A 144,179-nucleotide genomic window follows, 5' to 3' on the forward strand; every position below is an offset into this window, starting at 1 on the left:
GGAATCGGGACAACAATAGACTCGCGCCAGCATGCGGGAACATGTCCCTCAATCCAGATGCGATTGTATGTACGAAGAAGAAAACCTTTACCCGCAGGAGAAAGGTTCTTCAGCATCTGAATATGAATAGAATCTGGCCCTGGAGCGGAGGACCGTGATCGGCCAAGTGCGTTTTCGAGTTCCCGCATGGTGAATGGGCCATTATAACTTTCACAATTCGAGGAGCGGAAGTTAGGTGGCCTAGCCTCCTCTGCCTGTTTGCGGGGCAGGAAGGCAGGGTGGTAATGAGCGGAGCTCGAAACCTCTGCGAAAAAGCGGCCGAAGGCATTGGAGACAGCCTCAGGGGCCACAAGGACGTCATTCGCGACCTTCAAGCCAGAAACTGGTGAGTGGACCTTAGTGCCAGATAGCCGGCGCAGGCTACCCCAGACAACAGAAGAAGGAGTAAAACTGTTGAAGGTGCTTGTGAAAGCAGCCCAGCTGGCTTTCTTGCTTTCTTTGATAATACGACGACACTGAGCACGTAATCGTTTATAATTGATACAATTCGCCACTGTAGGGTGGCGTTTAGCATCAGGTGGGAGGCTGATTGCAACTGGCGTTTGAGGGTGGAATAGGCCGTCTCACAAGCAGGGGTCCAACTCAAGGAGACATTTTTGCGGCATAAGTGATATAAGGGGGCCGCCACCTGAGCGGCCGATGGAAGGAACTTCCGGTAATACGATATTTTTCCAAGGAAGGATTTCAGCTGATGGATGTCCCGTGGGGGAGGCAGGCGGTGTATGGCGTCCACATAGGAAAATGACGGAGCGATGCCTTTATGTGAAATAACCTGTCCTAAATAGGAAATAGAAGGTTGAAAGAAGGAACACTTCACCTTATTGCATTTTAGCCCAGCCTGGCAGAGGCAAAGAAACAGCTGAAGCAAATTGGTAAAATGGGCTGCAGCAGTAGGGCCCGTAACGACAATGTTGTCGAGGTAATTAATGCAACTGGGAATGTCCTGCAGAAGTTGTTCCAAGAAGCATTGGAAAATGGCCGGGGCGCTAGCCAGGCCGAACGTGAGGCCAGCGGGCATATTCAGAACAGTGAGGGCTTGAGAAGCTTTATCCAAATGAACCTGGAGGTACGCCTCAGCCAGTCAATTTTGGTAAAGTAACGACCACCAGCCAATCGATGGAAGAGATGATCAGACCGAGGGAGTGGAACATCGTCCACCTGGAGCTGGGTGTTGAGGGTCGCCGAGAAGTCCCCGAAGAGACGGAGGCACCTGCCTGGCTTTTGGACGATGACGAGAGGTGTTGCCCAGGGGCTGAACTGAACAGGCTGTAGCACCCTTTCCTTTTGCAGACGGTCCAATTCGTCGTGCAGTGGCTGCTGGAGAGCTACGGGGACCTGCCTAACCTGGAAGTATCGAGGGCAGGCTGACTGCCAGAGGTGGAGCGTTGCTGCAAACCCCTTGGTGCACCCAATGCCGGGGGAGAAGCTATCCTGGAATTCGGTGCAGAGGGAGTCAACTTTGGGAAACGGCAGCTCTGAAGAAACCAGATGTACATGATCATCGATCCTGAACCCGAACATTTGGAAAGCATCCAACCCAAACAGATCGGTAGCATTGGAACTGTTGACTGCCAGAAAAGAAATCGTATGACTGACAGATTTGCAAGAAACCACCGTCGTGAACTGCCCCAACAAGGCGATTTCCTGTCTGTTGTATGTAAGTAGGCGTCGAGGGGCCGGATGAAGGCTTGGCGCTCCTAAAACGGTCTAGGTAGTGTAATTGAGCAGGGATACCGCAGCCCCTGTATCCACCTGCAGTCGAACTGGCTTACCCAATAGGGTGACATCAATATACAGTTTTGGGGACGCCAAAGACACAACTTGGTTGATGTCCACGGACGCCTTGGTGTCAGAGTGCCTGGAGATTGGCGCCGTGGCAGAGCGACAGACAGAGGCAAGGTGCCCGTCCCGACTGCAACGGCGACACGTCGCCCAGCGGTCAGGACAATCCTCCTGTTCATGCTGGGAATAGCATCCTGGACATGATGGAAGGCATAGGGGTTCTCTGCGGCGGCGTTGCTGGCCCCGTGAGAGCTGCTGGTTGTCTTCCTTGAACGACCGTCTTTTTTTGTTTTCCGTACGCCGAGAAGATGCCGGTGCGGTGCGCTGGGGAGTGCGGTGTGAAGGTGCGTATACGGCCGCAATGTCCTCCTGGACGTCGGAAGTCTCTTCTCGGACGACTGCGACGTCGCTCCACGTTTCCAATCTGTGGTCAGCTGCAGTGGGAACTTCAAACTTGAATGCAAGGTCTATGATTTGATCTAGCGAAGGGTCCTCCAACTTTAAAGCGTCGTGGCAGAAAGCCGCGTCTGGGGCAGCTTGGATCAGGTGATCCCAGACCACGTCATCTGCGTAAGATTCCCGGTGTATGCGGGCGTCAAAGTTGCACTTCCGAGAGATACCTTTGAGTTCAGCAGTCCATTGTCGGTACGTCTGATCGGGTTCCTTTCGACTCTGGTAAAATTCCACTCTTGCTGCCATGACGTGATATCTGCGGCGATAATAGGAGGTGAGACACTCACATATGGCTGTGAAGGTAAGACTGTCAGGATCACATGGCTTGAGTTTCGTCAGGAGCTCGTACATACGGGAGACCTTCCAAGAAAGAAAATAGGCTCTCTGATCATTTTCCTGGGATACCTGATGAATCCAGAAATGTTGACGAATCCTCTTTTCATATGTTTCCCTATCTTCAGCGTCTTCATCGAATGCTGGGAACGCTGGCGGTGTCGGTGGTGAAGACTTTGAATTTCAGCAATCAGTTGCTGCTGCAGTATTGCGAAATGTTGAAAAAGTTGATTCAGTACCTGCTGCACTGATAGATTCTGCTGCTGCAGTTGTGATTGTGCTTGTTGTTGTTGTGGTTCCATCTTCTTTGGGTTGTCGAATCCTTACTCATCGCTACTTTTGTATTCTCCAACAGTTTATTGAACGTAACTTCTTCTACAATACAATAACTGGCTGTACAATAGATGTAGACTTCCGTCGATCTAGCCGGAGCTGTGGTTCCTCTCGGTCGACTGGTACTTCGATCGGCAGTACAGTACCGCGGCTTCAGTGATATCTGCTCGGAGACTCTGCTACAACGGTTGCCATTAGCTTTGACCGGTCGGGCCTATATAGAGAGCTGGAGCCAATAGAAACGCGGCGTAGGTATCCGTGGCCGGATATGTCGCGGTGACCTCTGCAAGGAAAGGTTCCTATTAATCAACTGGAATCTTCGGCGTGTTTACCTGATGTCTTCAGCTGTTGGTTTGTTTCCCTCATAGCGTGGCTGTTATGCGGTGCTGCCTGCCATTTAGGGGAACCCAATGGCAGACAGTACGTGAGTGTCCTTCAGTTGTGAGCAGGACCAGTGCAGCTGACGTATTACCCCACTACACGTCAATCATACCGGGTATATCGGGAGAAAATTTAGCGACAAAACATAGTCCTGGAATTACGTTGACGGTGGGCTGTATCTTCCCGTGTTCCCAGACAGAATGTAAAAACATGTAGCTCTCACAATATTACATCGCTATGTCACAGTAAGACTCATGAACAGATGCGGAACTACTCCGAAGTAAACGCGTCCTCACCACACACAAACGAAACTGAGTAAAGACCACAGTGTAGGAAAAAGAAACTATTTACGTACGCGAAGTCATATACTCACAGAGTCACAGTACAATAAATCGCGAGCTTAGAGAGTTGCAGAGATTGAGGACCGTTTGTCGATAACACTATTCTCCAAAGACTGTGTGGATTCAAACAGCGCACAACACACGCACAATGAGCTCTGTAGAAACAGGCTGCACATACCCGATAACACTGCAATCGGCACCATATTTGTGATGAAATGCTGTTCCTCACTGCAGGTGCTACTGCTGCAGCAGTGAACCATGAGGTTTCACGTTGCCATTGCGAGCCTGTGGTCAGCCGTGGGAATACTGAAGGCGGCAGCCATTCGTCACATCTCCGAATGTGTTGCCGCTACCTCTAAGCTGGTTGAGAGAAAGTATTGGAAGCGGCCTACGCAAAACTGGAAAATTGGGGGGACTCAGCGACCTGTGTGCGCCATTAGGAGTAACGGACAAGATATTTCTTTCATATCCACCTGTGTGTCAGAAGACTATGGCTCCAAGGCGGCCGATAAGGAGCCATATCTGAACAACACCCACACACTAGCGACGCGCTCCAATCGCAGGAGGATGTTTCGATAAGGCTAACAACGTGGCACCTGCCGAAAGTACAGAGAATTCTTTATCAATAAAAACGCACTGAAATTAATGATGCATTAAAACTACACCCTTTTACAACATCTACACATCCATCTCAACGTATCAGATGTATTCCAGTCTCATGAATCAGAACAATAAAAAGACGTCACGGTCAACAACATCTAATCGAGTATTACTGCCCCAGTAGACAAAGTGCAAGAAGATCTTTGGGCTACATGTGTCTATATGAAAGCTTTAATAGGTTACGGCCTAAGTCTCCTCGACAAACAATTCCAACGTAACCTATCAGGAAGGTATAATTTGGTCTATATAGTAACCAGTAATGCAGCCACGAATTATCGTTGCGTTATCAGAATTATTTTCTAAATTTTTTTGCCATATTCATCCACATCTACAGGATTACTCTGCTATTCATAATAAAGGGCCTGGCAGAGGGTTCAATGAACCTCCTTCAAGCTGTCTCTTTACCGGTCCACTCTCGAACGGCGAGCGGGAAAAACGAGCACAATTTTTTCTGTGCGAGCCCTGATTTCTCTTATTATATCATGATGATCATGTCTCCCCATGTAGGTGGGTGCCAACAGAATCTTTTCGCAATTGGAGGAGAAAACTGTGGTGTCACCGCCAGACACCACACTTGCTAGGTGTTAGCCATTAAATCGGCCGCGGTCCGTTAGTATACGTCGGACCCGCGTGTCGCCACTATCAGTGATTGCAGACCGGGCGCCGCCACACGACAGGTCTAGAGAGACTTCCTAGCACTCGCCCCAGTTGTACAACCGACTTTGCTAGCGATGGTTCACTGACAAAATACGCTCTTATTTGCCGAGACGATAGTTAGCATAGCCTTCAGCCGCGTCATTTGCTACGACCTAGGAAAGCGCCATTACCAGTTACTATTGATACTGAATCATGTACAGTCAAGAGCGCCGCTCCTCATTAATGGATTAAAGTTAAGTATTCCACCAGCAACGTCCGTTTTTCTGAAGTCTAATTTCCTTGGCCTGTTCCAGACCTCACGCCAGCCTGCGTGAGCTAAAACGCGTGCCTTTCGGCTTCCACTAATAATACGGTGTTGGCTCTCCTGCCAACCCACAACAAAAACTTGTGATTAAAATTTCATGAGAAGATCCCGCGCAACGAAAAACGCCTATGTTTTAATGATTGCCACTCCAATGTCTGTGGTACTATCTTCTCTATTTCGCGATAATACAAAATGAGCTGCCCTTCTTTGAACTTTTTCGATGTCATCCGTCGGTTCCACCTGATGCGGATACCACACCGCATAGCAGTACTCCAGGATAGGGCGGAGAAGTAGACCTGCTACACCTTCTAAGTGTTCTGCCAATAAATCGCAGCCTGCCGGAGTGGCCGAGCGGTTCTTGGCGCTAGAGTCTGGAACCGTGCGACCGCTACGGTCGCTGGTTCGAATCCTGCCTCGGGCATGGATGTGTGTGATGTCCTTCGGTTAGTTAGGTTTAATTAGTTCTAAGTACTAGGGGACTGATGACCTCAGAATTTAAGCCCCACAGTGCTCAGAACCATTTGAGCCAATAAATCGCAGTCTTTGATTGCCTCTATTCACATTTTCTATGTGATCGTTCCAATGTATTTTATTTGAAATAGCAATCTCTAAGTATTTAGTTGAAGTTACAGCCTTCAGATTTGTTCGACTTTTGGGGCAATCGAAATTCAGCGGATTTTGAGAGCTCGTTTCTCTGGATGGGGCAGGATAAGGTTACGATTGTGGATGGGGCCGTAATCAGTTACTCTCGGTTGCGCAACAAATACGTGAACTTTATTTAAAGAAATTATAATTTTAAAACAATCTCTTAAAGTCACAATTGACTATGATAGCACAGAAAAAAAATTCAACAATTTTAGCCCCGAAGGCCAGCAACAATAACCTCAAACAACAAACGGCTGAAGGCCTGAAATAAAAGTCTGAAGAACAATTCTAAATAGCACTTTTAAAATAAATAGCTTGCTTTTAAAATAAATAGCTTGCTTTTAAAATAAATAGCTTGCTTTTAAAACAGATTTGCTTAAAAACCTTACTGTAACATGTCTGAAGGCCTTATCACCAAAGAAGTGAAATTATTGCTCGGCTGAAGGTCATATCAATAATAAGAGATTTACAAATATCTTTAAAACAAACATCACAATCTAAGGAATCAAGACAAGCGGTTCTCAGCAAGTGTTCCAAGGGCCTTGGAAGGTAAATCAAACGTAAGGTACGGTGAGACAGGCAGCCAAGAGTTGTATTCACGTAACAGGATGACAACTAAAACTACTGAAACTAGGGGCACAAACGCTCCGACCGAAAGACTAACCAGTCTGCCTAACGTCCAATCACCGGTACAACGATGGAATATTTTTAGGCAAGGGCGAAGAGACAGACAGCACTACGTCTTCAGAAAACACCCAAGGCCGAAGGAAACACCAGGACCGACGTAGTAGATCTCTGCCCCCCCCCCCCCCCCCCCACACACACACACAAAAATATGCACAGTACAATACAAGAAGTTGTCAAACTACACGCCGTGTCGGACAGCATCAACACGACGAGGAAAGGCACACCACCTCCAGGGCAGGTAACTGGGGCGTTAGCGGCCACAAGGCAGAAAATACCACTGGTTGTACTTCACTAACAAGAATAATACTAAATTCAGTGATGAATAACAAATAGAGAAAGACGGCTGCAATGTTTCACCGCCTCTGAACACTTCACTTGTTGGCGCCAGGGTCAGCGGCCCTGGAAGCAACAACCCGCCTGCAAAAGTCGAGATCTCAGTATAGTCAAGGTTGCATTAGCAGTTAACTCTTCACTCAAACGTCCAGGGTTCGGTGTGCAACGAAGTCGTCGCTCTCGCAGCTACCCCTCATCGATCCGGCAGTGGCAGCACGCCGCCAGCAACCCCGGCTTGCCCCTCGCGCTGCATGGACCTGCTCGCTGCTGCGCCCCCAAACGACCTCATGTCCGTTCACCCTCCCACTCACACCAAATCCAGTACGCAGACAGCATTAAAATAACTGCTCATTCAAAACCACGAGATACACACGGAGCCCGGAAAACAATTACGACAACAATTCACAATACTAAAACGAGTCACTATGAAACAACATGGACGAATTAGAAGTCGGCACGAACACAGAGAAGCCAGAAGCGGTCGGAAGACCAAATGTACGTCGTCCGCTGCGACGACCGACCGAACGACCAACCAACAGTCGTCTCCACTCAAGTCAGGCACAGGAAAGATTCCAGTATAAATCTTCGACTGACAACTTATTTCCATGAGATCACTTCGACGGCCACCCCCCCCCCCCCCCCCCCACACACACACACACACACACACACACACACACACACACACACACACACACACACACACGTGAAAGTTGCACTACTCAAATATCACGACCCATTCAACTAAAACTCGCTGAATCCGGTCCTTGACGTGGTCGTGCACTCTCGCGACCACACCCTTCCGCCGGACAGTGGATGTGTGTCGCCAGCGGTCGGGCGAGCACTGGCTGTCCGGACCTCACTGCTGCTCTCTCCCAAATCCTCTTGTTCAACACACGACGGCCCGGAAATACTACAGGCTGCTCCAAAGACGGTACCACAGTAAGCGCTATCGATAAGCGCTGCTGCTGCTGCCACTCACGGACAGACAACGCGAGCAAACGTAGCGGCGCCAGTGAACACAATAAGAAAACGAGGCGCCACTATCGCTATTACAAGATGCCAGGCTATGATCCTGATCAGTTACCGCTTAGCAGCCAGCTATTGTTGCTCGAGCATCACATTAGCGAAGCTGTTACTTCACGTCATCAAGAGAAACAAGAATATTCATATCTTCAGTATCATTGTCGTCCAATTGTTTTGATTGTGATTATTGCGTCTGCTGACTCATCAAGTAAATATAATAGTCGTAGTGATGGGTGTGCAATAAAAATTAAGGTAATTGCGGGTAATGCTGTTCAGATAGTTTCAATTAATGTCCATGATGTATATTTCGGTTTGTATAGCTCTCTGTGGATCGGAGTATGGAAACAGATCCCTTCATCTGGCAGGTAGGTTAGAAAATTTAAAAAAGGAAATGGACAGGTTGAAGATATAGCAGAAATTAGAGAGGTTTGGTGGCAGGAGGATGAGGGCTTCTGGTCCGGCGAATAAAGGGTTATAAATACAAAGTCAAATATGGGTAATGCAGGAATGGTTTAGTAACGAATAAGATGGGTGGTTGTTTGAGGTTTAAGGGACCAAACAGCAAGGTCATCAGTCCCTTGTTTCAAATATGCTCCATTCCGCTAATGCGACATCTCAGGAAAGTCAGAACAATAAAACGGAAAAAGGTAAATACGTAAAAGGGCAGACATGTTGTCATTGGTAAAAACAAAATGAGGGAAGTCGGCAAGAGAACGAACCCAACGCTATGCTGAAGCAGCATAGGCAAGACCACCTGTAACTTAAAACGTGCAACCGCTAGAATGTAGAAATACGTATGGGAAAAGGAGACTAACCAATCCTTAAAAAACAAAGAGGTAAAAACAGAGTAAAAGGGGAAGAAAAGAGGATCTCGGTCAGGGAGGTGAATCGGGAATCTCCCAACATGGCTTACAGTGGGAGACACCCAAACACTCACCGCCCTGCCCCAACACCAGAGAGAGATTAAAAACCTTAAAACTGAGAATAAGAACCACTTTCCCAGAGGAAACCGAGAACCAGAGAGACCATCCGGGAATCGTCAGCCAACATCAAAGGTAAAGTGCAGGGGAGTCTGTACTTAGCACGCAGAGCCAAAAGAAGGGGGCATTCAACCAAAATGTGGGCTACTGACTGGAGGGCTCCACAACCACAAAGTGGGGGTGGCTCATCACGCAAAAGAAAACCATGGATCAGCCTGGTATGGCCAATGCGGAGACGACACAGTATGGTTGAGTCCTTTCGGGAGAGGCGAAAGGAAGAACGCCACGGGCCTGGTGTCACCTTAATCGCACAAAGTTTATTAGACAGGGGAGTAGCCTCCCAAGAATTGGCCCATGACTGTGCGAAGTGGGATTTTACGTGAAGCCGTAAATCCGCTGCAGGAGGGGCTACAGAAAACGGGGGTAAGTAACTGCTCCCCCAGCCAAACGATCAGCGAGCTCATTACCCGGGATACCCACATGGCCAGGGACCCAAAGGAAGTCAATAGAACAAGCAGCATGGTGAATATCAGCAAGATGTTCATGGATGGCAGAGACCAAGGGATGGCGCGAAAAACACCGGTCAATAGCAAGAAGGCCACTCATCGAGTCCATACATAACAAAACGCGGTTGTGTTGGGACTGTTAAACAAAGCTAAGGGCCTGGTAAATTGCCATCAATTCCGCAGTAAACACCCCACATGTGGGTGGCAGCAGATGATTTTCCGTTCCAACAGAGGACTTGAAGGCATACCCAACATGATCAGCAGACTTAGAGCCATCAGTGTAAAGAACAACAGGATCACGAAACTCCCATAAAATTTGGCGGAAAAAGGAACGCAACACCACCAGGGGGATGGAATCCTTCGCACCTCCATGGAGATCCATCCGAATTCGAGGCCGAGGAACTAACCAAGGAGGGGCGGAGGGGAGGGAGCGAGGAAGACAGGAAAAAGAAGGAAGCTGAAAATCACGGCAAAGAGACGCAAGGCGGAGCCCAACCGGTAAACCCGCCCAAGGGCGGGAGTCGGGTGTGCGACGTCCATGGTCTTGGAACAGGATAGAATAGGAAGGATGATTGGAGAGGAACGGATAGTGAGTGCATAAGACACCAAAAGCTGGGACCGCCGAACAGAAAGGTGGGAGGGGGGGATCCCAGCTTCAACCAGGAGACTATCAACAGGGCTAGTAGGGAAGGCACCGGTGGCCAAACGGATACCACGATGGTGGACTGGATCCAGCACGTGCAGTGTGGAAGGAGCAGCTGAACCATAAACTTGACAACCACAGTCCAAGCGAGACAGAAATAGAGCATGATAAAGACGGAGAAGGAGGGAACAGTCCGCACCCCAAGAGGAGTGGGCAAGGGAGCGAAGGACAGTGAGTTTACGGAAACATCCTACCTTCAGGAGTCTCATAAGGGGCAGCCAAGTGAGCTTGTTGTCGAAAAAAAGACCCAGGAAACGAAACTGTGGGACCACAGGCAATCGCTGTGCAGCGACATAGAGCTCTGGATCATGGTGGACCGTAGTACGGCGACAGAAGTGGCCCACCCGCGATTTTAAAGGAGAGAATTGAAACCCGTGTGCGAGGGTCCATGCAGGGGCACGCCGTATAGCCACCTGGAGCTGCCGTTCTGCAGATGCCATCGAGGAGGAACTAACCCAAACGCAGAAATCATCCACATTCAGGGCATGGGCGACCAAGGGACCGACAGAGGCCCCAAGTCCATCGATAGCAATGAGGAAAAGAAGGACACTCAAGACAGAACCCTGTGGGATGCCCGTCTCCTGGGTCTGTGGAGAACTGAAGCAGTACCAACTGGAACTGGCGGATAAAAATCGGTAGTGGGCCCCAAAGACCCCACTGATGAAGGGAAGTAAGATGTGATGGCGTCAAGCCGTGTCATAGGCCTTGCGAAGGTCAAAAAACACTGCAACCAAATGGCGGCGCTGGAAAAAGCCTGCCGAACTACGGATTCCAAGCGAAGTAAATTATGGATTGGAGGCCATCCCTCTCGAAAGCCACACTGGTAATTGTACAAGAGATTCCGAGATTCGAGGACCCAATTGAGCCGACATGCTACCATCCGTTCAAGTAACTTACAAACAACATTGGTCAAACTAATTGGCCGATAGCTGTCAACAGATAGGGGGTTCTTACCAGGCTTAAGAACAGGAACCACAATGCTATCCCCCCACTGAGAAGGAAGTCATCCTGGAGCCAGATATGGTTAAACACCTGAAGAAGATGTTGCCGTTGTGGAGCACTGAGATGTTGAAGCAGTTGGTTATAAATGGAATCTGGGCCAGTGGCCCTATCATTAGAAGAAGATAGAGCAGAAAGAAATTCCCATTCAGCAAAAGGTTCGTTGTAAGATTCTGACTCACAAGGGATGAAACATAAGGTGGAAGCTTCAGCTCGCTGTTTTTGGTGAAGGAAAGCAGCTGGATAGGAGGCTGACGCTGATGCCACAGCAAAATGGGTCGCAAGATGTTCTGCAAGAACTAATGGGTCCGTACAAATGCCATCTGGGAGGTGAAGGCCTGGGAGGGTGGACGGCCGATGGCAACCTTGGAGACAGCGAAGTGTAGCCCATACCCATGACAGAGGAACAGTAGAACCAAGGGAAGAAACGAATCGTTCCCAACATATGCGCTTGCTCTGTTTGATTAAATGACGGGCTTTACCGCGGAGGCGTTTAAAGTTAGTAAGGCTGGATATGGATGGGTGCCTCGTAAGGTGTTGCAAAGCTCGACGGCTATCATGGATGGCAATGGCAATGGCCGTACTCCACCATGGGACTTGCCAGCGACGAAATGGTCCAGAAGAGCGCGGGACAGCAAGGCTAGCAACGCCAAAAATCGCCTCAGACACGTCAGGTAGGACGTCATCAATACGACACGAAAGAGAGGGAGAAAACACGTTCTTTGCAGTGTATAGAGGCCAATCGGCGCGTCGGAAAGACCAACGAGGTAACCTGTCCATCGGGGAGCGGGAAGGGATAATCAACGGGAAATGGTCACTATCCAAAGGTCGTCGTGTGGCGACCAGTGTAATGAAGGGAGGAGAGAGTGAGAAGAAAGACAAAGTTCAATGGCAGAAAATGTACCATGACCGGCACTGAAGTGAGTAGGGGAGCCATCATTAAGAAGGCACAGGTCGTGGTCTGCAATAAATTGGTCTATAAGATGACCTCGTCTAGATGGAAAGGCACTGCCCCACAAGGGATGATGAGCATTAAAATCCCCAAGGAGGAGGAAGGGAGGAGGAAGTTGCTGAAGAAGGGCAGTTAAGGCAGCAGGTGTAAGAGTGCTGTCAGGAGGGAGATAAAGATTGCAAACTGTGACCGCAGAGTCTAAGTGGACCCTAACAGCAACTGCTTCCAATATAGTTTGAAGAGGAATCCACGTGCTAGCAATGTCTGTACAGACCAACGTACAAACGCCACCAGAAGCCCACAGAGGTCCAACCCGATTTCGACAGAAAACACAGAACTCACGGAGGGTCGGTGAGTGAGCATCAGTAAAATGAGATTCCTGGAGAACCACACAAGCTGCAGAGTAGGACGAAAGAAGGGATTTCAATTCCAGAAGGTGACGATAGTATCCATTACAATTCCATTGGAGAACCACAGAACGATGGTTTAAATGGGGGCTGAACACGCTAGATCTAGTCATACCGCCGGGTCCCCACCCGTCACCGACAAGGAGGGGGCGACATCCATGAACGACAGGTCAGAATCCGGTTGTGAAGTCGGGGAAGGGACCTCCGGTGACACCAGAGGCTCTTTGTCCCGGGACTTATGTTTCTTCTTCTTTTCAGGCTGAAATCGAGGAGGGCTGTGTGGCATAAAGGAGCCAGCTGCAGCAAGATCAGGAACAGAAAGAGACCGGGCGACCTGGGGGCCGACAGACCGCGGCTCTCGCGGTCGTCGCGCGGCAGCAGACCTTTGGCTTGGAAGGTGCCGGGAAGGGGCATCCCGGGAGAGGCGCCCTTGACCGGCAGACGCCGAAGGAGTGGGACACTTCTCCGGCTGGGGAGGGGGAGCAGCGCCCATAGGAGGAGGTGTGGGAGCCGCAGGGGAGGGGGGGAGGAGAGGGGTCCGCAATGGGGGTAAGGAAGGGGGAGGAAGGGTTGTAGGTGTAACCAAGGCATAACTAGATGTCATGGACACAAGGTGAAGTCGTGTATATTTCTTACAGACCTCTGTGTAGGTTAAACGATCGAGGGACTTATACTCCTGTATCTTCTTTTCCTTCTTATATACTGGGCAATCTGGTGAACGTGGAGAATGACTACCATGACAATTTACACACACAGGAGGGGGAACACAGGGACTCACCTCATCGAGTGGACGTCCACAGTCACCACAGAGAGGGGCCTGTGAACAGCGGGAAGACATGTGGCCAAAACGCAAGCACTTAAAACACCTCATAGGAGGTGGGATGTACAGCTTCACATCACAGCGATAGACCATAATCTTAACTTTCTCCCCTTCAAAAGCCAGGATAAAGGCACCAGTATCAATACGATTGTCTTTAGGACCCTTCTGAACACGCCAAACAAAGTGAACACCACGCCGTCCGAGATTGTCCCGAAGTTCATCAGTTTGAAGGATGAGGTCCCTGTGAAAAAACACACCTTGTACCATATTTTGAGACTGTTGGGGGGTAATGGACACAGGAATTGTGCCAAGATGGGTACAGGCACGAACGGCCGCAGATTCGGCAGCTGAAGCAGTTTTTTTCGGCAACGAACCCGACCGCATTTTGCTCAGGGAGTCCACTTCGCCAAGCTTGTCTTCAATGTGTTCCACAAAGACTAAAGGTTTGACACTGGTGAAAGTATCTCGATCAGTCCTGGTGCAAACTAGATAACAGGGGAAAGGTTTTGCCCCTAGCCGATGGGACTGACCCTCTTCCCAGGGGGTAGCCATGGAAGGGGAGGCCAAAGGGGCAAGAGAAGCAGCACTTGAGGAATCAGTTCCATGCAGAGAGATGGCCGCAGAATAACAGCCTGAATTCTGGACCCGTACGCATTTCATTTGCATAGCGTCCGCCCACTCTGATCAGGGGCTCTCCTCACGGGGAGCAACCAGCCACAGCAAGGGCCGTCTGGCACGCCGGCCATTGCTGGGGGTTCCGATGCTCCAGGATGACGAGCAACCACTCCAAGGCATGCATGAGGAGGTCACAGCTCAGGTATCAGAAGTGTGATCCCTGTGTGTTCAGGGGGCTCAACCAAAAGGGTACATAGCGACCCCACCACACGGGCTGGCTACCGTGCTGGCTATGCACCCTAGTATCAGACAACGACGTGAAAGAAAAGGTGGAATGTACTAGGAGGGCGCACGTCGGAGACACTAGGTAAGATGCTCTTCCCAAATGGCTCACACTATGGAGGAGGCATTTTGTAGTGGATGTCAAACCCCAGAGGAGACCAAGGAATGCCAAAAGGAGGAGACGATTATGCAACGAAGCCGAATTGGAAAACCAAAAGAACCAGGAGGATAGCGGGGGCCAACATAAGCAAGGACACCAACAGAGGGAGAGGAGAGGGCGAGGGGAAGGGGGAAATGAGGGAGGGGAAGGGAAGGGGGGGAAGGGGAGGGAGAGAGAGAGGGGGGAAGGGAGGGAGGGAGAGGGAGAGGGGGGGGGGGGTGGAAGGGAGAGGGAGAGGGGGGGGGAAGGGAGGGAGAGGGAGATTTTTTTTCCGGTAGGGTTTAAGGGCGCTCAACTGCTGAGGTCATTAGCGCCCAGTCACTGGTGTTAGAGCACAAGGAACCTGCTAAAACTCAAGGGGATTGGGGGACATCAAAAGGACCTGACGAAGATGCAGATGAAATAAGTAAAAGGTTAAATGTCTTTGGTCAAGCCAGTTAAAGTTATAAAACGCAGAAGACGAGCAGTTGCTCGAGCGTCATCAGCTAAAACATCCGGTAAGGTAGATGGCAGGGACAGGACAACACGAAATTGACTAAAACGGGGACACGACAATAAAACATGGCGCACCGTTAATGCCTGACCACAAGGGCACTGCGGGGCTGGGTCACCAGATAGCAGGTAGCGGTGGCTAAACCGGCAATGCCCAATCCGCAACCTGGTCAGAAGGACCTCCTCGCGCCGAGATGGTCGGGAGGAAGTTGTCCAAGCAGTTGGGAGCGGTTTTACTGCCCGGAGCTTGTTTCCTTGGAGGGATGACCAAGCATCCCACCACAAGGACACAAGCCTCTTACATACATCCCCACAAACGTCAGATGACGGGACACAATGGGAGGCTGGCCGAGGCTGGAGGACTGCAGCCTTGGCTGCAGCATCCGCAGCCTCATTCCCAGGCACTCCTACATGTCCGGGGACCCACAGAAAGCTGACAGAACCGCCATTATCAGCGAAACAATGGAGGGACTGCTGTATTCGTTGAATCAAGGGATGGACCGGATAGGGAGCCCCAAGGCTCTGAAGAGCACTGAGTGAGTCAGTGCAGAGGACATACGATGAATGGCGGTGGCGGCGGGCATACTGAATGGCCTGATGGAGAGCAAAAAGCTCGGCCGTAAAGCTGGAACATTGGTCAAGGAGCCGGTATTTAAAGGTGGCGGTCCCGACGACAAAGGCACAGCCGACACCATCGTCAGTTTTGGAGCCATCGGTGTAAATAAAGGTGTGACCAGCAAGTCGAGCACGAAGTTCGACGAACCGTGAGCAATACACTGCAGCCGGAGTACCCTCCTTCGGGAGTGCGCTGAGGTCGAGATAAATACGAACCGGAGCCTGGAGCCAAGGTGGTGTCGGGCTCTCACCCTCTCTGAAGGTGGTAGGGAGGGCAAAATCCAATTGTCGAAGCAGGCGACGGAAGCGGACTCCGGGGGGCAGCAGGGCAGACACATATAACCCGTACTGACGGTCGAGAGAATCAGCGAAGAAGGACTTGTAAGAGGGGTGTTCGGGCATAGACAACAGCCGGCAGGCATACCGACACAGCAGTATGTCACGCCGGTAGGTCAACGGTAACTCGGCAGCTTCAGCGTAAAGACTCTCGACAGGACTAGTGTAGAAGGCTCCAGTCGCAAGACGTATCCCCCGATGGTGGATGGAGTTGAGGCGGCGTAAGAGGGATGGCCGAGCGGACGAGTAGACGAAGCTCCCATAATCCAGCTTCGATCGGACTATGGACCGATACAAGCGAAGCAGGACAGTGCGATCCGCTCCCCAAGATGAACCGCTAAGAACTCTGAGGACATTAAGGGAACGTGTACAACGGGCCGCCAAATAAGAGACATGTGGAGACCAACACAGTTTCCGGTCCAACGTGAGCCCTAGAAACTTAGTTGTGTCCACGAATGGGAGAACAACGGGACCGAGATGTAAGGATGGCGGAAGGAACGCTTTATATCTCCAAAAGTTGATACAAACCGTCTTCTCTTCAGAGAACCGGAAGCCATTTGCCACGCTCCATGAGTAGAGGCTGTCTAGACAACGCTGGAGGCAGCGCTCCAGGAGGCATGTTCTCTGGGCACTGCAGTAGATCGCGAAGTCATCGACAAAGAGAGAGCCTGAGACATTAGGTGGAATGCAATCCATAATTGGATTGATCGCGATGGCAAAAAGGGCTACGCTCAAGACGGAGCCCTGAGGCACTCCGTTCTCCTGGAGGAAGACGTCGGACAATACGGAACCCACACGTACCCTAAACTTTCGATCCGTTAAAAAGGAATCAATAAAAAGGGGCAGACGACCGCGTAGGCCCCACTTGTGCATAGTGCGGAGGATACCTCCTCTCCAACAGGTATCATAAGCCTTCTCCAAGTCGAAGAACACGGCTACCGTTTGGCGCCTTCGCAAAAAGTTGTTCATGATGAATGTCGACAAGGTCACAAGGTGGTCAACAGCGGAGCGGCGGCGACGAAAGCCGCATTGGACATTAGTAAGTAGTCGTCGAGATTCAAGAATCCAAACTAACCGAGCATTAACCATGCGCTCCATCACCTTACAGACACAGCTTGTAAGAGAAATGGGGCGGTAACTAGAAGGAAGGTGTCTATCCTTCCCGGGTTTGGGTATAGGAACAACAACGGCGTCACGCCAACACATGGGGACCTGACCTTCGGTCCAGACGCGATTGTAGGTACGAAGAAGGAAGCTTTTGCCCGCCGGAGAAAGGTGGGCCAGCATCTGAACGTGAATGGCATCTGGCCCCGGAGCAGAGGACCGGGACAGTGCAAGCGCACGTTCGAGTTCCCGCATAGTAAAGGGGGCATTGTAAGTCTCCAGATTCAGCGAGTGGAAGGAAGGTCGCCGAGCCTCGTCTGCCTCTTTCCTGGGAAGGAAGGCAGGATGGTAATGGGCGGAGCTTGAAACCTCCGCGAAAAAGCGGCCAAAGGCGTTGGAGACAGCCACAGGATCAACAAGGACCTCATTACCTGAGGTCAGGCCAGGTACTGAGGAGTGGGCCTTAATGCCCGACAGCCGGCGCAGGCTACCCCAAACAACGGAAGAGGGAGTAAAACTGTTAAAGGAGCTCGTGAAAGAGGCCCAGCAAGCTTTTTTGCTGTCTTTGATGACTCTACGGCATTGCGCTCGGAGTCGTTTGTATTCAATACAATTCGCCAACGTAGGATGGCGGCGAAAGGTGCGTAAAGCACGTCGTCGAGCACGGATAGCGTCCCTACAAGCCTCGTTCCACCAGGGGACGGAAACGCGACATGAAGAAGAAGTAGTACGAGGTATGGAACGTTCGGCAGCATTGATAATAACAGCCGTGAGGTATTCGACCTGACTGTCACAACTGGAAAAATCGCGGTCCGGAAAGGTCGCCAGGGAGGAGTAAAGTCCCCAGTCAGCTTTCAGTATGTTCCAGCGCGAAGGACGTGGGGATGGGGTGTGGTGCAGGAGACGAACGACACAGGGGAAGTGGTCGCTCGAATAGGTGTCAGAAAGGACATACCACTCGAACCGACGGGCAAGAGTGGTAGAACAGATCGAGAGGTCCAAGTGGGAGTAGGTATGAGTAGAGTCCGAGAGGAAAGTCGGGGCGCCGGTATTGAGGCAGACAAGATTGAGATGGTTGAAGACATCCGCCAAGAGTGAGCCTCTTTGACAGGATGCAGGAGAGCCCCAAAGGGGATGATGGGCATTGAAGTCGCCAAACAGTAAGAACGGCGGGGGAAGCTGATCGATCAGGTGCATCATGTCAGCCCGACTAACAGCAGATGACGGTGGAGTGTAGACGGTACAAACGGAAAAAGTAAAAGCAGAAAGAGTAATGCGGATAGCTATTGCTTGGAGTGGGGTGGTCAATGGGATGGGATGGTAATATACATCGTCCCGAACGAGCAACATGACCCCACCATGAGCTGGGATACCGTCCACAGGGGCGAGGTCATACCGCTCCGAGGTATAGTGGGAAAAGGCAATACGGTCAGTCGGGCGCAACTTGGTTTCCTGGAGACCAAGGACGAGCGGACAGTGCAGGCGGAGGAGCAGTTGTAATTCCTCCCGATTAGATCGAATACCCCTTATGTTCCAATGAAACAACGCCATTGCTAGTCAAAAAGTTGGGGGAACGAGACGGGGAAGAGCTGGTCACCTCGATGGCCGCGGAGGGCCAGGTTGCGAGGCAACAACGCTACAACTGACGGCAGGCGGATCCGGTTCCATCGACTCGTCGCCAGCTGCGGCCGCTGTCCCTGATTGTGTAGGAGGGGCCGCATCATTTGCCGACAAAAGGCCGGCGGAACGCCTGGCAGCAGAGCGTCCCGGCGAAACTGAGGACGGCCGGGAGCAGCGACTCACGGATGAAGCGTCAGATGAAACGCGCCGGGGTGGAGAGGGGGATAGAGATTTCTTCTTGGAGGCCTTCTTGGAAGGCCGAGGAGGCACAGGGATGGTGGGCTGGACCCGAAGAAGGTCCTCACGCGTGGGGTCCGTTTTGGAACGCCGGACCTCGGAAGCTGGGGTCCGGAACGTTTCCCCGATGGACGCCTGAGAAGAGGATCGCTTCTCAGGTGGCGTGGGGGGAGGAGGAGGAGGAAGGGTGGCCCCTGGGGCAGGGGGGGTGGGGGCTGCGGGGGAGGAGGATTTGGAAGGGAGGGATTTGGGAGGCGGAGGCAGAGCCCCCTGACAGGCAGAGGAGGCGGAGGGGGGACAGGATAGAGGTGAGGATACAGCGGAAGGAGTGGACACAACTGAGGCAAACGAAGTGGCCAGTGACACGGGATGAAGGCGGTCATACTTCTTCCTGGCCTCAGAATAAGAGAGCCGATCCAAAGTTTTGAGTTCCTGTATCTTTTTCTCCTTCTGATAGGCGGGGCAGTCCGGGGACCTAGGCGAGTGGACGCCAGGACAATTAGGGCACCGAGGTGGTGGGGTGCAAGTATGTTCCTCACGAAGAGGACGTCCACAGTCGCCACAAAGGGGCTCAGCCTCACACCGGGACGACATGTGCCCAAAGCGCAAACACCTAAAACAGCGCATAGGAGGCGGGACGTAAGGTCGCACGTCGCACCGGTAGCACATCACCTTTACCTTCTCCGGGAGAACGTCCCCCTCGAAGGCGAGGATAAAGGCCCCGGTGTCGATGCGACGGTCCTTGGGGCCGCGCTGGACTCGCCGGACGAAATGCACGCCGCGGCGCTCCAGATTGGCCCTGAGCTCCTCATCAGATTGTAGCAGGAGGTCACGATGAAAAATGACCCCCTGCGTCCTATTGAGTGCCAGATGTGGGACAATGGAGACTGGGATGTCCCCTAGGCGGTCGCACGCCTGGAGTGCCGCCGATTGTGTGGCAGAGGTGGTCTTGATAAGAACGGACCCCGATCTCATCTTGCTGAGAGCCTCGATTTCCCCGAAGACGTCCTCAATGTGTTGAACAAAGAACATGGGCTTGGAGGTGGCGAACGTCCCCCCATCTGTTCGAGAACAGACCAAATAGCGGGGGAAGTACTTCGCCCCAAGCCGGCGGGCCTGTCCCTCCTCCCATGGAGTGGCCAAGGGGGAAAGGGCAGGAGAACCAGAACTAGAAACCGTACCTTTTCTTTTAGAAGACTCGGCCGCTGAGCGACCTGATACATGCTGACGTTTCATGTGCGAAACGTCCGCCCCGATACCACCCACTCCGACCAGGGGCTCTCCCCACGGGCGCCACCCAGCCGCAGCAAGGGCCACCTGGCAGGATGACCATTGCCGGGAGTCCTGATGCCCCAAGGAGACGGGCATCTACTCCTTGGCCAACGTGGGGAGGGTGCAGCTCAGGTATCGGCAGTACGATCCCTGTGTTGTCAGGGGGCTACAACCTAGAGGGTACATGACGACCCCACCACAACGGGCTGGCTACCGTGCTGGATTTCTGGTGCCATGGAAAGTCCATCATGATCGCTGGTGCAGATGGAGAGGCACTATGGGCGTAACGTGGACAACCCATCAGGCGTTTAGGCCCAATTTGAGGAATAATGGGTATGGTGACAACGCCGGTGCAATGCTGAGTGCCAAGGTCTTAGTGCACTTAGGACCAGTGGTACACCATGTAAGGTGTCCTTCCCCAAAAGGCTCGTACTTCTGTAAAATTTTGAAAAATGGAGGTCAAACCCCAAGGGGGACCATCACATTAAGGCCAAAACATTTGAGACTCCTTTTAGTCGCCTCTTACGACAGGCAGGAATACCGCGGGCCTATTCTAACCCCCAAACCCGCAGGGGAGGGAGAGGGAGAGGAGGGAGGGAGAGAGGGGGGGGAAGGGAGGGAGAGAGGGGGGGGAAGGAAGGGAGAGGGGGGAGGGGGGAAGGAAGGGAGAGGGGGGAGGGGGGAGAAGGGAGGGAGAGGGGGGAGGGGGGAGAAGGGAGGGAGAGGGGGGAGGGGGGAGAAGGGAGGGAGAGGGGGGAGGGGGGAGAAGGGAGAGGGGGGAGGGAGAGAGGGGGAGAAGGGAGGGAGAGAGGGGGAGAAGGGAGGGAGAGAGGGGGGGAAGGGAGGGAGAGAGGGGGGGAAGGGAGGGAGAGGGGGGAGGGGGGAGAAGGGAGAGGGGGAGAAGGGAGAGGGGGAGAAGGGAGAGGGGGAGAAGGGAGAGGGGGAGAAGGGAGAGGGGGAGAAGGGAGAGGGGGAGAAGGGAGAGGGGGAGAAGGGAGAGGGGGAGAAGGGAGAGGGGGAGAAGGGAGAGGGGGAGAAGGGAGAGGGGGAGAAGGGAGAGGGGGAGAAGGGAGAGGGGGAGAAGGGAGAGGGGGAGAAGGGAGAGGGGGAGAAGGGAGAGGGGGAGAAGGGAGAGGGGGAGAAGGGAGAGGGGGAGAAGGGAGAGGGGGAGAAGGGAGAGGGGGAGAAGGGAGAGGAGGAGAAGGGAGAGGGGGAGAAGGGAGAGGAGGAGAAGGGAGAGGAGGAGAAGGGAGAGGAGGAGAAGGGAGAGGAGGAGAAGGGAGAGGAGGAGAAGGGAGAGGAGGAGAAGGGAGAGGGGGAGAAGGGAGAGGAGGAGAAGGGAGAGGGGGAGAAGGGAGAGGAGGAGAAGGGAGAAGGGAGAGGAGGAGAAGGGAGAAGGGAGAGGAGGAGAAGGGAGAAGGGAGAGGAGGAGAAGGGAGAAGGGAGAGGAGGAGAAGGGAGAAGGGAGAGGAGGAGAAGGGAGAAGGGAGAGGAGGAGAAGGGAGAAGGGAGAGGAGGAGAAGGGAGAAGGGAGAGGAGGAGAAGGGAGAAGGGAGAGGAGGAGAAGGGAGAAGGGAGAGGAGGAGAAGGGAGAAGGGAGAGGAGGAGAAGGGAGAAGGGAGAGGAGGAGAAGGGAGAAGGGAGAGGAGGAGAAGGGAGAAGGGAGAGGAGGAGAAGGGAGAAGGGAGAGGAGGAGAAGGGAGAAGGGAGAGGAGGAGAAGGGAGAAGGGAGAGGAGGAGAAGGGAGAAGGGAGAGGAGGAGAAGGGAGAAGGGAGAGGAGGAGAAGGGAGAAGGGAGAGGAGGAGAAGGGAGAAGGGAGAGGAGGAGAAGGGAGAAGGGAGAGGAGGAGAAGGGAGAAGGGAGAGGAGGAGAAGGGAGAAGGGAGAGGAGGAGAAGGGAGAAGGGAGAGGAGGAGAAGGGAGAAGGGAGAGGAGGAGAAGGGAGAAGGGAGAGGAGGAGAAGGGAGAAGGGAGAGGAGGAGAAGGGAGAGGAGGAGAAGGGAGAGGAGGAGAAGGGAGAGGAGGAGAAGGGAGAGGAGGAGAAGGGAGAGGAGGAGAAGGGAGAGGAGGAGAAGGGAGAGGAGGAGAAGGGAGAGGAGGAGAAGGGAGAGGAGGAGAAGGGAGAGGAGGAGAAGGGAGAGGAGGAGAAGGGAGAGGAGGAGAAGGGAGAGGAGGAGAAGGGAGAGGAGGAGAAGGGAGAGGAGGAGAAGGGAGAGGAGGAGAAGGGAGAGGAGGAGAAGGGAGAGGAGGAGAAGGGAGAGGAGGAGAAGGGAGAGGAGGAGAAGGGAGAGGAGAAGGGAGAGGAGAAGGGAGAGGAGAAGGGAGAGGAGAAGGGAGAGGAGAAGGGAGAGGAGAAGGGAGAGGAGAAGGGAGAGGAGAAGGGAGAGGAGAAGGGAGAGGAGAAGGGAGAGGAGAAGGGAGAGGAGAAGGGAGAGGAGAAGGGAGAGGAGAAGGGAGAGGAGAAGGGAGAGGAGAAGGGAGAGGAGAAGGGAGAGGAGAAGGGAGAGGAGAAGGGAGAGGAGATGCATCCCTGGAGATAAAGAAGGCTGCACTGGCTCGGGTCCCCGTGCTCGCCACGTACGTATCCACAACATCGCCTGCAGCGCCTCTCCTGGACTAGTGACCATTTGAGTTGGATTCTAAATGACTGGACAACTGTGTCGTGGTCGTATGAGTCCCAATTTCAGTTGATAAGAGCCGATGGTAGGATTCGACTTGGGCCCCACAGACCCAAGTTGTCAACAAGGCGTTGTGCAAGCTGGTGTAACGGTGCAGGCTATGTTTACATGGGACGGACTGGGTCCTCAGGACCAATTGAACCTATCAGTGGCTGTAAATGGACATGTTTGGCTACTTGCATATCATCAGCAGCCACTGACGGACTTCGAGGTCCCAAATAACGGTCAAATTTCTATGGATTACAATGCGCCACGTTATTGGGCCACAACTATCTGTGACTCGTTTGAAGAACATTCTGGACAATTCGATCGAATGATTCGATTGCCCAGATCGCCTGACACGAATCCCATTTAGGGGACATACAGACAGATCAGTTCGTGCACGAAATCCTGCAATGGCAACACTCCCGCAATTATGGGCGTCTATAGAGGCAGCATGGCTAATTATTTCTGCAGGGGACTTCGAACATCGTGTTCAGTCCATGTCACATCCAATAGCTGCATTACGTCAGGCGGAAGGAGATCCGACAATTTTAGGAGGTATCCCTTGACTTTTGCGACCTCCGAGTAGTGACGAAGCCCACACCTCTCTCTGAATTTTTAGTGAATGAGAATATCCTGGGAGAAAACTGGTAAGCATAGTTTTCCCAGTATGTCACGGTAAGAAACTTATTGGCTGTTGTACCAGTCCGCGTCGGGCGCGAGGAAACCATAGACGACAAACGTAAGCAAAAAATATGAGAAAATGAAATTAATTACAGTACTGGCCATTAAAATTGCTACACCACAAAAATGACGTGCTACAGACGCGAAATTTAACCGACAGATGCTGTGATATGCAAATGATTAGCTTTTCAGAGCATTCACACAAAGCTGGCGCCGGTGGCGACACCTACAACGTGCTGACATGAGGAAAGTTTCCAACCGATTTCTCATACACAAACAACAGTCAACCAGCGTTGCCTGGTGAGACGTTGTTGTGATGCCTCGTCTCAGGATGAGAAATGCGTACCATCACATTTCCGACTTTGATAAAGATCAGACTGTAGCCTGTAGCGATTGCGGTTTATCGTATCGCGACATTGCTGCTCGCGTTGGTCGAGATTCAATGGCTGTTAGCAGAATATGGAATCGGTGGGTTCAGGAGGGTAATATAGAACGCCGTGCTGGATCCCTACGGCCTCGTATCACTAGCAGTCGAGATGACAGGCAGCTTACCCGCATGACTGTAACGGATGGTGCAGCCACGTCTCGATCCCTGAGTCAATAGATGGGGACGTTTGCAAGACAACAACCATCTGCACGAACAGTTCGACGACGTTTGCAGCCGCATGGACTATCAGCTCGGAGACCATGGCTGCCGTTATCCCTGACGCTGCATCATCACAGACAGGAGCGCCTGCGATGGTGTGCTCAACGACGAACCTGGGTGCACGAATGGCAAAAAGTCATTTTTTCGGGTGGATCCAGGTTCTGTTTACAGCATCATGATGGCCGCATCCGTGTTTGGCGACATCGCAGTGAACGCACATTGCAAGCGTGTATTCATCGTCGCCATACTGGCGTATCACCCGGCATGATGGTATGGGGTGCCATTGGTTACACGCCTCGGTCACCTATTGTTCGCATTGATGGCACTTTGAACAGTGGACGTTAGATTTCAGATGTGTTACCACCCGTGGCTCTACCCTTCATTCGATCCCTACGAAACCCTACATTTCAGCATTATAATGCACGACAGCTTGTTGCAGGTCCTGTACGGGCGTTTCTGGGTACAGAAAATGTTCGACTGCTGCCTGGCCAGAACATTCTCCAGATCTCTCACCGATTGAAAACGTCTGGTCAATGGTGGCCGAGCAACAGGCTCCCCACAATACGCCAGTCACTGCTCTTGATGAACTGTGGTATCGTGTTGACGCTACATGGGCAGCTGTACCTGTACACGCCATCCAAGCTCTGAGTCAATGCCCAGGCGTATCAAGGCCGTTGTTACGGGCAGAGGTGGTTGTTCTGGGTACTGATTTCTCAGGATCTATGCACCCAAATTGCGTGAAAATGTAATCACATGTCAGATCTAGTATAATATATTTGTCCAATGAATACCCGTTTATCATCTGCATTTCTTCTTGGTGTAGCAATTTTAATGGCCAGTAGTGTATTTCTGATAACCGATGCAAATTGAGCATCTGTTTACATCACCGTCGAATAACATCGTGAAGCAGAACACCACCAGTCCACTGAAACGACAACCTGTGTCATTGTCTCACGTTAATGGACCGATCAGCTTAATACTATTCTTATGTAAAGATATACGCAACAAATGAAAAGAAATGATCGGCAATTTGATCTCTGAGTAGTTCGACCTGGAGATATTCAAGTAAGTAACGAAAGACACGTAATATATCCGGTGGTTCTACCCTCGAACAATTCTTCAGTTATGTTTTATTTACTGGCTGTGAATAGTGACAGAAATATTCGTACATAATCCTAGTTGTTATCACAGGACTCAAGAGGTGTGCTTTTTCTAAATAAACGCGATTCATACATTTCCCTTAATATCGTATGTTTAACTAAATACGAAGGACCACAGGAGCAGATGCTTACCCTCTGTAGAATCCGACAGAGAAAACGCCACCATCAGGCGAGGATAGATGAAGTACGTAACGATCGCTTATTTCTTCACCGTCACTATGTATTTTGCATTTGCCGCTTCGCTCACTTACCAAGTGTCTATCCAAACGATTTTAATTACAAAACATTTCTTTGTATAAAAAAAAACAGAAGACATTTTTCGGTACTATAAATTACAGTATTAATAGACTTCTATAAATACGTTTTTGAAATCACTTTGGGGGCAAGGCATAAACGTCTTTCACAGATGATGAGGATATATTATGTGTTGTAAGCCCAATGAATGAATGAATGAATGAAGTTGTATGATGAACAGAACATACTTTATGCATTCAATCAGTTACCAGCTAGTACTTAATTGTTCGTTTAAATATTTTTCAAAATAATTTTACTCTTTTTTTAATGTATTGGTTATGTATGATTTTCTGATGGCAAATTATTTTCAGAAATATTCTCATTTGCTTGAGTTGTATAATAACCAAATAAAGTTTACTTGCGCACTGATCAATAAACTGTCATTATTATAAGGCTTAGTTTTCAGGATTGGATGAGAACTTTTTTTCAATATTTACATTTGACTGAGGCAAAAGTGAATAGTTGTGTTTACGTGGCATTATACTTTGTTTCCATTCCTCCCAACGGGAAAAAACTCAGCGAGGGATAAAATTTCCATCCAGTTTTGTTTAAAATAAAGTTTGCTTCATATTTACAACCGCTACGTAATAGAATTACACACAAAATTGTTTTGCTTTAATTATGTTATCAATATTATTGTACTGATTGTTTTCAAGTCCGAGCTATTTTTGGCTCAACAGTTTACAAACTGCAGTAAAGTTTTTAAACTTTAGTGTGATACAAGTCAGCGTTGAAGCCTTAATTGTAAATTTCATTTGATACGACTCTCTATGTAATTGATACGGAGCTCACATCACACGGTCGGCGGCTCCTATCATCTGTTCTGTTGCGGCTCTGCCGCTACACCAACCGCTTCATAGGAACAAATGCCTGCTGCTGGTACCAAGGTTAGCACGATGTGTCGCGGGCTGCGCTTCTGCTTTTCACCTCAGCATCGTTTATACGAAACAAATTAAGTGCAGCATCACAGAGACAAAACATTTGTTATCCACTATACGGCACTGAAAAGAGTTTTGCTTAGCATATTTGTCTAGTCAGTTGTTTAATGTAGTTTATACGCAGTTACTACTGTTCGTTCATTTCAAAGTAAGAACACGTTTCCTTGTTGGCAACACTGTCAGCGGTCAGAGCGCTGCATGACATCCACTACACAGTACACTACAGAATTACTGTTAGCCTGTTGCACATAGTTCAGCTCTCAGCGAATCATATTATAAAACTGTCTACGACAAACGGTAGTTTAGCGTTCTTGTAGGGCACAGGTTATTTATTCAGTCCTTGAAGTTTTTGTACTTTAAACGCGCACAACCATACGTGACAATTGTGGACTTGTTAAGCACTGTTACTGAATACCACAACGGCAGACAGCAGTTCGCTTTGTTAGTACCACGTTTATCAGACGCGTTTATTTGTGGTTCGGTGCGAGAACACTTATGAAGATACACTTGGTTAAAAGCGTTCGTGCATACTTCATCCGATTACCTCCATAATCCGACGCAGCAGAGGTGAGTACAGATTCACGTACTACTATGGGCTTTCACATGTTGTATTTGCTTATGCTTGCGTAGCCTTTCAGTATGTGCTGAGTTCCACAGTGGGTTTTAAACTGCACTATCTACAGAATCATTGTGTCTCTTTTCTCAGGAGCTTCTGTGTACGTTGACAATCAAATAGTTGCTGTGCAAGTATTTTGTTCTCATGCAAGGTGAAGCTTAATACAACACTTGAATTATTTGTATATTAATATCTCTCTTTTTTTATTTTAGCGGTGGAGCTATGTAACAAGATTTATATGTTCTCATAGTACTCGCTCATGTACTTAGTTACTTGGTTTAGTGGCCTGATGTTTACATGTGAAATATATTTCATAAAAGAAAAACTTTTTTCTTTTCGTACATGGCATCGCTATACGACCTTTACTTCCATAGAAATTACGGTGTCTACGCAATAAGCGAAAATTACCACAGGAAAAAAATGGGTAAATAAACCGTCCGCCGCGTGCGCGAATCAAACATGGGCATCCAGACACACACACAAAGAGAAATTTTGTGTAACTACGAGATTGACAAGACTCAATAAGCAACTCATTTCCTAGATTTTTGTATTAGTACTATGTGCTTGCTTTATTTATGTAGAAAAATTCACAAGAAAATAATTACTGGCTCCTGCCAAAACTTAGCAACTACGTTTGTAAAAATAAGCTAAACATAAGCCATACACAATTACAGATTTGTGCCTTGCTTGCATAGCTAAAGATTTTTATTTCTCTTGCTTGCTGGTATATCCTACCCATACTGGTTGTGCTTACAGTAAAAGTGTGATTTTATGGTGTACATTTTAATATTCATTCCCATACCATGTATCTGTCATAAATTAGTACTTTCCCAAATTATTTTGAATTAACTATTGTACTGTTCAGAACATATTTAAAATTCCTAGCTTTACACGCCACTGTGGTTAAACCATGAAACAAAGCGTACTTCTACTGCTTCAAAGCTTGTGTCCAAATCTTGATCAGTTGTTATACAAATATATTTGCATATATACATTAGTCCATGAGATTAGTACAGCCGATCATCTGTCCGAGACTGTCATGAATTAAACAGAAATATTTATATCTATAATTACAAGAGGTTCACTTAACTTTGAAGGATCATGCTTTAAAATTAGAAAAGTTTTTTTTCATTTTTAGAAGAGAAATTCGCCGGACTGACTACAAAATGCCATCCTAACTATTAATACTATATATGCAATAGAAATTGCACCACCTTTCCTTAGGCCCAGGGAAAGCAATATGTCACATGACAGTACTGTATGTGCAGACGAAGTTTGTAGTCGGCGCATGACTGGTGTGATTGACCTGAAGGCATTTCGCAATTACAGTTGCCACTGCGCGCAGTGTCAACTTAGTTTGCGCCTATGATACATCTCATAAGGGACTACGTGCGCATGATATTCGTACCCCTTGATACCAGGATTATGCGGTAAGACATTTGAATATTTATTCAGCAAATCAGCTAGTTCAGCCTTTTGTTGTTCTGTTAAATGCCCTGATTCGCCTATTTTCGTTTGAATATGGGATAAAATATCCATGGCATCTCCTGTATTCTGACATTCTAGTGCATTATGAACACAGTACTGCCCACTACTAGTGGACAGAGCCTTAGTTTTTATCAGTTTGAGACATTGGCCTTCACTTTTTCGCAATACCTACCATGACATGATGTTTTCCTTAAGAAACTTACAACTTGTTCCGTTCAGATGGTCGATCTTTGCGTCCCCTCTTCGCAGAAATCCCATGCCTACCAGACAGGAAACAGACAAATTCTTGACAGTGAGAAACGTTGAGCCCGCGCCGAATAATGCTGCGCGAACGGCTGGGCACGTTTGGGGAGAGTGGTAGTGGTGGTGGTGGGGGTTACGGGCACGCCCTGTAGAGGAACTCCACAGCGCTGGAGGGGGAGTGCGTTCTAAACTGAAGCGTACGCTCAAAATTTTCGTTTAGTATTAAGTGGAGCCCTCACTTGTATGGTGACCATTCGAAAAGCTCTGCCACCTCTGCTTTCGTTAATATCAAAAAAGAATTCCGCTGAATTGGTTTTCGCCTGGTTTATTAACCATTTGTAATTTTCAGAGAAGCATCATGAGTGCCGAATTTTAATAATACCTGTACTTTTCACTTGTTGCCCTGTTAAAACCTGCTTCTTTTGCCAGAGCACAGCAGAGTTTACAGTTTCACCTCACAAACATGTTGTGCAGAGAGAATTCCGAAACAGTGGCTCATGAAGTTGAAGTAAGGAACTGAGGAAAAGTAAGATCGGTAGCTTATGAAAAACCACACCCGCGGTATAAATATAAACGTGTACTGTCTAATATTGTTCCGAAACCTATAGCATGTGCTTTCTTCGAGAAAGTCCAGTTCGTGGAATAACACGGTAAATGAAGTTCTGCATAATAAACATAAGGAAAAATAGTCTCTTTGCGTTTTATCATTTGCCAAAATCTCATTTCGATATCTCAAACAGTTGAGGAAATATAAGAGATGATGTTGATATTACACTGTGGCTTCATTGATACGTCAGAGCAGTTTTTTCGAGATCCATGATAGACACCAAGTCCCAAGTCTAAACAAAAATTCAGTATGTTAGCTAAATTTAATACACCGCTATAATATAATGTAGTATGCACCGAAAGTTAACATCATAGCGACTCTTGTTTTTCAATGCAAACTTTTTTGAAATTCGTGCAGCGCCTTACTTCCATGCAAATATTCAACTATGACTATTAAGGAAATTATGTGCACACATTATGTAGATGATACTACTGTTCGGACCTCACGTTCCACAGTCACCTAACTAATTGTCCCTTGGCACCAGTAGCACCGGAGACTACACAGTTTTGGAATGGCATTATCGGTACACTAGATTTACTAGTTACACTTTTGAAAATTTCACGTCACGGACGTTAATACCTGGTCCTCTGTCCAGTACAACTGTCGTGGGTATGCTCTCCACTACAGCATTCACAGCTGCCTGAACTAGTTCTTTAAGTTTCATGCACGATTTAAAATCTCCTCACAGTTCTTCTCGAATATCTGTATCCTCTTTATATCGTAGCATACGAAACTTTTCATCAGGTTTCCTCGTAGGTGTATGTTCGGGGTGGTCACAAATTTTTAAAGTCAGTTAAATACACAAGTGTGAAATTAATAGCATCTACTGTAAAACAGTTATGCTTATCAAGATATTTGTACAACTTCCGCCGCTGTCTATAATAATAATAATTTTCAACTTGTCTGAAAAAATTTATGTATGTGGAATTTTGTTATTTTGTATATTATTTAGTGCAGTTAATGGCAAGAATGAAACAATGTTTAGTCTTTCACTACTCTCCATTTCATATATTTGTGGAAGTGGCAGTTTTCGCGCCTTTTTTAGTTTTTCTGAAAAATGTGCAATTCATGCATGTACAATTCATGCATGTACAATTCATGCATGTACAATTCATGCATGTACAATTCATGCATGTACAATTCATGCATGTACAATTCATGCATGTACAATTCATGCATGTACAATTCATGCATGTACAATTCATGCATGTACAATTCATGCATGTACAATTCATGCATGTACAATTCATGCATGTACAATTCATGCATGTACAATTCATGCATGTACAATTCATGCATGTACAATTCATGCATGTACAATTCATGCATGTACAATTCATGCATGTACAATTCATGCATGTACAATTCATGCATGTACAATTCATGCATGTACAATTCATGCATGTACAATTCATGCATGTACAATTCATGCATGTACAATTCATGCATGTACAATTCATGCATGTACAATTCATGCATGTACAATTCATGCATGTACAATTCATGCATGTACAATTCATGCATGTACAATTCATGCATGTACAATTCATGCATGTACAATTCATGCATGTACAATTCATGCATGTACAATTCATGCATGTACAATTCATGCATGTACAATTCATGCATGTACAATTCATGCATGTACAATTCATGCATGTACAATTCATGCATGTACAATTCATGCATGTACAATTCATGCATGTACAATTCATGCATGTACAATTCATGCATGTACAATTCATGCACGTACAATTCATGCACGTACAATTCATGCACGTACAATTCATGCACGTACAATTCATGCACGTACAATTCATGCACGTACAATTCATGCACGTACAATTCATGCACGTACAATTCATGCACGTACAATTCATGCACGTACAATTCATGCACGTACAATTCATGCATGTACAATTCATGCATGTACAATTCATGCATGTACAATTCATGCATGTACAATTCATGCATGTACAATTCATGCATGTACAATTCATGTATTAGTTAATGAATTGATTTCCAGGCCGATAATCGGAAATTATTACGATGCACGCACACAGCTTATGCATATTATACACTTCTTTGTTGAATGTTCGCTTCTAGTCACGCTTATTTGATTTCCTCACTTTCTCAAACAACGAATGTCGTCTGAGAGGCCCTGCTTCCTTTTCCTGGTGATTCTGTTTTCTGTTAGCGTTTAATACAGGTTCAAGGGGCCCAGGTTGGATTCCCAGCTGGAGCAGAAGATTTTTCTCCATTTGGGGACTGGGTTTTGTGTCACTATCATTTAGCCCAATGTGGGCGTCGAATGCAGTAAGCACTTGCCCTCGGCTGCCGAACTTCCCCAAATGGGGGACTCCCGGCTCACAATGCTGTACGCTCATTACGACAGGTTCAACAAAACTGATGTTGGCACTGCACAAGAAAGCCGATTCCTGCGCAGTAAACAGCCAACTCCAAACACACACTGCCTTTCACAGAAATTATTAAATTCAACTAGTGCCATCTACCAATGAGGTCACTTGACCAGAACACGAATAAGGCGCTGAGAGCCACGAGGGCCAAAAGGACACTGTCCTTGACCCCCAAATTTAAGTGAATATCAGAGAAACCAGTGAGACAGCTTTTCTTGAATGTTCAGATATACATGTAATGTGGGCCTACAGTGCCGATAAACCTGACCCACCGAAAGGTCAACAGATTTCAGAAGCATTGAATAAATGCTCTACACTCACAATTGACGATGATGTGCTTTATGGTTCTGAGTGCCTCAAATGGATTACTGTAGGATAAAATCCAGAACTTAATGTACTGTATCTCATTCAGAATCTCACAAAGTAGGTGTTTTTTGCCAGTATATCTATAAAATACACCAATGTCCGATCTAATGTTACCATATAGCGGGTGAATTGGCGTATCTGTGCAGTGTGCCAACTGCCTAGTGGGATTTATGCCAAGCAAACGACTGCTGCAGTGCGCTGTCACCTGTTGGCATTGATGTAAACTTGTAGATGAGTGCTGTGAACTGTGCACATTGCTTATCAAATCCGTATGTATTCGGCCCGTGAATGTGCGCCCGTTATCGTGATCCAAAGTTTCAGTTTCACTGAGTCAGGGGAACAATGTAGCGTAGCGCGGTAGGTGTCATTTATTTCGGGTTACCCCATCTACATTATGTTTAAAGCGTTCAAAGAAAAATAACCAATAAATCAGCAAGGTGCCAAATGGTACGGTGTTCATGTGCTCTTGTGCTCTTACCCAACAGCTGCCACTGCTCTTCATGCCGTCTATCACTTCCACTCGCCCCCCTTTCTGACGGTCGTAGTGAGTACGATGGGGGCGGTTTTAGTATGACCCACCAGCGTTGCTTGAGGACCATTCCTGGGACACCTCTAAAGTGCTCACGGCATGATTTTGCGGGGGTGGCGTCCAGTTAGGCGCAGGCCCCGTGTTTTGTCCCGATATACTGCGTCCATTATTTCTGTCATTGTTATTCATCGACAGTTTCCTAGAATGTGATTGCAACCTATGAATTGTGTTCCGAGAGCAGTTATACCCTGGAGTAAATCAATGTCCAATATTTTGGTTACTATGTCGGCCGTCTGCATGCGACGGTTAGTGCATATGTTATTATCTATTGTGGCGTTCATTCGCGTGATACGGCACTGCGCCGTTGCCACACACACCCTAACAAACAGTATTTACAATTAGTCCAGTAGAATTAGCATTCCAATCGGAAATAATTGCTACAAAAATTTTATTGTTTTAATTGCTTCGTTTGTGTCCCAGTATGACTATCCTAGGTTTTCCCCCACTGCCGAGTTGTGGAAAAGTGCGGGGGCCAAAAATGTACCCGAGAAAGTGGTATTTTTCGGTTTCGTGGTTATATCTCGTAAATGACTCACAAATCGAAAACATAGTGCAATTAAAAATTGTAGGGCATGAAACTCTGCATTGAACGAGACCATCCGTATATTTCTTGGACCACCCGTTTCCATACTAGTGTTCTTCAAAATTGGACCAATTTCACATATTCATAAAAATTTTTCGTTTTAACCTCTGTTTTTTGGTATTATCGTAGAAACTAACCCACCTATCAATAGTGTCGTTCACAAAAAAAGATATGGAGAGAGAAATTTGGCATTCGATGAAACCAAAAGTGAATTTATTGAACCACCCATTTGTGTACTGCTCCTCATTAAATTTGGACCATTTCTCATCAATTTCAAATGTAGTTCTTCAGTAATTCTTATGTACAGTCTTTTAAACACAGAACTATAGCAACCAATTGTCTTGTACTTATGTAATATAGTAATAGAATAAAATACTAAAATTTTGTAAAATTTGAAAAATATTGAAGTTTTTCATATGTCGAGGGTTAAGAACTGAGACCTCGTATCTGACAGATGTCAGAGAAAGTTCTGACTCAAAAAAATTGCAAGTGGAAAAATGCATGTTATAACAAAATGATGCAAAAAATACAATGCACAACCTGTGAGTAATAAGCGATTATCTCTAAATAAAAAATCAAAACAATCAAAATTTTTATTAAAGGTTATTTTTTAGCTCCCCTGTGAAATTTGTCTTGTCAGGTACGTGGTATCCGTTCGTAACCCTCAATATAATATAGTGATACCCATTCAACTGATATGAAGGATACAAAAAGAGAGAGACACTCCTTGAAATTAAGTAGTGATTATTATATTTCGTAATTACAGAATTTTACGTGAATGTATGAGATGAGAAGGGAAAAGTAGGTATGTACACAAATTTCACATACGTCAACGTTTGACTGTCTTGTTGAGAGAAGAGACTGTGGAGCTGGTTCTTTAGAGCTGGTTCTTTGGAGGTAGGAATGAGGCCAAGACAAACTCTGAAGCCTGCCATCCCCAGAGGAGCGGATCCATCTGGTGTCCTATCCACATTTGTACTTGTAAGTAGGTCCACAAGCAATGCTGGCGATCTGCTTCCGACGTTGGTGGTAGGGATGCTAGGGTGAATCTGAATTTCATAATCGCTTTGGAAAGAAGGTCGAATCGCAAGTTGTCTTAAGTCTCTCCTGCCATACCTCCGTAAATCGGAGGTCAGCTTCGACAATAGCTTCAGCTTGAGTGTCATGCTCTCAGAAAGGTATGATATCTTCCAGAAGACATTTTTGACCAGTAGATTGACCACCTCCTTCTTGCCCCGACCGAAGGGTGCTGAAGTTGTGTCACATCCACTTATGGGGTAAAGAAATATGAGTGACCTGATCTTTGCCAGTTTGAAATTGTTAGAATCAAATACTTTTGATGAGGTCTTTCCTCTTCCAGGTTTCAAGAAATATATATTTGCTGATGGTGTGGCTAGGGCATTGAGCATGATGAGAAGGTCCGTATCCTCACCAACAACCACAACCTTCTCATGCTCCTGTGAAACCTCAAGCACTGTGGCAACAATTAGGTGGTCTGCGTCTTCAGTAGCTTGCCTTACTGAGAAGCCTTCATCTTCGAGCCTCGAAATAAGCAAGCTAATGAGATGTACTTTATTTCTGGAAAGGAACTGCTCCTGAGTCATAGTCACCATCATTAGCTCGGTAAATATGACCTCAGGAGTAGTGTGTCTTTTGTTTCGGCAGAGGTGCTTAGCATATTTGATTCTCTTGGTGGGCAAGTCTTCTGGGTAGCCATCGACCACCACACTTCTTAAGTATTCAACGTATTTGGTTAGCATTAACTTAAGTGTTTCACCATTCTTCCATACAACGCACTGGAGAAGAAATCCATCGATGACAAGGGTGCCATCTCATATTGGAAGAATTCTTTAATAAAATGAAGAACAAACCGCCTTCAGTCACAAGTTGCGTTTATTTACTGCACTATGCATTTCGAGCACTGGAGGCTCATCTGCAGGTGCTTTTTAGCGATTTACATTAGGTTTTTTAGTTGTTTGCCTGTTGATATTACATTTTTCTGTTACAACATGGTATATTCTAGATGTAAGTTTAACAGCGTTAATAATATGAAAATAACTTACAGTTTAACATTGTATGATGTCTGCTTCTGTTGTGCAGTTGGTATACACAATATACGTCTTTAATTTTGCAGTACATACTGGGATATATACATAGTCACACACTTTCTCGCACATTGTAGTAGCAGAACGTAAACCTGCCACAGATTCTCGTTCATACAGATGTTCTACTTATAAATATAATCGATTTTCTTGTTTCACAGAAGATAACGTGATAGTATTAGTACACAGGTGTTATTAAAATAATTATTTGGCACCATGTTGTAGGTTGTCAGCTGTTCGTACTATTATGGATTTGATTTCTCAGGAAAAAATAAACTTTTGAAGGTGTAAAAAAATTGTGGCTGTTAAACTCTGTTTGTTCATTCAACAAGTTTTCGGAACATTTTTCTTTGTGTAGCATTATTTCTAACTGTTCTAGTAGATTAAATTTTTTACTGTTGGGTTCTGTGTGAAGTACAGTTAGGCTGTTGTGGATGTCGTCAAGTCTGTTTATTAATATACATGTTGTTAGTTATTGTAGATTTTTCAAAATGGTGTAGTCGAAAGGTGTCGGTGTGTTCTTTATACCGTGTGTGGAAGGTTCTTCCAGTTTTTCCTATGTAAAATGCAGGGCAACTGTTACATTGTAATTTATATATTCCACTGTGTTATGTTATTGGCTTGTTTGTGTTCCCTGCGTGAGGTAAGTGGTATCCAAGTTTGCCGTTTATGGAGAAAAATATTTTAATATTTTTTTAATAAGTTAGCTACTTTTTGTGATACTATGCCTAAGTATGGGATGCTTGTGAAGATTTGTTTGTGTTTGTAGCTTTCTATCTGCGCCTAAACTTACTTGCAACCGTGCAGGATGACAGAAAGTGGATGGAATGACCGGTTGAGATGAGTTTGTAACGAAGTATGATCTAATGGTAGATGATTGAATGGTAGATGCATTCTAGAGATAGGAAGATGTTGCGTCAGATCATTTAAAAAATTTTTTCCCTTCTGTTAGGGTGCATCAGTTGTGTGGCATAACCTGTGTTCGACTCGTATTCAACTGTATGTTATGTTTGAGGCTTAGAGCACTATCTACTCGCGATCTTTAACAGCAGATCTGCCATCAGAGGAGTTCCATCTCATGTGTGTGGGTATGACGACGACGACGAAACACGCCCATCTTGTTTCGGCACTTTCCTCTAGATGAACGAAGATATTTGCAAGGTACTCCATTAACCTGCCGCATCTTTGGCATAAAATCGAGTCTTCAGTTTCATAATTACATTGATTCTATGTTAGTGGCAGTTTGTGAGATACTGAATTCCCATGGATACATCTGCTTGACAGATGTTCTGTTTACAGATTTAGTGGCGGCATGTCTTGTAATTTCACATGTCGAACATCGTTGCTATGCGTTGGTCAGTTTCCTTGTGAGAGGTATTCTCCGTTACTAAAGATCATTTTGTATGGGACTGATGCAGGCATAGTATAATTTCTAAACCGTGATCGGATATGAACAGAGGATGCCATACACCTCTGCGAAACTATATTGTGCATGTATCACAGGGAATCGATGTCTTAAGGAAGTAGTTTTTTTCATTTTACAGTTTATCTTGTTACAGTTTTAGGGCGCAAAATTGCTACGGTCATTAGCGCCCACTCTGCGACTTAGGGAAGGGTACAAAAACCAAATGGGAAATCTGCAGCAATGAAAGCTAAACTCAAAAAGAGGGGAAACTAAAAAACCAAAGGGAAACTTAGGAAACCACTGTAGGAGAGGGGGTTGTTTTTCCCAAAAAGAGCTTCAAATGACCGACGTGATCTCATTGACACTGATAAGCTCGAAGGCACGATCAGCTGAGCGCGTGTCATCATCTAAAATGGAAGGCATATCAGGCGACAGCTGTAGATGGGCTTGTAGTGGAGTAAAATAGGGGCACTCAAGAAAAAGGTGTCTCACCATCCACAGTTGAGAGCAGTGGGGATAAAGTGGGGGAGCATCGCCACTTAAAAGATGTCAATGGCGAAAAAGTCAGTCCCCTATCCAGCGTCTAGTTAAAATTACCTCCTCCAGATGACAAGTTCGGGAGAAAGATGTCTGAGCACTGAGAAGAGGTTTCACATCCCGCAATTTATTAGCGGGAAGTGTAGACCAATGAGCGTGCCATAAAAGAGCAACACGACGAAATAAGACACAATGCAGATCGGTGAAGGGCACCACGCGAACAGTGGGCTGAGGAAGGGAGACTGTAGCATTGCCTACTATATCGGCTGCCTCATTTACATGGATACCAACAGTAGGGGGACAAGGTATGTTATATCCGACATGCCATTGTTGCAAATTTATTCAAAATGACGGCGATGACGTCATCCAAGATGGCGGCTCTAGACTTAGCAACAGCGCATGACGTCATCCAAGTTGGCGGAATTTGGTGAGAAGTTTGAATTTTGGCTGGAAGATAGGTCAATTGCGCTACCTCCACTAACCTAACCCTCCAGAAAAAAAATTGGTTGGAAATTCAAATTCCAGCAGGATAATGCATCACACCACGAAAATGGCAGGAAAATAGACCACTTGGGGTACGTCCACTAAACTAACCCCCAACCCCGTAGAAAATGGCGGCAAGCTCAAATGCCAGCACAATAATGGCAGTAAAACTTGACTTGTCTTTATTATTACTTCAACAATATCATGCAGGTGTGTTCGCCACGAGGTCCAACTGGCTAAGTCACATAGCCACCAGCAGAGGGCGTCATTCAAGATGTCGGATTTTGGCGGGAAGTTTGAATTTTGTTGGAAAGAAGGCCAACTGCGTCACGTCCACTCAACTACTGTCATCAAGGACGGCGACTTATTTTGTTTCACCACTCAGATGACCTGATTGGCGGTGCACATTCAGTCTTTGCTGTGTTGTCACCGTCAAAGCATCGTCACATGTTTGATCATCAAGATGAATGTGAAGGATGTAGACATTTGAGGGAGGACTAGCCACATTTCACTACATCATTTATAGAAGAGTATGATAATGCAGATGGCAGTTATAAGAATCGAGGGGCATGAAAGGGAAGCAGTGGTTGGGAAAGGAGTAAGACAGGGTTGTAGCCTATCACTTATGTTATTCAATCTGTATATTGAGCAAGCTGTGAAGGAAACAAAAGAAAATTTCGGAGTAGGTATTAAAATCCATGGACAAGAAAAAAAAACTTTGAGGTTTGCCGATGACATTGTAATTCTGTCAGAGACAGCAAAGGACTTGTAAGGTCAGTTGAACGGAATGGACAGTGTCATGAAAGGAGGGTACAAGATGAACATCAACAAAAGCAAAACGAGGATAACGGAATGTAGTCGAATTAAGTCGGGTGATGCTGAGGGAATTAGATTAGGAAATGAGACATTTAAAGTAGTAAAGGAGTTTTGCTATTTGGGGAGCAAAATAACTGATGATCGTCGAAGTAGAGAGGATATCAAATGTGCTGGGGGTCATAGTATTTTCATGCAGCACTCGACTGTTGATAACTTATTCAATCTAGACATGGCAGTAACTAGTACTAAATAGATGGCGCCCATGAGTTCAAGCTGTATACAGTAACATCATTAACTGGCTTCAGACATGTAGCATTCACATAGAAGATATAGACCATTGTCTTAGCACCTGTATAACGGCAGCGCCGAAGTCTTGTGCTATTCCTCAAATAAGTGTTGTGAATATTGAACTCAAATTTACTGATGGCATACCCAACTATTTCAATGGGTCTATAACATTATGAGATACATTTGCTTAATTTGAGGGATATAAGAAACAACTCTTTTCGAAATACTGTACTTCTGTTGCACCATTTGAAAAAGAATGAACTTATTGTTTTCCATGCTGATCATAATTTTATGTCTCGAGTAAATAAATATATTTATAATATTAACTTTCTCTTTGTCTTTTTTATTTCTCTAGACAAAAATGTCACAATTGTTAATGCACTTTAGTACACCTTAATGTACGTTAATGTATGTGACACACTTCCCTTTAAATACACCATGTGGAATTCATTCTGTCGTGTAGCCGTTTTAGTTCAGTTCGTAAGGTGATTGCACTATAGTGGCTACACACACACACACACACACACACTATTTATCATATAAAAGCCTATTGCACGCCAGTACATAGCACAATAGGTATCATGGCAGGCTGGGTGATGCACACTTGCTGCAAGGACTTTATTGTTAGTGACTGGTCCTGTGATGATCAAGACCAGAAGACCAAGTAGTAGTAGTAGTAGTAGTAGTAGTAGTAGTAGAAGAAGAAGAAGAATGGAGCACTCCTTCACAACAGCATACGAGCTATAATTGTAGGTCCTTCCAACTGTGGTTAGACAAATGTCTTGATGGCTGTGTTAACACACACAGACTGAGTCCGCTTCAAGCACCTTTTCGTCTACTCTGAAACACTGCTTAAACCCAAGTACCAGTAACTGCAGAAAATGTTAGATGGGGTAGACGGCTCTTTTTTTGTTTTTTTTTTTTTTTTGTGGTTTTAGGGCGCACAACTTCAATGGTCATTAGCGCCCAGACTATGTTAGGAATGCACCGCGAGGCACAAGTTTAAAACAGCAACTAAAATGGAAAACATGATAAAAGACAGATTGACAGGCATAGGATTAAAAACAGCATAATCAAATGTTCTTAGACAGGTTTGTCAAGTTGATAAAATGAAGTACGCGAGCAGCTGCTCCTGGGTCATCCGCTAAAATGGCATCTAGAGTACATGGTAGGCCAAGATCAAGATGCAGTGTATTAAAATCTGGACAGGACGTTAAAATGTGGTGGACCGCCATGGACAGAACGGCGCCGGCGCAGCCGTGAGCAGATGGTGATGGCTGAACCGGCAGTGTCCAATTCGTAACCGGGCCAAAACTACCTCCTCCCGCCGAGAAGGGCGTGAGGAGGACGTCCAAGCCGCGGGAAGAGGTTTCAAGGCCCAAAGCTTGTTGTACGTAAGTGCAGCCCAAACGGCATGCCACAGCGACAAAATGCGCTGACAAATGACCCTGCTACAATCTGATGAAGGGACGCAACAAGAAGCTTTCCGAGGCTGGAGGACCGCACCCTTGGCCGCGGCATCTGCAGCTTCGTTCCCAGGGATACCGACATGGCCAGGAACCCACATAAAGCTAACCGGAGAACCGTCGTCCACCAGCTGCTGAAGAGAGCGTTGGATCTGGTGCACGAAAGGGTGAACTGGATACGGATCACTGAGGCTCTGGATGGCGCTCAGGGGAATCAGAGCAGATGACATAAGCAGAATGTCGGTGGCGGCAGATGTAAATAACAGCCTGGTAGGGGGGCAAAGAGCTCACCTGTGAAGACCGAACAATGGCCATGGAGCCGGTATTTGAAACTTTGTGCCCCAACAATAAAAGAACACCCAGCCCCGTCATTGGTCTTAGAGCCTTCTGTATAAATGACGGTCATATTAATGAACTTCCAACAAAGTTCGACAAAATGGGAGTGGTATACCGAACCGGGGGTAACCTCCTCTGGGAGCGAGCTGAGGTCAAGGTGAACGCGAACCTGAGCCTGGAGCCAAGGTGATGTGCGGCTCTCGCCCACTCTAAAGGTTGCAGGAAGTGAAAAATCAAGGTGTTGAAGGAGGCAACGAAAGCAAACAGCAGGGGGTAGCGGGGCAGAGACATACAACCAGTATTGACGGTCGAGAGAGTCGTCAAAAAAGGAATGATAAGACGGGTGGTCGGGCACTGACAGTAGCCGACAGGCATACCCTCAAAGCAGTATATCGCGCCGGTAGGTGAGTGGCAATTCACCGGCTTCAGCATGAAGACTCTCGATGGGACTAGTGTAAAACGCTCCGATCCCAAGACGTAAACCCCGATGTTGTATGGAGTTGAGGCTGTGTAAGATGGACAGCTGTGCAGAGGAGTATACGAAGCTCCCATAATCCAGCTTGGAGCGGACAATCGACCGAATAGGCGAAGTAGGACTGATCCGCTCCCCACGACATACCATTGAGAACACTGACATTTAGAGAACGGGTACAATGGGCAGCCAAATAAGACATGTGGAGACCAGCTAAGTTTTCTGTCAAATGTAAGACCTAAAATTTTTGTTGTCTCCACGAATGGGAGAGCAACAGGACCGAGTCGTAAAGACGGTGGGAGAAACTAGCGCCAGAAGTTAATACAGACCGTCTTCTCTGCAGAAAAACGGAAGCCATTTGCGACACTCCAGGAGTGAAGATGGTCAAGAGAACGCTGAAGACAGCGCTCCAGGAAACATGTGCGCTGCGCGCTGCAACAGATGGTAAAATCGTCCACGAAAAGGGAGCCTGATACATCAGCTGGGAGGCAATCCATTATTGGATTGATCGCTATGGCGAACAGAGCGACGCTCAAAACTGAGCCCTGTGGCATCCCATTCTCCTAGCGAAAGGTTTCTGACAGGACAGAACCCACACGTACCGTGAACTGTCGATCCATTAAAAAGGAACAAATAAAAAGAGGGAGGCGACCGCAAAGGCCCCATGTATGCATGGTGCGGAGAATACCCGCCCTCCAACAGGTGTAAGCCTTCTCCAAATCAAAGAACACAGCCGCGGTTGGGCGCTTCCGCAAGAAGTTATTCATAGTGAAGGTCGACAAGGTAACCAAATGGTCAACAGCAGACCGGCGCCTACGAACTCCACATTGTACATTGGTAAGTAGGTGTCGAGATTCAAGCAGCCAAACCAAACGAGAGTTAACCATTCGCTCCATCACCTTACAGAGACAGCTGGTAAGCGAGATAGGTCGATAACTGGAAGGCAAGTGCTTGTCCTTCCCCGGCTTAGGAATCGGTACAACAATAGACTCACGCCAGCATGCGGGAACATTTCCCTCAATCCAGATGCGATTATAAGTACGAAGAAGGAAACCCTTACCCGCAGAAGAAAGGTTCTTCAGCATCTGAATATGAATAGAATCAGGCCCTGGAGCGGAGGACCGTGACCGGGCAAGTGCATTTTCGAGTTCCCACATGGTGAATGGGGCATTATAACTTTCACGATTCGAGGAGCGGAAGTTAGGTGGCCTAGCCTCCTCTGCCTGTTTTCGGGGGAGGAAGGCAGGGTGGTAATGAGAGGAGCTCGAAACCTCTGCGAAAAAGCGGCCGAAGGCATTGGAAACATCCTCAGGGGCCGCAAGGACGTCATTCGCGACCGTCAAGCCAGAAACTGGTGAGTGGACCTTAGTGCCAGATAGCCGACGCAGGCTACCCCAGACAACAGAAGGAGTAGAACTGTTGAAGGTGCTTGTGAAAGCAGCTCAGCTGGCTTTCTTGCTTTCTTTAATAATATAACGGCACTGCGCATATAATCGTTTATAATTGATACAATTCGCCACTGTAGGGTGGCGTTTAAAGGTGCATAAAGCACGTCGACGAGCACGTAAAGCATCTCTACATGCTGCAGTCCACCAGGGGACCGGTACGTGACGTGGAGAAGAAGTAGTGTGAGGGATGGAATATTCAGCAGCAGCGAGAATGACTTCCGTGAGGTGTGCGACCTGACTATTGCAGCTTGTGAAGGTCTGATCCTGAAAGGTCGCCCTGGAAGAGAAGAGCCCCCAGTCTGCTTTGGAGATGTTCCAACTAGTTGAGCACGGCGAGGGGGTATGATGCAGGAGATGGATAACACACGGGAAGTGGTCGCTCGAATATGTATCAGAAAGTGCATACCACTCAAACTGGCGTGCAAGTTGGGTGGTACATATAGAGAGGTCTAAATGGGAATATGTGTGAGATGTGTCCGAAAGAAAAGTAGGGGCGCCAGTATTGAGGCAGAAAAGATTGAGCTGGTTGAAAAGGTCTGCTAAAAGGGAGCCCCTTGGGCCGGATGCTGGGGAGCCCCAAAGGGGATGGTGGGCATTGAAGTCTCCAGTTAACAAAAATGGTGCAGGTAGCTGAGCAATAATTTGCATCATGTCTGCCCTTGTAACGGCAGATGACGATGGAGTGTAAACGGTACAAATGGAAAATGTAAAAGTGGGGAGAGTAATTCGAATGGCAACTGCCTGCAGGCCGGTGTGCAATGTGATGGGATCGTAGTAAATGTCATCCCAGACCAGCAACATAACCCCTCCATGAGCCAGAATACCTACCACAGAGGGTAGGTCAAAACGGACAACGGTGTAGTGTGCCAAGGCAATTTGATCGCATGGGCGTAGCTTCGTTTCCTGGAGGGCTACGACGAGCGGATGGTGCAAGCGGAGCTGCAACTTCAAGTCGTCTCGGGTGGAGCGAATGCTGCGAATATTCCAGTGAATAAGTGCCATCGTGAGAAGAAAAGGAAGATGAAGGAAGGGGTCACCTTGGAGGCCGCTGAGGGCCTGGCTTCGAGCGAGCACTGCCGCCGCTATCAGTAGGCGGACAGTCATCGTCAATTGGTTCTATAGGTTCATCGGCCATCTTAACAAGATGGCCGATGGAGGGGGAGCTTCCTCTGCAGGTGAACGGCCAGATATTCGGCTACCAGTGGTGCGGCCAGGCGAAACGGATGACGGCCTGGGGTGGCAAACGCTGGGTGGCGCAGGAGAAGAAATGTGCCATGGCGGAGAAGGAGAACTGTGCTTCCTATGAGCCTTCTTGGAAGGTTGTTTAGTGGAAATACTGGTCGATGGCTGGGAGTTGAAGGTACGTAGGAAGTCTGCACGGGACGGTTCCTTCTTGAAGGCCCGTGCATCTGACTTCTGGGTCTTCGTCTTGGCAGAAGCTGATGAAGGTGCTTGTGTCTGAGGGGTGATGGGAGGAAGAGGAGACATCGACCGAGCGATCTTAGTACTGGCCGAACAGACGACCGTGGTGCTGAAGGTCAGATCGCATGTCTGCGTCGCCACCTTCCTGGTAGTCCATGGAGAGCCGAGGACAGTACTGTATTTGCCGCTGGGAGCAGCGTGGGCTTCCTACTAGCAAATAGCTTGCGAGCAGCCGAGGTGGACACTTTCTCTTTGACCCGAATTTCTTGGATACAGCGTTCTTCCTTGTAGATGGGACAGTCACGGGAGGAGGCTGCATGGTCACCCTGACAGTTCACACAATGAGGAGACGGAGGTGGACGGTCACCCTCATCGTCATCCCTGCCATGAGTGACACATTTAGCCACATTGGAACAAGACTGGCGAGTGTGATTAAAATGCTGACACTGGTAGCAGCGCGTAGGTGTCGGGACATAGGGGCCAACAGAAATAACCTTGTAGCCCGCTTTGATACGTGACAGCAGCTGAACACTATCAAAGGTCAAGGAAAGTGTCTGGGTCGGTACAAGGTCATTGTTGACCTTTTTCATGACCCTATGGACAGCCGTCACGCCCTGCTCAGCGAGGAAAGACTTAGTCTCCTCGTCAGTCAATCCGTCAAGTGATCGAGTATATACCACACCACGAGACGAATTCAAAGTGCGGTGAGCCTCCACCCGAACAGGGAACATGTACAGGAGTGTGGCCCGAAGCAATTTTTTGTGCCGGAAAGGCGCTCTCAGTTTCTAGTAACAAGGCACCATTAGGCAACCTGGTACACGACTTGACAGATCAAGCTATGGCATCTACGCCCTTCTGGATAACGAAAGGTTTGACAGAGGAAAAATCCTTGCCATCCTCAGATCGAGAAACTACGAGGAACTGTGGGGCAGGCGGTAGTACTTTTGTTACTGGTGGCTGGTCAAGTTTCCGTTTATGGGCAGAAGGTGCGAGAGAAGAAGAAGTGAAATCCATTGCGGAGGAATCCCCCATGATTGCCAGCATCTCCGATGGCGCCCGCCTTAGGTGAATGTTTACACCTCAGGTCACACCTCCTGAGAAACAGACAGAGGGACCAATCGGCGTGGTCAGAAGGTATCAGCTCAGGCAATCACCCCTCCCTGGGCCTGGCCTTTACCAGGGGGTACGTGCGTGCCTTACTTGTCTACCCAGGGCAGGGAATTACGGGTTACCCCGTCACCGGCTACGTGTGCGAACGCGTGGGTCGGCCTTCAGGCGCGCACAGGGAGGAAGGAAGAAGAGGAAAAAGAAGAGAGAGGGAGAGAGAGGGCAGACTGTCTCAAACGCAGAGGCGGAGACCAGAGAAGCCAAGGAGTGGAAGCCAGGGAGAGGAAGCCAGGGAGAGGAAGCCAGGGAGAGGAAGCCAAGGAGAGGAAGCCAAGGAGAGGAAGCCAAGGAGAGGAAGCCAAGGAGAGGAAGCCAAGGAGAGGAAGCCAAGGAGAGGAAGCCAAGGAGAGGAAGCCAAGGAGAGGAAGCCAAGGAGAGGAAGCCAAGGAGAGGAAGCCAAGGAGAGGAAGCCAAGGAGAGGAAGCCAAGGAGAGGAAGCCAAGGAGAGGAAGCCAAGGAGAGGAAGCCAAGGAGAGGAAGCCAAGGAGAGGAAGCCAAGGAGAGGAAGCCAAGGAGAGGAAGCCAAGGAGAGGAAGCCAAGGAGAGGAAGCCAAGGAGAGGAAGCCAAGGAGAGGAAGCCAAGGAGAGGAAGCCAAGGAGAGGAAGCCAAGGAGAGGAAGCCAAGGAGAGGAAGCCAAGGAGAGGAAGCCAAGGAGAGGAAGCCAAGGAGAGGAAGCCAAGGAGAGGAAGCCAAGGAGAGGAAGCCAAGGAGAGGAAGCCAAGGAGAGGAAGCCAAGGAGAGGAAGCCAAGGAGAGGAAGCCAAGGAGAGGAAGCCAAGGAGAGGAAGCCAAGGAGAGGAAGCCAAGGAGAGGAAGCCAAGGAGAGGAAGCCAAGGAGAGGAAGCCAAGGAGAGGAAGCCAAGGAGAGGAAGCCAAGGAGAGGAAGCCAAGGAGAGGAAGCCAAGGAGAGGAAGCCAAGGAGAGGAAGCCAAGGAGAGGAAGCCAAGGAGAGGAAGCCAAGGAGAGGAAGCCAAGGAGAGGAAGCCAAGGAGAGGAAGCCAAGGAGAGGAAGCCAAGGAGAGGAAGCCAAGGAGAGGAAGCCAAGGAGAGGAAGCCAAGGAGAGGAAGCCAAGGAGAGGAAGCCAAGGAGAGGAAGCCAAGGAGAGGAAGCCAAGGAGAGGAAGCCAAGGAGAGGAAGCCAAGGAGAGGAAGCCAAGGAGAGGAAGCCAAGGAGAGGAAGCCAAGGAGAGGAAGCCAAGGAGAGGAAGCCAAGGAGAGGAAGCCAAGGAGAGGAAGCCAAGGAGAGGAAGCCAAGGAGAGGAAGCCAAGGAGAGGAAGCCAAGGAGAGGAAGCCAAGGAGAGGAAGCCAAGGAGAGGAAGCCAAGGAGAGGAAGCCAAGGAGAGGAAGCCAAGGAGAGGAAGCCAAGGAGAGGAAGCCAAGGAGAGGAAGCCAAGGAGAGGAAGCCAAGGAGAGGAAGCCAAGGAGAGGAAGCCAAGGAGAGGAAGCCAAGGAGAGGAAGCCAAGGAGAGGAAGCCAAGGAGAGGAAGCCAAGGAGAGGAAGCCAAGGAGAGGAAGCCAAGGAGAGGAAGCCAAGGAGAGGAAGCCAAGGAGAGGAAGCCAAGGAGAGGAAGCCAAGGAGAGGAAGCCAAGGAGAGGAAGCCAAGGAGAGGAAGCCAAGGAGAGGAAGCCAAGGAGAGGAAGCCAAGGAGAGGAAGCCAAGGAGAGGAAGCCAAGGAGAGGAAGCCAAGGAGAGGAAGCCAAGGAGAGGAAGCCAAGGAGAGGAAGCCAAGGAGAGGAAGCCAAGGAGAGGAAGCCAAGGAGAGGAAGCCAAGGAGAGGAAGCCAAGGAGAGGAAGCCAAGGAGAGGAAGCCAAGGAGAGGAAGCCAAGGAGAGGAAGCCAAGGAGAGGAAGCCAAGGAGAGGAAGCCAAGGAGAGGAAGCCAAGGAGAGGAAGCCAAGGAGAGGAAGCCAAGGAGAGGAAGCCAAGGAGAGGAAGCCAAGGAGAGGAAGCCAAGGAGAGGAAGCCAAGGAGAGGAAGCCAAGGAGAGGAAGCCAAGGAGAGGAAGCCAAGGAGAGGAAGCCAAGGAGAGGAAGCCAAGGAGAGGAAGCCAAGGAGAGGAAGCCAAGGAGAGGAAGCCAAGGAGAGGAAGCCAAGGAGAGGAAGCCAAGGAGAGGAAGCCAAGGAGAGGAAGCCAAGGAGAGGAAGCCAAGGAGAGGAAGCCAAGGAGAGGAAGCCAAGGAGAGGAAGCCAAGGAGAGGAAGCCAAGGAGAGGAAGCCAAGGAGAGGAAGCCAAGGAGAGGAAGCCAAGGAGAGGAAGCCAAGGAGAGGAAGCCAAGGAGAGGAAGCCAAGGAGAGGAAGCCAAGGAGAGGAAGCCAAGGAGAGGAAGCCAAGGAGAGGAAGCCAAGGAGAGGAAGCCAAGGAGAGGAAGCCAAGGAGAGGAAGCCAAGGAGAGGAAGCCAAGGAGAGGAAGCCAAGGAGAGGAAGCCAAGGAGAGGAAGCCAAGGAGAGGAAGCCAAGGAGAGGAAGCCAAGGAGAGGAAGCCAAGGAGAGGAAGCCAAGGAGAGGAAGCCAAGGAGAGGAAGCCAAGGAGAGGAAGCCAAGGAGAGGAAGCCAAGGAGAGGAAGCCAAGGAGAGGAAGCCAAGGAGAGGAAGCCAAGGAGAGGAAGCCAAGGAGAGGAAGCCAAGGAGAGGAAGCCAAGGAGAGGAAGCCAAGGAGAGGAAGCCAAGGAGAGGAAGCCAAGGAGAGGAAGCCAAGGAGAGGAAGCCAAGGAGAGGAAGCCAAGGAGAGGAAGCCAAGGAGAGGAAGCCAAGGAGAGGAAGCCAAGGAGAGGAAGCCAAGGAGAGGAAGCCAAGGAGAGGAAGCCAAGGAGAGGAAGCCAAGGAGAGGAAGCCAAGGAGAGGAAGCCAAGGAGAGGAAGCCAAGGAGAGGAAGCCAAGGAGAGGAAGCCAAGGAGAGGAAGCCAAGGAGAGGAAGCCAAGGAGAGGAAGCCAAGGAGAGGAAGCCAAGGAGAGGAAGCCAAGGAGAGGAAGCCAAGGAGAGGAAGCCAAGGAGAGGAAGCCAAGGAGAGGAAGCCAAGGAGAGGAAGCCAAGGAGAGGAAGCCAAGGAGAGGAAGCCAAGGAGAGGAAGCCAAGGAGAGGAAGCCAAGGAGAGGAAGCCAAGGAGAGGAAGCCAAGGAGAGGAAGCCAAGGAGAGGAAGCCAAGGAGAGGAAGCCAAGGAGAGGAAGCCAAGGAGAGGAAGCCAAGGAGAGGAAGCCAAGGAGAGGAAGCCAAGGAGAGGAAGCCAAGGAGAGGAAGCCAAGGAGAGGAAGCCAAGGAGAGGAAGCCAAGGAGAGGAAGCCAAGGAGAGGAAGCCAAGGAGAGGAAGCCAAGGAGAGGAAGCCAAGGAGAGGAAGCCAAGGAGAGGAAGCCAAGGAGAGGAAGCCAAGGAGAGGAAGCCAAGGAGAGGAAGCCAAGGAGAGGAAGCCAAGGAGAGGAAGCCAAGGAGAGGAAGCCAAGGAGAGGAAGCCAAGGAGAGGAAGCCAAGGAGAGGAAGCCAAGGAGAGGAAGCCAAGGAGAGGAAGGCAAGGGAAAGAGTAAGTGAGACAGTGAGATGGAGAAGAACAAAGAAGGGAACCAACCAAAGGAAGGAGGAAACGAGAAGAAGCGAAAAACCAAAATGACCGCAAATATAGGTCGTGGAACCGTCCGTCTCCGGACGCAGGCGCTAACTACCCCTTGAAGGGGAGGGACTGCTTTTAGTCGCCTCTTTCGACAGGCAGGCATCAGGAATACCTCGGGCCTATTCTAATCCCCGGACCCACATGTGGGGGGGGGGGGGGTAGATGGTGTAATGTAAGAGCATTCAGTGAAAGCGACGACATCCCCCCCTCCCCCCATCTGAAAAGGTAAAGCCTAACACTGTCTTCATAGTTGACTATGTGGCTGTCGAAAAGCAGGATCAAATTCGTAGATATTTCTGCTTTGGTCGTCATATGGGTGTTGACGTATTTTATCTCAGACGTATTCCAGGATCCCAGAACACTTGGTGAGGGATAATGCCAACCTCATTATAGCCTTCAAACAAGACAATCTCAATTTTACATACATTTACCAGGCTCATGTTGGGACTGACATGTCATACAATGAATTTGTAAAGATATGTGCTGATTGTTGGAATCACTCACAATCCGGTTTTCTCGTTGTTGATGAAAGGCGGAAACTGAATGATGGTAGTTATAGCCGGAACTTCCAGCAGTTTCTCCATATATAAATGTACAAAATAGCTGAGTGCGTCAGTAGATACTACACCATGGACAAATTCGCACGCTTGGCGGATGCTCAATCTGAGAGATTAGGTGTGCATATAATGCTCACGTGTATACCGATATGAAATTTAAGAATCTTGAGGCAAGACTCGGTAAGCTTGCAAGGGAATTAATGGACACTCAAACTTCTTGCACTTAACCAAAATTGGCTAGAGAATAGATTTAGCGCAATTGGAGAGAAGATAGAAGCTGAGGTGGTTGTTATTGAAGGAGGTGTAGGGAAGAACAAGAATGACAAAGCATATATAAAACCACGCGATATGAGCAGCTCTGATTAGTATGCTCCGAGATGTCGACAAAGCATAAAGTCATTCAGCCACGCAAAGCAGCTCCAGAGAAATTACGTTAGCTGAGGATGGGGCATATGGGTTGCGAGCAAACATTACGAGAAACTTTTAAACCTGTTACCGAATCTATCAGTAAGATGGCTTAGCGTGATAATGATTCAATCGCAGAATTCACCAACCAGTATTGAGCGGGTAAGACAGAACATTTGGTGTCAGTGGGGAGAGACCGTACATGCTAGGCTCAAACTGTAAGTTTATATGATAGCACGAAACGCATCGGGGATACAGAGTTTAAAAGAACACCTGGCTTAATGAATCTTATCTTCCTAAGGCCCTCAAAAACTTGAAATACTCTACCAATAATCGCAAAGTATAAGGTGAAATACTGCAATTGACTGAGCTGTATAAAATTCCTGACAGAAGACTGAGAAACCTGCAAAACTCTAAATACAGAGCCATTATACAACCTTTACTGAATGAGCATCCTAAAAGCATTGGTGAAGGTGTAGACTTTCAGCATAAAGGCGTGAGCAATCAACTCCTGCAGTATATATATTACAATGAGCCGGATGAACTAATAGACTTCGACTGTTGATGGCTTCGGCTGCTGCAGGTAGTACAGCTGATTCGAACGAGGTTCTTTCGATAATCTCTGAGCTTTGAGAGAGAGGTATTATTTAATAAGTATGGAGACGGTAGTTCGAGAATTGCACAAGCCACCACGCGAAACATATCCTCTGAGGCATGTTATGATTAAGCGGCTGGATGACTTGTGGCAGGCCAATCTTGTAGACATAAGTCAATATTCACTTGAGAATAATGGATTCAAATACATTTTAATGGTTATTGATACATACTCTAAATTCGCATGGGCATTACCTGTCAAAACTAAAACCGGTAGAGATGTTGCTGTAGTGTTTGAGCGTTTGCTGCAGACAGGATCAAATCGATGCCCAGACAATCTTGAAACCGATCATGGTGGTGAGTTTTACAATGAATATTTCAAGACTGTGATGGAGCGGTACGGGATACACGACTACTCGACGTTTACCCACCTGAAAGCTAGCTTCGTGGACAGTTTGAACAGAATGGTCAAAGCTCAAATGTGAATACCTTTTAATCTTCGCGGTTCTTACAAGTGGCTAGACATCATCCCACAAATAATTGCGCGGTATAATAGAACCAAACATAGTACAATAAAAATGAGACCGACCGATGTTCGGTATAATTCACTCATGGACAAAGTATATTTCCACATTAAATGCTGGACCCACGCAAAAAGAAGTTCAATGTAGGCGACTTAGTACATATTTCAAAATACAAGACAGCGTTCGAGAAATCGTACTTACCAAACTGGTGAGCGGAGATATTCACAGTATCCAAAGTGCACAGAACGAACCCTAGGACATATCTTAAAGGATGGCAAGGGTGAAGAAATGGCTGGATGCTTTTACACAGAAGAATTGCAGAAGAGTTCTGAAGCAGATGTATTTCTCATCGAACGCGTGATAAGACGTCGCGGGAATAGAGCGCTAGTTAAATGGTTAGTATTTCCATCATCAGAAAACAGTTCGATTGACGCTGACGAGTTAGTGTATAACAGGGAGCGTAGACCTCTGTCTCCTCGGTAGTGTACCATACATGATAGGCAGCACACCATAATATGAGGTGGAGGTGGAATTTTTGAAAAATTGCCTTTTGAATTGCACATTCCGGGGTACAACTTCTGTGGGCCTGAGACAAAGCTTCAGAAACGCCTGGCACGCGGTGGTAGCGGTATTAACCTACTAGACGAAGTCTACCTTGAACACGACCTCGCATTAGCTGCAAATAAAGATCTCCCAGCACGCCACGTTGCCGACCGAATATTAGCCGATAGAGCTAAGCAAATAAAGCGAAGAAAAGATCTCCGAATAGGTCAGCGCGTTGATGCATTCGTAGTTGATAAAACTATGCATGGAAAAATTAAGTTCGACATGCAGATGATGAGTTGCAAACAAAATATGAATGCAGCGCGAACAACTGTTGGGGCGAAGAAGAACGAACCAGGCACTTTGAAAAACTGTATTCTCACTTCGATGTGTGCAGCTAAACGTGTGTTGAAGGGGGGGGGTGGGGGGGGGGCGAAGGGGAAAGCGAAGGAGAGGAAGACGACGACTGCAATTAAACCACCTAGAGTCCTACCACTACCAAACACATCAGGTGGAATTATTCCGTTCCTCGTTCCAGACCTTTGCAGCTCTGGCGGCGGTAGGTTCACTTACAGGTGGAGCTGCAGCTGTAGCCAAAACGTCAAAAACACACAGAATGCACAGGCGCATCTAGAGGAAGCCAGAAGACATAATCTGGCCACGGAAGCAGCAGCTATCGGTAAGGGTCTCTACTGGAAACCATACAGAAAAGGACTAGGTATCTTCATAAATAAAAAAAAGTTCGTTAGTTATCCTACCTGATCGAACGCTCACGAATAAAGGTATCATTAATATTGTTAAAGAGAAACTTCACATACCTGGATTCCGTTGCGTCTTTATGCGGGATACATTACCGAAGAGTATGTGGCGGACTAATGAGTGCGGAATTGTAAATTTAGATGTTGCTGGGGGTCCAGGGATCCATTGGGAGGCGTATGTCAAGAAAAGTATAAATACAGTACAATATTTCGATTCATTTGGGGATTTACAACCGCCTGAAGATTCACAACGCTACTTCACCAGCAAAAGTTGTGTTTCCTACAATTTACGGCGATGTCAGGACTAACACATACCTGTGCGGGCATCTCCGCATTATGTTCCTCATCACAGCCATGGCAAATTAGCCTTCGCCTGCATCAGCGAACTTCTGGAATGCGCGCTATATTTAGACAGAACGGTGAGAAGTCGAATGCGCGCTTTCTCCTCTCCTTGTCAGAGCCGGTGTGCGAACATCCACACATATGAAAGAGCCATAACTGAACGCACGCCCATCATTTGAGGTTTAGATGCAATGCCATACACACTGACTTTAAAAGAGCGAGTATCAGCATTACGTGCAAATTACTTTCCGCCGATTTAAGTGCAGGGGACTGGAGTATTGCCCTGATTCGTCTGGAGGCGTATAACAGCATTCCAAATATCACGAAGAGCATCTGGAAATTGACGGTTGGAAGGAGATTCTACAAATACAACTTGGTGCCTACGATATTGATGATTTAAACGAAGTCTTAAAACAGTAAGGAAAAGGTATTGACTGCGGGCAAACATTAATATCCTTAAATCAAATACGTGCAGAGAGTGCTACGATCGACTTTAGACCGAGATTCAATAGGTCCACTGCTAGGTTTTGCAAATGATCGTGTTTTGTTGTGGGACGCCAGTAAATTTTATGCATCGGATCAAGCTGTAGATGTACTACCAGTCAGCACAATCCACGTTGAGTGCAATATTGCCACAAACTCATACCTCAACGATAAGTTGATTCATCCCTACAGTCGGTACTGGGTACAAAATAGTTCAAGCCCCCACAAACTATATATCTTCGAGTAACAGTTAAAAACATTGGATTACCTAGAACTGCGTATTGTTGACTAGAGTAATCAGCTTCTTACCTTTCGAGGAGAAGAGATCATTGTACGCTTGCACAATTATTGAAAGTATCACAACACATGGTGCAGAGTTGTGGTAACTAACCCTGAAGCAGAAAGATCGCCTGCTGGCTGTCGAGATGGATTTCTGGAGACGAAGTTGTGGATACTCCAGACTTGACCATATTAGAAATGATACGATCAGAGAGGTTATGAATGTCAAAAGCACAATCCTAGACTACATAGAAAGGAAGCGCCTACTGTGGTATGGTCACTTACAGCGTATTCCAGACAAGATGGCAAAAACGGGTATGGTAATGGACTCCACATCAAAGAAGGCGGCGCGGTAGACCTGCGAGATGTAGGAAAGACGACGTCAACGAAGCAATGGGTGCGAGAGGTCTTAATGAAGGAGACTGGATACACCGTGAACGATGGAGATTGGGATACGAGAGGGGGCGGCAGCCGTAGAAACCTTTTTCATGACTGCAGTGCCCACAGACCGTTCGGCTACTCCCCAGCAACGATTCCAATTTTATATAAAAGTTTCGTACTACTACTATCGATCTCATGCTTGGGAAGCTGGAGCGTATGAATGAAATGTGAAACTACTTCCGAACATAAAGCTTTTTGCTTGTAGTAAGCCTGACAAGCATTTGATATTGGTACTTCGTGAATTATATTTTCTCGTGTTATAAAAATGACCATTTGTGCCAAAACTGTCTCGTTTATTTGGTGTTTGTTACAATAGCTACAATATTAGACAGGCCTATTTTGTTTTATCTAGCAGACAGTGACAAAAACACGTAATCAGATTGAGAAATCACACAAGTCTTTGGTACTGTTTGTATTAACGGCTTTTTCAGTATTAGACAAAGAATTTCTTTTTTCATGTAGCAAAACATTTGACGATCTTTAAGTAAGATTCTTTCCCAGAAAGGAAACAAAGTTAGAGAGAAAAAAATGCTACGTTTAAAGACTGAAGAAATGTGTACTGTCTTGCTTGTCTCTTCTACTGGTTTCATGTATCCTATTTTTAATTTTATCTCACAAAAAAAGCGAGTTATTAGCTATAGGCAATAAAGAATGCAAATCTTCTGAAGAGTTCTTGTTCTCCCGGTTACAAAATATCCCATCCAATATTGATTGCGATTTTTTTTTCTGATGCACATAGTCTCAGTTATAGTGGGAAGGATGATAATCTTCACGTGACCGACGTTTACGTTCAGTGATTTTGCTGTTTTCTCTTCGTTTATTGCTCTCACGTCAAGTGAAAACAAAATGGATTTCTGTGGTTGGGAGCTATCAAGTGAATTAAATTAAAATACATTGACATGAGTACGGAAGGCTAAAATATGTTATTAGTTTCAGATTTTATGTTATTTCCACCTTTCTGACAGTCAAGCATCAATAGCCTTACAGAACAATCAAGTTATTTTTGTCGTTTTGCTAAGGAGATTTGGCTTTTATTAATCTTTTCCGCTGAGGGAGTCAATTGATTTGAAACGAACTGTATAATTCCACACTACTGGCTGGTTTCAACTATTTGCTGCATTTCAAAAGTCCATGTTTTCACCTTCTAGCACGTATGAAATTATGTTATAATGAAGAACCAAAGATGAAATAATACATTACTGGTACTCCAAGAAAATTTACATTCGAATCTGGACATACGAATGTGCACTTCAAGCCGAATTACGCGTTTTAGTGTGGTTCACGAAATTCCGATGCTCTTTGCGTATCCTCTGTCTTCTTTCTTTTATGACAATGTAAGATCTTTCAATGTCTTACACCTACGAAAATGCGAGCTTCCAGAATCCTAGTAGCTGCGCAAGCGCGGTGACGCCTGTTATCTGGCGCTCTCTGGCAATTACTGAGACTAACCTATTTCTAACAGGTCACGGGAAAATATTGCGAATGGTTATTTGAAAAGCGTTAGTTTCAAAGTAAGATGTACTATGTGCGAGAATTTACGATGAATTCCTTAAATCACAGAGCGTTTGACTCATTTAAAAATCAAGTCTGGTACGAACATTATGAAAAATTTCGAGCTCAGAAGATCAGTCATGTCTTTGTTAAAAATTTTACTGGCACATTTGTGGGATGTGTCTAAGTGTAACGCGTGCAAAAAAGATCAACATGATATGTGAAAGCTTAGCTTCTCTTGCAGCTTATTACTCTTAGAGACCAAGATTATATGTGAAAACTCTGCTTTTCTTGTAGTAACAATATGTATATTAATTTAAACCATTAACGTTTCCTGTCTGTGTGCATGCGCTACTTAACGGTGGTATTGCTGTCATGTCCTACGCTCGATATTCGATGTCATCGGCTGGCGAGATCACGTGACATGAGCTATCACTGGCTACAAAAGCGCATTGCAATCGATTTCAATGCTTCGGAAAGTGACATGCGGAATTTAAGTTTACACTTTCGTAATACGAAAATATGCAGCATACACGTTTCCAATTATTTTTTTTTTACTGAATGTGGTTTTCCAAAGGGGCGAGAAGTACTACACTGATGTATGAAACCATAACCATTCAAAGGAATGATAAATTTTACAGTTTCGAGGAAAAGTACCCCGTCACTTAATAAGGAAGAAGTGTATTTTCACCCGGGAGAAAGTGTAATTTTAACCGAGAAATCCGGGAATTTTTTTTCTTGTCCTCTTATACACCCTGTATTTACTCCTGTCAGCTTAACGTCCGGGAATTTGGTTATAAATAGAACGTTATTCACAAGAGACCAATCTGTGCTTACATAATGTGCTGTGTCAAATAATGCACCTTTTATACCAGGGCCGGCCAAACGCTGCACAGTGTGCGGAAGTGCTGCACGCGAGCGACAGCAACATCTGTTATTAGACATGTGTCCTAAATGAACGGAGGGGGCTCCACTTCCCTTTTTATGTGGTACAAGCCAGAGCGCAACATTCCCAGTCTCGTTTACCCCTGGTAACCGTAACCTTAACAGAGAAGTACTGAGAAATGGCAAATACTGTGAAAAATCTAATGACACGAGATCTATGTTCTCAGTCGTTTAAAAATGACTGGGAACTGCAATTCTTTTTTGTAGCCGTTGGTGAAAACTCAGTGTATGCTGTGCCGCCGAATAAAAGCGGCTAGTGTAAGTTTTCAATTGAAAGACACTACAATACATATCACAAAGACGAGTGTAGTCTACTCAACAGTGAAGAACGGCAAGCAAAATTAAATGTGCTTAAGAAAATGGATGAGACACATCAACTCTTATTTCTCATGACCAGTGATAAACGTGTTTGGATTTATTCCTTTCATAATTAAAAATTATTGTTTACTAACTGTGCATCATTGCCTCATTCTGCTCCATGTCACATTATTTTCAGGAAAGTTGGTCATTAAAGAGATTCTTCCAATGTATACTTACATTTTGGTTTGTTTTTTTTTAATGCATGAAGGGCTACGCTCAGCTGAAGTCGATAAAACGTAACATTCATCTAATTGTCGGTTATTATGCAGATTTGAGACGTAACTGATGAAAGATATAGCGATAATGGTATTGAAATAACAGGTGATCATCGAGAGGTCTGCTGTTATTCTGTTCAGAGGTCAGTGAGACAAATTATGTGGGTGTAACTGAGGGCACCGAGTATTAGTTATAGGAAACCTTGCATTAGATTAATGTTATTTTAAATCATGAATAAGGTTCTTGGGAGTCTAAGTACTCTCTTTCTTAAATACCAGATCAAAAGCATTACGCGTATTTACGTGCCGTCAGTCAAGCTGCCTTAATAAAAATCCACGGTTGTTAACTGTATTACTTGTCTTACTGAGTTAAACTGTTAACATAAAAGTAGACGTCTCAGTGAGTAGATTGTGACAGTATTTTAAATGTTTAATACGCTAAATACCTTCCCATGGTTGGCCTGCTAGCTGTGGAAAGAGCACTAGAATGCGCCGGTACAGAGTATCCCAGCAAGTGGATAAAGCGACATCTGTGCGTAGAAACATGCACTACATGAACGCTGACGGCTGCGGCGTGCACGCTGTGACCCGAAAGTTGCACATGTGCAGGAGCACCGCACGCGTGCAGAATTTATGGCCGGCCCTGTTTTATACCAATCAGTCCACGCATATCAACTGTCGTAGACTATTTTTTATTAATAACTTACTTAATAACAGAAGATCTTGTACGGTTTCACACTGCAAGAAGCCTCTTCTTTGACATGCACACTTACAGTAGAAATATTTGACGTAACATCTGAAACGCTGAGTTCTCGATAATTTGCAACTAGATGAATTAATTCTTAGCCTATTTCTTTAGAACTGTCATCAGAAACACCTCTCACCTCTAAAACGTGTCACCTCTTTAGCACACATTGCAACAAACTTCGTTGTTTTTTATTACAACCTACATTCCTGAAGGAGATGTCAGTGTGGAATTCCATTCAACTGTATTTCTTTAAATGAGTTGCTCGCGACTGGAAAAACAGAAACGTTGGTCAGATTACGCGTGACACATATTCTGTAGAATTTCTTTAGTTTACAACAAATATTTATTCCTTACTTCTCTTTTTGGACACTCCCGTTTCCTCTACGTTTACGCATTGGTTTCAGTTTTACTTGTTACTGCAAATACTTCCTCACCCTGCATGATTACAAATACACCACGAATGAGAAGCCTGTGCTGGATGTAGTTGTGCAGGGATGAAGGTACGTTTAACGTTTTTGGAGTCTAACATTACATATGACTTGTCCATGGCCTCTACGCTCGACCACTGTTGACTGGTTCGGGCAGGCTGTCCAGGTAGTCTGTGCTCGATTACTCCGTCATGCAAAACTAGCCCGCCCGAACATCAACTGCTCTACTACACTACTACACAGTTTATTGACCGACCGACAAATTTCGTAACAGTCTACACAACCCACGTCCCGACCGACTTCATGATTTCAGCGCCGCCCTGCTCCTAGAGCTGGTTATGACGTTCTGTTCTACGCGATACCGCTTAGAAGGGAACCTCCCCATCGCACCCCCCCCCCCCCCCCCAGATTTAGTTATAAGTTGGCACAGTGGATAGGCCTTGAAACACTGAACACAGATCACTCGAGAAACGAAGAAGTTGTATGGGACTATGAAAAAAAATAAGCAAAATATACAAACTGACTAGTCCATCCGCAAGATAGGCAACATAAATGATAGTGTACGCTCAGGATCGTTGTGTTCCAGTTGTTAGCGTGTGCTGCTGCGGCACAAAAGGTTCTTGGTTCAAGTCTTCCCTCGAGGGAAAATTTTACTTTATTTTCGCAAAGTTATGATCTGTCCGTTCGTTCATTGACGTTTCTGTTCACTGCAATAAGTTTAGTGTGCCCCTCCAATGGGAACCGGAAACATTTGATCGCAAGGTCATAGGTCAACCGATTCCTCCACAGGAAAACACGTCTGATATATTCTATACGATACTGGTGACTGCATGTGCGTCACATGACAGGAGTATGTTGTCGACCCACCTAACTTTTACAGTTGGCGAATGGGTAAAAAGATTCTTCTACCTTGCCCGATTTAGGTTTTCTTGTGGATGTGATAATCACTCCCAAAAAAAGTAATGAAAACATAAGAGTTTGTCACAAACTGCAACAAATGAATGCAACAGTTTCACAGTCGCTCAGTTTTCCCTGTGCTCTGTCAAAACATACGATTTTAACGTTTTCAAATTTTTCCGTGTGTAGACAGTCAAAACCTGCATATGTCCAAGCAAATCTGAACGTGTCCTGGAATTTTGTAGATCGAAATTCATTTTGTGTGAGTGCCTGAACTGAAAATAAAAAATTAAAATATTCACTCTAGGCAAGTCTTCAACCAAGGCCCTGTCGTTTCGCAGCTGCTCACGCTAACCACGAGACCACGGCGCTCCTGAGCTCACACTATCCGTGATGCTGCCTATGTTACACATGGACTACTCAGTTTGTATATTATGCCTATTTTTCCTAGTTCCACACAACTTCTTCCTATTTTCTCAATTGATCTGTGTTCAGTTTTTCAAGGTCTATCCACTGAGCCAACTTATAACTAAATCTGAGGGGGTGCGATGGGGAGGTTCCCTTGTTAGTATTCCACAGGAAAAGAATTGGGGATTCGGCTTGGCTGTTCGAACTAACAAAGTCAGAAAAAGCCGTGATAAAGCTGTAGGTAAGGAAATGGCTAATGCAATGGACCAAATGCACCTACGCTTTGTTACTTACGGAGCAGAGACCCGAAGATTTTCGGAATTATTTAAGAATGGATGAAAAATGCTTTTCGGAGCTCCTGAACGTCGTCAAACGATAGCCACATACGATTTTTAGCCACTGGCAGAATTTACGAGGACCTCAGATTCAGCGCAGTTAATCCTAAAAATTACCTAAAATGATTCTTGAAATCTGCAGGGTGATTCTTAGTTGCTTGAGGAAATATTCGTGATAAAGCAGAAGCGAAACGAAAATTATATTCATGTAAACTTTATGAATTTATGTTCGTATGTAGTAGTAATATCCCCTGTAATTTCAAGAAACTCCTTTCAGATTCGGACGACTGCAAATGGCGGCGGCGCATATTATAAATTCAGCAACATATTCATAAGAAAGGAAGCACTTAACAGTTGTTAGAAAAGTCCTTCACTTTGCTCTTCATAGCAGAACAGGCGACGATAGGTTGGATTTTTGTAACACTTCTAATAATGAACCAAGTGGATTTCATGAATGAAAGTCCGTGTACTGTCTATAATTCGGTTTTTAGTTCCTACTATCGATACGTATCTGAAACGAAATAAAAATCCAATCTGTCTCTATTTAACGTTATCTAACTTCATTTCCGGTGAGTATTGGAAATAAAACCGAGAAACAGACAGACGACTAGCCATTATTCACAAATCTGTGTGTTTTATCTTCTCTGTTTGCCACATGAAACTACTACAGATTCGTTAAAAATGAAAGAAGCACTTCATTTCTTACCCCTCTATTGCTATACTGCTCGCACGGCACGTCTCACAGACATCTGAAGACTCGAAAACTTTCCAGAAACTGTCAAAAATTTCGTCTGCCTCGCACACTGCCGTGTTAGCCACATTCGGAGTGCGCTGAACCCCGCGCGTGGTGCCGGAAAAGGAACTGTTGTGGGGCGGCTTGCAGGACAGACTACACAATTTGTACGGTGAATGGGGTCGCGGGGAGGCGGGTGCGGCTGTCTGCTAGTCTTACCTAACAAACCAACCGCAAAGAAAAATCGCTCTTTAGACCAACAAGCCTGCAGGCGTACAGTTGGTCGGTCGATCAACAAGCTACACACGCGCAATTTATCGGTCGGTGAACTGGGCATGTGTAGGATAGGGTCCTTTACTGACAGTGAGACACTGATAGTAACTGAATAAGAGAAAGAGCTCGAAAATCTAGATTTCGCAGTAGCAGACTCCGATGTCTCCTAACAGGCTTCTGACTTCAGTGTTGAAGGGTTTCAATACTATATCTTGCCAGGTATGTAGTATACCGAAGCAACATTACGACAGATCACTGGCAACACACTATGGGGAGTTACTGGCAATGCTTGAGAAAAGTTCGGTTGGGTGGCTGACCACGGTTTCTCTCGGAGGTTTGCTTGTAACCTCAGAATCGTTCCTTTAAACTACTATGAAACTATCGAGTGAGGTAACGCAGTGGTTAGCACACTTGACTCACATTCGGCAGGTTGACAGTGCAAACCTGCGTCCGGCCATTTAGGTATAGGATTTCCGTGATTTCCCTAAATTGCGTACTGAAAATGTCGGGATGGTTCCTGTGAAAGGGGACGGCCGGCTTCCTAGTCCACCCTTCCATAGTCCGAGCTTGTGCTCGGTCTCTAATGTCCGCATCTCGTGGTCGTGCGGTATCGTTCTCGCTTCTCACGCCCGGGTTCCCGGGTTCGATTCCCGGCGGGGTCAGGGTTTTTCTCTGCCTCGTGATGACTGGGTGTTGTGTGATGTCCTTAGGTTAGTTAGGTTTAAGTAGTTCTAAGTTTTAGGGGACTGATGACCATAGATATTAAGTCCCATAGTGCTCAGAGCCATTTTTCGGTCTCTAATGGCCTCGCTGTCGACAGCACGTTAAACTCTAACCCACACCCCCACCTACGAAATTGGAATTAATTTGGTCCAGATATAGGGAACCACAATTTGTCCACGAAATTGGTGTCACTAAGAACCTGTGCTCCGTACTTGGGGAACAATTGTCCACTTTTCAACCGGAAGTAATTGAAATTAGCACCAGAACGAAAAGATTTATCCAGCTGCGCTGGCTATCATCAAAGACCAGGCAAAGGAAACAGACAGCTCAGCGTCGGAAAGCAGCAAATACGGATTTGTCATCAGTTTAGGGTCTAAACGAACAATCTTTGAGTATACAAGGCTCCTGCACATACACACTAATTTATCGGATGACAGAATGACCAAATTGGTCGCAGCCTACACACGTCCGAACCGACTGTACTCGGCGATTATAGTGCCGCCCTGTTTGTTTTATCTTCAGTTCACTGCGTTTTTGTTCTAAGAGATCCGGCCTGGTTTTTCATAAAAAAAATAACGGGGTTTGCAATGGCTGTTTTAAAGGTAAGAAGGGAAAAATGCAGAAAGAAAGCTGTGGGCGAAGAAGTGGCCAATGCAAGGGAAGAAATACACCCATGTTCAGGCTGAGAGCTTATAATTTTCCTGATTATTTTAGAAGGGTGAATAATGCATTTCGAAGCTGCTGGACATCATAAAACGTTTGTTAAAGGAAAAATAATGCAGTCCTGAGAGAGGTGCTAAACTTCGAGGAGAGACTGTTAGCTGTATTACGATTTCTCGCCACTGGCGGCAGACCTAAGATTCAGTACTCTCATACCGCTACAATTATTAACTAAAATTATTCGGGAAACGTGCAACGAGATTTATAGCTGACAGAGGTAATAAATCATGATAAAATAAATAAAACAAAAGACGTTCACGAAAACGTTATTAATTTACTTACGGATGTAGTACAAACGATGACCTGCAAATTTCAGAATCTCATTTCATATTTGAACAAGAAGGACTACACATGAAGGCGGCGCGCATCATCTAGTAAATACATCTGCTACATCTACATCCGTACAGATACATAAGAAATAAAACATTTTGTGACTTAAAATTGTTGGGTTGGGTCGTTTGGGGGAAGAGACCAAACAGGGAAGTCATCGGTCTCATCGGATTAGCGAAGGACGAGGAAGGAAGTCGGCCGTGCCCTTTCAAAGGAACCATCCCGGAATTTGCCTGGAGCGATTTAGTGAAATCACGGAAAACCTAAATCAGGATGGCCGGACGTGGGATTAAACCGTCGTCCTCCCGAATGCGAGTCCAGTGTGCTAACCCCTGCGCCAACTCGCTTGGCGTTAGAATTGTAATAAATAAGCAAATAAAAATTAAAGATCCCACACTTTGGACTACAGGGAAATTAAAATCTAAGAACAGAAATAAAGAAGATAGACAGACTTAATCACGTGTTGCACATAAAGAAACCACTATGGATTCCTTAGAAAATGAAAAAGTGCATCATTTCTTGCATCTCTATTGTTATACTCCTCGCACGATGTGTCGCGAAAACATATGCAGTCATTGAATTTCACTAAAAACTTTGTCCTTAAAGTTTCGTCCGCCACTGACGTCGAAATGAATATTAGAACAGTATTTAATTCCGAGAGATTTGTAAGAACAGGAGTTCTACTCATGCGGTTGGCACGATCGCGCTACACGACAATTTCTTGGTTCGGTTGTCGACTGGTCGGACGCGCCCGACATCCCAACAGTAAAAGTTCGTCGGTCGGTCAGTCAAAACACTGACACTGCCAATTTGTCAGACGGTCAGTTGGTGGGGCGCCACAAGAGGCGCTGTGATCGAGTCACGTGATCTGCCTGACGGCTGCAACAGATGACACCAACAGCTGAGTGTTATTCGTCTTACTTGATTAGAGAAGTACAGATCGAAATATTACGGCGTTGTTTTGTTGGTGAGCGGAGTTTTGTGTTGCTGCTGTTGGAGGAGACTTCCTGCCGCCTGCGTGCGAGAGGAGGAGACTTCCTGCCGCCTGCGTGCGAGAGGAGGAGACTTCCTGCCGCCTGCGTGCGAGAGGAGGAGAGTTCCTGCCGCCTGCGTGCGAGAGGAGGAGAGTTCCTGCCGCCTGCGTGCGAGAGGAGGAGAGTTCCTGCCGCCTGCGTGCGAGAGGAGGAGAGTTCCTGCCGCCTGCGTGCGAGAGGAGGAGAGTTCCTGCCGCCTGCGTGCGAGAGGAGGAGAGTTCCTGCCGCCTGCGTGCGAGAGGAGGAGAGTTCCTGCCGCCTGCGTGCGAGAGGAGGAGAGTTCCTGCCGCCTGCGTGCGAGAGGAGGAGAGTTCCTGCCGCCTGCGTGCGAGAGGAGGAGAGTTCCTGCCGCCTGCGTGCGAGAGGAGGAGAGTTCCTGCCGCCTGCGTGCGAGAGGAGGAGAGTTCCTGCCGCCTGCGTGCGAGAGGAGGAGAGTTCCTGCCGCCTGCGTGCGAGAGGAGGAGAGTTCCTGCCGCCTGCGTGCGAGAGGAGGAGAGTTCCTGCCGCCTGCGTGCGAGAGGAGGAGACTTCCTGCCGCCTGCGTGCGAGAGGAGGAGACTTCCTGCCGCCTGCGTGCGAGAGGAGGAGACTTCCTGCCGCCTGCGTGCGAGAGGAGGAGACTTCCTGCCGCCTGCGTGCGAGAGGAGGAGACTTCCTGCCGCCTGCGTGCGAGAGGAGGCGACTTCCTGCCGCCTGCGTGCGAGAGGAGGCGACTTCCTGCCGCCTGCGTGCGAGAGGAGGAGACTTCCTGCCGCCTGCGTGCGAGAGGAGGAGACTTCCTGCCGCCTGCGTGCGAGAGGAGGAGACTTCCTGCCGCCTGCGTGCGAGAGGAGGAGACTTCCTGCCGCCTGCGTGCGAGAGGAGGAGAGTTCCTGCCGCCTGCGTGCGAGAGGAGGAGAGTTCCTGCCGCCTGCGTGCGAGAGGAGGAGAGTTCCTGCCGCCTGCGTGCGAGAGGAGGAGAGTTCCTGCCGCCTGCGTGCGAGAGGAGGAGAGTTCCTGCCGCCTGCGTGCGAGAGGAGGAGAGTTCCTGCCGCCTGCGTGCGAGAGGAGGAGAGTTCCTGCCGCCTGCGTGCGAGAGGAGGAGAGTTCCTGCCGCCTGCGTGCGAGAGGAGGAGAGTTCCTGCCGCCTGCGTGCGAGAGGAGGAGAGTTCCTGCCGCCTGCGTGCGAGAGGAGGAGAGTTCCTGCCGCCTGCGTGCGAGAGGAGGAGAGTTCCTGCCGCCTGCGTGCGAGAGGAGGAGAGTTCCTGCCGCCTGCGTGCGAGAGGAGGAGAGTTCCTGCCGCCTGCGTGCGAGAGGAGGAGAGTTCCTGCCGCCTGCGTGCGAGAGGAGGAGAGTTCCTGCCGCCTGCGTGCGAGAGGAGGAGAGTTCCTGCCGCCTGCGTGCGAGAGGAGGAGAGTTCCTGCCGCCTGCGTGCGAGAGGAGGAGAGTTCCTGCCGCCTGCGTGCGAGAGGAGGAGAGTTCCTGCCGCCTGCGTGCGAGAGGAGGAGAGTTCCTGCCGCCTGCGTGCGAGAGGAGGAGAGTTCCTGCCGCCTGCGTGCGAGAGGAGGAGAGTTCCTGCCGCCTGCGTGCGAGAGGAGGAGAGTTCCTGCCGCCTGCGTGCGAGAGGAGGAGAGTTCCTGCCGCCTGCGTGCGAGAGGAGGAGAGTTCCTGCCGCCTGCGTGCGAGAGGAGGAGAGTTCCTGCCGCCTGCGTGCGAGAGGAGGAGAGTTCCTGCCGCCTGCGTGCGAGAGGAGGAGAGTTCCTGCCGCCTGCGTGCGAGAGGAGGAGAGTTCCTGCCGCCTGCGTGCGAGAGGAGGAGAGTTCCTGCCGCCTGCGTGCGAGAGGAGGAGAGTTCCTGCCGCCTGCGTGCGAGAGGAGGAGAGTTCCTGCCGCCTGCGTGCGAGAGGAGGAGAGTTCCTGCCGCCTGCGTGCGAGAGGAGGAGAGTTCCTGCCGCCTGCGTGCGAGAGGAGGAGAGTTCCTGCCGCCTGCGTGCGAGAGGAGGAGAGTTCCTGCCGCCTGCGTGCGAGAGGAGGAGAGTTCCTGCCGCCTGCGTGCGAGAGGAGGAGAGTTCCTGCCGCCTGCGTGCGAGAGGAGGAGAGTTCCTGCCGCCTGCGTGCGAGAGGAGGAGAGTTCCTGCCGCCTGCGTGCGAGAGGAGGAGAGTTCCTGCCGCCTGCGTGCGAGAGGAGGAGAGTTCCTGCCGCCTGCGTGCGAGAGGAGGAGAGTTCCTGCCGCCTGCGTGCGAGAGGAGGAGAGTTCCTGCCGCCTGCGTGCGAGAGGAGGAGAGTTCCTGCCGCCTGCGTGCGAGAGGAGGAGAGTTCCTGCCGCCTGCGTGCGAGAGGAGGAGAGTTCCTGCCGCCTGCGTGCGAGAGGAGGAGAGTTCCTGCCGCCTGCGTGCGAGAGGAGGAGAGTTCCTGCCGCCTGCGTGCGAGAGGAGGAGAGTTCCTGCCGCCTGCGTGCGAGAGGAGGAGAGTTCCTGCCGCCTGCGTGCGAGAGGAGGAGAGTTCCTGCCGCCTGCGTGCGAGAGGAGGAGAGTTCCTGCCGCCTGCGTGCGAGAGGAGGAGAGTTCCTGCCGCCTGCGTGCGAGAGGAGGAGAGTTCCTGCCGCCTGCGTGCGAGAGGAGGAGAGTTCCTGCCGCCTGCGTGCGAGAGGAGGAGAGTTCCTGCCGCCTGCGTGCGAGAGGAGGAGAGTTCCTGCCGCCTGCGTGCGAGAGGAGGAGAGTTCCTGCCGCCTGCGTGCGAGAGGAGGAGAGTTCCTGCCGCCTGCGTGCGAGAGGAGGAGAGTTCTTTGCCGTTTGCGTGCGAGAGGAGAGTTTTTGGTGTTCGCGTGCGAGAGGGGACGACTTTTGCATCAAGTGAACAGCCATGGTAAGTGAACTCTGATATTTCTTGTAAACTGTATTTTGCAGTAACGTTAAGTTTTAAGAAAGTGACAGTGTTCCTGTTTTAGTTGATGTAACACATGTTATGCAGGTAAAAATAAAAATGGCCGATATTAAGATATCTTTCACTCATTGAACCGGCCCTCTGATACAACTTGTCTAATAGCTTGCTCATTGTGAATATTTTTTTTTACAATAAACATCAGACATATTACATTATTATTTTGCCTGTTTCGACTCAATAGATGGTGGATTTTTGTCAGCAGTGGCTGCGCTGTATTTTTGCATTAGAGGTTTTCCTTCTATCATATGACTTCAGATTTCGTATCCATCCAACTCGAAAAGCTCTGGGTGAAGGGTGTTCGACCAATAACTGACGATTCTTTCCATTAATTTAGGAAGTTTTCTTGTTGGTATTTGGCAGTTGTTAGTGGTTGGTGGGTGTCGACATCAGTTTACCATTATTGGTTGGTCATACTTTTTGTACTATGTCTGGAGAATTTTCGTTTGTTTTACTGTGGACTTCGTGTTAGATATGGTATGTGAAGGTGTATGTAATGGGTTTTTACGATTTCAATGTGTTTTCGTCACTACGGGCTTTCTTTTTTCTGCTATAATGACAAAGTGAAATGTGCGGTATCAGTTTTCAGAGATGTGTTTGAGTATCTGGTATCGAGGGTTTCGTTCAAGCAATACAGGTCAAGCGAAGTTACAATGCCACGGGTTTTGGTTTTGCGTATTTGGATTGTGCTTACTGTGCTGAACTTCGTGTGCTAAATTTTTTGGTTAATATTGGTCTGGAAAGGTGTTATTATTCTCAGTCAGAGAGAGAGAGAGAGAGAGAGAGAGAGAGAGAGAAGGGGGGTGGCGGCAATACCACGCTTTACCTAGACGAAACACCAAAGTTACAGGGCCTCCATGTAATACGAGATCTTCAATATTTTCTAGCTGTATTCGCGCAGACTAAAACAAAATGAATAGAGCACTTTTGTAGCGTATGTAATGCAGTTCAATGTTTTAACGGTATGCATTTGTAATAGTAGTCTGTTCTCGAGTTGTTACAGAAACGCGTACAAAAGTGGTCTTCAACTACACAAACTTCCTCACACTATCCTCCCCCACCGCTTTTCCTCGTATCAGAATTCTTAGTATGTTGCTCACGGCGCTCCCTTTTACCATTCTCGAAAATTTGAGACTAAACGAATTATTTCCATTTTCGACCGGCTCCGTGGACTAATCATAATTATTAAGTTATGTACTTTATGTAAGCACTTCCATTAAATTTAAGAAGGTTTATAGAATTTCTTGGTGGTGTTCTGCAATACAATTGTTCAGTAGTAATTAAATATGGCGATTAATAACAGTGGTTGTGCAAGGAGTGTTAAAATTTGTTACGTAAAGGGTGCTTTAATCTATCTGGTCGATATTTCTTCGTTCTCTCGGATGTTTTCTTTCTTCTTACGAGACGACTCTTCCTGTAGTTCTTCCCCTGATTTTCGTTTGGGGTCTCGTTTGCCCGTCTTCCAGTATTTTGTTTTTTAATTATCCTCTATAATTTGGAGTTCTTATGTCTTCCTAAATTTCTGTGACGCATTTAATGTTGCTCTTACTATTCCACAGCTTTTCTATTACTCCTGTACTAATTCTTTTCTGTGGTGTTCTCACAAGATGTCCAAAGAACGATACGCGATTCTTCCTGATGGTGTTAGTTATTAGTTCTGTTTTCTTGTGTATTGTTTACTTCGGAGTTACTATCCAATTATTTTATGTATGTATATATATTCTCCGATGCCCATTTACTAAGATATTGTTGGTCTCTTAATTCTTCTTTCTGTCTTTGGTCCATTTCTGCTGTAGTAGTTTTGAAGATTTTTCAGCTGCATATGTTATATCTGGTCGTGTAACTGTTTCATAGTTTTTTAATTTAGCATCTATAGACACGCTTTTCTGTTGTTTAGTAATGTATTTTTCTTTCTTCAATTGCTGTATTTTGCCATTTTTAGTTCTCATTTAGATTGTTAAGATTTCACCTAAATATTCAAAGATATTAACAGTTTTGGGTAAAAGCTGCGTATTGGACCCACCCCCCCCCCCCCCAACCGTTTTTCAATATGGCAAAGATGTAGATATTAGTCTTCGCTACTAGGTAACTTGTTACCTCGACCATACGTTCTACTGTCACATTAGTTGGCTTTGCCACCTTTTAGCAAACTAGACAAAGGGCTGTTCTACGAATCTTTGTCGCCACGGCCACTAATTCAAGGGGGAGGGGAGGTGTCCAATACATAACTCAGTTTCGATTCCCTGTTATATTGTAATTTAATTTGCAAGTCGGATAAGACAATGTAATCTTGTTTTCCGAATGATATTTTAAGGTCAATTTCCTGTGCTGTTTCTTGTAGCGATTTAACTTATTATTTCCTGAGTATTGTTGGCTAGGTGAGCAAGAGCATCAGCAAATCCCAAGAAGTTGAAACTTCATTTGTCGCACACACAATTCTTATTTTCTTTTGATTATCCTCTTACCATTCGCTCATTACATATTCCAGTGCACAGTTTAAGAGTAGTAGTGTTAGCCTGTCACTTTGTCTGAAGCCAGTTTTTATATGGAATGCTTCATAAGTCGCCCCTGTGAACTACTTTCGATTTGGTGTTGGGTAGAGTAAGTACTGTTACCATCATTAAGCTGGTCACTTTTCCAAACGTCATTCGTTAGTTGAGTGATCAGTTAATACAAACAATACATACAGTAGTGATACACAATACATTCATCTTTACATATTACATATTGCAATCGAGGGCCTTCAGCTTGGAATTCATGTAGTGCAAACAGGTATTTACTAGGAAAGCTAACCCCCTGTTTCACAAATTTTTAAAGTATGTGGCAGCTTGTTGAACCATACATACCTATTAAAATATGGACTATTCTTATATTTAATTTCGTCCTCTGCATGATCTTGTTATCCCACTTCTAGTGTCAGTTGTGTGTATCACATTTGCTTGCTTTGTTTTTACCGTTCACAAAAACTATAGTAAGTTAATACAAATATAAGGAATGTATTGTTAAATATGTCAGACAAGGATTTCACACGAGGACTCTCCGGACCTTAGCCTGTGCGATAACCTCACTGACCTTGTTTGCAGTACCAACTGTGTATTCAGGCGTAGTCCTGCCACGCAGCCGCACACTTCAGTATCGTGATTAACAAATTATCCGATGTTTAAGGATCGAGCTGGAACTGTTTTTGCCACTTCGCGTATCAGGTGGAACCTACCGCTTATTTTCTCGCACACAGAATAGATGTGGTTTACGTGACGAAAATTTTTGTCAAGAAGGACACAAAGAAATTTGTTACCTATTTCTTCCTATTTAATATCACATATTTTATGCTCATTAGAGCAAATTGTTTTAATGTTAGTAACAGATTTAGGAAACACGGAAGCGTCCGATCCCGCCCGTCTGCTTTGACCCATGACTTCACAAATATGGCGGAAACGACCATGAACCACGATTCCTATATGGCGCATATACAGTCGGTACGTATACATTATGAGGACGAAAATACATCGAAAAACAAACACACACACACACTTTCCACAAAAAGCCTAACGACACTAACGGGACAAGCGCGGGAAATGGGGTGTTTTTGGGTGGGGTCAAACTAAATATAAACAAATTTAGACACCCACCCCCATACGAAACCACACAAAAGGACGAAAAAACCTACATCACAAAACTCCCCAAATACCACTAAACAATTTCTGGAATCGGACACTTCCCTTGACCTATATAGCTTAACAGCAGCTCCCGATCCCATAAAATAGGCTGAAACACTTCCCTTTGCCTATATAGCTCATAAACATCTCCAGATACCAACATACACAGCCACACATTGGGATCGAACACTTCCCTTGACCTGCGCACTGTTCATTTTATGCGTCATATCCATTCCTGAACAAAAACAACAACCGATTAATTTTACTAAAATTGCCACACGATGTACAGCGACCAACACTAAATTAAGCTTCACACAAAATCATTAACTCACTGAAACGAATTCCACTACAAACACAGCCGTCACTAACAATTCTGGATAATGAGCAAAAGCAAACTGAGCCCATTACGCCACACAAACGAAAACTCTAAACATATCACCAGAGAGCACAACAAACCACAACACGACATCTACAAACACGCCACACTCACAAACCAAACTCCGCGCCGTCATGACGTCACACACAACACCCTTACGTCACGGGTCAAAGCCGACGCGTGGGATCGGACGCTTCTGTCGACCCCAGATTTACTGACTTGAGGATTTAGGCCTCAATGTAGGAAAATACGTGGTTACTTCTGTCACTCTTTCAGTTTCAAATGCCTCTAATCCCTCAGCTTTGCTGGTAAAATAAAAGGGTGGTGGTGTCTTCAGCATAGCTTACCAGATGAAGGTGGAAGAACTGTCGTAGTAGTAGTAGTAGTAGTAGTAATTCGGTGCACCGCTTGCTATAGTAAGTTAACAGTGACAATGTTGTATGCCGTAAATTTCATGAGCGACCCACGGCTGACTATGTCAGAGGCTTTGGAAAGATGTAATATTATACCTCTTCTTTTCATTCCTTCATCCATTCTTTCCTAAAGCCATGCTGCATTTATTTATTTAAAATAACCATTTCAAAAACCATATTAAATCTAGGGGACAATGATACTGAGCTCTAGTTTGAAGCCTTTATTGTAGGTTACTTCGCTTCCTAGCACTGGCTTAACAGTGTGTTTTTTTTTTAGACTCCTAAGATTTTCTCCTTAATACTACAGATTGAGGCAAGTTGTGGTTCCTTCTATGCACTTTCTTTAGGGCTCGACGTCACAGCTGAGTATTTGTTCTTTAATGTTAGGATTACCTTGCTTGTTTCGTTTCCCATAACCTTCTCAGGTTGAAACTTCACGGTTTTGAGTGGTATGGTTTGGTATCTCATGGTAGATGCCCATAACATTTTCTGCTGGTGATAAGAAATTCTTATCATAAAGAATACATACTGCTTTTGATATTTTTACGATATTAGCGTACTGCACTATGCACTAAGCTTATCCCGTTTATCTGACGCTTCCGCGTGGGATAGTGTATCCAATCCCTCCTAGCTACCTTATTTTTAATGAAAGTTGATCTTGCTGTTATTCAAAGCTCGTTTCGTTTGAACACTTTTTGTTGTTTTGTAAGAACTGTTATTTATTGTGTGTGTTGTGGAAGGTAGTTTGAGTAATGGGAAGTCCACGTTACTTATCCAGTGTCACCAGCAATTTTGAGAGTTGTTGCGTGATTTATCCAGGTAGATCCAGAAGCTGAGACCCTGGTGTCAAAGGAAAGTATATTTTTACGGTTGTATGATCTTAATGTAGCTGAGTTCCATGACAGCTAATTTGCTGAAGCTGACATCAATGTTAGTCTCAAAGTACATTGTCATTGGAACCAGTCTGTTTCATTTCGTCACTGAAACTGTAGAATCTTCACAAGGTCGGCTGGTTCAAATGGCTCTGAGCACTATGGGACTCAACTGCTGAGGTCATTAGTCCCCTAGAACTTAGAACTAGTTAAACCTAACTAACCTAAGGACATCAAAAACATCCATGGCCGAGGCAGGATTCGAACCTGCGACCGTAGCGGTCTTGCGGTTCCAGACTGCAGCGCCTTTAACCGCACGGCCACTTCGGCCGGCCACAAGGTCGGTCTTGCCACAGAATCTTAAAACGCTGGTTTCAGGTTAAAATGACTGGTCTTAGTCGCTATGCCAGCCAAAAGCACATTAAAATCCGTTAGCTCGCATTTCAAATAAAATTGCACATGGCAGTATCAATGTTTGACAGTTAAATGACCCGTTTCAGCGAATTTAACTGCACGAGTGTTTTGCCAGAGATATAAGAAGCTTAAAAGGAACACTTGGTCAATGGCTTATTACTGCGTATGCCTGAAGTTAGGCAGAAAACCTAATGAATGAACGTTTATGAGAGATATGCGAAACTTAAAGACAAAATACTGTCTTTAACTACAGATGGAGGTACGTCCACATTGTAAAGAAAATTCTCACACGTCTGCAAATTGTGTACTGCATGTGGCAGAAAGATTCATAAAGTTGCGTCTTATTGTTAGGAGAATCTGAAGCGTGAGTCAACGGATTTTATTGCGTATTATGGTAGGAACAGCGACAAAGACCCGTGCAAGGGTTGCAATTCATCACTTCACATACAGAATTGCCCTGTGAAAGGTGTAACGTCATTTGACGGTGATACCAAATTTAATTCATATTTTTACATTTCATGTGGAGTGTGCTATCTAGTGATTTATCTGTAGGTTGTGCCAGTTACCACCACTTTCCTGAGTGACTTTTTGAAGCGGCTGCAACTTTAGTCATGTGACAACCAGGTAGCTTGAATGTGAACAATGTCACAAAATTAGCTAATAGCTAAACATTATGAAATAAAGTCTTTGTTTCAAAATTTAAAATCGCGTACGCAGGTCAATGACCTCTCTCAAGAAACTGTGACATGTTTGGAAGTACAGAGGACAAACATTCAGTTGATTGCCTGAGAATCACGTAAAAAATTTTACTACGCTATATAGTACGCGGATAAGTTATGTTATTATGTTACAATTATGTTTTGCTTTAGTTTGCGGTTCTGTTATTGACTCTGCAGAAGGAAGGAAATGAAGCTCAGGGGTAGCTGAAGATGAATTATTTTCCGCAGGGAATTTCAGAGGCAGGTGCACAGTTCGTGAATTATTCGATTCAATTTTAAGAGTATTTAAACTACACTGAAAGCAGGCACGGGATTGGTAGTAATTACGTTTACCCTCATTTTGCTCTCATCTTGAGATTGATGAATTGGGTAATATAAGAAACCGAGAAAGTAGGTACATGCAAGACGATAATCGCAAGAGTATTTGGCCTTATTTCAGTCTCCCGAAAGCCATTGTTCCCAGAAATCTTGCAGCTCTTGGCTCGCTGACAATCTGGTTCACTTTCAATAGCTATAGTCCCTAAACAAGCCCATCTTTTCACGATAATGGCGCGTTTTTTTTAGGACACGTTTTGTACCAGTAAGAAGTTATGGACTGCACACACAGTAGTGTTTGATACTGTGTCCGGGTTAAAGCACAATGGCTTTCTAAATACCCTAAAACTGATAACTAAAATGCCGAAATTGGTGTCAGTAGAGCCGGCGGTTAAAAACACGCTCTGGTGCCGGCTGACGTCTAATGGGGCCTGGATTTAGCAAGACTGACTGAATTGCTGAAGTATCATCCTTGACTATAATTTATGGAACTGGAATACTCCTACCATGAAGTGGTGAGGCGTTCGACAGGAGAATACTTCCCTGTTCTAGCTTCTTAAAGCACTGTTAGAAACTACATCAGTCATATTTACCCATTGCAACCATAGTCAACGCAAATATATAGTTTGCATCTGCCATTTCCAAAAGAACAGTTCTATGCCGCCGTTTACGTTTATAAAAAGGCTCGCACTATTAGTCGAGCTTGTTACCACGTGCTTTCCATGTAGCGCGTCGAGACGATGAGGGGGAAATTTCAGCTTCTCTCGCAATCTGCTGTCGCAATGACAAGGCTACCGCCCTGGCTCACCACAGATTTCGTTCACTTACATGGTGTGCAAAACTTGGCCAGAAATTAAAGTGACTGAAGTGGGAACTCCACATCACCAGACGTTCAGAAAAACAGTATTTTGTTGCGGGTCGGACGATGCATGTAGTGCAGAACGGTAATCAGAGGGTCGTGGGGTTGAGTTCGTAAGTGTTTCTTTTTTTTTTTTTTCAAATTTGACGTCACTTGCGCTGCATATAAACCGAAGTATAGGTCAATGTATTTTATTTGTTAATATTAATGTTTTCATAAAAGGTGTGCAAAGGGAAAGCAGAGGACAATGTGGCACTGCGAACAAATTTCCAGGAAAGGATTATAAGGCGTACACGAGACCTTAGCATATAAAACTGAATACTTCATTGCTGTACGGTTAGTGATTTACACTTCTGTAGTGATAATGATCGTAAAAACAAGGTAGCACTAATTCTCTAACTTGCACGCGTTATGAACGCCTCATTTTACTGCATAAGGTTACTTTAAAGTTTCTATGGCGAAACAAACCGTGTACATTCGCGAAAGGCTCTCACCGCACAGTTTGGCATGTAACGCATCATTTCGCCAAATAGTATAGCTGGTGATGCACAGAGATGCATTCTTCTCGGAATGTGATTCAGTTTTGTGACTCGGTAAGGTAAGAACAGTTTCGTAGCTTTTTGATCAAATTCTTTACCTTGCAATAAAAATTGACGTCAAGGAGTTGCAAGAGCGAAGTGCATATTTTTTTTTTCTAAACGCTTCGCCTTTTCAATTCAGGCCTAGCACTACATGCACCATAAATTTAGACGAAATCAGTGATGAGTAGGCGCGGTATCTTTGTGGCCAGTCTTCTGCGCTTTGTTGGATATGTAACAAACCACCATTCTCGATAAGAAAGAGCTGTCAGTAAGATTTAACTATTTGCAGAAATTCTATGTAGTTTAACTGCGTTTTCAGCAATATGTTATGTATGTGCGAAGCCGGAATTTCTTTGTATTTTGAGCACAGCTGAAAAAATAATGAACACGTGCTACACGACAAAGCAAATATAGAACAGTACCTTTTCAAAAATGTCAAAGTTACCGACGTTGGAATTAACTATAAATAATGAACTTTATTTCTTTTCCTGTCAGACTCTGCTTAGATGTTTACATTCCTACATGCAGATACTTAGCTTTGAGAGCACCGTAGAAGCTTCTTTAATGATCCTGCCGATTGTGTAAACAAGGTCGGGAAAGGGATCCTGTAGGCTGCCGCACGAATCACATAAACGCTAATTGTTATTGGAAAGCAGTACATTTAAATGAACGTTTTTTGTGAAATAAATTTTAAGGTAAGGTTGTCCCAGCTTTTGCAGTGAAGCTGAAGGCAACAATCACTGTGGTGCAATCTGACTGCTAGTCTCACTTGTCTCGTTATGGACGGAGTTTAGAAGAAACCCCACCTCGCCGCTCGTCCATCGGAGAAATGTCCCGGCTTCGTGCTCATCCTCAATCCGTAGTTCCCGAACTAGCGTATGGGCTGCGGCCTGTCCTGTTCATCCAGTTGCACTCACTATCTTTCACGCGTACCGTGATGAGAAATATGAATCATCTATGTACACGTTGGTATCATTTCTAACTCTGACTAAAAAATATATGTATACGTATTCAGTAAATTAACACAAGTCAGGAAACGTTTTGCATCCCCCCCAGTTCCCAGAAGTCCTGTTGACTGTTCAGAGGCGTTATTAAACCAGCCCAAAGACGTAAACAACCTTTCAGGAGCAGCTCCTATTAGTGGAGGGGGTCGGACAGTGCATCACTTCCGGTCATTCCACCAGGAAGGAGCTAGAGGGTTAGAGTTTTCTGTAGTTCAACCATGGCTACACGGTCAATACTGCGGTTCGATCGTGTCCGCATTGTTACTTTGTGTCAGGAAGGGCTCTCAACAACGGAAGTTTCTGGGCTTCTGAGTGAACCGAAGTGAGGTTCGGACATTGAGGAGATACAGACATCAACTGCCGATGGCACGCATCGCTCAGGCCGCCCAAGGGCTACAACTGCAGTGGTTGACCGCTACCTACGGATTATGGCTCCAAGGAACCCTGACAGCAACGCCATCATGTTGAATAATGCTTTTCGTGCAGCCATAGGACGTCGTGTTTCCAAGAAAATTTTGCCCAATAGGCTGAATGATGCACAACTTCGCCCCCGACGTCCACGACGAGGTCTATCATCACAACCACGACACCATGCAGTGCGGTACAAATGGGCCCAACAACATGCCGAATGGACCGCTCAGGATTGGCATCACGTTCTCTTCACTGATTACTGTCTCATGTGCCTTGAACCGAACAGTCGTAGACGTGTTTGGAGGCAACCCGGTCTGGCTGAACGCCTTGGACACGCTGTCCAGACGAGTGCAGCAAGATGGATGTTCCCGGCTGTTTTGAGATGGCATATGTGGCCGACGTACTCCGCTGGTGGTGAAGGATGTCGCCGCAACGGCTGTACGATACGTGAATGCCGTTCCCCGACCGATAGTGCAACCATATCGGCAGCATATTGCCGAGGCGTTAGTCTTCATGGGAGACTATTCGCGCCCCCATCGCGCCCGTCTTGTGAATGGCTTCCTTCAGGATAACGTCTAAGGAGTAGCCACCATATTTTCCGGACACGAACCCTATCGAATATGCCTGAAATACATTGAAAAGGGCTGTTTATGGACCACGTGACCCACCAACCACCGACGGATCTACGCCGAATCGCCGTTGAGTGGAACTATCTGGACCAACAGTGGCTTTATGAACTTGTGACTAGTATGCGACGATGAATACAGGCATCCATCAATGCAAGAGGACGTGCAACTGGGTGTTAGAGGTACCGGTGTGTACAGAAATCTGGACCATCGTCTTTTAAGGTCTCGCTGTATGGTGCTACAATATCCAATAATTTGTTTTCATGAGCAAAAGAAAGGGCGGAATTGATGTTTATGTTTATCTCTTCCAATTTTCTGTACAGGTACCGCAACTCTCGGATCCGAGGTGATGCAGAACTTTCTTTGACGTGTGCATTTCTCTTGTGCGCAAATAATTTCGCAACGTCGTCGATTTTGTACTTGCCGTTTAGTGGCTGTTACATCCAGTTTCTTGTAACATTTGCCGATTTCTGTTTTTTTTTTTTTTTTTGTTGGTAGGGTTTAAGGGCGCTCAACTGCTGAGGTCATTAGCGCCCAGTCACTGGTGTTAGAGCACAAGGAACCTGCGAAAACTCAAGGGGATGGGGGGGACATCGAAAGGACCTGACAAAGATGCAGATTAAATAAGTAAAAAGGTTAAATGTCTTTGGTCAAGCCAGTTAAAGTTATAAAACGCAGAAGACGAGCAGCTGCTCGAGCGTCATCAGCTAAAACATCCGGTAAGGTAGATGGCAGGGACAGGACAACACGAAATTGACTAAAACGGGGACACGACAATAAAACATGGCGCACCGTTAATGCCTGACCACAAGGGCACTGCGGGGCTGGGTCACCAGAGAGCAGGTAGCGGTGGCTAAACCGGCAATGCCCAATCCGCAACCTGGTCAGAAGGACCTCCTCGCGCCGAGATGGTCGGGAGGAAGTTGTCCAAGCAGTTGGGAGCGGTTTTACTGCCTGGAGCTTGTTTCCTTGGAGGGATGACCAAGCATCCCACCACAAGGACACAAGCCTCTTACATACATCCCCACAAACGTCAGATGACGGGACACAATGGGAGGCTGGCCGAGGCTGGAGGACTGCAGCCTTGGCTGCAGCATCTGCAGCCTCATTCCCAGGCACTCCTACATGTCCGGGGACCCACAGAAAGCTGACAGAACCGCCATTATCAGCGAAAGAATGGAGGGACTGCTGTATTCGTTGAATCAAGGGATGGACCGGATAGGGAGCCCCAAGGCTCTGAAGAGCACTGAGTGAGTCAGTGCAGAGTACATACGATGAATGGCGGTGGCGGCGGGCATACTGAATGGCCTGATGGAGAGCAAAAAGCTCGGCCGTAAAGCTGGAACATTGGTCAAGGAGCCGGTATTTAAAGGTGGCGGTCCCGACGACAAAGGCACAGCCGACACCATCGTCAGTTTTGGAGCCATCGGTGTAAATAAAGGTGTGACCAGCAAGTCGAGCACGAAGTTCGACAAACCGTGAGCAATACACTGCAGCCGGAGTACCCTCCTTCGGGAGTGAGCTGAGGTCGAGATAAATACGAACCGGAGCCTGGAGCCAAGGTGGTGTCGGGCTCTCACCCTCTCTGAAGGTGGTAGGGAGGGCAAAATCCAATTGTCGAAGCAGGCGACGGAAGCGGACTCCGGGGGGCAGCAGGGCAGACACATACAACCCGTACTGACGGTCGAGAGAATCGGCGAAGAAGGACTTGTAAGAGGGGTGTTCGGGCATAGACAACAGCCGGCAGGCATACCGACACAGCAGTATGTCGCGCCGGTAGGTCAATGGTAACTCGGCAGCTTCAGCATAAAGACTCTCGACAGGACTAGTGTAGAAGGCTCCGGTCGCAAGACGTATCCCCCGATGGTGGATGGAGTTGAGCCGGCGTAAGAGGGATGGCCGAGCGGACGAGTAGACGAAGCTCCGATAATCCAGCTTCGATCGGACTATGGACCGATACAAGCGAAGCAGGACAGTGCGATCCGCTCCCCAAGATGAACCGCTAAGAACTCTGAGGACATTAAGGGAACGTGTACAACGGGCCGCCAAGTAAGAGACATGTGGAGACCAACACAGTTTCCGGTCCAACGTGAGCCCTAGAAACTTAGTTGTGTCCACGAATGGGAGAACAACGGGACCGAGATGTAAGTATGGCGGAAGGAACGCTTTATATCGCCAAAAGTTGATACAAACCGTCTTCTCTTCAGAGAACCGGAAGCCATTTGCCACGCTCCATGAGTAGAGGCTGTCTAGACAACGCTGAAGGCAGCGCTCCAGGAGGCATGTTCTCTGGGCACTGCAGTAGATCGCGAAGTCATCGACAAAGAGAGAGCCTGAGACATTAGGTGGAATGCAATCCATAATTGGATTGATCGCGATGGCAAAAAGGGCTACGCTCAAGACAGAGCCCTGAGGCACTCCGTTCTCCTGGAGGAAGACGTCGGACAATACGGAACCCACACATACCCTAAACTTTCGATCCGTTAAAGAGGAATCAATAAAAAGGGGCAGACGACCGCGTAGGCCCCACTTGTGCGTAGTGCGGAGGATACCTCCTCTCCAACAGGTATCATAAGCCTTCCCCAAGTCGAAGAACACGGCTACCGTTTGGCGCCTTCGCAAAAAGTTGTTCATGATGAATGTCGACAAGGTCACAAGGTGGTCAACAGCGGAGCGGCGGTGACGAAAGCCGCATTGGACATTAGTAAGTAGTCGTCGAGATTCAAGAATCCAAACTAACCGAGCATTAACCATGCACTCCATCACCTTACAGACACAGCTTGTAAGAGAAATGGGGCGATAACTAGAAGGAAGGTGTCTATCCTTCCCAGGTTTGGGTATAGGAACAACAACGGCGTCACGCCAACGCATGGGGACCTGACCTTCGGTCCAGACGCGATTGTAGGTACGAAGAAGGAAGCTTTTGCCCGCCGGAGAAAGGTGTGCCAGCATCTGAACGTGAATGGCATCTGGCCCCGGAGCAGAGGACCGGGACAGTGCAAGCGCACGTTCGAGTTCCCGCATAGTAAAGGGGGCATTGTAAGTTTCCAGATTCAGCGAGTGGAAGGAAGGTCGCCGAGCCTCGTCTGCCTCTTTCCTGGGAAGGAAGGCAGGATGGTAATGGGCGGAGCTTGAAACCTCCGCGAAAAACCGGCCAAAGGCGTTGGAGACAGCCACAGGATCAACAAGGACCTCATTACCTGAGGTCAGGCCAGGTACTGAGGAGTGGGCCTTAATGCCCGACAGCCGGCGCAGGCTACCCCAAACAACGGAAGAGGGAGTAAAACTGGTAAAGGAGCTCGTGAAAGAGGCCCAGCAAGCTTTTTTGCTGTCTTTGATGACTCTACGGCATTGCGGTCGGAGTCGTTTGTATTCAATACAATTCGCCAACGTAGGATGGCGGCGAAAGGTGCGTAAAGCACGTCGTCGAGCACGGATAGCGTCCCTACAAGCCTCGTTCCACCAGGGGACGGAAACGCGACGTGAAGAAGAAGTAGTAGTACGAGGTATGGAACGTTCGGCAGCATGGATAATAACAGCCGTGAGGTATTCGACCTGACTGTCACAACTGGGAAAATCGTGGTCCGGAAAGGTCGCCAGGGAGGAGTAAAGTTCCCAGTCAGCTTTCAGTATGTTCCAGCGCGAAGGACGTGGGGATGGGGTGTGGTGCAGGAGACGAACGACACAGGGGAAGTGGTCGCTCGAATTGGTGTCAGAAAGGACATACCACTCGAACCGAGGGGGCAAGAGTGGTAGAACAGATCGAGAGGTCCAAGTGGGAGTAGGTATGAGTAGAGTCCGAGAGGAAAGTCGGGGCGCCGGTATTGAGGCAGACAAGATTGAGATGGTTGAAGACATCCGCCAAGAGTGAGCCTCTTTGACAGGATGCAGGAGAGCCCCAAAGGGGATGATGGGCATTGAAGTCGCCAAACAATAACAACGGCGGGGGAAGCTGATCGATCAGGTGCATCATGTCAGCCCGACTAACAGCAGATGACGGTGGAGTGTAGACAGTACAAACTGAAAAAGTAAAAGCAGAAAGAGTAATGCGGATAGCTATTGCTTGGAGTGGGGTGGTCAATGGGATGGGATGGTAATAGACATCGTCCCGAACGAGTAACATGACCCCACCATGAGCTGGGATACCGTCCACAGGGGTGAGGTCATACCGCTCCGAGGTATAGTGGGAAAAGGCAATACGGTCAGTCGGGTGCAACTTGGTTTCCTGGAGACCAAGGACGAGCGGACAGTGCAGGCGGAGTTGCAGTTGTAATTCCTCCCGATTAGATCGAATACCTCTTATGTTCCAATGAAACAACGCCATTGCTAGTCAAAAAGTTGGGGGAACGAGACGGGGAAGAGCTGGTCACCTCGATGGCTGCGGAGGGCCAGGTTGCGAGGCAACAACGCTACAACTGACGGCAGGCGGATCCTGTTCCATCGACTCGTCGCCAGCTGCGGCCGCTGTCCCTGACTGTGTAGGAGGGGCCGCATCATTTGCCGACAAAAGGCCGGCGGAACGCCTGGCAGCAGAGCGTCCCGGCGAAACTGAGGACGGCCGGGAGCAGCGACTCACGGATGAAGCGTCAGATGAAACGCGCCGGGGTGGAGAGGGGGATAGAGACTTCTTCTTGGAGGCCTTCTTGGAAGGCCGAGGAGGCACAGGGATGGTGGGCTGGACCCGAAGAAGGTCCTCAAGCGCGGGGTCCGTTTTGGAACGCCGGACCTTGGAAGCTGGGGTCCGGAACGTTTCCCCGATGGACGCCTGAGAGGATCGCTTCTCAGGTGGCGTGGGGAGAGGAGGAGGAGGAGGAGGAGGAGGAAGGGTGGCCCCTGGGGCAGGGGGGGGTGGGGGCCGCGGGGGAGGAGGATTTGGAAGGGAGGGATTTGGGAGGCGGAGGCAGAGCCCCCTGATGGGTAGAGGAGGCGGAGGGGGGACAGGATAGTGGTGAGGATACAGCGGAAGGAGTGGACACAACTGAGGCAAACGAAGTGGCCAGTGACACGGGATGAAGGCGGTCATACTTCTTCCTGGCCTCAGAATAAGAGAGCCGATCCAAAGTTTTGATTTCTTGTATCTTTTTCTCCTTCTGATAGGCGGGGCAGTCTGGGGATCTAGGCGAGTGGACGCCAGGACAATTAGGGCACCGAGGTGGTGGGGTGCAATTATGTTCTTCACGAAGAGGACGTCCACAGTCGCCACAAAGGGGCTCAGCCTCACACCGGGACGACATGGGCCCAAAGCGCAAACACCTAAAACAGCGCATAGGAGGCGTGACATAAGGTCGCACGTCGCACCGGTAGCACATCACCTTTACCTTCTCCGGGAGAACGTCCCCCTCGAAGGCGAGGATAAAGGCCCCGGTGTCGATGCGACGGTCTTCGGGGCCGCGCTGGACTCGCCGGACGAAATGCACGCCGCGGCGCTCCAGGTTGGCCCTGAGCTCCTCATCAGATTGTAGCAGGAGGTCACGATGAAAAATAACCCCCTGCGTCCTATTTAGTGCCAGATGTGGGACAATGGATACTGGGATGTTCCCTAGGCGGTCGCACGCCTGGAGTGCCGCCGACTGTGTGGCAGAGGTGGTCTTGATAAGAACGGACCCTGATCGCATCTTGCTGAGAGCCTCGATTTCCCCGAAGACGTCCTCAATGTGCTGAACAAAGAACATGGGCTTGGAGGTGGCGAACGTCCCCCCCATCTGTTCGAGAACAAACCAAATAGCGGGGGAAGTACTTCGCCCCAAGCCGGCGGGCCTGTCCCTCCTCCCATGGAGTGGCCAAGGGGGAAAGGGCAGGAGAACCAGAACTAGAAACGGTACCTTTTCTTTTGGAAGGCTCGGCCGCAGAGCGACCTGATACGTGTTGACGTTTCATGTGCGAAACGTCCGCCCCGATACCACCCACTCCGACAAGGGGCTCTCCCCACGGGCGCCACCGAGCCGCAGCAAGGGCCACCTGGCAGGATGACCATTGCCGGGAGTCCTGATGCCCCAAGGAGACGGGCATCTACTCCTTGGCCAACGTGGGGAGGGTGCAGCTCAGGTATCGGCAGTACGATCCCTGTGTTGTCAGGGGGCTACAACCTAGAGGGTACATGACGACCCCACCACAACGGGCTGGCTACCGTGCTGGATTTCTGGTGCCATGGAAAGTCCATCACGATCGCTGGTGCAGATGGAGATGCACTATGGGCGTAACTTTGACAACCCATCAGGCGTTTAGGCCCAATTTGAGGAATAATGGGTATGGTGACAACGCCGGTGCAATGCTGAGTGCCAAGGTCTTAGTGCACTTAGGACCAGTGGTACACCATGTAAGGTGTCCTTCCCCAAAAGGCTCGTACTTCTGTAGAATTTTGAAAAATGGAGGTCAAACCCCAAGGGGGACCATCACATAGAAGGCCGAAACGGTTGAAACTCCTTTTAGTCGCCTCTTACGACAGGCAGGAATACCTCGGGCCTATTCTTACCCCGGACCCGCAGGGGGGGCCGATTTCTGTGAATGAGCTCGAAGTTGCGGACGTGTGACTGTCGTGATGCGCTGTATCGGGATAATCCCTGGGCAGCGTGTGGTATTCAAAGGACGTTTAAATGGTATTGTGTGTCGGAAATCTTGTTTCCTTTAGGAGTGCAGCAGTGTGGATGCAACGCGCGGCTGTTTTTCGGTATGGCTCCGCAACATTGCTGCCTGAGGGCGATGATGCAGGCCGTTTCCAAGGCGTTACCGCTATCACCCAACAACGGTGGAGAATACCTGTTGTGGCCGGACACACGGAGACAGCGCTGCTACGCCAAGACAGGTAATCGGATCGCTGACGCAGGTAGTATCTCGCGTCCGGTAGAAAATATTGCGCATGTTCTAGACAATTTGTTTACCTACAAGAACGTAGACGGGAGGGGAGCAAACGAGAGAGATCCACGAATTTCGTAAATGTGCTAAGTACCTTTTTTTGGGGGGGGGGGGGTTAAGGCGCGAAACACCTGAAGTCATAAGCTCCCAGTAGAGAACCATAGAATGCTGGGACCGCGAGGATAAAAAAACCGCTGCGAGGTCCAATACAGGAAGGAAGAAAAAACGAATGTAAAACTTGAAGATGTTACAGAAGATTATGTAAAAGACAAGACACTGGAGTCACCAGGTAAAAATCAGATATCTTTCGTCATAGTACTGCTTTTTAAAAATCAAAACGGGAGCCACAGCTCGCACGTCATCCACTAAAATGTCCGGCAAAGTGTGCGGCAGACCGACCCTGAGACGTAAGTGGTCAAAGTAGGGGTAGAGGATCGGGAATGTGACTTAATGGCTGGCTACAGAAAGGACACTCGGGTGCAGGGTCGACACTCAGTGGCGGTGACTAAAGCGGCAGTGCCCTATTCGCAACCGAGCTAACATCACTTCTTCACGGCGAGACGGCCGGGAGGAAGTGGACCAGGCTGCTGGGAGAGGTTTCACTTCTGAGTTTGTTCCCATGAAGGGAGCACCAATGGTCATGCCAAAGCGACCGAGTAAGAGGCGGGCCGACCGAGATGGAATGCGGCCTTGGCAGCGTCATTCCCTGGCACCCCAACATGGCCAGGAACCCAGAAGAACATCACTTGGGCTCCCCATCCGGGAACAAATGGGGGCAGTCCTGGATCCGTAGAACGATGGGGTGGACCGGATCCAGACTGATGGGCACTAAGGGAGTTATATGATGCAGCGAGTGGGCTGGTGCCTATGGACGTAGTCAACAGCCTGATACAGGGCAAAAAGCTCTGCTGCACTGATCGAGAAGCCGTTAGTGAAACTGATCAGCCCCGATGGCAAAAGCACAGTCAACACTGTGGGCGCACTTGGAACCATCAGTGTACAAAAATATGCTATCGAAAGTTGTGAGCGAAGTTTGAAAAATTTGCAGCGACAGGTACAGAAAGTATTATATATAAAGACTGAAATCTGAGAAAGGACAGTCCCGCTTATACAATTGCTGCTGATCTGCAGCAGTGAGCCGTAACTATATTTTGCATAGGTTCTTTAGATTTCTGAACTATAAGCGTCTCCACCTGTTTCGTTCTTCGTATGCACCAGCTTGCCAATTCTTTTATTCCGGGGTTTTGATGAATTACATTCCATGTCCCACAAATCTTTTAGACGAATGGCATTTATGAAGTTCTAATTCGCCACTCTGCTTGTGAACCGCAACTAAGTATCTACATGAAGATTTAATTTGTATTTAAAATTAAATTAATGAATTGCACGAGCCCTTGCACAAGCGTTGCAAACTTTTCTTACCTAGTGGAGTAATTTATCGTTGACTAGAAGTGTCAAACTTTTGTATGAATCGTGTGTAGCCAAGTAATGGAGGTGTTAGGCACTTCATAGCACATTCCCACTTCATAGCACATTCCCACTTCATAGCACATTCCCACTTCATAGCACATTCCCACTTCATAGCACATTCCCACTTCATAGCACATTCCCACTTCATAGCACATTCCCACTTCATAGCACATTCCCACTTCATAGCACATTCCCACTTCATAGCACATTCCCACTTCATAGCACATTCCCACTTCATAGCACATTCCCACTTCATAGCACATTCCCACTTCATAGCACATTCCCACTTCATAGCACATTCCCACTTCATAGCACATTCCCACTTCATAGCACATTCCCACTTCATAGCACATTCCCACTTCATAGCACATTCCCACTTCATAGCACATTCCCACTTCATAGCACATTCCCACTTCATAGCACATTCCCACTTCATAGCACATTCCCACTTCATAGCACATTCCCACTTCATAGCACATTCCCACTTCATAGCACATTCCCACTTCATAGCACATTCCCACTTCATAGCACATTCCCACTTCATAGCACATTCCCACTTCATAGCACATTCCCACTTCATAGCACATTCCCACTTCATAGCACATTCCCACTTCATAGCACATTCCCACTTCATAGCACATTCCCACTTCATAGCACATTCCCACTTCATAGCACATTGCCTGATCAGTGCATGTTGGTGAATCAGGTGTGTGAATAGAGCAGGAAGAATAGGAGGCCTAACTATTTTTTTTTAATTTCTTGGCTTTTGGAACGTGCACATACAGCCAGACAAACACAGGAAATGTTATTACAGATGGTTTCGACAGTTCATGTAAGACATTATTTGAATTCGTGTCCTGGTACCATGTAACAGAGGATTAACGAAGATCGGATTCGACATTGAACAAGATTTACGATCATTACAAGAAAACGAGTGAACAGGACGAAAATCGAACACAGGATACACAGTGATAGTATGCTATAAAAATTCTACTGGTAACAGAACATAACTCGTCGTTGGTACACATTTGGGATATTGCCATTCAGTCCACAATGACGACTAAATTAACAATGAAATTTTTTATGTTCTCTAACAATTGTTTCAAAAGCTTCGCATAGAGAATTGAATGTTTGTACGGGTCTGTAAGTTCCGTCTACAAAGAACAGAACAGAACAGCGCAGCAGAAGAGTTCACTAGAACTGAAGTGTTGTATTACAGCCACACGCATACATACACCAGTACACAGGCAAGTACACACAGAACGTATACAGTGATACAAATTTAGAGACTGAGCATTCCATATTCTGCAGAGTAGCAGATACAGTCAACTGAGCTTTTGTCTTCCTCTGGCATTGTACGTACATTAAGCATTAATTTGCAACTGGGAGCTATATCCTTATGTTGGCACTGTTGTCTAATTCGTACGGCAGGTTGCATGTTGCTACAGCGTTCGATGTTAACGGACTTCGGAGGCTGACTGGGAACACATGACAAAGAGCCCGAAGATTACTGCTAAGGACGTTGATGTGATACATGCCCAGAGGACAACGTAGAAGTGAGTGGATGGATTACACTTCTCGAGTCAATACAAGTGTGTGTTGAACTTCCAATGGTTAATTTTCAGCCTTACTGTAGTGGTTTTGAAGCTCATTTATGTTTGTTATCATACCCTGGAACACACTGAACTGTTTAATGTGTAGTGATCGCCTTTGATTTTGGATGTCTGCGACCATTCCTCTTACCAGTCCGAAGACAACCGCTTCGTGAGCATCGGTATCGTATCTTTGATAGAGAGCTTATCATATATATACTAGCTCCATTAGCTGCATGCCTCGGTACTTGCTTTGCACGGCCGTCTACTTATTTAATTCCAGGTATCCAAGACTGGCCGTTCATCTACACCCTTACGATGTTGCGACAGTTTTCTGCTCCCGAAACAACGTTTGCACCTGCTGCGACTGTGGGGTTGGTACGACAGTTATGATCGTTTCAAATCCGGGATGCAGGCTGCCTGCTGTCTACGTCTGTGTGGAAAGAAGGACTTCCAAAATGTTGGTGAGGAAGCTCCGGTGGGTTCTTTCTTACGTTTTTCGCCTAGGTTAGAAAATGAAGGCACTACCTACAGCTACCCAGTAACTTCATCTACAGATGGTGAATGTTGGTAAGGAAGCTTTCTGCAGTTCCTTCCATACGTTTTTCGACTAGCGTAGAAAATCAAGGTGGTATGTACAGCAACGCGTGAACTACTGGTGCTGTAGTGAATGACTTTGATGACCCTTTGCTAAGCTCCTCCATCCTACGTTTATCTTTGTGCAGGGATTGGATGTGCTAACCTTGGATGAGTTGCCACACGTTATTGAAGTGCTGTGGTTGTTTGTACAGTCTGCAACTTATTCGAATCCGGCAGTAATATCTCATTGTTGCACTACATAATGGATCTTCCTCCTCCGACATTACGTTTATAGACATAATCGACACCATGTCTAATCTCGGATCTCTCACAGGTTAAAACTATCAGCTGTTTCATTACAAGAATTCATTTTATTTTGTGTATGATATGTCAGGCCAAAATGTATAAAAAAATTGTCTCAATCCATTGGTAGTAGAAGTTAAAATGGCTCTTTTAGAAACTATTGTAAATTACAAAATTTGTGGCATACTTAAAATTCGCATTTCTTGCACAATCTAACACTAATGATTGATGTCTGGATTAATTTATGGACTAATGATACTTTAGTGACGAATCTCTTGTTTTGCCAACTCTTCTACTTTGTAAAGTCTTTAGCATATTCTGGGTACCGCAGAGGATGTAAGGAGTGGTGGACATGTCTGATGGAAACGCATGTATTTTGTTGACCCTGTCAGCAACAATGTAATTATATGTTTTTTGAACATTGAAGTATGTGTGATTTAGAAGAATGGTATAACAATAGGACGTTCACAGCAAAAGGAAACTTTTCAACAGTTTTCTTTTCACGAACCTAAGAAATCTAAATTTTCAGCTGCAATATAGTAGTTTTAGACAAGACTAAGCTATCTACAACAACGAAATAATCAACGTAAGTAAAAAATTGCACTTCTGAAGTCTTACTCTCTCAGTTTTCCAAAATTGTGCAAAGAATGAAAACTTTAATGGTAGTGTGTGGGAGGGTGATGTTACAACTATCAGTCGTATCGTAATCTTTCACATACGTGTTCTCCCTTTGAGCCTACGTTACAAGGACATCATGCTGTCAACGGACAGGTGTTACTGTAAAGTGATGTGTCTACAAGATTTTTCGTTGCTAGTTCAAGTATTAGTAACTAGGTATCTTCCAGGCAGTTTGTTATTGGCTGCGTTTGGATCCAGCGAGCGGGCTTAGTTATAGATGAAGCTGATAAAGCATTTTTCTTTAGGTTTTGTACTGACAAATTCAGATCATGTTCAAGTCAAGTTGTCACTGGATTTAAAAATGTGACTGGAGAGGTTCGGCGCGAGCCATTTATCCAGAGGGGAGTCTGAGGGCCTGTTTGAAGTTCTCACTCAGTTCCCCGACTTTTTAGTGAATAAATCGTCGGTCACCAATAGCATACTTTACAAGAAAGGGCTGACCAATGATGTTCCAGTTAGGCAACCCCCGTATCTGCTTTCACTGTGCAAGGCAGGCCTTACGACAGATAGGGGACAAAGTGTTTGACGAATGAGTCATTAGGCCATCTGCATCTCTTCCTGCCTCGTCCGTGTTTCTAGTCCTGAAAGGGTGGTCTGGGTACCGCCTGCTAGTTTTTTATATGCGGTTGAATGTGAAGGTTATTTTGCAACCTGTTCCGTTACCGACTTACGCCATTGTATCAAGATTTACGGAAACAGATTTTTACGGTCTTCCATCTGAACCAGGCATTTTATCAGATTCTTCTCACTGAAAAATCTGAGCCAGTGATGGAGTGATTGCCGTCTGCAGTGACTATTTTTTTAGGTTTAACAGAGTCCTATTGCGACTGCACACAGGTGGAGCCGTCGTTTCCAGATTATTGGATAATATCTCGCGAGATCTGAAATTAAGTCTATTTACGATTATCTGGACGATGGTGTCGTCTACTGCGCTCTCTTCGAACACCAATATCTGTAGTAGGTCTTACTTCGTTTACGTGGTGGAGCCCTCACAATTAAGCTGTCTAAAGTAAGTCTACCACATAAGGTAATCTCTTTCCTAGGACATTTACTGTCAGCTGAAAGGTTCAAATTCGATCAAGGACAGTCTCCATCTCAGAACAAGAACATAATTGCTAGGTTTTATAGGCATGCCCAATTTTTCTTAAGGAAGTTCGTGGCCCATTTTGCTCAATTAGCCATTCCCTTGAACGACCTACGTAAGACAGATGCGGGGCTCAGGTGGGGAGAATCGCAACTGTCTGCCTATGATGCTGTGAAGACCGCTTTGGCTAACCCCATTTCTTACAGTGTGCTTTCCAGAAATCTTTCATTGTGCAGACGAACGCATCTTATTCAGGTGTGACTGCTGTGCTTCCACGAGAAGAGTATGGATTGAGCGTAAATCCAAGAAAGACGAAGGTAATCAGAAGTAATAGAAATAAGAACAGCGAGAAACTTAATATCAGGATCGATGGTTACAAAGTAGCTGAAGTTAAGGAATTGTGCTACGTAGGCAGCACAGGAACGACTGACGGACTGAGCAAGGACATCAAAAGCAGACTAGCACTGGCAAGAAGGCATTCCTGGCAAAGATAAATCTAATATCAAATATCGGCCTTAATTTGAAGAAGAAATTTCTGTGAATGTACGTCTGGAGTACAGCATTGTATGGTAGTGAAACATGGACTGGGGGGAAACCGGAACGGAAGAGAATCTAAGCATTTGAGATGAACTACAGCCGAGTGTTGATAATTAGGTTGACTGACAAGGTAAGGAATGAAGTCTCTGCGGAGTCGGAGATGAAAGGAATATGTGGAAAACATTGATAAGGAGAAGGGACAGGATGATAGGACATCTGGTAAGAGGGAATGACTTCCATGGTACTAGTGGTACTATAGCATAGAGGGCGAAAACTGTAGAGGAAGACAGAGATTGGAATACATCCAGCAAACAGTGAACGTGGGTTGCAAGTGCTGCTCTGGATGAAGAGGTTAGCACAGGACAGGAAATCGTGGCGGGCTGCATCAACCCATTCAGGAGACTGATCAAACAAAACCGAGGAGAAAAAAAAAAAAAAAAAAAAAAAGCGACATCTGCTTGCCGTTTTCGCGGAGTAGCGAGGTGTGTCTCCGAGCTGTGGGCAGATAGGAACGGACAGCGGTTAGCAGCAGATGTGTCTTCCCTACTATACTACGAAGTCTGGACTGTCTTCTGCCCAAGTTGGCACTGTGTAACGAGGTGCGGAGTGGTGCTCCTGCAGGGCCGTGTATCGCCGCAGCTGAGCTCTGGACGTGCAGTGCGGCCTGGCCGCGCCTTCCCTGGGCAGCGGCTACTGCGTTCTGCCGGACGGCGTTTTGTCACCTCGACAGTTGCTGAAGGCCTGTTCTTTCGCGAAGCGGTCGTTGGCGTGTGCGACATGTTTCTGATACATTGTCCCACGTTTTAATCTCTGAGTTTCGCTTCTCTAGTGTGACCTCGTCCCACACCTGGCTGGGTCTGATTTTGAAGATCATCCTACTTAATTTCTTTTTGCGTTTATTTTACTTTGAGAAAATTTTCCTGTTCTCATCCAGCAATTGTCAAAAGCATACAAACTGACTACTGTAAAACATGAGATCATTTATCTCCTGAGAGTAACTGACATTCCATATTTAAAATAATTGTGCCTAGTCAGACACCTACAGTCACGCAAAATAATGTTAAATCTTTTATACCACATAACAATTAGGCCTAATTGCCCCTAGGACGAATAGAAATTGGAAGAAATTTGGCTTACGTATTTTCAAAATGTGTCCATAAGCTATAGGACAAAAGTGACCTGACGAATGACTAGGTTTAAAAATCTTTAACCCTAAAATGCGCAGGGTAATCGCTTTCCAGCTACGTCACTGTACTTTCAAAGACCCCGTAACAGACCACGAATATCAAAGTTACACATCACAAGGCCCAACAACTTTGTGCAGTAACCACATCCCTCCGAGCTCGATACAGCAGCTAGAATGGGACACCAGCACAGAGGCTCGATATTCAGTTAATCAGAAGCTGCGAGATGTGCAGGCAGAACTGAAGTTAACGACCAACCCTGAACTGGACTTCAAACCGATTACCAGTAACTTTGATGGAATGCTCACTACATTGCAACTGCCTCAACTGCTAAGAATGATACACCTTTATTATTTATTGATAATGGTAACGGTGAGTTTCTTGCCGTAAGGAAATGTCAGTTCGATCAGTATTACAGACTTTGCACAAAAGCTCATTTAAAATTTACCTCGGGTAGCCTTCCGCATATTTTAGGGATGATAAACATCAGGGAAAGGAGAATTTGAAGGTTTGTACAGAATGATTTGGAAGCTAAATATGGACGATCACTGAAAGTAAGGAAATACTGGAAATCGCAAAACATCTCAGATGGGGTGCTCAGATGACTAACCCACAGCAGGAAGTTTAAGAGCATTATCTGATGCGTGTTGATTACACAAGATGGCACTGTGGTCCCGGTGTCACATACACCACATTGTAGGAAGTGGCTTTACAACCTCCTCTCACTACAAGAGGTTGCTGCTTAGCTACGTCAACAACATTTGTGCTCAACTACACAGTTGGAGTTCTTTACTAGTGGAGAGTGGTAAATTAGAGGATTATTTTAATCCATCTACTGACAGACTTTCCATTCAATATAAATATTACTACAGACCTGGTCGATTGTGCATGAAGAATCTATCTGCTTCCAAGAGCAACAAATTTGAGTTGCATTACTTCACGTAATTGACTTAATGTATACAATGCTATCATGATCTGCACATTACGATGCATAATCTCATTTTTGAAGTTTAACAACAAAACTAAGCAAGTATTACAGTTACGTACTGTGTGACCTTAGGCAGCATAACTGACAGCACGGAAGTATCTTGACAATTCATCCAGTATGAGGATGAAAACACCCAGTGATTTTCTTGCTTATGTACATAAAGTTCTTTTGGAAAGTTTATGAACGATTTGAAAATAAATTTGACGTGCAATTATTAAAATAGTAGCTAATTTATAAAGTAATCAGACGACTGAAGCTGTTTTGTACACGAGAGTTCGAGTCTAAGGCTCAGAGGTTTACTGGTACATTTAGAACGCCTGCATGTTCAGGCACAGCATTTTCTCAAATAAATTAGAGATGTATGGAAAGACCACGTCGATATTTGGAATAGTCATGTTACTGCACTGGTAACAACGCATGCATAATATTAATTTACAGTAAACTTCTTTGTTGTTAACAGAAATAACGTAACATCAGTGGCCGTCAACTTTCAGTACAGACAGGAAAAAATCCTTAGTCATTCACAAGCTTCATTCTCTACTATCCACCCAATGTGTTTCGGAGCTATAGCTCCATCTCAACTACTATGGATACAACGGGCGTTTCATCTGCTTCGGTTTTTTAGCCTACCGACACATTTCTAGATAAACAACACCCTCAAACAGGATACTTCCAGTACACCACTTCTCTCCTCTTTCGACCATTCTAACTTATTACCTACGTCTGACGATAACTTTCGTCTTTTACAATGGTGAGAAACATTTGCACTTACAAATTTAAACTATTTGAAGTGTTAATGACAGTAATATATTACTCACATTTTGCACATTTAATCATATTACAGTCATGTGATGTAATGCATTAACTTTGATTTTCATTTGCATAATTGTAAAACTGAAGGAAAATGTATTACTAAGAAATCCGACAGCTAGTTTCAGTTTACATATATATATTGAACATGAAATTTTATTTGCTATTTTATGTAACTTATTTAGGCGCAGAAGCAGTAAACAACAGTATGAAGTACGGAAGATAGGTGAGGGGAGTGAGGGGGGGGGGGGGGGGGGATGTCCCGAACTTCGGAGCCACTGGCCTTTAAACTATCACTGTCCTTCCAGAGCCAACTCTGGAATGTCTAGCTGAAAGGCTCGTAAATCGTTGGGAACAGATTTCCACTTTTGAGGTGCTAGCCAGCAACTTGCATCGTTCACTGTATATCTCGTAAGCTGGGTGCTTTCGGGTCAGGCAGTAGTGACAGTGAAATGGCTGTAAGGACTGCATTCAGCAGAGGCCACGATCTTCTTCGCCAAGTGAACGACAGCAGGTGAAGTTCTGGCTTTACCTCTTCTCTTATTCTTGCTGACTGATCTGCGGAACGATCTTCAATGACAAATGATCACAATTCTTCCAGTTATAGCCACCAACACAGAAGTGATGAGAATCAGTGCAGACGTCCGTGAGGTCTGAGACACAGAACTTTGAATATGGTGCCATCTGGCAGGCTGTGTACTACAGACATACTGTTTTGGGAGGAAGTACACCAGTATCTGATACAGCAATGCTCTACCACAGCGTTCTATCCCCGTCTTCACATCGTCTTCTCTTCGCAACTGGCAACCACAAAATTACTTTGCTTGTGAGCAGTCTAAAGCATGGTACATAATCACAGGAGTTTTTGAAACATCAGTCTTCTCTGTCTCACTTTCATTTGTTCACTAGCCATCAAGGTCATTTCAGCGCTGTGGACCTTACCAGGATTGTCCCCGTAGTAACTGCAGGAACTTGGGATTGTGTGATTCCAATATGCTCCAATATTTCTACTGGTGGTCACACCTCCAAGATCAGCAACAATTAACATTTGACATGGTTTACATCCTGAGAAGCATCCTTCGTGATGTGTAAGGCTTCTTTTTCGATCCCATTTACTTCATTACTGATGCAGAGTAATGTCTCCATCTGAGGTTCCATTTTATTCACGAACTAGGGATGTTGTGATGACCATGCTGACATTGCTGTTTGCACATCTAGTATGGCTTGTTCCATCTCTTGGTCTTCACATCCAAAAATCATTTTCAGGCGTGGGATTATGAAGACTTTCACATGGATCGTTTATCAACTTGACCGCTTAACATCCCGCTTGGAGCGCCAGGCTCTCTGATGGGATCGCTCCCAGGAACGTTGGCTTCCCCCTCACCGTGTCTGAGGCCGCCGTCCCGCCGTCACCCCCCCACCCCCTTTTCCCCAATAGAAAGCAAAAATGAAAATGAAAGACACCCTCTGGCCTCGCAACCTAATACCATTGGGGTCGAAAAGAACAAGAGCTGACCAAGAAAGGCCGACAGAAAAGGAAACAGAAGATCGTGAAGTAAGTGGAAGTGAAGTCAGACTTCGTTAACAGTGACTAGCAATACCATTTGCATGAAAGGAACGTTGATGTCCTAAGGTTGTCAGTTATTTTAAAGTAATATTTCTAGTCTGACTGCGCTTCTGTAATACTGCTTACAAAGGAATGGTGATTAATAGAAGGTAACTTAAAGGATACATGTGCACACTGTATATTGTAGAAGTTACTTATTTAACAATGCTTATCTATTTGACATTGGAAGTTTATGATCGTTACACAACTAAAGCTAAATTGAGGTTACAGCTTACCTAAAAATAAATTCTTGATTTACAATTTTCTCAATCTCAGTTATAGTTGAAATAAAAATGCAAGTGGGTAGATCTGGTCATACAAAGGAAAGTATTCGTGACAGTTCAACTGTAAACCAGTTTCTGTATCTACCATTTACCAATTCCAGTAAGTGGAGAATTTTTGTAACAGGCTTTATTAAAGTGCTTGTAGAAATAACACTAATTTAAAAATCTCAGTAACTTTTCACGTAATATTTCAGTTAACTTTCAGAGAGGAATTTCAATTGACTACTTGTAATACCAATTTCAGTTACGATGAACTCATTGATTGCAAATATTTCAGCGATTTCTGTGTGCTGAGGAACAATTTTTTTCCCAGAACAAGTGCAATACTTCAAGCACACCACAAACTCTTTAAAAACTTTTCAAAATCTAGTACAACACTTTTGCAAGCTATTAAAATGTGAACATGAAAAATTATCGACTGTTACACTAACTGTGTAATATATATCGTGACCGACGATAATATGAACACACAAAAATTCACATAAAGACAATGTTAACATAACATAGGTACTATTAATTACAATTAAGGAAACCATGGATTCTGCAACTAGCAGTTCGTTCCTCAAGTAGAAGAGGCAGGCTGGGAGAGGTTAAAAAGGAAGAGGAAGTGAAAGACTACAATGAGTGGGACCCATATGAGGCATTGGTGAGGTTACATAAAAATGGAAGGTTTGACAAAATTACTTTTATAGCCGTCTAGAAGCAGTAACGTGTTTTATCTTCAAACACCGACATTTGTATATACTGGCGATCAGTACGAAATCAATTGTTGGCTTCGAAAAGTCCATTACAATGCTGTCTTCTAATCATTTATTACTACTAGTTACATTCACTGATCACACAGTACCATACAAACACCATAAGAGAAGGAAACCCAATATAACAATAGAAAGAATTAAAGATCAAATGGGATTACATTGTCACCTTCAGATACTTAAAAATATTTATGACATCAGATATCCTACATTTCTACATGTAGGAAGAAAAACTGTTACAATAAAAATGTATATAAAAAATGTATATGAACATAAGTTTACAGTTCTGAAGTTATACATTGACTGTCAGGACAAACAGTATACATGCACATAGCAATATGGAACAATTTCTGCCAAGTATTATGTCTTAAGATCGTATTACTGCATGAAAGTGAATTTATTACGTTCAATAAAAAGGATTATGGAACTAGATTTCACTTCACTCCCAAAGTGAACTGTATGTACAAAGTTCACATTCGTTATGAACATAGAAACCATCCACAAACCCAGAGGTAAGTAAATGGCACAAGAATCAAATGTCTTAATGGGCTTGATCATTAAATTGAACATACTAAAAGACAATACAATGAAGTCATGTTAAGGAATATGGTAATATTTTCTGTATCTAATATTTCTGAAGTATCTAAGATGGCTAAGATATTTCACTAAATGAGTATCAAGAAACTCAAGTATCGTAAGTATATGTATGCCAACTAATTGCAAGAAAACGTGAGAGCTTCCAGATGTAATCTTTGACCTATGAGAGTAGTATTCCACTTTAGGCAATGAAGGGGGGGAGGGGGAGGTTAATAGCAGTAGGCAACCAACACAGGGTAATGCTGAGACTGCTTGTGATTATTGCTTATGCACAATGACTAAACGAACCTATCCGCAACTGAACAAAAACAGATCGAAACACTGAAGGCCAAAGAAACTGGTACACGTTCCTACTATCGAATAGGGCCCCTGCGAGCACGACAAAGTGCCGCAACAGGACGTGGCGTGGGCTCCACTAATGCCTGAAGTAGTGCTGGAAGGAACTGACACCATGAATCCTGCAGGGCTGTCCATAAATCCGTGGTAGTACGAAAGGGCGGGGATCTCTTCTGAAAAGCACGTTGCAGGGCACCCCAGATGTGCTCAATAAGGTTCATGTCTGGGAAGTCTTGTGGCCAGCAGCAGTAAGAATTCTTAAGACTGTCCCTGGAGCCACTGTTGCCATTCTGGACGTATGGTTTGTTGTATTTTCCTAGTGGAATTTCTGAAATCCGTCGGAATGCAGAAGGGACGTGAATGGATGCAGGCGATTATCAGGATGGCTAGAAATGTGCCACTTTTCAATCGTATCTAGACGTATCAGAGGTGCCTCGTCACTACAGCTCCATATGCCCCATACCACCACAGAACCTCCACTAGCTGTAACTGTCCCCTGCTGTCATGCAGGGTCCACGGATTCATGAGGTCTACACACGTCCATCCGCTCTATGCAATTTGAAACGAGGCTCGTCCGACCAGACAACGTGTTTCTCGTCGAACGTCCAGTGTCCAGTGTCGGTTGTTGCGTTGAATTGTTCACACGCTGACACTATGGCCCAGCAGTGATATCTGCAGCAGTTTGCTGAAGGGTTGCATTTCTCTCACGTTGAACCATTTTCTTGCCATTGGTCCCGTTCTTTTAAGATCTTTTCCCGGCCGCATGATGTCAGAGATTTGATGTTTTACCGGATTGCTGATATTCAAGGTACACTCTTGAAAATGGTCATACGTGAAAATCCGGTGTTCATCGCTACCTCGGAGATGCTGTGTCCCATCGCTCGTGCGGCGACTATAACACCACGTTCTAACTCAAATCTTGATAACCTGCCATTGTAGCAGCACTGACCGATCCAACAGCCGCGCCAGGAACTTTTTGTTATACAGGCGTTGCCGACCGGAGCGCCGTATTCTGCCTGTTTACATCTCTGTATTTGAATAGGTACCACTTTCTTTGGCACTTCAGCTTATACAAAGTCAATAAATTTATGATTGAAATTCTGGAACACAGTGAGAAATGGGGAGTTCAAATGCACATGACTAGTAACATGCTTGTTTATCTACATATGCAGTTCAGATTACACCTAGAACACAATCATCATCATCATCATCATCATCATCATCATCATCATCATCATCATCATCATCATCATCATCATCATCATCATCATCATCATCATCATCATCATCATCATCATCATCATCATCATCATCATCATCATCATCATCATCATCATTATCATCATCATCATCATCCTGCTCACTAATGCACTTAACTAAAAACAATTGCCTACTATGACAGCCCTGAGATGAGAGGATTGCTTAAAAACACAAGATTTATACAGTACATAATAAAATCGACAGATAAACGGCATAAAAACGAAAGCATTGTTATAGTAAATTTATTGAGTTCGCCCTTACAAATTTCATATCCGTATGATGTAATTGAAAGATCAGCTATTTGGTAGCAAGGACTGCTGCTAATATCTAATTTTATATAATCTACACATTGCTGAATTGCTCACTGAAAAAGTCACTGACAATGTAATGAGGCGTTCGTCATCAGACACCTGTTTTAATTAAATCAATTACTCATGAAGTAGAGGAGTTACAGAACCAATATCGGTATACATTAGAAGCAGTGCAAAGCTGAAAAGGACATGTGGCAGGGAACTGTATGCAACTAGTAGACATAGTTATAAGCACAACTGGACGTAATATTCACATGTTTTAATGTTAACGGACATAAAATTGCTGATCTTTACGTGAGAATACAAATTTTTAATACCAGATTGCGTTACAAGCGTGGGTGTTGCGCCTGCAGCACCATAGTATGAAATTACGTACGACTTACAAAAAAGCATTAAATCAAGGGAAATACAACGCAATGTACAAGAGCAGTAATAAATGTTTATACAAATAAAGTGTTAAAAATGAGTAAAACATAGCATTATTGATATTGCTGACTGTACAGTTGTTTGACGCCAGATGACGTTGCACATGCAAGTATGACGCTACATAGCGACAATTTTAATTGCTTGTTTGTACTAAAATAGCATGTAGGAAGCCGACAGCGGTTACAATCAAAATAAGCTTGGTTCTAAACCTAAAAAGCAAAACTTAATTCGAGCAGTACATTTCCTTGCCCGTTCGAAATTTCTCACTTTGTACCGACGTAAGTACAAAGTCTACCAGTTCTAAACTACGAACTGCGTATATTAGCGTTGTAATAGCTACATGCATTGTATAGTCTAAGTGGTTACAAGGAATTAAATATTTAGTTCTGACTTATTAGCATGAAAGGAAACGGTATAGTACACTGCCTGTTGTAAACGGAAAGTGGTAAATAACTATTTGCGCCAAACAGTGAGTGCATGAAGCAATTGCAGCACTGAATGAATAAATATGAACTGCCGACCTATTGGTACAACTCAACTAACAGCACAGTTCTCTGCCTCTTGGAAGTGAAGCAGGGTACATAAGTGCTAAAGCAGCTAGATACACTGAATGGCGTAAGTAGTTACAAAGATGTACATATTTAGTAGCGCCGTCACATTAGCACAACGAAACTAAATACAAACCTGTTTATGACAATCAGTACAACCGTAATGAGCAAGTCTCGTTGCTCATCCGGGATAACGACGTGAACAATTACCGTATAGCGTGTTTCACTTCGTGTAGTTCTCATGGGAGAACTAGTCTTACATCAAGCATATGTTGAAAATATGAGACCAAATATAGAACATGAAAAACCTCAGTCATCAGAAGCATCGATAGCAATTAGAAATCTAGTAGTAAACCTCTGATTCTTTATGCAATCGAACTCCCATGTTTTGAACTCACTTGTAAAGCAATCTGAAGTTTAAGCTGTTCCAGTGTGTTAAATATCTGACATTACGAGTGGAAGCAAGAAAAAAATTGTAAAGAGTTTTTTTAATCATGCTTAGCAACGGCCAACTAACATTGAATATCCTCACTACGTAACACTGAGTAAGTCTGGCTAATTGGCGCGTCGTGAGCTATGCATCCTGGAGAAATATACATAGGTCGCAGGTTTCATACAATAAAACAAGTGTAGTAGACCAAATATTAAGATTCTCCCTCTTAATGAGCAGATTATGAGTCATTTGGTTTCCAAACTTATTATCTTTTAAAACAGAATCATTAAAATTTCTATGCTCGTAGAAGCCATTATACAGGCAAAATGCACCTGGCGCTGGGAGTCAAGAACCGAGTTAATAGTGTAGTAATATCTATGTACTTTGTGCTGTATCCTTCAACGTCTTTGATTTATACCTATCTACCAGCAGTGGTGAATGGGGGCAGAGTGATATTTGCCTGTCTGACAGATGTTCTGTTGTAATACTGGTGTCATCCGTCAACAGTCAGTAACAACATTTTATAGACAGTTATTAATTGGTTAGCTGGTACCTCCCTTCCTGCACGCCTAAGAAACTAATTTAACGCAATTTAGATCACGTAACACAGCCAAAGAAATTCTCAGTGACAATAACTAGCACCATATTCCTGGGCTTTCACAGACTGAAAACTGCATTGGGAACGTGCCAGTCTGAATACAAATTTGGCTCACCAGCTTTCGGATCCAGAATGCCCTCTCGTATTAGATACGAAACAGTCACAAAGGCTGATTTTTGGCTTCTGGGTACTCACTGTCACACGGAATTATCCTCTGAGGGAGTTTCTCACTTGTTCAAAATATTGTCATTGCTTAGTAGAATGATCGGAGTCATATGTCCTATCTCAAATTATTGAGCAAGCTGAGAAAATTTACCAGCGGTTCTCTAAACATTTTTTATCTCTTCTGTCGTCACGGTCACCATTCTCTTTGCACGCGACTAGTTCCGTGTGACAAAATTAGAATGACTTAACGTAATCTCTCCCTGCTGTAGAGAGACGTTAAGTATGCTGCTGTTGAATTTTACAAACTTCTTCCCATTAGCTTGCAAAACGCATGAATATCAAATCTGTTGAAATCAAATGCACACCAGTTTCTCTTAAATGACTCATTCCATTCTTGTGAGCAACATTGGAGTAGACAGCTTACCGAAGGTAACCGTCAACTGTTAAACTGTTGAGCTGTATCTTTCTGTAAGTATTTCAGGGATCGATGTACCTTCACATCCGTAGGTGACAACCTATACGTGCCCTACAGATGCTTGGGTGCTGCTAAGAAAGCAGCGGAACTGACTGCTAGAGAAACTTTTCAGATACATGAGAGGTAACCAACACTGATTCCATAAGGAATCACTGTGCACAGTGACAGTAGATTAAGGGTAAGGACACAAATCAGAACAGTAATGACTCAGCACATCTAAAGCTCTTTTCCAGGGCCAACCATCTGCAAAAGTGGGATTATACTAAATTATGTCAACTGAACATTGAGAGCATTACCAGAACCAAATGCCAAATCTTACAAGAGGTACGTTTTAAACCCATCGTCTACATTCTTGTCCTAAATACTGGGATATGATATAGTCAGTGCAACGTATCACCGTGTCTACGGAGCAGTCACGTGTCCCGAGTAAAACTGTGAATGCTCACTTGCTATCCGATTCCATAAACTATATTCGTGAACTCTGAATCGGAATTAGAGAAGGGACCATACATAATATCTACAAACCGTCAAGTTCTCCTCTGCCAATCCATGGTTCTTGCAACATACTGACATCCTGCACCAGATGCAATGGACACACACACTGACGTAAAAGAAACCCAAACACCGAAAACTACAGTAATGAAATTTCAGGAATACATTTGTCTAGGTGACGTATTTAAGTGACACTGCAGAATCACAGGTCAGCGCGAAATAAGCAATTGCAAATGTGAAATCCTGTTACATTAACAACCCGTGTAACTGCCAGAATATTGAATCTAAACATGCAAACTTGCATGAATTGTGTTTCACACGTGTCTAATGCCAGTGTGTACGACGGAGTTCCACGCCTGTTGCACTTAGTCAGTACAGGGAAGATTAACGCTGGTTGTGGCTGACTAGTTGCCTTCGGATGATGTCCAGTATTTCATCAGCAGTAGACAGTTCTGGTGATTCCCAGGGCAAGGCGATGTATCTATACTCTAGAGCATGTTGGGTTACAACAGCGGCATACGGCCGAGCATTGTCCTGTCTGAAATTACCCTCTGCAATGCTGTTCGTGAATGGTATTCAACAGGTAGTCGTCCTGCTGTCATACCAAGTTTCCCCCTAGACGAAAACTGCAGGTTTGGGTCCAGTGTGTCTAGCACACAGGCTGGTCGCCGGCCTTGAACTGACCTCTCAACCACGATGACCATCGCTGGCACCAGGGTAGAAACATTTCTTCAGGGAACGTAACTAACCGCCAGCCTGCCCTCCCATGAGCTCTCCCTTGACACCACTGAAGTTGCAGACGGCTATGGTTTGGTATGAGTGGAACACGCTACAGGGCGTCTGGCTCAGCTCAGCTCTTTAAGTAATCAGTTTGGACCAGCTCCTCGTGTCAGTGTGGTGCCAACAGCTGCTTCAACTGCTGCTGCACATGCACTACCACGCAGCAAAGCTGTACGTCGAACAAGATGGTCTTTCTTCTCGGTAGCGCTACATGGTCGTCCGAAGCGTGGTCTTGTGACCATAGATCCCATGACCACCTCTACCAGCAATCATGGACAGTGGTCGCATTCGTTTTAAGTTTGTCTGCAATGTCGCATAAGGAATATCCGTTTTCTTGTAACCCTACTACAGGTGTTCCCTCAACCTCAGTGCGTCTTTATCGCCTGAAAGGCATTCTCTACTAACGTCAGCGTATCACATCCAATCTCGTTACAGCGTCTATTTGAAGCAAACCTGATTTGTATCCTTACAGTGGAGCCACTAGTGGCTGTTACGCGAATGGAGCGATATCTGAACAGATATCTTTCAGATGTTGTAATACAATGGGCGAGTTGTTGCGCCCTGAAAATATTCGAAGTTCGGAGTTGGCTTGGCCGCATGGGCCACTCTGCAAGTAGGGGCTCGTCAGCAGCTGCGTGGTGCCCAACACTAGCCAGAGCAACAGGAGTAGCCACACTGCGGGGTCCGGGCCGACCGCGTGGCTGGGAATTCCACGTTGAAGCGGTGTCAAAGAATGGGCTTTGTGGCTAAGGAGATTTGTATGCTGGGAGTGCCAAAGATGGTGGCCTTTGTGAAACCATAATGGCAGACATTTCACAGTTCATGTAGAAACTAATAGCCGGAGGTACCTCAAAAAGAAACATTACCATTATTTTCACGACGATTCTGATGGTGTAATCGGATTTTCAATATCTCTACTACTTTAAAGTTCAGTATCTGACTGCAAATTATACTAGTAACAGCCAGCAAACTAATTTCCAAAATCTAAACCGTTCATCCGATTTTTTCGATCGACATGTGTTCAGAAAGCTATTGTGTAAACCTAAATTGGTATCAATTACAGGCATGTAACATGAATAGTATAAGAATTATTGAGGTCAAAGCGGCCCCTTACTATTTATCGCGTTACACGATGATTGGTTTGCGCTGCGCTGAACTGCGCGGTTATCAGCGCCCATACAATTTCCCAACCTTTGCTCAGTCCGATCTCACCAATTTCATGAATGACGATGAAATGATGAGGACAACACAAGCACCCAGTCATCTCGAGGCAGGTGATAATCCCTGACCCTGCCGGGAATCTAAACAAGGACCCTGTGCTCGAGAAGTGAGAAAGCGACCGCGAGGCCATGAGCTGCGGGCACGGTTACACGAAAAACCGGAAGCATCCTTGTAAATATATTTATCCATCTATGTCTTTGTTTATATCCGATATATACTTTTCATGAAATTGATCAAAAATTTGCTGTGTTTTAGAGAGCACAGACGTTAGGCTACTGGCCTACTTTTGTTTCTATTCGTTTCGTGTGTGTGTGTGTGTGTGTGTGTGTGTGTGTGTGTGTGTGTGTGTGTGTGTGTCAGTGATTTGTTTATGTATTTAATAATGTGTGTTGGAGTGTTTATGGTCGAGCCAAAGGAATATTTGTTGTTAAGGTGTTTAAATGTAAATCCAGTATTTTGTAAGTGTTTCAATATGTTTGAGTATGCGTTGGCTTTGAGACATTGCGGAAGCGCTCTAACCAATCACAGCGCTCGTTACTACGGTAGGCGACTACCGAGGTCAGTGGAGAGACTGTATGGGGTGGGGCAGGAGCATAGGGCAGCATAGGGCCGCACAGGACACGGAGTGCTGGACAGGGGAGTGCTGGGAATACTTTGAGGGTGTTTAGCATTTTGCGAGTGGTCGCGGAAGATAAAAATATTTAGTAGTGCCAACTTGTGGACTTGAGATTTCCGTGGCTTCCGCAGTGAAGACGTAGTATGCGATTAATAGTGAATATCTTGCAAGCTTTGTTCATAACTGATTACGTGAAGGAGGAATCTATTGTTTCCCCTGTTATTCAACTAATATTTTATTTGATTGCTGGACCATCGACAACGAAAGCCGTTTTTCAGTAATAAATTGTATTCTTCACGGTATTTCTGCTACCGTACTCACCATTTAAAGTCGTTAAAATAGTACCTGCAGATTTTATTTAATTCCACTTTTCACTTTTAAATTTCTATGTTACACTAAAAACTCAATTGCCATGTAATAGGAACCTTCGGCCATTCGATTCGTGTGTATTCATATTGTAAACGGTAGACTCAGCAGTATTTGGCCTGTAACGCGGCAAGGAAACAACCCTCAGACTCAGAGTTGAAATATTAAGGTCGAATTTTGTTTCTTTTGAATGACCGCAATGTGGATACCCGACTACGAGCTTTTGTTTATCTCTAACAGCCCTTCCTTGTCGCTGCCACTATTTTTCCTTTAGTGTAGAATAACTCAATACGAGGAAATAGATGGAAATAACATCCATTTTACTTTCAATTCTGAATATTCCGATTCCTTCAGTTCAGCAGCTTGGAAAAATGATTTTTTGGCCAGACTTACGTTTTATCACTGCTGATGGAAACAATAGCTTGGTCGCTGCAACTGAAAATATTTCAGATTTCCCACTTAATACTACCTCGCTTTAGAACAAATCAGCACAAGTATTTTATTTATTAGGTTGCTGTTTAAGTTTGTAGCATTTTTGTGTAACTTTAACGAACACAACACACAATTTAGACATTCGTAATACATTATCCTTGGCTATTTAAATCTGTTTGCCAACGCTGGATGTAACTTTTCGATTCCGCAGCAGTACGAATAACAAGGTTTTGAGGCGATTAAGTCTCACGAAATGAAATTTCTTGGACGCAGTTTGATAGAGCGGAAAATCTGAACGATCTGCGATCAAGCAAATAGAGTGAGTGTTCAATGACTTCGCAGCGCAATTCCTGTATAGCGTTTTTTGTCAGTCTAACCATGTGGGCGGGCGTTATCATGGAGTATAATCACTTCAGGCAGTCTATGTTATCGTCGTCGTTGGACTGCTTCGGCACCACGTCTCAGTTTTTGCGAAATATCATGGTTGGTGAGACATCGGGGAAGCAATTCGTAGCACACCACATCGTCCCTGTTCTACCAGATGAATAAATTCTTTTTTGGCAGCGCGCAAGTCCTTGTAAGCGGAGTTGCTTCTTTGTTTGGGCTCAACCACACACCTCTTTCTCATGTTAGAATGAAGAGACCATTTCCCGTGACCACTGACGATACAGGGTAGGAATCTTCGGTTTTTTTTTTTTTGTGGTTTTAGGGCGCACAACTTCAATGGTCATTAGCGCCCTATGAATCTTCGCTGTCTTTCACGAGCAAATTTATCATGAGCATACAGATGCATATATGACCACCCCCTGATTTTGGATTAGAGCATGCAGTACCTATACAACCCATTTTTAATCCTCATTTTTTTTTGTGGTTTTTAGGGCGCAAAACTTCTATGGTCATTAGCGCCCAGCCCGTGACGTAGAAAACAGGAAAAAAACGAAATTTAAAATCAGCAGCAATGGGAACAAAGTCATAAAATTTGAGAAACTAAAGGCAGAAGGAATGCTTAAAAATCCACTATAGAAAGGGGTTGGTTGTCCCCCAAAAAAAAGGCTTCAAATGACTGACGTCATTTCACTGTCACTAATAAACTGTAGAACGCGGTCAGCTGAGCGCGTGTCATCTGCTAAAATCGACGATAGATCAGGCGATAGCTGTAGACGGGAGCGTAACGGATTAAAATAGGGGCATTCAATTAAAAGGTGTCTGACCGTCCACGGCTGAGAGCAGTGGGGACAGAGTGGGGGAGGATCACCGCTTAAAAGATGTCGATGACTAAAAAGACAGTGCCCTATCCGGAGTCTAGCTAAAATTACCTCCTCCCGACGACGCGATCGGGAGGAAAAGGTCCATGCGCAAGGAAGGGCTTTCACTTCCCGCAATTTATTATGGGGAAGTGTTGACCAATGCGCATGCCATAAATGAGCAACTTGGCGACATAAACCGCTCCGTAGATCGGTAAACGGAAGAGACTGAATAGCTGGCCGAGGAAGAGAGACTGCAGCCTTGGCCGCTATATCGGCCGCCTCATTTCCACAGATACCAGCGTGTCCTGGGAGCCAGAGGAACGCCACTGAGACGCCCCCCAGGTGGAGCAAGCGCAGACAGTCCTGAATCCGGTGGACCAGAGGGTGCACAGGGTAAAGAGCTTGGAGACTGAGGAGAGAGCTGAGAGAATCTGAGCAGATTACGTACTGTATCCGCTGATGGCGGCGGATGTAGTGGACAGCCTGGAGAATAGCGTAAAGCTCCGCAGTATAAACCGAACACTGGTCGGGAAGCCGAAAGTGATTTGGGGTGTCGCCAACAATATAGGCACTCCCTACACCTAACGATGTTTTCGAGCCATCGGTGTAAATAAATGTGGCTTCCGTCATTTGTGCACATAGAGCAGCAAATGCCCGACGGTAAACAAGTGTAGGGGTACCATCCTTGGGAAATTGACATAGGTCTCTGAGCAAGTCGATCCGGGGACGGAGCCAAGGCGGTGCTGTACCCCAAGTTGTCAAGAAGGTTTCAGGAAAGCGGAAGGAAAGAGAATGGAGCAGTTGACGGAAGCGGACTCCCGGGGGTAGTAGAGAGGAGGAGCGGCCTGCATACCCGACATCAAGGGAGGCGTCGAAAAAAAGGTCATGGGCTGGATTAGCAGGCATGGAAGACAAATGGCTAGCATAACGACTCAGAAGGACTGCCCGCCGATTGGATAGCGGAGGTTCAGCAGTCTCAGCATAAAGGCTTTCCACAGGGCTGGTGTAAAAAGCTCCAGACACTAAACGTAATCCACGGTGGTGGATCGAGTCGAGACGCCGAAGAATAGACGGCCGAGCAGAGGAGTAGACTATGCTTCCATAATCCAATTTCGAGCGCACTAAGGCGCGATAGAGGCGGAGAAGGACCACTCGGTCCGCTCCCCAAGAGGTACCATTCAGGACACGGAGGGTGTTAAGGGAACGCAGACAGCGAGCCGAAAGATAGGAAACGTGGGAGGACCAGCACAGTTTTCTGTCAAACATAAGTCCAAGAATTTAGCGACGTCGGAAAACGGAAGGTTGACAGGACCTAGATGTAAGGAGGGCGGAAGAAACTCCTTACGTCGCCAAAAATTAACACAAACGGTCTTACTGGGTGAGAAACGGAAGCCGGTTTCGATGCTCCACGAGTGGAGGCGATCGAGACATCCTTGAAGACGTCTTCCAAGAAGGCTGGTCCGTTGAGAGCTGTAGTAGATCGCAAAATCGTCCACAAAGAGGGAGCCCGCGACATCAGGAAGGAGACAATCCATAATTGGATTAATGGCAATGGCAAACAGTACAACACTCAGCACGGAGCCCTGGGGTACCCCGTTTTCTTGGGAGAAAGTACGGGAGAGAGTAGTGTTCACCCGCACCCTAAATGTGCGCTCTGCCATAAATTCGCGAAGAAAAAGGGGCAGCCGGCCTCGAAAGCCCCAAGAGAACAGTGTGCGGAGGATGCCTGTCCTCCAACAGGTATCGTATGCTCTCTCCAGATCAAAAAATATTGCTACCGTTTGGCGTTTCCGGAGGAAATTGTTCATGATATAAGTGGAGAGAGCAACAAGATGGTCAACGGCAGAACGATGTTGTCGGAATCCGCATTGGGCTGGTGTTAAAAGACTGCGGGATTCCAGCCACCAAGCTGAACGGTAATTCACCATACGCTCCAAAACCTTACAGACACTACTCGTGAGAGAAATTGGGCGATAGCTAGAGGGGAGATGTTTGTCCTTTCCAGGTTTCGGAACGGGGACGACAATAGCTTCCCGCCATCGCCTGGGAAAGGTACTGTCGGTCCAAATTCGATTATAAAGGCGAAGGAGGTAACGCAGGCTATGGGTTGATAAATGCAGCAACATTTGGACATGGATACCATCCGGTCCTGGGGCGGAGGAGCGAGAAGAAGAGAGTGCATGTTGGAGTTCGCGCATGGAGAAAACAGTATTGTAGCTTTCGCGATTTTGAGAGGAGAAAGCAAGATGTCGCACTTCCGCTGCACGTTTCTTCGGGAGAAACGCTGGCGGGTAATTTGAAGACCTCGAAATCTCAGCAAAGTGCTGACCCAATGAGTTAGAAATTGCGACGGGGTCCACTAAGGTATCATGCGTGACAGTGAGCCCAGAGACCGGGGAGAAACTAGGCGCGCCTGAGAACCGTCGAAGCCGACTCCAAACTTCCGAGGAGGGAGTGAAGGTGTTAAATGAGCTAATAAAGAATTGCCAGCTTGCCTTCTTGCTATCGCGGATGACGCGACGGCATCGCGCACGGAGCTGCTTATATCGGATACAGTTGGCCAAAGTTGGATGGTGACGGAAAATGCGAAGAGCACGTCGCCGCTCACGTAGTGCGTCACGGCATGCCTCGTTCCACCAAGGAACTGGGGGGGCGCCGGGGCAATTCGGAGGTGCGTGGTATTGAACGTTCCGCAGCTGTGAGAATAATGTCGGTAAAATGTGTGACCTCATCGTCGACGCTGGGAAAGCGACGGTCATCGAATGTCGCTAGAGACGAAAAAAGTGTCCAATCGGCTTGGGCAAACTTCCAGCGTCGCGAGCGCATATATGGCAGTTGAGGCTGCAGTCGAAGAACACATGGAAAGTGGTCATTCGAGTGTGTATCATCAAGGGCGAACCATTCGAAGCGCCGAGCTAGCGGAACAGTACCGACCGCAAGGTCCAAATGAGACAAATTTGCCGTGGAGGCAGACAAAAATGTGGGGACCCCAGTGTTGAGGCAGACTAGATCCGCTTGGTGGAAGGCGTCTAGCAATAGTGAGCCACGTGGACAAGGATGTGGAGATCCCCAAAGCGGGTGGTGGGCATTGAAGTCCCCAACCAGCAAATAGGGGGGTGGAAGCTGATCAAGAAGATGAAGGAGATCAGCTCGTGCCAGTGGAGTAGACGATGGAATGTATACCGTACATAGAGAGAATGTGTATCCAGAAAGGGAAAGACGGACGGCGACAGCTTGGAAGGAACAGTTTAAGGGGATTGGGTGATAATGGAGAGTATCATGGAGCAGAATCATGAGTCCTCCATGGGCTGGAGTGCCTTCAACAGAGGGGAGGTCATATCGGATGAAAATGAGGGAGAACAAAGCGGTCATGGGGACGCAGCTTTGTTTCCTGAAGACAGAAGATGACCGGCGAGTAGGATCGTAAGAGGATCGACAATTCATCCTGATTGGCTCGAATACCGCGGATATTCCAGTGGATAATGAACATAGGGTGAACAGAAAATGGAGGAATGTGACCAAGGTCGCTGTCAACTCAATGACTGCTCCGAGCTTGCGACCGACAGCACGGAATGGCATTCAGCCGAAGGCAGAAGATCCTGATCCATAGGTTGGTCAGGAGCAGCTCCTGCCACCAACGATCGGCCAGTTGACCGGCCACCAGCAGTGCGCCTCGGCGACACAGAAGATGGCCGAGGGCGATTTCCGCCTGGTGGTGCTGTGGTTGGGACACGCCTTGGCGGAGAAGGAGCGGAACTGTGTTTCTTCGTAGCCTTCTTGGAGGTATGATGTTTAGATGAAGGAGGAACCGATGGTTGTGAAGTTGCAGTACGTAAAAACTCTTCACGAGAATGCTCTTTTTTCGAAGACTTGGCGTCTGACTTTTGGGCTCGAGATTTAGCAGAACCCGACGAAGGGTGAGCCATAGAGTGGGCAGGCGAAAGTGGTGAGGTTGAACGGGCGATCTTTGCGCTGGCCGATCTGACGACCGTGGTACTAAATGTGAGGTCGCAAGTCTGCGTGGCCGCCTCCTTTGTTGGCCGAGGAGAAGCAAGGACAGTGCTGTATTTTCCTTTCTGAGGCACGGTGGGCTGTCGACTGGCGAGTAACTTTCGAGCAGCAAAGGTCGACACCTTTTCCTTCACTCTTATTTCCTGGATGAGCTTTTCATCCTTAAAAACGGGGCAATCTCGAGAGGAAGCAGCGTGGTCACCCATACAGTTGATGCAGTGAGGGGATGGAGGTGGACAAGCACCCTCATGGGCATCCTTGCCACACGTAACACATTTGGCCGGATTGGAACAGGACTGGCTGGTGTGATTGAACCGCTGACATCGATAGCAACGCGTAGGGTTTGGGACATAAGGGCGAACGGAAATTATCTCATAGCCAGCTTTGATTTTTGATGGGAGTTGAACTTTGTCAAATGTCAAGAAGACAGTGCGGGTTGGAATGATGTTCGAGTCAACCCTTTTCGTAACCCGATGAACAGCGGTGACGCCCTGGTCAGACAGGTAGTGCTGAATTTCTTCGTCAGACAATCCATCGAGGGAGCGTGTATAAACGACTCCACGCGAGGAATTTAAGGTACGGTGCGGTTCCACCCGGACAGGGAAGGTGTGGAGCAGAGAAGTATGCAGCAATTTTTGAGCCTGGAGGGCACTGTGTGTTTCTAACAACAGGGTACCATTCCGTAATCTGGAACAAGACTTTACAGGACCCGCAATTGCGTCGACACCTTTCTGAATAATGAAAGGGTTGACCGTGGAAAAGTCGTGACCTTCGTCAGACCGAGAAACAACAAGGAACTGTGGCAACGATGGAAGAACCGTCTGTGGCTGAGACTCAGTGAACTTACGTTTGTGAGCAGACATAGTGGAAGGTGAGGAAACCATTGCGGAAGAATCCCCCATGATTACCGGCGTCTCCGATGGCGCGTTCCTCCCTTGTGGGGGCCCTCACCGAGGGCACACCCGCCTTAGGTGATTGTTCACACCTCAGGTCACACCTCCCGACAAACGGACGGAGGGACCAATCGGCACTTTCGGAAGGTATCAGCTCGGGTAATCACCCCTCCCTGGGCCTGGCCGTTACCAGGGGGTACGTACATGTCCTACCTGTCTACCCGGGGCGGGGAATTACGCGTTACCCCGTCACCGGCTACGCATGGAAGTGCGTGGGTCGGCCTTCAGACACGCACAGGGAGGAAAAAAGAGAAAGGGAAAGGAAAGAAAAGGGGGTCTCAAACGCCGCAGCGGAGAAAAGGGCAAGGAGAAGAGGGAAGGAAAAGAGAAGGACAGAGGAAGGACGAGGACTTGCAAGTGTAAAAGCAAGGAATTTGGAACAGTTTCGAGCGTCCGTCTCCGGACGTAGGCACAAACCATACTCCCAGAGGGGGAGAAAGGGAAGGAAAGAGACAGAGGTGAAGGGGGGGGCGAAGATGGGGGACGGGGAGGGATGCGGAAAGGGAAGGGAAGGTATGCAGCCCGGAAAGGAAGGAGGGCCACATTAGCTCGGGGTCCCGTGCTCGCTACGCACGTGTCCACAAAAGAGTTGTGGACCCCCTGGGGGGAATCCTTCTCATTGCATGCTAATGTCTCACGATGGCGGAATGATCACAGTTCACCACATTTACGATTCCTCCAGTACACTGACGTGAATCATTTGTGGATTAATGCGTGAAAGACTTTAAATCCCCAAAGGTCTTCCTGTACCTGGAGAATCAATAATGATGAAACGGTCCTCCTTTTAACTAGGAAACAGTTTGTCGTGTTTTGTCCAGTGGCATCATCTCCACACACAGCGCTCATGCTTCTGGATGCCTCCGCTGCTGTCACTCCACTACTGAACTCAAACAGAGGAATATGTACGAAATTGCAATTTGTCCATGTGGCACTGCATTTTCTAGCTCAGTATCTCCACTTTCTCCAATGAGAAAATACCAGTATGGAAACCCATGTGAACAGTGAGCTACAAACAAAAGTAATCCATCAATCCCTAGCAACCGAAATACCAACATGCGAAACAAAAACTCCATCAGCTTGTGCACCAACCTAATATAACCGCAATTCGCAGTCGAGATTGAAGCAAAAAAGCTGATTGGAACATCGTCCTTGATAAATACCTGGACTGGATTCTACCACCTGCTGGTATCTGCAAGACTTTAGTACGAGCAGTTACCACATCGACGAATGAGCCCATGTCCTGAGAATATCGGAAAGATATTCTAGGCTGGCACAAGAAATGTGAGGATCACCAATGGTTTTCGAAGTGGCGGTTACAATTATCTGATTAACTGAAGCACAGCGTGGATACTGTATGAAGGGATAAATTTATAGTCTGAGTAGTCTCCATTTCCAAGTACCCTGCTTCAAAAATTAGGAGCTCGAGTCAGCTGTATGACTTGACAGCATTTCCCAACACTTGACAAAACTGCTTTGCACGTTGCCAAACACCTGAAGAAGCGTATCACGGAGAGACAGTAACACTTATTAAACAGGAGCTCCAAGATAGAAAAGCAGCGGCCATCTACGACACTAAATATTTCTGTGACATCACCCATGAAGAGACTGCAGCGTCAATAATTGAGACAAACGTAGTCAAGCTCCTGGCTGTTTACTTACTCCCAGAGTCATCAAGTCCGGGAAATGTATTCACACATGGTTAGCAAATTTCGTGACCTTGTTACTGGAGACTAGAAACGTGCCCCAAGAACTTAAACGAGCGAAGGTAGTTGCTCTCCCAAATCCAACTGAAGCTTCAGATCTTGCACAAACCTTTCGTCACATTTCGCTGCTTATTGTGGTGCAGCCACTTCTGTAACGGATACTGTTTAGCAGGACTGGTCGAACAAGCCAGCATTCGCCCCGAACGAAGCTGTGTTGTTTAAACCCTGGCCCTCGCAGTACGTATTGAAATGGGCTTTCAGAATATGGAAACTTCTTTGGCTTGCACTGATTTACTTCCAGCCCACGATGTCTGGTGACAGGGCCTTCTCTATAGACTGATGAATGTAATCTGAGCCCAAAAGTTACATAGCTTCAAAACGTTACTAAATACAGGGTACCATATCAATACGGGACAGTATCAGCAGCTAGAAATTTCTCCGGAATTGCTTCCGTCGAAGATCGATATTAGTCCCACTGCCCATTATCCTTACACTGGATGCCCCAACAACAGTTTGTAAGAAATTTGTTTTACCTTGGGCCATACGAAAAACTCACTTTCCGAAACTATGTAGGAGGTCCTGATACGTGATTTGTCTTATGTTTTAGCGGGCAAAGACTAAGGTCATATGCTTCCTTGTCATAATCGTGGAACACTAACACGAAAAATAGTAAAAGTGGCTATACGTTCAGGTGCGTTTCTGAGTACGTTTTGTTGTATAAATCGTTTTTGATCACATGTTCAAGGAGAGTGTACGTATTTATCTTGAAACAATGCGCATGTACCTCTAACTCTAGGAATGGTTGGACAGCAGGGAAGAACATAACAGTGGTACGACGGATCCATGTAGAACGACTGCGTGTTGGTGAGGGAACCTGTGTTGTTAACTAATAGGGCATTCACATAGCTCTGAGCTGTAACGCAGAGTGCGCGCCATTTCCGATCTTGGTGGCAGATTAAAACTGTTTCCCGTAATGGAACTCAAAACTAGAACCGCGCCTTTCTTAAGAACAGATCGTACTTATTCTGTTCTCTATTCACGACTCACAGCCCAGTCTTCCCTCACAGCTTTACTTTCGACAGTACTTCAATCTACCTTCCCGACTTTACACGCTACAGACGTTCCCGTGCGTACATTTCTGGATTAACACCCATGACAAAAAGGGTATCACGGGGAAACCATTTCCAAAATTGATCTCCAGTGCTGGGTGGACGTTTCATTGGTTAAGTCTTCATCTGGTTTAAAGCTCACGTTAGTGGTAAAATACGAGCATGTGAACGTTAACACTAATCCTAACCTATCCTTATCCCTCCTCCTAAGACGAACAATCGTTATGTTAGGTATTTACGATTACCATCAATCGCATGTGAAGAAATTTCTAATTACTGCAGGACGATTGGTTTAATTTTGAGCCACACTACACTGGTGAAGTGGGTTTAATTTTTCATTGATGTATAATTTTCTTTTACTTTAGAATTACTTTAAAAACAAACTCCTCATTGAAAAAATTGTGGACGATCGTTTCTTGTACATCCAATGTTAAGATTTGACGTTCCTTTCTCAGCGTATTGTGAATTTTAACTGTACGGTTATGCGGACTATTTCTGGGACTATAGCTGACGCGAAAGTTAAATCCTCAGTCGGCCTGCAGGTTTAGGGGACCGGAGACAAGAACCTTTAGCATCGCAGCGCGTCAGCAATCGTTGGTTAATATATTAAAAAAGTTAATAGTTTTGAAGATACTGAAGGTTCTTAAATTCGTACCAGCCGAGGTGTCAGATACAGCAAGTAGATACTATTCTGAAAAGAGGAAAGGCAAGCATGGCTATTGATTTTATTAAACAGTGTAGAGTGCTCAACCTCTCCAAGTTTTATTGATGGTTTCATAGGTAAATCCTGCCGTAAAATGCCAGTCTTTGGAAAGAAGCTGCGTTACCAAGTATTTAATGCTAAAATCTCCGAAGTATTATTCTGTTCGCTTTAACTTTCAAATAAATGCTTTTTGGTTTAGGGCAAATGAGTGGTTCGCTCTACAAAGAGAAGAGTTTGCCAGCAGACACGACAAAAAAAAATTGCTAACTTAGTTAAGAACGTGCTAACAAAATGACTAATTTTACAGCTGAACCTAAAAGATTCTTGGACAGGGTCATTAAGAGAGAAATTCTATTTTCTGTCTAAGAGGAGTCTCTCCTCTCTAAAGGATTAAAATTTAATTTCGAGCCTAGCACAGCAAATCCGAAAGTTCGAAAAGACAATAGTTGACTCGAAAATCGGTCTAGATTATGCCAAAATGCCTAACGAGAAACAACCTCGATTGGCTTATGAGGCCTACAAAATTATGAGTAAGGCCGCACACAGTGCGCATAAAGAGGATAACACAAATAAGGTTTTAAGGAGTATTAACCGCAAACTCATACAAAAGGATACTGTTGTCACTAAAGCCGATAAGGGAAACTTCGTAGTTACATCCACAAAGCAAGAATACGTAGACAAGACCGAAGGTTTTTTCAATGACAACGGGATAGTTATGCTTAACAAAGATCCACTGTTACTCTCCAAAACGAAATTAGAACTGGGATCCAAAATACTAAAAATATGACAGTTCCGAAAAAAGTGGTTGATAAACATGAATCCCAAGCCCCTAAATTGAGAAGCCGGTTTAAAGTTTATAAGTTGAATCAACCACTTCGCCATATCGTTCACAGTACGGGAAGTGCCTACCATAAGCTGGCGAAATACTTGCGTACTAAGATTAAAGAAACTATCGTTTTTAGTAAAAACTATTCCGTTAAAAATTCCATTCACTTAGCTACCAGTTTACGCGAGGTATCTTGTTCTGAAGATTCTAAACTAGTACCGTTTGATATAACAAGTTTGTACACTAATGTACCGGTCGACCATAGACTACAAATACTAGAGTACAATTTACGTCACCATAAAGTTTTGGATAAAGAGGTCAATGAGATGATGCTGCTACGGATCGTTTTAAAACACAACTACTTTACATTTAATGGGAGACTACTTACAACCAGCAGGTTTGGCTATGGGAAGCACCCTAGCTGGTATTTTATCAGAAATTTTTATGAACTACTTAGAATTATTTTTTGCCAGTGAGATTCTCAGGAGAATAAAATTTTACAAGAGATACGTTGACGACATTCTTTTAGTCACTGATGGTTCTCAAAATGATGTAGACCATATTCTTTCGATTTTCAATTAGCTTCACCATAGTATCAGTTTTACAATTGATCAAGAATCCGATACTAGGCCCCTAAATGTTTTGGACCTAATGTGGTTGTCAACCGCATTGAATTTAATATTTTTCGGAAAACACGTTTTCCGACAATATTATACGTGCAGACTCGGCCCATCCGTACGCCCATAAGATTGCCTTTTTCATTCTAATATCCATCGAGTTACAGCTATCCCTGTTACACCAGATGCGGTAGAAACAGAACTGGTCACACTTGAGAATACTGCTATAAATAATGGCTATAGGCCTCAGTTCATAAGACAGATGTATAACAAGAAAATAAATAATAATATTACGTCTTCCAACCCAGGGGATGCGTTCGATGACAAACAGGTGGCAACGATATCTATCCCTTATATAGGCAATATAAGTTACAAATTGAGGCGTTTACTCCGAGCCCATAATTTCAGAGTCGCCTATTCTACTAATAATAGTTTACATAGGACTTTAATTCACTCCTTGCAGAGTAAGAGCGATAAACTTTCCCAATCAGAAGTATATAAAATTACGTGCGGGGATTGTCCAAAATTTTACATCGGGCAAACAGGGCGAGCTCTGGGTCTCGGGTATAAAGAGCATACTCCTACTAGAAGCGGTCACGGTACTAAGGGCTCTACTTATGCGGAACACCTTGTGCAAACGACTCATGCGCCGAGCCCTCCAGTTACTTGATGCCGAAGTTAAGGGCTTAAAACTGGATGTTTTGGACGACATGCAGATCTTTAAGCATCTGTAGCATGTTAAGGACAATATCCTCAATAACCAAAAAAAATTTCTAGTTCTTAGTAGGAGTTGAAGGTTTCGCGCCTTTACTTTGTTCTTCATAGTTGTAAATCTGATCTGCGGATTATCATGTAATTGGCGAGCGCGGTTTGTCAAGCTGTTCATCTTTCTTTTTATCCTCATTTTTCTTTAACGATGAAGCTGATTTTAGCCCGTTTAACACCTCACGTGTGATCCCTATGTCTTTATTACCACGTCTTTAGACAACGTCCCTCAGCCCCCCACCTCCCTCCACGCCAACTACTGGCTTTAGGTAGAGTTTTCAAGAGTTCCTCCTGTTGTCATAGGTAGCTTCATATCTAAGTTTCTTTACGAGCATAAGCAATCGTGTGCTGTTATTTTTAGGTTTCATCTCCTATTTAGCTCGTCTCTTGTTCTATCCATTTAATTTTCTGGTATACGTTGATCCACTGCTGGGAATATATGGGCTATTTAGCCCCGACCCATGTATAAACTTTCTCGTATTCGTATGCGCATGCACAGTGGATCAGGCTTGTGAGCGACCGTTTCTAGCTGCAGTTTATGACGAGTCATGGCCCATCAAACATAGGCCGGTGTGAGGTGGAGCGCACACCATTAAGTGGTTGGTGGGTTTTGGGGTTTGATGGAGGCTAAACATAGAGGTCATCAGTCCCCTGTTCCAAACAGACGTACTACTTGTAAAAGAACTATATAGTAAAAGCGTAACCTCTGCACACAGAGGGAGAGAACACCAAGGGGTACAGAGCTAAAATGAACACCGCAGTAACACAAAATAGAGGACACTTTAAAGGAGCGGAGCAAATAGTTGACTAGAGTAAAACAGACGAAGTGGTTGATGCATCAGGTAAAAGGTCAACCACTCAACTACAAACGAAGAACCTCCAGCTGGAAAGTGTTGATAGAGGTACCAACACAACTTGTTACCATAAAAGACACTATTTTGGTATCCACGTAACAATAAAAATTCGCTGGAATGGGTGTAGCCTGATAAACCATGCGAGAGCTCCCACACTAGAGCGAGTGATAAAACCTAGCTGCACAGATAAAACGTAAAACTGAGTCAGCTATAGTGGCATCGTCACCTAGAATTAAAGGAAGTGCAGCTGGTAAATTAAAGGACATATGCAAGGGGGCTAAATGGGGCAATCCATCAGATGATGGACCACTGTCAGCCCCGCATCACAACGACACTTGGGCGGGTTCTCACGACGAAGGAGATAGCTATGGGTCAACCGCGTATGTCCAATTCAGAGATGGCAGAGAACCGAGTCCCTACGCGTGCTCCTGAAGGTTGAGTTCCATACGGCCGTGGATGACGTGGCCATGCGGAGCTTATTTGGCGTGTTCAAGACAGGCCATCCAGAGCTCCAGACATCGCGGACCTTGCGATGTAGGGCTGACCGGAGGTCTGTTTCCACGAGACCAAGTTCCAGGAATGGTGAAGTAGTGGCCTGCTTGGCCAACAGATCGACACGTTCGTTTCCTGGAATGCCGATGTGGCCCGGGGTCCACACAAACGTCGCTGAACGACCACACTCGGCGAGAGCAAAAACAGCATCTGGAATACAGCGCACGATAGGGTCCTGAGAAAACCACTGGTCGAGTGCTTGCAATCCACTCAGAGTCACTGCATATGTCAAATGACTCCCCACAGCAGGAGGAAAGGTGAGCCAGTGCACGACAAAGAGCAACCAGCTCTACAGTGAAAACACTGCTCCCACAAGGCAGGGAATGCTGCTCAACGTAGTCGCCATGCTTGAAAGCAAACCTAGTGCGTCCATCGACCACATAACCATCGGTGTAGACTACATCTGCATCGCGAAACGAGGCAAGAAGAGCCAGGAATTGTTTAAGACTGGGAGGTGGAACGGAGGACTGAGTGGCACGACAAATCCAAGCAAAGAAGCAAGTGAGGGAGGGTACGAGTAGGGGTAGAAGAAGAGGGCCAGAAGGATAGAGGAAGGGGAAAGGACTAATGGCAAGAGAAGGGAACGAACGCGGACCGCGATCGGGAGACCCGACCTAGGCCGCCTCCGTCGTGGGGTGGAGGGCGCAGAAGATGGAAAAAGGAGCCTGCAGTTTGGGTGGTCGGGCGAGGCATGGATGCGGGCGACGTATGACGCAAGCAACTGTCGTTGGCGGAATCGTAGGGGAGGGATTCCAGCTTCTAGAAGAAGGCTAGTCACCGAACTAATGCGGAAGGCACCTGTCGCCATTCTGACGCTACAATGGAAAATTGGGTCGAGGATCTGCAAAGTTGAAGGTGCTGCTGAGTGGTACACTACAGTTCCGTAGTCGAGACGGGACTGGACTAAGGCCTTATAGAGATTCAGGAGGGTTGTTCATGCAGCCCCCAAACTGCGTGGCTGAGTCAGCGAATGCTATTGAGGTGCCGCCAGCACCATTGTTTAAGCTCGCGAAGATGAGGTGTCCAAGTGAGATGAGCATACAACAGCAAGCCAAGGAAGTGACGCATCTCCTCAATACGAAGGAGTTCATTGGCAAGGTCGAGCTCTGGATTGAGGTGTACCATTCGACGACGACAGAAATGCATCACTCGGTTCTAAGAGGCTGAAAATTGAAAACCATGGCTGGATGCCCAAAAATGTGCCTTACGGATACCTCCCTGCAGCCACTGTTCAGCGACACTGATGCTTGGGGAACTGTAATTAAGACAAAAGTCATTGGCATATAGAGAGGACCAGACCAATGAGCCCACCACAGCCGCAAGACCATTAATCGCCCAAAAAAAAGAGGGGGACACTGAGAACCGAGCCCTCTGGGACATCGTTCTGAACATGAGCAGAGCTAAAATAAGTGCCAACTCTAGCCCGAAAGGAGCGATTGGAGGAAAAATTCCGTAGAAAAGCCCCATTAGTGCAGCGTATCAGGGATATGATGGCACCAGGTGGTATCTTACACTTTCCGAAGATCAAAGAAAGCAGCAACTAGATGTTCTCGCCGAGTAAAAGCTGTACGAATAGCCGACTCTAGTGAGACTAAATTGCCGATCGCTGAGCGGCCCTGACGGAAGCCCCCTGTTGCTGGGCTAGGAGGCCCCCAGCTTCGAGGATCCACATGACCTGCCGACTCCCCATCAGTTCCAGGATATTGCACATAACGTTGGTAAGGCTGATAGGGCGATAGCTATCAACCACCAGCGGATCTGCACCAGGTTTCAGCACTGGGATGGTAACTCTATCCTGCCAACGAGTTGGGAAAATGCCCTCCGTCCAGATGCAGTTAAACAAGGCGAGTAATTCACCCTGACAGTGCGCCGAGAGATGGCGAAGAAACTTGTGAATTCGGTCTGGATCTGGAGAGGTATTGGGGGCAAGCTGTAAGGGTACTTTGGAACTCCCATTCACTAAACGGGGCGTTGTATCGTTTCCAATGGCGCGTGCGAAACAACTGCGTACACTCTGCCTGCTCTTCAATGGCTCGGAATTCTGTGCTGTAGCCTGCTGTCGTGGAACTACGAGCGAAGAACTCTGCCAGAAGTTTGGCGATGGCGATTGGGTCAGTAGAAAGTGTACGCCGATGAGAAAGGCAAGGGACAGACGCATGAGGGCGAAAGCCAACAATGTGCCAAACCCGCGACCACACCTGAGATGGGTAGGTGTGAGAACCTATGGTGGCAACATATCGTTCCCAGCAGGCCTGCTTGTTCCGCCAGATTAACTTCCGAGCACGGGCCAGCAGCCGTTTAAAGGCAACCAGATTCTGTAGGGTAGGATGACGCCGGTGTCGTTGCAGGGCTCGCCAGCAGTCCCAAATAGCTCCTGCAATCTCTGGTGTCCACCAAGGGACTGACGTACGCCGTAGGGTACTTTAAGAGCAGGGGACAGTTGCCTCAGCAGCAGGAACAATGGCCATAGTGACCTTGTCCACTGCCAACTCAATGTCACCAGCTATCAGAGTAATGGCAATAGTAGCTGAGCTGCAGGCTTCCCAATCAGCTCCATGAAGGGACCATCGTGGCAGCTCATCAGCGGGTTGGGATTGAAGAGAAACCAGGAAAAAAGTCGCTACCACAGAGGTCATCGTGGACCCTCCAACTGAGGTATGGAAGAAGACCTGGGCTGCTAAGAGGTGAATGGCCGGGTATGTGCCACGAGTTAAGCTAAAATATGTGGTGCCACCAGTGTTAAGGAGGCAAATGTCCTGCTGTGCCAAGAGAGCCTCAACGTTCCTACCCTGGTCCGAGATATGGGCCCCACCTCGTAAAGGGTGGTGGGCATTTAAGTCCCCCAAGAGTAGGAGTGGCAAGGGGAGCTTGGCGAGCAAGGCAGCTAGGGCGCTAGGGAGTCTTTAATCCTCTCTGGTGAGGTCCAATGAACATAATTTCCCCAGTTGTGCTGACCAGGTAGAATACCTTACAAACGTTATCTTTACTGCCACAGAACATTCCATTCGTAACACGTCACCTTTACTGTGCCATGTCCCAGTCTCTTCATGGATGAGATAGCACAATGCAGTTCGTATGCGGAAATGTGCTCTCCACATTTGTAACTGTCATCCTACTATGGCGAACTCTGTTGTAAATAGTTGTGTCTGCAGTGCCATCACATTTTTAGAGATAGCAAAGAAGCTAGCTGGATTTTATCATGTCCTTTAACGGTTCCACTCCCTCTTCCATCATGTGGGCAAACCTCAGATAGCTCTCTGGGACCAAGGTCCACTCCTCTGTTTACAGTCGGACCATAGTAGATGGTATCATCATTGTGGACTCTCGCTATCTCCAGTACCTGGGGCCACTATTTTGCGCAGATTCCAAGCTACTCCCACTATCACTTCTATCAGAAACAAGTGGAGTAGGCCCTGGTGATTCCCTTCTCTCAGAATCTTGACTGCTATAATGCTGCTTTTATTTAGGGAAAGGTAGATTATGCTCTCATCCTGGTTTTTCACATTGGGCCACATTAAGTTCACATTCAGATGTTGCAGAACCTTTCTTTTGTGGGCACTTTCTCCTTCATATGTACAATCGCATCTGGACAGATGGGACATTTACCAGACACTGGCGTGAAGCCACTGTCATACCCATATGTAACCCTGATGAGAGAAACCTTCCTTCAAGCTATCTCCGTTTCTCTCTCTCACTAGCTGTGTTCACAAGGTGATGCAAAGTTTGTGCAGTGCAGTGGCATAAATCTAAGTGGGTTTAGACCATGCTGTTCTGCAGTTGACCATCTTGTGACTTCAATCCATTATGTAAACGATTTTTGTGGAAATTAAAGACTGTGGCGGTGTGTTGATTTGGAGAAAACCAATGACACTTTCTGGGGGGCTGGTATCCTCAGTACTCGCTACTCGTGGAGCTTCTGAGGCCGACTCCCCCATTTCCTTCAAGAATTTCTTAAATACAGAGTTTTGAAGGTATGTGTGGGTTCTTCCCTGTCAGACAGCTTAATCCAGGAAAACGGTGTGCGCCTCAGAGTTCCGTCCTGAGCGTCATCTTTGTTATCGCCGTTAACCCTACTACGGCTTGTCTCCTGCTTTGCATCTGCACCTCTGTTTGTAAATGATTCTGCAACCTATTGCAGTTCTCCACAGATTTGTCTCTCTGATCAGCATCTTCAGCATTGTCTCAACTATCTTCACTCATGGAGCATTGACATTGGCTTTTGCTTTTCCTCTGATAAAGCTGTATGAATTTCTGGCAGCTCATTGGGTCTCTTCCACAAACAGTCTTCACCTCTTTGCCCTGCTGCTCTTCAGTTTGCTGAAACTACAAAATTACTGGGGCTCATGCTTGACAGAACACTTTCTTATTCTTCCCAAGTGTCTTACCTGGCCGCATGCAGTACCTGGTCACTTAATGTCCCGTGTGTGCTCTGCGATACTTTGTAAGGAGTGGATCACACCCACAGTATAGTTTCAGACGGACAAGGGATTGATACAAACAGATGCGAGTGGTGTTTTATTTATTCCTCCGAATCTCTCTCCATTTTATGCCACCTAAATGCACTCCACCATCGTAGTACCTGTACCACTTGTGCATTTTACACTAGCCCAGTCTGTACAGAAGCGGTCAAACTACCCCTCTCGTACTGATGTGATGCTCTCCTCAGCAGATGGACATGCCATTTGTCTGCAATGCCTGGACACCCATCCTGTGCCGCCTCCTTTGATGACTCCCTCGACTTCCAGTATGGGGTGTGTCATTCATCTGTTACTTCCTGGAGTTCACTTTACAGTTTCACTGTGTCACTATCTGCCACATTCCTAATGGGTATGAACCCTTCTCCACCTTGGCTTCGTGTGGCAGCCCATGTTCACCTTGGACTTTATTCACTTCCTAAGGATACTACTTTAGATTCTATCTGTCGCTGCAAATTTCTCGATCTTCACACCGAACTTAGCGACAGTAACTTTCTGTACACCGGTGGCTCTCAGACTGGTGCCAATGACAAAAGCATACCAAACACCGTCATTAATGATTTTTGGTATTGTACACTGCTTAGTATTTACAGCACTGCTCTGACCTGTATCAGGCGGGGCAGTACATGTAGTGACACAGGCTTTCTAATTGACTCATCGAATCAGTGTCTTTGGAAGCCTCCCTGTGCTATACACCATCCATCCTTTAGTGAAATGTGTCAAACAAAGCTCCTCTTCCTCACTCTCGATTGAGCCACTATGACGTTTGTGTGTCATCACATATGTCTGATCTGAAACAATACTGCTTATGCTGCTGCTATTTTTGCAGTCCTACCACAGCCCACTATATCTCCCATTGCTTCCAATCTGTGTTGCCATCTGTCAGCAGATTGCATCCCTTTGGCAACACCACTGATCTTCCTTTCATGGGAATTAAGCCTCTCTCAGCTGTTTGGCCAGCCTCCTCTCGACGCTTTCACCCTAGGTCGCATATTGGCCACTGTAATTTTAGCCATATCATTTGTTAAGTGGTAATCCCTTACCATTTGGTGTTCATTGTCTTCATTTCCTGACCAAACGCCCATTTTTAACCACTTAGTCATATTTATGTTCGCTAAAATGGCCAGTAACTCATAGCATACGACCTGCAGATCGTCAACTGCGTTTCTCTTCTTACCCATCGTAGCAATATGGTGACGGACATTTAATCTTCAGTTCAGGACCTCCGTCCTCTGGAGTATTTTATGGAAGTTTCTAAGTGGGGAAGTCCTTATTTTTAGCCGTCTTTGTCAATTTGGCTTAATGTGTGGTCATTTTGAACTCCATCTTTCTGTTCTAAGGTTCTTACATGGGCATATATGATAGATTTTGTGCCACAGAACAAAACAATTAGTATTAAGAATATTTTTGGGAGATTTGCCAAAAACATTTCAAATTGAATTTGAAGAACTTCACAGATGTACAGCTCTTCACAACTTTTACTGGACTGCCTTTATGGCTACTGACAAGAAATGGACTATTGGCTTCTGTAGATATCAAGCAGGGACTCGCCACATATAACGAACTATTGAGCTTTAAGTGTGACATAACATGAAAAATATTAAAATGATGTGTGTAATCCAATATAGCAGAATCCTTTAATCCGCTAAATTAATTTTTTTTTTCCATTTAAAGTCAAATGAAGAAATTTAATCACCAACTTTTGGTATGTATTTTTAGGACCTTGTCCGTTTGTGGCCATAATTTGTTGCTAGAAATCCTCTATTTATTGTAACCCATTTTTAAGGGCGAATAAAGGAAAAATACATATCACAAAATGTGCTGTATGACATACTTCATTATTTTAGAAAGCCATTGATAATTTCTATAAATATTGGTTGCATTGCATCGTGGAGTTAAAATTTGGTGAACTAGAATACATTCTGCAATAAATATTTATCATACCTTCCCCTTTTAATAGACGATATTGCTGAACTGACTACTTTCACAGCAATTCCTCTCGACATGTCCACTGACAAAAAGGTCATTACCCCCATGCGGGTCTGGGTGTTAGAATAGGTCTGAGGTATTTGTGCCTGTCGTACGAGGCGACTAAAAGGAGTTTCACACATTTTGGCCTTTATGTCATGGTCCCCTGTAGGGTTTGACCTCCATTCTTCAAAATATTCCCGAAGAGCAAGCCAAATGGGGAATGGCGCCTTACAAGGTGCATCGTGTACATCGTGCATTGGTATCTTTAGCCCACTTTTTCGTCGTTGCACTGCAGTCCCCTTTGGCAAGGACACCTTCCTAGGTGCATTTTCCACCAGGAACTACGCAGTATATTTTTGCGCTGGCGATGACTGTGGACTTATTTGCACCTGATACAGAAAGTTGTAGCCAACCCGTTGTGGTGGGGCCATGTAACCTGATGGTAGTAGCCCCCTGACCACACAGGAATTGCTCTGCTGATGCCTGCACCGTTTACTCCCCATGTATGCCAAGGGTTAGATGTTCATCCACTGGGGCATCGGTACTCCCAGCAATGGCCATCCTGCCAGGTGGTCTTTGCTGCAGCTGGGTGGCGCCTGAAGGGAGGGCCCCTTGTCAGGGTGGGTGGCAACAGGGCCGATGACATGTGATGAAGCGTAGTCATGACGATGATGCCTCAGTTTTTCTGAGCATTTAGAGGACAAGTTCAGGGAAGTGGAGGGCTTGTCCAAAATGAGATCTGGGTCAGTCTTAATCAAAACATCATCCTCTGCCCACTCACGGGAGTTACTCGCTTCTGACAACATGGGGATGTTCCTGTAACGACCACGCCCCGTAAGAGCTTAAATATGGTCCAGGGTACCATATTTCATCTCTTCTTCTGCAGTCCGACGTGAGCTGCACGCCAATTTAGAGCGGCGAGGTATACATTTCATCCAGTGTCCACTGGGGACTGAGGGATAATCTGGTTGACACTGGTGCCTTCATCTTGGCTTTTGAGCTTGATACATTGCCCTAGTATGTGAATGTGATGGTTTGCCAGTGTAATGAAAAGCCCTATATCCATCCCTGATGTGGTGCTTTAAGTGGGTGAAATCAGCCGGATGTTTTCCCACTGTACTTCCAGCGTCACATACCGAGATTGTGGACGGTCATCACATCCCAATGCTCCACGTGCCCCACCTCCCATCAGTGTCAACTGCAGAGCACCATCCGCCTTGCTTGCTTGACTGTAGGATTCTCCAGAAAGTAAGGAAAATTATGGCGTGAAAAACCCTGGGCAGACTGACCTACACTGAGACTAAGAGAAAATTTGAACGCCTGCACCCTGTACGTATGACATCGCCTTATGCCGCCTCTACAGTTCTGGCACAATCAGCTCTGCCAACCCATGTCACCTCTCCGAGCCAGAAGACGACACCTGCCCCTTTGATGGTGGGGGCTTCTAAGCTGGAGAAGCTTAAGCCTTCCTCAGCTTCTCTCGTTAGGAAGGGGTCCCTTGGTCACTCCCTTTCCTGGTTTCTGCTAGTGGGAAAGATGAAACTCGCCAGAGGCTGAAGAGCCCAAAAGCAGCTGGTCGTAGGGCTTCACACTCATCCGTTGAGACTGAGCCAAGGAAGCTTCCCAGCTAGGGAAACCCAATGGGCAGTGAGTGAGCCAGAATGAAACCCTAAACCAAGGAAATTGCGTTGGCACCCACCACACCGCTATCTTCAAGCTCTGTGGCTGAGAATGGGGTGGAGATTCTGAAGTCTGCTAAGGACCTGATCTCGCCAGATCCTCAGACAATGGATGTAGACTGCTCAGGAAATAAATCAGTGGCAGCAGGTGACAGGCGTGAACTGCCTCATAGAATGTTCCATGCCTTCCCAATCTCATGTCATCCTCCAGTGGAAGTGCAGTGGTTTCTTCCACAACCTGGTAGAGCTAAGACAAATGTTATCCTTTACACCTGCTATCTGCATTGCCCTCCAGGAAACCTGGTTCCCAGCAACGCTGATCCCTGCCCTCCATAGCTGCAAATGATTTTACAGGAACCATATATACACTATAATCTATTGTCAGGTGGAGTTTGCGTTTATGTCCTAAACTAGTCTATAATGGATATGTGCTCCTTCAAACCCCTCTTGAAGCTTTGACTGTCAGTAAGTATAACGCAAGAAATAACTGTCAGCAATGTAAATATTCCTCCAGATGGTGCAGTACCCCTGAATGTATTTGCTGCTCCGATTGATCAAATCCCTAAACCTTTCCTACTTCTGGGAGATTTTAATGCTCGTAACTCCTTGTGGGATGGTACCAAACTTACTGGACAAGGCAGATGGCGAAACTTCACTGTCGCAATTCGGCCTCTGAAATGTGTGGCGGTCCCGGTACTCAAGAGGCAGTGTGGCTCTTGGTAGTTACTCTGCCATTGATTTATCAATTTGCAGCCAAGGACTTCTCCCATCCATCCACTGGAGAGCACATGACGACCTGTGTGGTAGCGACCACTTCCCCATCTTCCTATCACTGCCCCAGCGTCAGACACACGGACGCCCGCCCAGATTGGCTTTGAAGAAGGCGGACTGGGCAACTTTCACCTCTGCTGCCACCACTGAACTTCCCTCACACTGTAACATCGATGTGGTGGTTGAGCAGGTGACTAGCACAGTTGTTTCTGCGGCAGAAAATGCGATCCCTCGCTCTTTAGGGTGACCGAGGCGTAAGGTAGTCCCTTGGTGGTCACCTGAAGTCGCTGAAGCAATTAAGGAGCGTCGACGAGCTCTACAGCGACATAAGTGGCACCCTTCCCTGTAGCACCTCAGCGTTTAAACAGCTCCGTGCCCGCGTTTCCCAACTTACCGAACGATGAAAGCAGGAGTTACGGGAGAGATGTTGAGACCATTTGGTGCCATATGTCGCCTTCGCAAGTCTGGGCAAAGATGAAACGTCTTTTCAGGTACTAGGCCCCAACAGCTATCCACAGTGTTACTACAAACGGCGAGGTATGTACCGACGCGAGCACTTTGCCCGAGCCTCTGCGTCGGAGAATTGCCCCCCTCCCAGGCTTTTGAACACTCACAGTGGCTGGAGGGGAAAGTCCTCTCATTCACTACACGTTTCAGTGAATGCTACAACGCCCCATTTACAGAGTGGGAGCTCCTCAGTGCTCTAGCATGTTGCCCTGACACGGCTCCTCTGTCTGATCGCATCCACAGCCAGATGATTAAACATCTTTCATCTGACTACAAGCGACATCTTCCCGTCAACTTCAACCAGATCTGGTGCGAATACGTCTTTCCATTGCGATGGTGGTAGTGCACCATCATTCTGGTGCTCAAACCCAGTAAATATCCGCTTGATGTGGATAGCTATCGGCCCATCAGCCCCACCAACATTCTTTGTAAGCTGCTGGAACGTATGGTATGTTAGCGGTTGGGTTGGGTTCAGGAGTCACGTGGCTTGCTGGCTCCATGTCAGGGCGGCTTCCGCCAGGGTCGCTGTACAATGGATAGTTGTGTGTCCATCAAATCTGCCATCCAAAAAGCTTTTTCCAGATGGCAACACTTGATTGCCATCTTTTTTGACTTGCGTATAGCATACGACACGACTTGGCAACATCATATCCCTGCCACATTGTATGGGTGTGGTCTCTGGGGACCACTCAATTTTTATCCAAAACTTCCAGTCGCTCCGTACTTTCCGTGTCCAAGTTGATGTCTCCCATAGTTTCACCCATATCCAGGAGAATGTAGTCCTGCAGGGCTCTGTATTGAGTCTATTTTTAACTGTCAAACGGTCTAGCAGCAAGTATCAGGCCCTCTGTCTCACCTCTGCATGCAGACCACTTCTGCATTTCGTACTGCTGCTCCAGTATTGTTACTGAGCGGCGCCTCCAGGGAGCTACAGCTTCCAGTTTTCAGCCACAAAGTCGTGTGTCATGCACATCTGTCTGCGTCATACCATTCATCCGGAATCCACACTTTACCTTATTAAGTCTCCACTACATCATTAACTCCTAGAACTGGTTTTCAACGCTCGATTGACTGCTTCCTGCTCTTAGTCAGCTTCAGTAGAAGTGCTGGCAGCACCTCAAAGCCCTCCATTGCCTGAGCAACACCAATTGGGGTGCAGATAGCTCTACGCTGCTGCAGCTCTACAGAGCCCTTGTCCAATTCCGAACTGACTGGGAGTGTGGTTTATGGTTCGGCAGCGCCTTCAGCATTGCATTTACTCGTCTCTTTGCTCCACTGTGGGGTTTCATTAGTGACAGGGCCATTTCGGACGAGTCCGGTTACCAGCGTACTGGTGGAGGCTGGTGTCCCTACACTGCACATCAGACGTGCACAACTGCTCGCCAGTTACAGCACACATTCGTAGATCCCCTGAGCATCCGAATTACTGTATCCTTTTCCAGCCTGCGGCAGTCCGTCTCCCACATCGGTGTCACAGATCGGGGCTAACGATCGCGGTTCGCGTGTGGTCCCTTCTCTCCAAACTGTAGTCCTTCCCACCTCTACTTGTGGTTCGTTCACATACCCCTCCACGGTGTACGCCCTGGCCGCAGCTTTGTCTGGACCTTTTGCATGGCCCAAAGAACTCCGTTAATTCCGCCGCTCTCCGCTGTCACTTCCTCTCGATTCTTGACGTGTTCCAGGGCTCTCAAGTGATTTACACCAACGGCTGAATGGCTGATGGTCATGTAGGCTTTGCACATGTTCATGGAGGACATATTGAGCAGCACTCCTTGCCAATTGACTGCAGTGATTTCACTGCTGGCAGCCATCTCGTGCTCTTGAGTACATCCGCTCATGCCCTGGCAAGTCATTTATCCTGTGTACTGACTCATTAGGCAGCCTACAAGCTATTGACCAGTGTAACCTCACCACCCTCTGGTAGCGTCCATTCAGGAGTCTATGTCCTGGACCAGTACCGCCATTCCTTGTGTGTGGACTCCAGGACACGTCAGAATCCCCGGCAACGAACATGCCGACAGGCTGGCCAAACAGGCGCAGTGGAAACTGCTTCTGGAGATTGGCGTCTCCAAAGCTGAGCTGCGTTCTGTCTTACACCGTAGGGTTTTCCTGCTTTGGGAGACGAAATGGCATAACAGTATGCACAACGAACTGCAAGGAGACAATGTGTGAAGTCTTCTATGCAGGCCTCTCGCAGGGAATCGGTTGTCCTCTGCTGACTCCACATTGGCCATACATGGCTAACATGGTTACCTACTCCGTTGTGAGGATCCACCTCAGTGTCGCTGTGGGTCCCAAATGACAGTCTTCCACCTCTTGCTGGACTTCCCACTTTTAGTCGCTCTACGGCAGGCTTTTAACTTTCCTAGCACCCTGCCTTCGGTTTTTGGCGACAATGCCTCAACAGCAGCTTTACTTTTACGTTTTATCTGTGAGAGTGGGTTTTATATTTATACCTAGGTTTTAGAGCATGTCCTTTGTCTCTGTCCTCCACCCTAGTAATTTTAGGGTGGAGGTTTTTATGAATTGCAGAGTGGTTGGCTTTCCCCTTTTTATTCTTGTGGTTGGCCAGCCACTAATCTGCATTCATGGTTTACTCTTCTGTTTCTAGCGTCTCTTTTCTTGTCCTCTTGTTCCTTTTAGTGTTCGTTGCCTTCCCTTCATTCTTGTGGCTTTTCCTTTCTTTGCGTTTTGTGTTATATGTTTCATCCGTTTTATTCTGACACTTGTGGCATTGTTTTATTAGGACCAAGGGACCAATGACCTATGTTTGATCCCTTCTCCTGCCTCTAAAACAGCCAACCAACCAACCAAAGGTCATTATGATATCAACATAGTACTGTTATTGTTGAATGACAGATTGTTTGCCATCTGCCTCCTAGCCACACCACCTACAAATTTATAGTGAAACCAGGCAGATTCATGCTTACAGTCCCTCACCACTTGTATCAATGCAATCAATTTTAATGTAGAATGTATTTTTAATGAACCATGTAAGATTATTTGATTTACTGCCACAAACCATTAATCCTTACTGCACAAGTGCTTTCAGTGTGTGTAGTTTGTTAAGCTCTGATATATTCATTCAGTGGTGTAATTTTTAGAAAACTAGGACTCAATATTTTTTGTAAATTAATTCCAATTTTTTGAGTGGGGAGAGGGGACAGGAAATGCCCTGGCTGTGTCACATATGGAGATTTGCATTGGATGGACTGGTGTGGAGAGCTGCATCAATCCAGTGTTCTGACTGAAGAAGACAACATTTGTAATTTGAGTTGCTGTGCACTGAAAGATAGCAAGTGCCATCATATAAAATCAGTATAATTGACAGGGTTTAGGTATTGTTTCCTGTCGGGTTGCACATTCTATAGTTTTTCTTTACTACTTCATTTGGCCTCATGTCTGTTTCCTGGCTTCTAGTTCTGATAGTCAATGCCAGTGATGAGTTCTGAAAGGTACTACAAAGCTATTTTTAAAGATTGCGCCAGTATTTTATTTAAATATAGTGATTCAGCCTAGCTGGAGAGTGCAGTGTTGTGCTGTTCCCTTACTGACCTCTGAACTCTGAGGAAGTGCTTTTTTCTAAAAGGCTGTTCTCACTGTGGTTAGTGTGAGAGGATGAACACTATGAACTGAAACACACCTTCCAGCAGCAGGTAAAACTTACTCTTTCCTGCAAGTCATATTGGTGGTTAAGCTAACAGGCTGTGCTAGATTGCCATGTGAAATGCGTATAGTTGAATTTTGTCATGCTGAAGAATGAAGCCACCTGGTGCTCCAGTGTAACCTTTGAGGAGGACTGTTTCAATCACTCCATTGAAGCTCTGCATTTAGGAAGACATAACACGGTAGGATATAAGAGCTCACGTGAAAGAACTGGGTAAGTATTTCACTATGGCTTTCGATATTTGAATACCGTGTTGCAGATACACCTAAAATTATGTAGCATGTCCACAAGTTGTGCTCACAAAGTGTGCATACTGGTTACATTCTACTGTACTTTAATTACTTCCTTGAAACCCCACACTTACATTTTAATGCTGAATATTGGAAGAACTTAGGACAACAGACATTTGTTTTGGGAAATACCACTACATATATAATGAATCAGTAAGCATGTATTATTCATACAGATGTTTAGCTTTTTGCCGAATAGTACCACGTCTATAACTCTCTTGAATCTTCTGGTACTAATTACTTGCTATGTGCTATGTTTCTTCAGTGACTTCGGTAGTTCTAGTCATGCCTGTCAAACATAAATTACGCAAATTTTGAGCTTTACAGCTAAATGATCTTGACAGGTGGTAGCACAGGTGCAGACTAGAGTTTAAAATCACATTCATTCTGGTTTAGACTTTAGAGTGGAGGTACTTCCCATGTTAGTATAGATTAACTGATTGCCTTCCAGTTGCCAATGAACATACATTCATTGTAGTCCATTTGGTGAAAGATGCCATTCGTCAGAGTTGCTATTTGTTCTGTTTGTGTGTACTCTGACAGCAGCAAATCCTACTCTCAATCACACAACTGCTTTAGCTCTGTCTTAAGCAGATGGCATTGTGGCTGGATTTCCCCACTCTAGTAGAAGTATAAACATTTGTATCAGTTGCTTCCTGTTTTCGTAAGTCATTTCTGTTTGTGATCCCCTATAATTTCTGAGAGACTTTGCAGTTGCACATGTTCCAATTAATTCATATTCAAAAATGAAATATTTGTTTTATAGCTTAATGCAATAGAAACTGAATAAAATCAAAGTTTGGTTCAGCCTACTAAAGTGTGTGTTAAAATAAAGATTGAGGAGTTAGAGTGTGTTGAAAGTAATGGATGTCAGCCACAAATAGTGTGGGAGAAGTCATTGTATCGTATCATTTTATCATATTTTGTACTGCTTCTAACTGGTGGTAATAGTAGTAGTTCCTTCTAGAACATACAGTATTGTAACCCAGTCTAACGTAAGTGAATATTAATGAGCACGTATTACAGATATTTATTTCCTCATAGTTGCCTTCGTCTGCTTTGTGCTTTGTGTGCGGGCAAAGAGCCGGATCCACTGGATCACCCCTGTCGTCCCGCACAGAAACGAGCAACATAAAACTGTATAGGAAGTTAGAGACACTTGCAAAGGACATTTTGGACAGAGATTAATCACGATGGAGTAGTTTGCAATGACTGCTGCTGCACACTCAACACCATTGACAAGCATGAAAATGAAATGAAGTCCAGAAAAAAAAAAAAAAAAAAAATACTGCGGCAACTGCTCCATCGTGATGCAGTCTTTCGTCCCCATGTACATGATGGCACACACACTGCAGGTGAGTAACATTATCTGATTTTTAGTGTATCAGATCATTTTGTTTGATGTTACTTGCTAACATGAAGTCTTTAAACAAATTTTCTGAGATCTCAGTGCAACACAGGGAATGGGGGGAGGATATGGTGTGATCATTCTAGTGGAGAGCTGTTTATGGCTATTTTAATGAACTTGCCATGTTCTAGTTGGAGAGGGAAACTTCTAATGCTCTCTTTCCTGTACCTTATTTTATTTTGTTACGACAGGGGTTCCAAAACTGCTTCACTGATAGAGCACTCTGATAATTGCACTACTTTGATGGAACACTTCGCTTATTTTAAAGGTTAATAAATGTGAAAGAATGAGAACCTTATGTTATTCAGTGATTACTTTAGTTTTAAATTGGAACTAATAACACAAATAAGAACAATGCAAGAAACCCTTTTGTGATTTTACAAAGGTTTTATTATTTTGAGACCCTGTTTGGAGACTAGAAGAAAATTATGTAGCATGTCCAGTGAAATGTTTAGAACAAAATTTCTGGATGTTAGGAAGATTGCAGTAAATATTATATATATCGGAGGTAAGGAATACTGTTTTAAAGAGAACCCTATTCATAAGAGAGAGCATGCAGCGTGACATCCAAAATGCTCATTTTTCTATAATGTGTAACTAGACCTATTAATCATTGGTGCAATTCTTTGAAATCTTCACCAGAAACGGCATTACGAGGACTCATCTGTGACACGTTGCAACACATTTCCCTGTTACACTATTGTTTATTATTGCCAATATCCCTGAAACAAATGGTGCTTTAAGTGTGTGGTTCCTGACAGGAAACAGTAATACAAAGGAGCATATGTACGTAGTACACTTACTGTGTTCATCCACTTGGCATGATACCGATTTCTGTTTCTTAGTAATGGCTTCTGGCATTAGAGGCTCAGTACAGCACTGTGTTAAAATAAGGTACGTACCTGTCATTGGAACCATTTGGGAATAGTAGGAGGAGCATGTCAATAAAGCAGTACATAGAGTTATTAAAAGTTTATTCCTGTGTGTGTGTGTGTGTGTGTGTGTGTGTGTGTGTGTGTGTGTGTGTGTGTGTGTGTGTGTGTGTGTGTGTGTGTGTGTGTGTGTGTGCACACAACTTTAGCCAGAGCTAAACCACAGCAGCTTACCACAGAAGATGCTCGAAGCAGTACTGTGGCTAGAGTGGGGGCAGCTACAGATGCACTGGGTAACAAAGAGCCCACAGAAGGCGGCTTGCATTCCTACTCTACACTAGTGAATCAAATGTACCTGGAGACGTATTAGTGAACATTAAGATGGTGTGTGTGTCCACCCTTCCCCTTTACAATGGCTTGAACTCCTCAGGATGCTTTTAGTGAGATATCGTAATCTTTTAGAAGGAATGACAGCTCATTTTTCCTGGAGAGCTGAAACCAGAGACAGGACAGATGTCAGGTGCTGGGTTTGGAGTGAAATCACCTTTCTACCTCATCCAAACATTCCATTCAGGATGGAACATGGGGCAGGAAAGCTCACTTCAGGAGTACCATCGTCCATAAACCATCACCTCACAATGCTGTGTCGTGACAGGTGGCATTGTTCAGCTGATTGCATGAATCATTGCCCCTGAATTGTTCTGTTGAATGTAGTACACAGTACTGTCAAATATGTACTTATTATGCTTTAGGAAATGTCAAATGCATAAGAATAAGGGGAGAACAAATTAATGAAGAGAAATTGCAAGCTGTAACAGTGCCTTCTGTGCACTTCATTGTTGGCACCAGATATGATAGCAGGTAATGTTCACATGGGATTTATTAAACCCAAATTCTTCCATTGGATTGCTGTGGGGTATAGTCTGATTCATCACTCCAAGTTCTTTGTTTCCAAACGTCCACTGTACTGTGGTCATCTCTTTACACTACCTGTAGCATGGCTTAATGTTGAGAACAAATGTGTGGTTAGAATGGCTACCCAGCTTCCCAAAGCCAGTCTAACTCCCTGTGCACAGACATTTCCTTAGGGGGACTCCTAGCAGCCCATCAAAACTAAAGGAGAGACCACAGCAGCTGTATTTTACCACTACCCATCACAATGCTAGATGCCCTGTTCATCAGCACATTAGGCCTCTGTGGACTTTATTTAGCTTTGGTTGTTCCTTAATAGTTCAATTTCACTGTTACATCACTGACAGCTGACTTAGGCATTGCTAAAGTATGTTAAATATTCAGGAGACAACATAGACAAGGCCGTGTTAAATGTGCTGAGCCCTCCTGACCCATTCTGACATTACAGAAGGTGGCAGGTAGTACTGCTGTATCAGCAGAGAAGCAGTAATGATAGATGCACTCCTTACGAAGTTTAGTAGCCAATTCTGTGTTACATAATGGCGTCCAGGTACTTCAATCAGATGGTGTAGTCATTTGACCATACTCAAAATGTATTGTAATTTGCGGATTCTCATTCATTTATTACAATTATGTTTGTGAGTACTGGGAGGATTGATGTGGGGCTGGTAGATACAGACTTACAAAAATCAAAAGTTTGCGTAGATAGCAGTGGATAAATGCATGCTGAGAATTATTTGTGGAGCTAGGGAAACAGGAAATGGTCAGGGAACAGACTTTAGTTAGAAATACAGGTGGAAGGAAGTGGAGGTAGGTGGGCATGTAGTCAGGGGAATGGGTGGCAGATGGGGTGAGAGAATTACGTTCTATAGAGGTGAAGAGGAGAAAAATGGAGGTGATAATCTGATGAGAAATGGGAAGTGGACATGATTGTAGCTCGAGACTGGAATACTGGAAGTCTGGGGGGAGTCTTTGTTCAACAGTGGGGCTCCAATGACTGATGTGAGTAGAAAAGAAATGATGATTTGAATTGGAAAACTGAATGTTTATGTACATCCTAATAGGGTAGTAACTGAAATGAAATATTTGGGTGTGAATCTAGTTTATAACTGGCCATAGCTGATAAATTCAGCTCTACCATATGAAGTAGTAGTGTTAGTAGTGTGAGATGTATATTCACTGATGCCTTATTCTTGAAGGCAACTGATATTGCCTTAACTACAGTGTTCAGAAAAATTTACATTTTGATAATTTCTTTACATTCAAAACTATGTTCGTTAAAAAATGAAATAAGTGCCTCATTTCTTGCATCTCTTGTTATACTCCTCGCACGATGTGTCGCAAAAATATCTGCAGTCTTTGAATTTCCCTAAAAACTCTGTCCTTAAGGTTCCGTCCGCCTCGGACGTCGAAATGTACATTAAAATAGTATTTAATTGAGAGAGATGTGTCAGAACAGGAGTTATACTCATGCGGTTGGCACGATCGCACTACACATGGCAATTTCTTGGGTCGGTTGTCGACTGGTCGGACGCGCCCGACATCCCGACAATGAAAGTTCGTAGGTCGGTCAAAACACCGACACACAGCCAATTTGTGAGACGGTCGCTTGGTGGGGCGCCACGAGAGGCGCTGCTATCGAGTCACGTGATCTGCCTGACGGCTGCAACGGATGATACGAACAGCTGAGGGTTATTCGTCTCACTTGATTACCATACTGCAGATCAAAGTACTGCAGCATTGTTTTGTTGTTTGCACAGAGTTGGTGAGAAGAGTTTTTTTGTTCGGAAGAGAGTTTTTGTTGGCTGGAAGGAGACTTTTGCATAAAGTTAACAGCCATAGCAAGTGAACTCTGATATTTCTTGTTAATTGTATTTTGCAGGGACGTTCAGTTTTAAGAAAATGACAGTGTTCCTGTTTTAGTTGATGTTCTTGTAAACATGTTATGCATGCAAAAACAAAATGGCCTATATTTAAATATCTCTTATTTAAACATCCCTCTGATAAAACTTGTATAATAGCTTGCTCATTGCGAATATTTTTTACACTAAACAGACATTTAACATTATTATTTTGCCTGTTTCAACTCGATAGATGGTTGATTTCTTTTTCAGCGGTGGCTGCGCTGTTTATTTTCGCATCAGAGCTTTTCCTTTCATAATCTGACTTCAGATTTCTATCTGTTGTCGACATAGTTCCACGTAGTCAGCGCGTACAGAACTTTCCCACTAGAGCGCCCCCACTAAGCACAACAGCGCAGGTGCAGCGCTCGTCCATCTCCGCACGACGAGATGGCACTGCCTTAGAGATGGGCCAAATTCTGCTTCCGCCGATCTGCGTATTAATATGTGACGCAGCCAATGAGATTGCAGCTAACTTAGAACCTTTTCTCCTCATGGATCACACTCGTGCAGTGATATCTGAATGCGTGAGGTATTATAACGAGTGTACAGACCTACGATTACTCAGTCTGCATCAGTCTGTACCAGTCTACATTAGTCTCTACCAGACTGTAGTCACGTTTCAGTCTGCGCCTAATAAGATTACCATATTCCTGTACATAGCCATGAAGATAAATGAATAGATACTTTGTTATCAGAGATATGTGACAATAAGATTAACGTACCAAGACCAAAGGAACTTCAGATTGTCAATTGTAAATAGCATCCAGAATCAAGATATGTAATGTCTATGCTTTTTATTATTTTAATAAGTGTGTGTGAAAATTAGTCAACGTCTGTTTAAAGTTGGTCACCGTCAATGTGCTACTCTAAGCGTGCAAGTGGAATTTCTATCCTCTGACCTAATGGCAGAAGAAACACGCCACAAGACCAAGAGACATATTGCTGACACTCGCCTACTTCATTACAGCGGCAAGTCAAATAATCTGTGTGTGTACCGAATGTCTTACAGTATGCACACCACCGTAGCCATCCAACTCTAAATGCTCTGGATGAAGGGTGTGAAGATAAATTTCGGAACCCACCAAACGTCGCATAATACGTTTTCAGAATTTTCAGGAAGAGGACAGGGAATGCGTATAAAATTCGTTGTCTGTGAGAAGGAAATTTATGAGCACGTTATTGCTTCCTGCAGTGGGAGAAGAAGTTGTCTGTGATAAGTTTCCAGCAACGATTTCGACCAATAACGGACGATCCATTCCATTAATTTAGATGTTTTCTTGTTCATATTTGGCCGTTGTTAGATAGTGGTTAGTAGGTGTCGTCGACATCGGTTTACCATTGTTGGTCATATATTTTGTACTATGTCTGGAGAGTTTTCGTTTGTTTTACTGTGGCCTTGTTAGCTATGGTAAGTGAAGGTGTACGTAACGGGTTTTTGCGATTTCAGTGTTTTTGTCACTATGGTTTTTCTTTCTTCTGCCGCAATGGAAAAAGTGAAATATGCGGTACCAGTTTTCGGAGATGTGTGTGGTTAACTGGTATCTAGGGTTTCGTTCAAGCGAAGTTACAATACCACTGGTTTTGGTTTTGCGTATTTGGCTTGTGCTTACTATGCAGAATTTCGTGTGCTTGATTTTTGGGTTAATATTGGTCTGGAAAGGTGCTATTCCTACAGTCTTGTCCCCACCAAAAATTTCTGCTTCTCGTGGTTGGCCCATTAATTTGAGTTTTTAGTTGTCATTATTGCTCGTGTTACTCAAGTTTGACACGGATGCAATGAGTGGCACTATGAGCGACATATTCTTTATGCTTGAAACCCGGATTTACTGTCTAAGCCACATCTGGTGAAGACTTAATATTAATATGGAATGAGTGGAGATTGTCTCTCGGGAAGGCGTCAAGTGAATTTTATCTGCTTTTCTTGAATAGGTAAATGTTTGTTATTTTTCGGAGATATGGGGATTACAACATTCAATCTGACTACGACAACCCTGTGTTCACTAATCCCTGAATCGGTTTTGATGGTCGTTATTAGCTCAGGATCAGTTGTTGCTAAGAGGTCAAGTGTGTTTTCACAACCGTTTACTATTCGCGTGGGCTCATGACGTAATTGCTCGACATTTCCAGAGAATGCGTTTAGCACAATTTCAGATGATATTTTATGCGTACCTCGGAATTAAACATGTATTTCCGCCAATATATCGAGGGTAAATTACAGTCTGACAGGAAAGGACAGCAGAACTTAAGGCTAACAATCAAAATTTTCTCATTAGAAACATACCTTCGAAATTCCTGAAAATCAACATCATAGGAAAGTATTATCCCTAGTTTTTTGTCTCCATAATAAAGTATTCTAGACAGCTTCTCCCAATTACACGGAAAATAGATTTCATTCTTTAAGGAAAGGACTGCACACTACTATGCCTCAATTTCTCAGAGATGAACAACTAACAAGTCAACCACAGAGTCAAGGGTATGTTTGTCTACACATACAGTGCGCTCATTTATCTTTGTTCCAGTACAACAAAGGTGAATAATTTACAGTAGCAGGAAATATGAGAAGCTATACACATTTATTACTTTTAGTTCAAGGCATCACGCTCTTAATTAGTTTCAGCTACGGTCTTCAAAGGGTTGCCAACATTATTAGTGGTTCATGTATCTGATCACGTCGAGTTTTTCATACTGTGTTACGTTTTGGTTACATAAAACCCTAAGTGGGTCCAACAGAAACCTGTCACCGCCGATCTGTGACCTAGACAAGTGTTGCACAGATAGTCTGCTACGTAATCTGATAACGTAACTGATAGCCGGTAGCTGTAGTTCGCCAAGTATCGCACTACTCAACCAAACTATCGCTGGAGACAGTTCCCTTTCTGACTCGGCTTCAGATGCAACCGTCGTTTACTCCGCACGCGTCCACTGTCCGGCCGCAGTGAGTGACGCGTGCACAGCTCACCTCCCGTGCTGCCACACGGCAGGGAAGACCAACCTGGTGGTCCCACAGCAACGAGCTCGCAATTTTCGTACCGCTTTCTATAGAATCGGTGAGTCGTGTTTTCAGAAGAATTCCATTGAATAATCACGTAGCTTCGTACAGTGTCTGCAAAACTATTAGAGCCGAGTTTTAACCTATTGTGTCATGAGAAGCTATGAAACAAGATAAACTATTTTCTATCGGAAAATTACATGTCCACTCACACAAGAGGAAAAGTGAAAATGTTAACTGTCCGGCTGAACAAAAATTGTTTATAAATCTGAAAGTATAGTACCAGTACAAACACAGCAGAAAAATTTAGAACTTCTTGATTTAAAAACGGTAATTGTGTGGTAGCACTTCCATATTTGTATCAAAATTGATTTTTGGTAAAGGTAGTCAAGTTATAATCGCTCAGAGCTCCACAGCCAGTAGGTAACGAAAGCTTTATGGGTATAGTACCGCGTCATATTCGAAATTACTTCCGCTCATGAAACCAACGTTTCAGCCACGGTTTTAGTGGCCGCCACTTGGGTGTACTTATTGCTGCCCATAACTGACACGGGCTCTGATTAACCGCGTGCTGCGCCGCAGTGTTTCTCAAAACTAATCAGTTTTGAAAGGTGCGAAGGATATTCTCCGATGGTTACAACCCCCCAAACATCTGCACAGCCATAGTAACGAATGAAAGAACCCGAGGTAGGCAGGACAGGGACGAGCTGCAGCCAGCAGCGTGCTTACCTTGTGCGGAGAGCGTGAAGACGGATGTGCTACGCTGCACCAAGGATGAGATACATGCTATGCACACTGGTGGTGTATACCACTTTTCAGTGAGTAGACATGTATATTGTTGAAAGCAGTACGCCAGTAGCAAATGGGCATACGGGATGACGAGCGTTACATCCGCATTGGGCAGTACAACAGACCTACAGAGGCAGGAAACCACAAATACTGCGGCAGTGCAATCAAATGTAATGACACCTAAGACGGTGAAATGCAAGATCAGAGAATCCACCAAAATGCTCGGCACTATTCGCCGATGACTACCAATTATGGACTGCAGCGTATCACCACTCTCTCCACCAGCGAACCCATTACAATGAGCTTTCCCACTCTTCCACTAGCAAACAGAACCTGTTAATTGCAGTTTGACGTCATGCTCAGCAGAGCCATCATGGTAATGTAAGTGATTCAGTACGAAAAGACAACACCAGAAGACCCATAAGAAGGCCACTGCAACCGTAGCCCAAGAAATGGTTTATCAATGATACTATTTCACTCGCTACCATACGAACGAAACTCCTCTGACGGAAGTTCAAGGCCTTTCACATATTGTCAATTGTCTGACAAAAGTATTCTTAGCTTGTACACAATTTCACACTGTCCGCAGTTTGCTTCAGTGTGTTGCACGTTTTAAGGGCCCTACCCGATCGAGCTATCGGCTGACGGACCGACAAATTGTACGTATGTAGGCGTTTTGACCGACCGACAAACACTACTTGTTGGGATGTCGGGCGAGTAGGCCGCACATCACCCAACAAACTATGCCCTGTGTAGCGCTGTCGTGCTAACCTTCCGAGGAAAGCTGGTCTTGTCACTGTGCGCGGGATTAAATACACACGACAGGGTGCGAGGCGGTCGAAACCTTAAGGACACTTTGTGGGGAAATTAAAAAACTGAAAATCTTGGGATACGTCAATCGAATATAGAAATATAGTTGCACGAAATGCACTATTTTTAACTAATGCGTAAGGGTTTGGCGTGGCTCAGAGAAAGTTCGTCGAATTTCTGTTTTTAGATCTTGTTTTCACTACTTATGGGTAATTTAAAAACTGGAATATCAACGTATAGTGGTCGTTAATTAGTAAGACACACAGCGCTCTTCAAGATGGAACAGATTTTCAACATTTATTGCTTCCATCATACAAAAACAGTTCCAACGTTCCTGGGAAGAGAAAAGTTCAAATTTTTATGCGTTCAACGTGAGCCCCATTTGTTACACAACAAATACCAGAACGATGGCTCACATCGTGCCTAACACGAAGTAGCTGGTGTGTCATTGAACTCACAGGTTGAACAATGCGATGACTGTGAGGCATGGTGGAGGGGAGGGGGGTGGGATGAAAATGCGGTCTTTTACATGACCCCACAAGTAAGTCACAATATGTGACCTCTTGAGACCTGGAAGGCCACCGGCGATAAAGCTCCTCCAAAGTGTCCACACTATCTTGCGACTTTTTTGTGGGGTCACGTAAAGGACGTCTTTACCACCCCCCTCCCAATGCCTAACACTCTTTGAAGTGTCAGACATCGCGTTGTTCAAACTTCAGTTCGATAATGAGACACCAGCTGCTTCGTGTGTGGCAGGAAATGAGCTGCCGTCTTGGGATTTGTCGTGTAACACATTGTGCTTTCGTTTTACGCATAGAAATTTGAATTTTTCTCTTTCCGGGAACACTGGAGCTGGGTTTAAGTCTTTTCCTTCTTTTTGAATAGCCCTATACTTGCTTCATGCTTATGAACGTTCAAAGTCCAGCCTATATCCAAACTACTACGAAGAGCGAAGGATAGAATATTTTTACAGGTTTTACAATTGCCAAGTACTTCATTTCTGATGTATCTGTATTATTAGTTTATGTACACCATCACCACGTGTAGTCTTTCGTGTTCGGATTTAAAATAAGTTTCTTAAACTTTAAAGTCATTTTATGCTACGTACATAATGTTTATGTAAACCGTCTTTTTTGCTTTAGCGTGATTTATTACCTCGCAACTATACATCAGGTTGCGCGTTTCACGAATTATATTAACTGATAACCATGGGATACAACAGCACTGAATTCGAGGTACTTCTGACTTCTGACAGTGGCTAGAAATCATGAAGTTGTTAACAGCCTTTTTTTTTCGTTAAGAATGGTTTGATGTTCAGCAACTCTGAAATGAATAATTCGCCCCTTATCAGGTAAATATGAAAATTATCAAGGCCCAGCTGCTTAAGTAACACAACGTGGGTGAATTTCTTTGCTCGCATTAGTCACTTTAGTCCATAGCTCTCAGGTTTCTGGCATCATTACCTCAGTTTATACAAACCCCTGTTTCCGTGTGAAACAAATCGGTATCTCTTAAGACAAATGAACTTTAATTAAGGTCGGGACGTGTTTTGGCTGCCACGAAATTCGTCGGTTGGCCGACATATTGATGCGTAAGTAGGAGCCCTTAGTGGAAGTCATATCGTATTGCGAAATCAAAGAGTATGTTGAAAATTTTTTCATAAAAAGCACATCTATGTCATTTACTTTGTTAGACTGATGTACAGGGTGACAAAACAGTGTGAATGGCTTTCAAGGGTGTTGCACGGTAAGTTGTACCGACAATTAACTAAGGAGACAATTCGATACGTTACCGAGTTTCCGAGTTAATTAGCATTAACGTTAGCCTGTCAGTTCAATCCGCTCGGAAATTCAAGCCTCGGAAGGAGACTGTCGCAAGCGTGTTCTTCGGTTTTTCCTAAAATTAAACAGGAGGTTAAAAAATTTGGAGTGTGGCGGTAGTAGGGATCGAACCCGAGCCAAACACTGAGCAACCTGGTGCGCCATCGTCTACGCTATGAGAACAACTGACAGTTGTATGTGGAGGGCACTTTAATTTGAGCACGCAACAGCCTGACTTCAATGTTAATTAACACTGAAACAGTGGAAGGTATGTTTTTCCTTGTCTTTTCAACACAACCTACCGTGCACACCCCCTTACTATCCATTACGATTGTTTCTCACAACCTCTATAGATTAAGTGCATGCCTACCCTACAGATCTACATCGCACCTAAAATTTGGTGATACGTTTCATAGCAAACGAGTTTATGTTAACGAGATAAACGAGTTGGTGGCTCCATTTCCTCTCACCACTAGACGCGACCAACTGTCCGTTCACGCTGTACGGCACGTTAGTGAACATGGCAGGTAAGTAATGTCAAAGTCGTAAGACTATGCTGTCGCATTTCCTCCTTTGGCAAAAAACTGAACTTCATTTACTACAAGATACTACGCACCAACAGCACCTACTCGTTCGATTTCCGAGTAAATCTATTCTCTAGCATGCGTGAAGTTTTCTGGCTGTTGTCTGAAACGTTTCGGTTGATTAGAATAATTCTTCGTAAGATATCAGTTCAATAAAATTTCTCATACTTCAGGGACTAACCTATCATCAAATAAAACCTTAATTTTCTACATGCTACAGATTTGATTGAGGTTTCCGTTAATATACATAATGCGAGATTAAAGGCAAATCATCTCACCTGCGCTACAGTAACTTTTTCGAAGTCGCGATAGTGACAAACTGTACTGTAATGGTAAATACGTAGCTCTGAAGCTGAATCTCACCACTGGAACAGAAAACCCGATACCAATGGCTTTACGCTTAGAGCAAATTCTAATGGTAACAGCCTGGAAACGGTGATTGTGGAAACGTTGCCGGCACGCAAGTCAGGTTAAGCAACAGATCTTAGACCGTAAAATCACAGCACCGAGCTACGAACGTTATTTAAGCTATTTGATTCAGTGTGAGGTAAACATTCGCACCGATATGAAATACCACAGTATTTAAGACTGACCCAGTAACAACTTACGTTCTTTTCATTTTGATAAGCTAATGCACAAGCAGTACGTGGAAGACTTTCATGTCCGGACTGATTTCCTGTTAAGACTACTATCAAAGAAATGTTTAAATTTCTTAGAATTTCAAGTAATCTAACATATCGGCACGTAAGGTGACAATTTTCCACAAATTTTTTAGTTTCAAGAAAAATCCAAGCACACACTGTCAGGAGCTTATGTCACTGAAACTTCATAAAGTCAGCGCTAAGATCATATTCGGCTCTTCAGTTACCTTCCATGCCATAGCACCTTCTTAGGTTTTACATGAGAAAAGCGAAGTGATTTTTTTACTGTTCTAACAATTTCTAAGTGGTTCAT

The 144,179-nt window shown here is 46.0% G+C and overlaps 2 protein-coding genes across 2 annotated transcripts in view; one reads left to right on the plus strand and one right to left on the minus strand.

Annotated features, from left to right (window-relative positions):
• LOC124575299 (putative uncharacterized protein DDB_G0294196) overlaps positions 1-2,930 on the minus strand; it is a 24,294-nt gene extending 21,364 nt beyond the window's left edge. The window contains exon 1 of the mRNA XM_047131162.1: positions 2,868-2,930. Within this exon, the coding sequence (XP_046987118.1) occupies positions 2,868-2,930 (63 nt within the window). The remainder of the gene's footprint in view (positions 1-2,867) is intronic.
• Positions 2,931-13,082: 10,152 nt separating this feature from the next.
• LOC124575301 lies at positions 13,083-66,342 on the plus strand. The gene is made up of 5 exons (XM_047131163.1): positions 13,083-13,088; positions 21,027-21,472; positions 22,056-22,209; positions 45,572-48,814; positions 63,460-66,342. Exons 1-5 carry the CDS (start codon positions 13,083-13,085, stop codon positions 66,340-66,342), a joined length of 6,732 nt encoding a protein of 2,243 aa, XP_046987119.1.
• Positions 66,343-144,179: the final 77,837 nt, after the last annotated feature.

Source organism: Schistocerca americana, unplaced genomic scaffold (genome assembly GCF_021461395.2).
Source record: "Schistocerca americana isolate TAMUIC-IGC-003095 unplaced genomic scaffold, iqSchAmer2.1 HiC_scaffold_23, whole genome shotgun sequence".
NCBI lineage: Eukaryota > Metazoa > Arthropoda > Insecta > Orthoptera > Acrididae > Schistocerca > Schistocerca americana.

Coding starts and splice junctions, on each gene's coding strand:
- LOC124575301 (XM_047131163.1), top strand. Junction 22,210..45,571: donor AGGAGAAGGGAGAGGAGGAG/AAGGGAGAGGAG, acceptor AGAGGAAGCCAG/GGAGAGGAAGCCAAGGAGAG. Junction 48,815..63,459: donor GAGGAAGCCAAGGAGAGGAA/GCCAAGGAGAGG, acceptor CTGCTGTTGGAG/GAGACTTCCTGCCGCCTGCG.